This window comes from Python bivittatus, unplaced genomic scaffold (assembly GCF_059951505.1).
Source record: "Python bivittatus isolate LINGU-HERP-01145 unplaced genomic scaffold, Pbiv_v1 ctg000080_np1212, whole genome shotgun sequence".
NCBI classification, from domain to species: domain Eukaryota; kingdom Metazoa; phylum Chordata; class Lepidosauria; order Squamata; family Pythonidae; genus Python; species Python bivittatus.
Genome location: NW_028277035.1, coordinates 41,423,327 through 41,567,505, shown reverse-complemented (window position 1 = coordinate 41,567,505; position 144,179 = coordinate 41,423,327). Strand labels below are relative to the sequence as shown.

Here is a 144,179-nt window from a genome sequence, read left to right as displayed (position 1 = left end):
ATCTATCTATCTATCTATCTATGTATATCTATATATCTATATATAGATATATAAATCCCCTCTCACCCCTATGGGTGGTATGTGTCTTCCTCAATCTCGGGTCCTCTACCAGAGGCCTGGGAATTTGAGGGTTCTGCGCAGTATCTTAGCTGTTCCTGGCACTGCCCTCTTCTGGACAGAGAGCTCTGATGTTGCTCCTGGGATCTGTTGGAGCCACTCTCCCAGTTTAGGAGTCACCGCCCCGAGTGCTCCTGCCACCACTGGGACCACTTTGGCCTGTTCCTTTTTCAGGCCCTGGTACCTCTTCAGTTTCTTTCTATAAATAAAAATAACATTGGGATCTTCATTTGGCAATAAACATATACTTTTTTTCCTTATACATATTCCACTTTTTGGCATAAAATCCAAACTACATCTCAATCATGAACTACTATTCATTTCTACTGAAAGTAGGCTTTCCCTTAACATTCAATAAGTAGTTGCAGAGTCACTTTATGTGAGACAGGCAGCTATATAAATTAGAGAGAGAGAGAGAGTGTAGGGAGTAAAGAAGATGTCCTTGATAGAGATATGCAGGATTCTGTTACTTCTAGGTTTGGTCTACCTAGTGGGGCTGACATGTGGGGACAGAATCTGGAAAAGGTTCCTCTTGCTCACCTTTACCATTCCTTTCCCAGTCCTCAGGAGATGGCTTTAAGCCACAGTATAGTCTAGAATGACATTCTCAGGTAGGCCTGTGCCCTTCTGAATCTGCTCCTAAAAGCAAAACAGACTCTTAATGCTCAGTGGGGTTTCTTCAAGGTCTTCCTGAGGTCTTCTGAGCATGCTTTCAAGTGCTTCCTTTTCTTTGACGATATTTTCATCCCTGCAAAGACAAACAGAATTTGTCCTGTAGTATCATCAGGAGCTCCAGGAGCCCTTAAATAACAGTTTTGAATGTGCTGCGCTAAAGATATGGTAAATTTAAACTGATTCCACGAGGTCTAATTTATGCCTTCAAGGCTAGTTCACACACTATTTGACTAAGGAAGGAAGGCCTATGGTAGCACACATGCAGAAAGTCTCAGCTTCATTTTCTTTGCGTCTCCAGCTGAAAATACTAAGTAGCAGGTTGAAAGATATGGCATGTAGACAGTTGTTGGATGTTACTACTAGCATAGATGGACAAATGGCCTGACCTGCATTTGATGACTAGAAGCTAAATATGAGGATCCACAACACTAAAAAAAAAAATTATTTTTTATATTAAAATTTGATTCATCTATTCATATAGTCACTTAATGCTGCAAATATCAATCTTGAGTATGCAAATATATGAATATGAGTCCTAATGTAGATTAAAGCTACATCTCTCCAGATATGGCTGCTTGTGTATATATTTATGTGTGTGCATATATATAAAGCCCAAGAGAATCTAGGCTCATTGGCAGATATTGTTACACTTTATTGTATTTTAATATGTACAGTATCAAGAGACATTTTTGTTAGAAGGTTGTACTAAAAATGGTACAGAATATATAGTAACCAAGTAAATGTCATACTCCATGAAATGTCTTATAATGTACACAAATCTCCCAGGAGAAGTCAGTACTCTTAGTTGGCTTGCCTGTGTTATCTTTGAGAACTTATAATATCTTTACAACTTTAGTTTACTAATTAGAAGTAAGCACCTTTGAGGTTAATAGGACTTTGTTTCAAAGAAGTGTCATAGGTTCAGTACTGGTGTGACCTGACATGGGTAGCAAAACTCCAGATGACTCATAGATATACAGCAACAATATAGAGAAAAGTCTAATTTGTTGCTGTCATCTAGTGATCATCCAGACCAGGTCTGGTAGCTCTATTTAGTGGATCTTACTGCCATGATCTCAGAATAAGATCATGCTCATTTTATTTTTTAAAGTTCGTTGAAAACATTTGTGGCTCTCAGCAGGAAACATAGATTTGAGAGGATCCCATCTTTATTTAAATGAAAGATACAAAGGGCACAAACCAGGAAAAATTAAATATTATGAAATCCCACTGAGCTGAATTGACCTGAACTGGAATGATTTAAGTATGTGCCTAACTCTGTCTTTGAAATGAATCAAGGGGAAAGTGCTTATCTCTGGGTCACACCCAAGATTTTTAGAGCTGATTTGATGAAGATGAAGCATAGGTTTAGTAGGAATCTGCTCTCCATGATTCCATATAGCTAATTTAGATACAGCTCTCAACAAAGAATGTATCATACAGTGACTCCTTTAATGTATACAAGCAATAGCTCTTATTATGAAAAATTCAATAAACCCCCTCATAAAGGCATTGTAGAAAGAACTAGCAATTCAGCTATAATTCTGTCCTGTTTAACCTGACTAGCCTACTTTCAGGGGAAAATTTACAGCTATTGCCATGCAACAACTCAATACTTCAAACAATGTTTGTTGGCACAAACTAAAACACAGTCAATAGGGTATTCCTATGCTAAAGTGGTATGGAGAAGGGCTGTGCAGAGATCAGAGTTTGAAGGTGATTTGAAGCATGTGTGGGGAGCTGCAAGAGCAGCCAGGTGAGCCCAGGAAAATGTGTGGCCATTTTAAGGTTCTCCTGCTTACATACCTGCTTGTGCACAGTTTGAATCTCACTTTGCCCTTCAAATCTGGATCACCACACAGGCCCAATAAATAGAAAATAGAGAAGGGGAGGCAGCAAAAGAGAATGTGCAGAAAGAGGACACATTGGCTAGCTAGAACTTAGACAAACTGGGATACTCCATGCTACGTGTATGCAGGTGCTGCTTATTTGTTACATAATATTCTTCATTACACGTTATACCTGAATGGTTTCAAAGGGTGTATTGCATCTGAAATAGAAAGGGTTTCCCCCCTATTTCTCCCAAAATTTCCTTTATGGAAGTTCTCTGTTCATAATTTTAGAAAGCCAAGTCTGAATCATGCAGCACTATGCTGGCCTCAGTTGAGTCTTTTGTCACTGTTGTTGAAATTCTCTGCAAGAAGCTTGCCAACAGAAGCAGATAAACGAGCCTCAGAGACTCAGTGGTGATTCTTTTCAAGGCATTACTCTAATTCTCTCCTTTCCTATTGATCTGTAGGGTACCACCCCCTCAAGCCCCAGACAAATTGATCCTGTGACTAACATCTGTGCACACAATTAATCTCCTTCACACATCTGATGTTCCACTTTGCTGGACACAGGACACACACTATGACTCATGTGTTAATCAGCTAATACCTGAAAATTAGGCTTGGACCTACTGTATAAACAATGACAGACAATCCATCAACAGCTTGGATGAATTAATGAATTTTGCTGGGCTCTACAATTTGTTTTTGAACTGCATGTTGGAAGTCACTGAATATATTCAAAGCTGATACATGCCATCACCAGCCTGCAGTCACTAGTGAGGTCTAGGAGGGGAGGGGAGGAAGAGGAAATGGATTCTAGCTAGTTAATCCAACATATATCGGAAATTGAAATTCACTGTGTACCCTGGAAAAAGGATGTGACACAGAAACTGATCAACTTGGGCCAAGATCTCTCTCCTAAGATGCCTTAGGCAGTTATCCAACTGTGTAATCTCCTATCCACATATCATATCTGAAGAGGATAGGAAATGTTTGTCATCTGTCCCTGGGAAGTGGGATGCCAGACTGTTCCCTGAAGAGATCTTCCACCTTTCAGAGAAAAGTTGTCATCAATGGCCAACTCTAACTTGCAAGCGTGAAACACATTCCCATCCTTCTCTCCTCTCTCTCCTCCTCCTCCTCTTAAAGATTTCTAAATGTATATTCTCCTTCTATTGTATCAAGAACATGGGAAAAATAATTCCAAAAAATGAGAGCAGAAACTGTAGGCCTCTATGAAAGTAAAATTCACCTAAGAAACAATTCAAAATCATATAGATAGCATCCATAGCTAAGGATGCCTACCTGGACCAATTTTATCAGCTATTATTTTCTATATTTATTGACATATTTCTGGCTAATGAATTGAATTATGGCTGACACAAACTGGATTTGTATGAACATCAAACACAGATCAGGTACAAAGTAAATCATTGGCAGAGCTGCCTGTTCCTAATCATGCTGATGTCAAAACGACAAACGTGCAGCACGACATAATGAACCAAGCTCCACCCTTTCACACTGGCTTCACAACATCATTGCGCATTTCATCACTTGCTGCCCCTTCAGCATTGGGAAACTTGGGAAAGCAAAATTATAATGTGGGTGAGAGGGACTATGTTCCTTCTCCTCCCTTGTTCTCAGCAGGGTTAAACATAAATTTGTATTGCCTCAAAGCTGGTCCACTTTGGGCTGCTACTGTAGGCTCAGATACGTCCCAATGTCCAAGATCCATAACCAAGTGGTGGGCATTCGGATTAGGAGTGGAGTACAGGCATGGGTGGAGGTGTGCCCGTTTCCCAAATGTCATCTATTGAATGAAAATCATATCTCCTTTAAAATAGCTGTTTGCCTCCTTAGTGGAAATGATATGCACATAGTCTTGAATGCATGTTTCCATCGATGGGACAAATGCCAGCTTCTGTAAGGCTTTCCCTGAATTAATCTGAATTTAATGCTGCCACCTCACTCCTGTGATTCTGGTTGCTAACATCTACAGCAGATGCTATTCAGTCTTGTCAGGTTTTTATTCCTACTGAACCGTGCTTGTGAAAGCAGTGTGCTCACACAAGCATTGTAATGTCAAGTTGCAGACTCATGCAATCTTTTAAATGAATCAGAAAATCCATCAGATTGGAGATGTTTCTGTCTCGCGTGAGTTTGCAGCTTGTCATTGAAAGCTGGCCAGCTCTGAGATAGAAACCTGAGTGCTTCACACAGGGTAAAATCTTAATTCAAAATCTCAGAAAATTAGAGCAAAAATTGTGACACATTTGCTTTTCTAGCAACAGCACAATGATTTGCTCCCAAGATAAATTACTGATCTTTCAAAATTCCTCAACATAGTGCCCACACTTCCAGTCTGAAAGTTTCTGAATCTCCAGTTTCTTAAAATATATGTTATACTACAAAATATATGTTTCACTCTGCTATGCTAAACTTCAAAATAGCAGACTTTGAAGTTTAGTATATGCTTAACACTTTACTGACAGCCAGTTTGGGGTAGTGGTTAAGGCACCAGGCTAGAAACTGGGAGACTGTGAGTTCTAGTCCTGCCTTGGGCAAGAAAGCCAGCTGGGTGACTTTGGGCCAGTCACTCTCTCAGCCCTAGGAAGGAGGTAAGGGCAAACCACTTCCAAAAATAATACTAAGAAAACTGCAGAAACTTGTTCAGGAGTCAGCACTGACTTGAAGGCAAACAAACAAGCGAACACCTCCACTTAACTCAACTGGGATCTCTCAGGACCAAACTAGTCATGGCTCATTCATACAGTTATCAGTTTTCTGTTACAAAATAGAATAGAATAACATTTCAAAAAGCAAATAAACAAACAGAGCAGATGTAGGGAATTTAATCCAGACATAAACCTGGCTAGTGAGTATGGGAACTTGAATAACCCTGTTTTACTTTTAAACAATTTGTTAATTGTTTCGTTCTATACTGGTCATTGATCAAAACATTGATAAAATTAATTAATAATAAACTTGAATAGTTCACTACTTGGTAGAGTTATAGCTTGAATCTAAACTCCATGGCTCTGTTCATGGGAACAAAGCTTTCTATCCTTTCAGTGTAATAATAGGCATTGGATCCAATCCAGATGAGGAACAGATGTACGTAACCTTCTAATGCTGTACTTTTAATCTGAATTGGGCCTTCATCTCTATTTCTCTTAAAAAGCCATTATTGCTCTTCAGTCTTTAAGAAGTTTCTTCATTTTTATAAAGGGACAAGTAAGTTAATACAAGAAGTGGAAAAAAACCCCAAACTTTCAATGAGCCATTTGTGCCCTGTAAGGAAGGTCAGTGTAGATGCAGAAACAGATCCCAAGCTAGAAAAGGTAAAGACTTAAAAGAAAGTCAGATGGACATGTTTCATTATCGATAAACCCTTCCTACAAACGTTGTAACCAGTCTAGTAGACAGCAATATATAGATATAAGAGAAAGGCTTATGTTCCAATCTCTCAGTTGCCACATTTATTGGGTGACGTTAGGCTGGTTCTTCTTTATCCACTTCTCAGGGAGGTGGTGAAAACAAACAAACACACACACACACACCCTGAGCTCCTTGGGAGAAAGGTAGCAAATAGAAAAGTGGAAAGTGGAAACAGAAGCACTCCAGCCTTTGCACTCTTAATTCTTTTTATTGAGCATTCAAGTGAATGCAGACATATTAAGTAGCTCTGAATCGAACATAAAAGATATAAAGGAGTGAAGGTGAAAGATGGAAAGATGGTGGGGAATCATCATCTGGTGTGAAACAAAAGCATGTCCTTCATAGGATTTGCTTTAATGTATCTGTTGCCGTTTCTGTAAGAGACATTTTTCTTTTCCAGCTGATAGGAGAATTGGGTGGGAGGGAGCTCCTCTCCTTGCAAAGAGCAAGTAATTCCATTAAGGCTCAGAATGACTTGGTGAAACATGAGTAAGGGGAAATCATTTGCAAGAACACACCAGCTGGGTTCCATGACATCACTTGCAGAATAAAAGGAAATGAACTAATAAGATATGCATAAAAATCTCATTTGGTTGTTGCTGTTGTTGATTTGCTTACAGGGTTCCAAGATGATTTTACAGGCTGACAAGAAATGGAGAAAGAGAGAGAGAGAAAGAGGGAGGGAGGGAAAATAGCCTGGATATTTTGTTCCTTTTGGTAAATCATTTTATTTTTATTAAAGCTGACAGTGAAATAAAATGGTCACAATGCTTCCCATTTTGTTTTATTTTGAAAAGAACGATTGTGGGTGCAAGAATGCAGTGTGCATCTAAATATACAATATCTGCAAAGCCAGGAAGCAGCATTTGAACATATTCATTAACACCTGCATTCTTCATGTCATGATTTACATGCACAGACATTGACCTTGTTGGATACTTTATGAGTAAGTATTTCATTTGGAAAAAAAAATCATGTTTCCTGTCAGAGGCCATTAAACCAATGGCACATAACTGGCTTTTGGAATTAATATTGTAGAAATCTTGCAGAAGCAAGAATCTTCATAGAAAAATGTAGGAATCTCTACTAGAAGCGAGAGATAAAATCTTCTGTTACTTAGCTCAGGCATTAGATATTCCACTTCACTTAAAGGAAATTCTAGGTCAGCCAAATACATGATAAACCAAATATATAATGGTTCAAATAAAATTTCAGTTGTTAAAAATATGTCATAAATTCCCCTACATTCTACAAACTCCTACCCAACTCTACTAATGTATCTATGTTTGGATATACACGCTTCAAAATGAAATCTTTGCTTAGACCTAAAGGAAATACACAACGTGATCATGCAAGCTTTTGAGTTATACAGAACTTTTTGTCATGCTGCATTTGAAGGACAAATGAAAACCAACAGAGGGAGAAGTCGTTTATGACATAGTGCTAACTGTTGCATTTAAATTTTAAAATGGTAACAGATCCTTTGTAGATTAAGTTAAGTATAAGCCATGGGAGGAAAATGGGAGCTTATACTAAGAAAACTGGGTTTGAGAAGCAATACAGAGTGAAAGAAAGGGGGAAGACAGCTGTCAGTATATAAAACCTTTCTCATGACTTCAAACTGATACATGTAGTTCAGCTCAACCATCCCTTAAGTTTGCCTGAAATGACAGAATTGGGTTGATCCTTTGATTCCTCCGATGCCTGTTTTCTTCCTTATTGTTCACTGATGTGATGGTTCAATGGAATGAGATGATAAGGCAAACTGGAAACAAAATTGTGTATGTATGGGGATAATTTCATAAATGATTTCCCCTTGAATTGAATGTAAACTCCATTTAATGTAGAAGGATTTGCTTTAGATCAAATGAATCCAGGAGTGTGCTGTTAAGCATCCATTTCCTTGCTTGTCATCCTTGACTGGAAAAGTATGTCAACAAAATAATTTTAATCAAAGGGCTTTTCCTGATGGCTGAGTTAAAGTGCAGTCCACTAGTCCTTGAGCTGGCAGGAAAGTATACCAGCTTAAAATCTGCTGCCTCCACTGGAGATCTCTATCTTGTCATAGAGAGACTCTTGGTAGCACACCATCATGGGGGAAATCAAAGGCATAGTATACATGACTGCTCCCAGAGCATATGGCATCTATTGCCGATGGATCCTAGGGCAAATGTAGCACTGATGCAAGGTGTTTCAGAGGAACAATTTCACATTTTAGGAAGATTTCTGGTGTGGGAAGGGAAGTTTTATAACAAGGGCCAGAGTCTTGCTCCTGGGTAACTCAAAATTAAATTGCACAACAGCAATGAATATCAAGAGCTTGGTCTGTGCTTATCTGTTGTTGCTCCTTATGCTAATCAGAAAAATTGTTAATAATAGAATGTAAGACTAGAAGTTACTTGGGAATGAGGAGTAATTTCTGTTCATTCAATCACAGAATTCCATAATGGCTGGGAAAGAAATCGAAGATTGTTTAGTCCAACTCTCTGGCTAATGCAGGAATCTACTGCTACAGAACCCCCAACAGACAATCATTCAGCTTCTATGGCTGGTGTGGGTCTTCCGGGCTATGTGGCCATGGTCTTGAAGTTTTGTTTGAAGCTGGGCACAGAGAGAACTGCTCCTGTCTGTGCTCCTGCTCTCTGAAGATGCCGGTCCCAGGTGCTGGCGAAACGTTAGGAAACAAAACTTCAAGACCACGGCCACACAGCCCGGAAGACCCACACCAGCCATCGTATGCCGGCCGTGAAAGCCTTCGACAATACATTCAGCTTCTGTTTAGATACCTCCAGTAAAGGAGAATCTACTATCTCACAAGGCAGTCTTTTCCATTGTTGCACAGCTCTTACTGTTAGGAGGTTTTTTTCTTGATGTTCAACCAGATTCAACTGTACTGTAATTTAAACTTTGTTCTTGTCCTCTCTTCTGGAGCAACTTTGAACAATTCTGCCCCAGCTTCTGCCTGACAGCCCTTCAGTTACTTGAAGAGAGCTGTCATATCTCCCTGCAATATTCTTTTCTCCAGGCCAAACATCCCCAATGCCTCCAGCTATTCCTCATTTTTTTTTCCCAGGCTCCTTATCATCTTGGTTGCTTTCTGCTGGGCACACTCCTATTTGTCAGTGTCCTGCCTAAAATGCAGTGCCCAGAAGCAATATTCTAGTTGTAGTTTGACCACCGCAGAACATACAGAAACAATTACATCTAACAGGGACTACAACAGGACTAAGTCGCTTTGATTGCTTGATAGGAAGATTACATGGTGCTTCCTCCCCAATTACATAAAAAGAAGCTGACAAGAATCAGAACTGAATCTTACTTCAGAACTGGTTGTGAGACAACAGTACTACAAATTCAGGGCAGGATGCACAATATCCAAAGCTCTGTAGTACAACATCTTACTTCTGCCCCTGACCTTGACTACCTGCTTCACTTTGCCTAATGGCTGGTGCTTATTCTCCATTTGGATTTGGGTGGAGAATAAGAAGTCTTCAGATATTACCATTTCTGCATTTCATGGGATGCTCCAAATAGGAAGGGGATGTTAAAAGATGCAGCTGTTAAGATGTGCAGGACAGTCTTTTGGAAGGCCCCTGCTGTCAGAGGCTTGTCTTTATGGCTTAGGAGCTCCTTTGCTCCTAAGCTATAGAATACACCCCCTTAGGGGTTGGGATTTACCCACTACTTTCTCAGTATTTAGAACATGGTTCTCTTCCACCAAGCTGTTGAAAGGGAGTGTTGATATTGATATTGGTATGTTTTTAACTTTTCATATTGTTTTTGTTTTTAAACCGGTGGCTTTCTTAAGTGCTTGCCGGAGTAGAAAGGTGAGGGCAATAAATAAATAAATAAATAAATGAATGAATGAATGAATGAATGAATGAATGAATGAATACATACATACATACTTACATACATACATAAATAAATAAATAAATAAATAAATAAATAAATGTGTTTCTTGTCATGCTAATTTGCATAGTCCTAATCCGTTATTCCTGAGTCTCAGACATTCTTCTTTTGCACTTTTAATTTCCCAGATCTGGCCTTAAAGTTGTCCTGAGAGGGTGTTGGAGTAGAATGTTATATCTGGAATTGCCAAGAATATTTACAATATGACTGGATTTATAAATTGCCATTTAAAAGCTAAATTAATATCAATATTGCTTTTAAGTATGGAACAAAAGCCAAGAAACAGTGGTGCAAATGTAGCCCCTCCCCGAACCCAGCAGAACTAACCAGCATGGTGTGGACATGTATGAATGTGTGTATGCATATTCTAACAAATGGTGCTGTGCTTTTCAAATTTCAGTCTGGAACTACTCTTGCTATAAATTCCTTAAAGTCAAGGATCCTAGTTTTAGTTTTATCTCTGGCACCCACATTTTATTTTTCCAATTGTATGGATTGCCCCAAGAATTCTAAAATTTACTCTTCTAACTATTTGGGATTCATGCCTAATATTTAAGAGGAAAAAAAGCAAGCTTTAAAACTGAAGCCTAAAGCATGCTTTAAAACTGCAGTTTTAAAGCAAAACATTAATTAAAACGTTCAATTTTTGCAAATGTAGAGAGCAATGTATACAGGGCCCTATGATCTTTATCCTGGAATTACCTTCTCTTCATTTTCCTGCTCTACCTACTGTTGCAGTTTGGCCAGGCTATTCATATCAAACAGAGGTCAGCCAACATTTCAAACAAAGTCTTCCACAAAACCCCATGCATGTTTTTCTTCTGCATAGTGTGACAATATAGCAGCATACAAAGAACCTGACTAGAATAGACCAAAGGACTATCTAGGTCACCTTCTTTTCCCACCAGATGCCACTGGGAAGCAGGACATGAACGGAAGAGCATCCTTTCATTTCTTGCATCCTCAGTAACTAGGGTTCAGGGGCATACAGCCTCTGTTACATGAGGCTGGGGGTAAGTAGTAGCCAAGGGTAGCTTTGTGTCTAATCCTCCCTCTGTTATGGCAAAGAGGTTGATGGCTGTTTCTACATTTTGTACTAGCAAATTCAATACTTGGCATAATAGGAAGGACTTCCTTTTAATTTTTCCCAAGTTAATCTTAGCAGAGATTGAGGATGTGGTGTCTCATACTGAGGGAATCTTCAGAGGGACATATTTGTGCCAGGGAGGAAGTGTGGGAGAAATTGGCAATGAACAAGTGAAAAGTGGGACAGACTCAGGTCCAAAGATAAGCATATGGAGAGACTGGAGGTGGTGGGGCAATGACTGGATAGGATCCACTGCCCTTCCCCAGCTCTTTCCTGACCATCCTCCCTAATGACAGAGTGAGTCATAATACTTATTTCTGAAAGTTTAGCATGCATGTGCACATATACACACTCACACATAGACACAATTGCTCTAATGTGTATGCAATGCTTTCCTGGAAGCATTGATAAAATTCTTGAGAAACCATGTATTTATTTTTAAAACTTTCTAAGCCTGATAAGGACATGAGTAAGTCTTTGTTTTAGAATTCTACGTAACACAACCCTTCCCTCCTCACTATCTTTGACATAAGCCAGATTTACTTTTTCACATATGAGGATAACAGATTCTGAATTAGAACAATCTAAATTAAAGTGCAATCTTTTTGCCAGCTGCAATGTGACATCTGCTGTGTTCATGACAATGACATGCATATAATGTTAATTACTCACAATAAAACTGATACAATGAATGGCAGTCCTCTATGCTGACTCATTATGTGTGTCTGCTTTGACTTCTGTGCTGAACGTGCTTCCCACCTGGAGGCTGCACTGTATTTCTGGACTTTTCTCAGATTATACTTAGATGTAATTACACAATAATTAAAAAACAAAGACCAATCTGCTGAGCCAATTTTCAGGGTAAGAGATAATATCAGAAGGATAACTCAACAATACTGTAACATTGTTTGAATCGTGTGCTGTTTCTTTAAAGGAGATAACCACACAAGAGGTGACTTGACTGTATTTATTAAGAGAACTTGGAATCAACGTTGATCAAAAGGAACTTAACTTCTTGCAAGGAACATATTGTTACTCCCCATAACACAAATATTGGCCCTTTGAGGTAGGCCAGGTCAAGAAACAGGCACAGCTTAGGTTCCAGGAATGGTCTTTATTGTTGTAGGATAGAAGAACAGAATGTTAAAAGCCAGTCAGAATTGTTCTCCGCCTATCTTATACCAAACAAAATCAAAATGGGGCATACAAGTTTAATTATTATGGATTAATTTATTTTAATTATTTATGGGGTATTTTTAATTGTTGATGGGGTTTTTGATTTTAACTGTGAGCCGCCCAGAGTCTCCCATTGGGGGGAGATGGGCGGCATACACATTTCATAATAAATAAATAAAAATAAATTATGGTTGGTTGCACAGTCAGCCAGATGTTTAGACTGGATTTGCATTTTTGTCCACCTATTGAGTCCTTCCCAAGGACCTGGGATAGGCAGATGTTGTTTGATGGAGTTAAAGGTATCGTTGCAGGATGTAAACTGTTCCAAGTAAAGCTGCCTTTTGCAATTGACTGATGGTGTCAATGCCGATGATCTTCAAGTGGTACTCCAGATGTTTTGGGATTACATCCAAGGTGCCAATTACTACTGGTACTATCTTTGCTTTCTTTTGCCACAGTCATTCTACTTGTATTTGCAGATCTTTCTATTTTGTGATTTTCTCCAGTTCTTTCTCTTCTATTCCGCTGTCTCCAGGTATTGCAATGTCCTCTGTCCAGACTTTTTTGTCTTTCTTATCAACAATTGTTAAGTCTGGGCTGTTGTGTGGCAGGTGCTTGTCTGTCTGGATTCTAAAGTCCCAGAGCACTTTGGCTTCTTCATTTTCTATTACTTTGTCTGTTTTGTGGTCCCACCAGTTCTTGCTTGCAGATATTCCAATGCACCATTGTAGCTACTTTGTCATGCCGTTGTTTGTATTCAGTCTGTGTGATCTTCTTGCACAGCTATTATTATTATTAATAATATTTATTTATTATTGTTATTATTCTCTTTCTTCTGTTTTCCTCTTTCTCAGGACTGAGTAATCTTTTCTTAAAGTCCCCCTTTGACGGTGATTCTGTTCCCATTCCAAAGGTCAGTTCTACATTCCTTTATAAGTTCAACTTTTGGTAAATACCAGCTTCCTACCAACTTGGATCTCCATCCCTGTGGGCAGTTCGCATACACAAGACCTACAATGTAGAGGTGCTGCTAGATATATTCCTTGTGAAGTTTCACAAATGCAAGCTTGGTGGTGAGGTGGTTATGAATTTTTTTAAAATCCTGTGTTTAAGCTTTTAAAAAATAATGTTTTTATTTGCTGCTCACTGAAATAACTTTGGATACTCTTGAAGCACTGCTTGGAAGGAGAAATAATTCCTATTCTGCCCTCTTCCTGTCCTCTCTGGGTGGCATTTTGCATTTATGGACAGTCTGAGAGATTTTCCAAAATGCATCTAACTGGTAAAAAAAAACTGTTTAGAAACCTTGCTAAGACTACAAAACTGTGCTGAAGTTTGGATGTCAGCCTACCCTGATTCAATTCTCTTAGATGCAAGCTGCCTGAAGCAGACTGAATAGACCCAAAGTAAGTATCCTTACCCAAGACTTGTCCTTCTGTCTCATAAACCTCTAGATGTACTTCCCCCAGGATGTCATTTCATGCCTTTATTATATTTGTATCCCCTGAAATAACAGGAGAACCAGTATGCATATAAGCATCAATATTTATATTTCCCAAAAATTTGTAATGCAGTTTGCAACTAAAAAGGAAGAAAGAAGAAAAAACAAACACATGTGTAGCAAATGAAAATATATGTAAAATTATTTCATTACAAAACAGTGCTTAGGAAAAGAGCGTAAAAGTGCAAATATTACAAGAAGCAGAAAGGACTAAATGCAATATATATATACAGACACACATACACATATATACATACATACATACACACACACACATACATACATACATATATACGCAGAGTTGAGAAAGAAGTCAAATAGAACATGACAAATTTACCCTTCATTACCTCTGAAATCCCTAGTGTTTAACTTTGGACTCTCCTCAATTTATTTAATGCTGATAATATGAGTAATTTCAGGCCATGTGAAAAGAACTCTTGCTTCTGAATCTAAGTTGTACATATCCCACTAACTAGGCAGTGATCACAGTGAGAGTCACACAGCCTGGTGGAGATATTGGTCTCGTGAACGTTCAATGAAGAGGCTGAAACAGCTTTTCCAAAATATAGTCCTGGTTTTAACTGAGCTGCAAAAAGCCTAGTCAAGGTAATATACAAGACCTTTCTTCCCCTTTCTGAAGTCTCCCAACTCACAAACACTTTTTATAGCCTCATAAGATGCGAGGATGGGGTACAAGGAGGACCCGAAAATAAAATCTGTCTCATGCCTGAGTTATCCAGGGTGCTCTGACTGAAGCTAATTGATTGGCATTCCCAATCATGAGGTCACCAACTATTTTAGGGCCTTATAGGTAGAGACGGTTTTTTTATATTTTTTTAATCTATGACCATACCTCCTAAAAGTCCATTAATCCTAGGAAAAATGTCATAATTACAATGTAATATAGCCAAACTAAATGGGGAGAAGATCTCTATCCAGCTTTTGGAGCCCAGTTAAAATACATACTCTGTGTTTCTCTAACACACTGAGGATATTACCTTAGCCATAACATGGGGGACTTTCCAATCTAATTTGTTCAGCACTAGTGCTGTTGAAGGCTGGGAAGTGTTCCAGGGGAAATCACCTCCACACAAACAGAGATTAGCAGCTCTCCCTTGCAGACATATGGAAATGATTGCCTATAATCTCCGGTAATTGTGGCTGTATTACATTCAAATCCTGTTTTCAATTTTCTCAAACTCTAGACTGATTGTGTTATTAAATCATGCTGGCTGATGTGTTTAATAAGGACTATTAAATGTTTATAAAATTAGGGAAATCAATATGAGCTTTGGGTCAGATGGTGTGTTTGTGGCTTACAGCGATGTTAAACCATTGTTAAAAATAACAGCAACACAATTAAAGATGTGTCTACAAAATATACAACAACCCACTTTAACAAAATTGATTAGAAACACCTAATTAAGGGGTGGAGGAGATAATAAAGTCTAATACTTATCTGGAGAAGGGTATCTTTAGTTTAAAACAATAGAAAACAGTCTAAAACAACAGGACACAATCCTGAAAAGTATGGTTCACATAGCCACTCACGTAATAAGGATACAACCCTATGTACTCTAACTTGATAGTAAACTTAGATCAGCCGAGATAATTTTTGGCTGAAAAAGAGGTATGTTCTCATTTCCCATGGCTTAAAGGCTAAAGTTGGAATGCATCAGTTTTGAGCCTGGAAGATGCTCATGAAGTGAAACATAACTACAAGCCCATTAGAAAGTGGGTTGTCCAGAACTCCCCTGGGAGACATTTCCACGAATGTCTCACCACCATCCCCACCATTCTTAGGAGAAAGAACCAAACGCTTTTCACCTGCTTATGTTAATTGGCATATGCTGGTAGTGACATGATTCTATTGTCGGTTTTTTTCCCGAAGACTGAATCCAAGCTTTTTTTTTCCCCCAAAACAACAACACCCCCAAGTATGTAGCAAACAAATCAGAAAGATAGCAAACTTATTTTTACATGCATTGCCCTCAGTGTGGGGTTGTTCTTCACAGTACAAGGAAGCCGCCAAAGAAAGCATTCAGTCCATGCTGAGTCCCAGTCCTGGCCAATATTGTCCCGTTCTTCTGAGCTCCAGTCGTCCTGAAAAAATTGTGCTGTATAGTATTGTAATGACCAAACTCTCACTTGCTTAGTCTGCCTGTATTTTCAGACAATTTAAGTATTTCCTTATTTTTTTCCAGGTCATTTATAGAACACTGAAATTTAAGTATGACTTTTGTGTATTGGTAGAGGCTGGGTTAATAATGAACGTTATGATCCACAGACCAGTTAAACCAGGTTAAGTGGATCTACACTGATTTATCTCAGTTGAGTTTATTCATACATTTCCCGTATCCAGAGAGATTTCCACTAATCTTAATTTAGGTAAATCCATTTTCGTCCACTTCCATTCTTAGAGGTATGAGGCTGAAGTTATAAAGCAGTAAATAATTGCAATAAAGAATGCAGAACCTTCTAGGAGAGTGAGCTCTACAACCCATTTGAATCTTTTCTTTTTTAGGTTGTTTTTATCCTGCCTTTCTTATTTTTATAAATAACTCAAGGCAGCGAACATACTTAATACTCCTTCCTCCTCCTATCTTCCCCACAACAACAACCTGTGAGGTGAGTTGGGCTGAGAGAGATCTACTTTTAGCTGAGAAATTTGTAGATTATTTGTATTTGTTTATTATTGATTGTATTTAGAATAAATTTCAGCACTGGATCCAAGCATTTAGTTTTTTTCCTTATGTTATTGTTAGGATTTTAATAATTTATTCACAGGGCTTAGCAGCCACTCCATTCAACCAACTTGGAGTGGTTGCATTATTATTATTTTTAATTATTTTTTTTAATCCCACCTTTCTTATTTTTATAAATAACTCAAGGCAGGGAACATATCTAATACTCCCTCCTCCTATTTTCCCCACAATAGCCCCATGGGGTGAGTTGGGCTGAGAGAGAGTGACTGGCCCAAAGTCACCCAGCCGCCTTTCATGCCTAGAACTCACCATTAACCGCTAGACCAAACTGGCTTTGATGCTTTACGCCAGAGATAAGCAACTGTTTCCTCCAGGGACTGAATTTTATAACTTTATTTATTTTTAAAATTTTCCCCAAGGCCTCTGAGACTGTAGCAATGACTTCATCTACCAGAGTAAGTATGGCTGGCATATATTTGCTCTCTTCCTGGGGGTGGCAGTATTCACATAAAATAGGCATATTAAGCCAAACATTTTACCTATTTTAAATTATAATTTGTAGAAAATTGAAAGCAACATACAGACCCCAAAGCTGAAAATTGTGTTACTTAAAATGGCTCTTTTGCTGCTGAATTTCTTTGATGCAATCTTATGAAACTTTAGGGATGGAGAAATATATCTGGGGTTTGGCTGCCATCAAACTTTATGCATTGTCATGTGCTGAAATAATATGAAGTAGTTACAGTGGTCATCTGAAACATGTAATCATGGCTTTAAGTAGTGTTGAGGATGTAATTTGTGAAACACACTGATAGTACACACAAACAATCATCATAGTCAATAACTGCAGGAGTTGGATCTAAAGGATCTAAAGATCCTGTGAGTAGAATTCTACTCATGGGAGGAAGAGAAGTTTTTTTGTGCATCTTGAATGATTTCCCCCTACTCCCCCTTGTAGCTTTTTGCCCTGTCTTCCACAATATTTTGGATGATATTTTAGTTCTCAAGACATACTGTAAGTACTGGTTCGTTATGATTCAGCAACTGAGCATATGTCATTGTATATATAAATAGTGTAAAAGTCAAATATTCACTTGTCCATACTGAAGTTATATGACAGGGCACGCTATCCTATGGGGTCATTATTGAGTGTACTGTTATCACCTTCAGTGAGCAGAGTTCCAGATAATTGCAAACTGAAGAAAAACTCTGCATTAATGGAATTGCTGGTGTGATTCTGCTCATGCAGGTTGGAATTCCAAGTTTCACTGATTTCCATACCTGCTGCACCTTTCTGCAGCTAGCCCTAGTCTGCCTCAGAGTTGTCCTATCCTCCACAACAGCTTTTTTGAGGGGTGGGATGGACTGTCAAGGATGGGCAGAGGTTTACATAAGTTGAGGATATCAGCAAACATTGAGTCCCTGGATGTTCTCAAGAGAAGCACTTCCTCTTAAGGCAAAACCACCACAGGATATAATACAGGGCTTTTGAAGAGTTGTTAGAAGATGGTCAGTATATAAATTTAATAAATAAATAAGGAGATACCCCTATCTTTGAAAGCATGTGCATTCAAGCATATAATTCAGATAAAGGCATGTAACAATCAAGATGTAATATATAGATTTCTTCAAAAATTTTCACTCAAGTATTACCTGATTTTTTTAAACTAAGACTGATCCCCATTTAAAATTAATTTTGAAAGATTGAATTCAGGATTTTTCTAGGAAAATATGGAAAGTGAAAATGGATAGTTTTGCCCAATTTTTGATTATTGCAAAATTCACTTCAGTTCTGAGTAAAAGGTAAATCATGTAATGGTATAGCTCTTTATGTATTTTAACATTGTGATAGTGATTAGTTTGGTGAAGGGAATAAATTAGGAACTTATATGCTCAAGTGTTAGATTCTGCAAATTCCATTTCCTTTGTGTAAAATGCATGCTATTTAATCTTTTGCAAAGTGCAAGGATTCTATCAATTTAATCACTCAAAATTTCACCTTCAAATTTCCTTTAACCTTTCACTGTCTTTCTTTGATCACTGTAATAATTTTAATGAGTCATTATCAATAAAGTTTTTTTTCCAATTCTTTGCATTAGTAATTCTCACTGGGCAGAAAGCATTTTAAAATCCAAACTCATTAAAACCGTAGCCCACATGCTAAAATAATTTGGTCCCCTGACTAAAGGATAAACTTAAACCTGTTTTTTTCCAGCAAATTAATTTTTTCTTTCTTTTCTCTTCTTTCCCTTTTCCCCCAGGGCAGTGGAGGGATGAGATTTACAAATGAATTAATTACTGAGTTACCCAGCATAAAATGCCCCACATCATTATATTTACATAAACATGCAATATTTAAAACCTGTAGCTCGCCCATAATGTAGCCTTTTCAGAATCCTATAAAATAAGGAAGATTTCTCGTGGTATGCATTAGAGACATTGAAAGGGGTGAAATGAATTGGATATAAGGTTATTATAAAATTTATACATTTATAAGATTTGGCACTGCCTTATAAATAGTCTGATTGTTATTTTATCTTGGCCGAAGTATAAAATTTGAACTTGTGCACCAGAAACACGCCTAGCCATGCGGCCAGGTAGTTACATGGTTATGTTGTTTGCCTGCTTTATCTTGGAACTTCTCTGCTGGCACTGCAGTGTGTGTGTGTATGAGTGTGTGTGTTTGCTTATACTCAGCCAAGACAGAGCAAGGACTCTGTGTAGCATTTTTTTAAAAAATACATTTGGTTGGTCTGCCCTCAGGGGACTTTTCTCCCTGTTTAATTATTTGAAAATTGTACATTTCTGGGATTTTATTTCCAAATGTTCTGTTGGAATTTATTTCAGATCCAAGTTAAAGTGGGTTCTTTCTCTCTGGGTCTCTCTGTCTCTCAAAAAGAAAAAGAAATGCACAAGAAATGCAATGAATTTGAAACTGGAGGTTTTTCTAGAGGCATTGCTTTCCAAGCTATTTGTCTGAAATATTTAGAATTGATTGTATTAAAGGACCATCCATCTGCCTTGCCCATCACTTCTGAATGTTAAGATGCATACAGACACGCAGACACAGACACAGACACGCACACACACAAGGGTGGGGTGGAGAAATAACCATTCAGAATAAATACACATAAAATGGTTCCTAATAGTTGCTGCCAAGTGCAAGAAGCATCAGCTGGGCTCTCAGATCTATAAATCTCGCCCTTGGTTCACCTTATGTATTTTTGAATCAGATCCTTTATCTGCATAAATAATAATAACATAAAAAAAAGTTGCCTATCCTGCAATAATTTTTCTAGCATTGCCTTGCAGAATAAAATATACTATATAGGAAAGGGTAAGAGGAATAGGATGATAACCAAGGCATATCTGAGACAGAACACTTTAAATCAGTGTTGTCCAAACTTGGCCACTTTAAGATGAGTGGACTTCAACTCCCAGAATTCCCCAGCCAGCATGAGGGTAAGAAATCATTGGGTGGCTGGCTGGGGAATTCTGGGAGTTGAAGTCCACTCATCTTAAAGTGGCCAAGTTTGGACAACACTGATTTAAATGATCATTCAAATCTTCAGAAGCCACATTTTTATGAACCTGGGTTGAATTTTCCCTACTGTTCACGGGGAACTGTGAAATCTCATGGCTACTACTAGGCATGCATTTGATTAGGGTTTACTTGCAAATTCTGAAGAGGGGAACAAGTACCAGCGTGCTTTCCTGGCCCTGTGGGAAGCTTAGCTTCAAACTGCTACTAAACATCAATTCTCTGATAGCGATGGCTAACTTACTATCTCTCAGACTATCTTACTTTGCAGGACTGGGGGAGGGGGAAGGGTTGGCAAGTGCTGTTGTCAGCCCACCGAATAAAGTTTGGAAAACAAATATCTACTTCTCTCAGGGAGACTGGTGGATTCTGTGTCGATGTTGAAATTCAAGAAACATCTGCCTACATTCTCTACATCCAGACAGTAGCAAACTCTGATTGGGCAACCAAATTCCTAAATGTTTCTAGAGTTACAAATGAAGGCAGCACCATCCAGTGTAGGTAGTCTGATGTTTTCACTTTTTTCTCCTTTTTTCAGTTTTACATTTTAAATACTGTGTTTTAGAACGAACCCAACCCAATGATTTCTTCCATCAAGGAAACATTGGCAAGTTAAATGCCCCTTGTTCTCCAAGCCCCTTGCCCCCTCCTCCAAAGACTAAGGAGGGTCTTCAAAGTAGATTTTGAGGAATAAGATCTGCAGGCTGACAAATTCCTGTTGAGTGAGTAGAAGTTTGCTCATGTAACTTGGATTTCTTAACCTAACGTTCTATGATAAAGGAACATTTCCTCCTAGAGGCTAAAATCACAGGTTTGGTTAAAGCATCTGTTCTTTTTTCTTGCTTACCCTCTTGTTGCAGTATAATCTGTAGGATAATTTTCAAAAAGGCTGGATTTATGCTGCTGGATGTAATACTAACCATTTCTGAAAACATTAAGGGAGCAATTGCCTTGTAACCTTAAAATCAGGCCTTTATCATCCCATACACAGAACACACAAGCATCTTGTCAGGATGCAAGGATACCAAATATGCCATAAGCTCAGCCTGATGTATCTTTGCAGAGAAGTGAAGAGTCTCAGCTGAGTTCCCTACAGACAACAGTCTGCATCACAAAATCACCACACGTAGCTCAACATAATTTTTCCCAATTAGCACTCTCTCTTCTGGAAAAGCCTGTGGCGGATGCAATAGACAGATCCCTAGAGGAAATTGGTCCATCTAGGTAGACTTGAGATCACTGACAGAGCTGTGTGTGTGTGTGTGAGAGAGAGAGAGAGAGAGAGAGAGAAAGAAAGAGAAGGGAGCGTATATTCATAATACATTCCCCTCTTCTTATCACTAGCTCAGGGGCATGTCTGTGTCTTAAAGCAAACATCCGTTAAGCTGCTGTGGCTGCTATTTTTTTTTTTTTTTTTTAGTGAGCAAGAAAAATAAAGTCATGGTAAATGTTAAATACTTCTGCATACTTCACATAGCAAATATAATGAGGCAGAACCAAACAAGAATACAGACCTGAAAAAGAAACATCCTGAGAGGGCTGGTTGCTTTCTTAGTTTTAAATTTCAAAGAGAGCTAGGGGTCATTATAGATACCTTTCCAAAGTTCCCTAGTTGTTTCAACATAGCAGAATAGAAAGCTTTTGGCTTAGTAGCTCAGAAAAAGCTGATAGGGCCAGTCTATTCTAGAGCGGTGTTTCTCAACCTTACCAACTTTAAGATGTGTGGACTTCAACTCCCAGAATTCCTCAGCAAGCCATGCTGGCTGGGGAATTCTGGGAGTTGAAGTCCACTCATCTTAAAGTTGCCAAGGTTGAGAAACACTGCTCTGGACAGAGTGTCTTTCTTAAGGTGACAGCATGGAAGAGGGTTAAAAAAGGCTAGAAGTAGTCTGTAGTTCAAGGAACTAACTTTGTAGAATTGGCACTGAGAGTGTTACAAAGAGGGTCTGGATGGGGAACAACAGGCTCCAGCTGAACCCTGGTAAGACGGAGTGGCTGTGGGTTAATGGCTCCTCTGTATCCGGGACTTTGTTATCGTTGGTGCTGGATGGGGTAGCACTGCCCCAGACAGACCCAGTGCGTAATTTGGGGGTCCTCCTGGACTCACGGCTCCTGCTCGAAGAGCAGGTGGCAGCCGTGGCCAGGAGGGCTTTTGCACAGCTTCGGGTTATGCACCAGTTACTCCCCTTCCTGGATCGGGATGCCCTTCGAACAGTCATTCATGCCCTTGTTATCTCCCAGATAGACTACTGCAATGCGCTCTACATGGGGCTACGCTTGAAGAGTATCCGGAAGCTTCAGCTAGTCCAGAATGCAGCTGCGTGAGCTATTTTTGGAAGAAGGACCCATATAACACCTTTGCTCCGTGAGCTGCATTGGGTACCAGTTTGCTTCCGGGTCCAATTCAAGGTGTTGGTTATCACCTTTAAAGCCCTACATGGCATGGGGCCAGGCTACCTGAGGGACCGCCTCGCCCCCACAATTTCAACCTGTCCCACCCAATCTCACAGAGAGGGCATGCTCCAGACCCCCTTGGCAAAAGAACTCCGACTAGTGGGGTCCAGAAGGCGGGCCTTCTCTGCTGTAGCCCCCACCCTTTGGAACATCTTGCACCCAGAGGTGAAACAGGCCCCCTCACTCCCGGGCTTTTGGAGGGATTTGAAGACCTGGCTCTGCTATCTGGCCTGGGGTGGGGAGGGAGGTTGTCAGAAATGGGGTTGGCTAGCCCCCTAGAGGCCTAGTGTGGCTTCCATCGGCCTCTTGGATTTTTTCTCTTCTTTCCATTTGTGTAGATGTGTTTGTCTTTTTATAAATTTTAATTATGTATTTATTTGTTTTAATTTGATGTAAACCTCCCAGAGTCCCCCATTGTGGGGAGATGGGTGGGGATAAGTCTATGTATAAATAAATAAAATAAATAAACTGCAGTGAGAAACTTCTGTGGATTGACAGATAATGTTATATACCAATGAGCTTCAAATAGTAAGTTAAAAAAATATTTTCTCGTTACCAAGTCAGGACCACCAAGTCAGTGTTTTCTTGGGTTGTAGTTCTCCAACTTTTTTTGACTCCATTTATCCTGAGGAATCACCAGAAGTGCTTGATATCTACTACAGGTCTGCCAGCCTCTTTAGGAAACACTTGCAATTTGTCCTCATGATTTTATTGGAATTCTTCTTTTGTAAAATGTACAGCTGCCCATTAATCACTTGGGAACAGTTTGAACCCCTGTATAACAAAGGATTTCTAAATCCTTTTGGCCTCATACTGGTGTATACACTTTATATTTACTTGAGAGTCATTCTTCAGAGGAAAATTTTCATTATGCATTTGGTGTGTGTGTCCTTTTATTGCATGAAGCTTATGACATGAAGAAAAGCTTTACCAGTGTGGCTAGGCAGTTCCCAGAATGGTCAATAAATTAAAATAAAAGGCTGTTTATTTTATTACATTATTGTATTTTAATAGCTAAGCTAGTTCTGAGCTACTCAACAGCACCAATTGGGATTTATTATAATTTCTTTTATGCTGAAGGAAGAATATTGTTTGGCCCAGTGGGCACCAAACTCTGGGAACTTCCACAGAGGATGTAGAGATGCTAAAAATGCAACATACAATATAAATAAATGTTAGAAAACATAATGCACGTGTCAGTCTGAGACTTGTGAGCTCTCGGAACATCAGGTATGGCTGTGAATAAGTCTAATCTTAGACTTATTAGTCTCTTTAGTATCAAGAGACAATTATTCATTAGGCAGGAACTGCCTTAAGAAAACATACAACCAGACTTTTAGAGATGTTCATAGATTGTAAGGGCATCTCGCCACAATATGGAATATGCTGCAAAAACCTATTGTTCTTTCTGTTTAATGGTGATCACACAAAGTCTAATCTGTACATGACTGATCAGCAGTTCCATTCATAATGGATGCTAGCAGCCACATGGCAAAGGCTACTACAAGTGTATGTGTGTGCGTGTATAATAAATACATATATAATAAAAGGTTTATGTTTTATTGATTTTATTGTAATTTATTTGTTGTGAGCCACTCAGAGTTGTCGAGAGTCAGGCAGCATACAAGTTTAATAAATTATTATTATTATTATTACAAATACAACATAGTGTTGCTTCAGAGTCCATAATATTCCATAGAATTATCATAATTAAGATAGTACCATATGTACAGTTTTGTTTTTTGCCAAATATGTACAGGATCTGGCATAGGCCACCCAAGATGGAGAGGTTTCCATCTTCCATCCCTGATTCCAAGCCCTACTGACTTCCCTGAACTAGAGTTTCATACAGTTTTGAAGAGTACCAATGGGGTTTCTTTTCTTTTATTATTGGTAACTGCCACACACTGGCATATTTGGTGGGATTATGGGTGAATGAAGAACTCTTCTTGGATGTCCCAATCCTCATCATGGTCCCTGCAATTACTTTTATGTAAAAAGCATAAAATTATATTTCATGAAATATGCCATTTGAGGTGTACAGATCTACCCTCCCTTTCTTCAAACATTGGCATTTCTTCTAAGTACCTGTTCATTGTGCCCTACTTTTGTATCAGTTGTTTTTATTAAGCCAACATAAAAAATCATGTGCAGGTTTGTGCACACAAAAACTCAAGCCCATTATTGGAAGCTAATGCATCTCTCTCGGTATTCAGTTTTTGCCATTGTGGGGATACAGTGTTGATCAAAGAATTGCATCACATCATTAGAATCAGTGTAAAAAAACAGTGATCGTGGAAGTTCAGTTCACATAGTTGTTTAAGAAGTGTGGATTGGGTCCATTTGTATTAAAGTGCAAGTAACACATGGTGTATTTTTTTCCTAAGTGTAACTAGCTTGAGCAACCTAAATATGTTGATGAAAATTGTTGGAAAGAGAGACAGAGAGAGAGAGAGAGAGGTCTTTAAACAAGACTGGAAAGATTGCCTTTTTCACCACTGGCAAAGAAAAAATTAAGAAAAAAAGAAAAAGAAAGAAAGAAGAGTTTCAGCTCAAACATAATTATGATAGTCTCTTTCACATGTGAATGAAACCTCAGTGCCTGCTGTTTCTTATCTGGTCCTTATCTGTAATGTAGTAGAAGACATCTTGTACTGATAATGTTATTACTTTGGCATTTTTTATTACAGTGGTATCCCTGTTGGTGATATTTTATTTTTCTCCTGTTATCTGTGTCATCAGTTTGGCTGTTCAGTGTTTCTTATGGAAAAGGAGGTTTCCAGATGAGGAACACTGGCCTTGCATGTGATGATATAGATAATTTTGGGTTTGGTACATTATTTCAACTCATTGTTTGGATTTTAAAAAACTATTGTTTTTCCTTTAATCTTTTTTTCCTAAGTGTTAAAATCTGAATATCTCAGACTGGTTGTATCTATATACAGTTAATTTCTCCCTTTTAGTTTTGAGGAACTCCAAATTTAGGTTTATATTTTAAATTAATTAACCAAAAGAAGTATTTGAATGATTCCAGAACTTTTCCACAAAAAACAATTATTTGTGATGAACCTAAGCCCATAACTCTTGCACATTTCACTTAATGTTTCTTCCAAAGTAAGACTACGTTACAAAATAGGTCTATTAAGTAGTGCGGTGAACACAAACATACATTAGCTGTGAGCAAGCAGATAGCTGATTTGATCAGCAGTCTGAAATTAGGAGAAAACTGTCCTAGAGAATTAAGAAGTACAGTGCATGGAAGACAAAAGACAGCAGCAGACTGAAACTCAGCACAACATTAACAAATGCTTTGGCAGAAAGTAAAAGTCTTCCAACCACATGAGGGACATTGTTTTAAAACCAGAGATGTCTTTCTCCTTTCTCGATGATAAATTTGTAGTTCTGTTTCCACGTCCTTGTAAAGAGTTAAATTAAGGCAGTTTCATCTATTTCATTGAGCAAAATACCCTACTGGAGTAACACAAGATGAGCATTACAGAAATATCTTGCTGAAACATGTTGCCCAACTCCAAGGGAGAAAATGCAAAACCTTCCCATTTCCCTTGTTGAAAGGGAGCATAGTATGCAGTGCAGTAACAGTGTAAGAAAGTCTTGAGCTGGTTCCACTATATTTCACTTTAATTAATTTAGAGATTATCTTCCAAGACAATATGCTGTTGTCTGCATCCTATCAATTAGGTGGCACATATAATGTATTGACCCACATTCAGGATGTGCCACTCTCTTTCAAGGACAAACAAGTCCAAGAAGTCTGATAAAAGGGGGTGCAACAGAGGGGAGGCTAGGAAGGATTTTTGACCCACAGGATCCAAAGCTTTCAGTTCTCTGCTACAGGCCCAATGCAATGGGGAATCTAGGCTAAACTAATATATTCTCTCCTATTGTTTGCAATGGGAGCAGTTGTTTAACAGGAAAGGAAAGGAAAGGAAAGGAAAGGAAAGGAAAGGAAAGGAAAGGAAAGGAAAGGAAAGGAAAGGAAAGGAAAGGAAAGGAAAGGAAAGGAAAGGAAAGGAAAGGAAAGGAAAGGAAAGGAAAGGAAAGGAAAGGAGTAGAACAGCCAGTTCTGTTTCTTCTCAAATTCCCATCCTATTTCTCTCTTCCCAGCAGGTGACTGGATTCACTGGAGTTTTCCAATATTAAAGTCTTTGATGGAACAATAGGATTACCATGGGCTAATTCTATAGAGGACTCTGTTTCTGTTTCCCCTTAGTCTTAAACACTACATTTACACATACAAGTGACAAACTTGGACAATGTTCTGCATAACAGCTTGGCATTCTTTAGTAGTTACCCACAGAGCTATACATGTTGAAGAAGTAAATTTATGTCTGTGGTAGATGCTTCCACTGAGAGATACAGTTTAATATGTATCGAGCGCAGCATAAATTCCTCATTAACCTTTACAACCATCTGGAGAAAGAGCTGCTGCTTATATCACAACAGACCACATCAGCGACAATGACTGTAACCTAAAATGCTGCATTTTATGAGATAGTGGAGAAGTTGGTGCCAAGGCAGTCAGACTCACGAGCTATTAAATGACTAATTGGAGCACACAAAAAGTACCTACATTGGGTTATCCATGTAGAGTTTTTTAAGGGCTTGCAAGATCATATCAGTGTAAAACAACTGTAATAATTACTCAGAGTCGAAGAAGATGCACTTTCATTCAGGAAAATGATACTCTATCCAGTTTCTAATTTTTATAGCAGACAGCCCTTCTAATATAATACCAAGCTTCCGAATCTCCAAAGGCTACTATCTTGAGCCATTTGCATGTAAGTTAAAGCTCACGAATACTTAATTATAAAATAGTCCATATTAAAATAATATATTGAATAGCAGTGGGATACAGTGGTACCTCGGGATACGAATTTAATCCGTTCCGTGACTCTGGTTGCAACTCGAGTTGGTCTCAAGCCGAGGTAAAGTTTCCCATAAGGTTCAATGTAAATCCGGTTAATCCGTTCCGCCCTCCAAATTTGGTCGCAACCCGAGGCAAATTTCCCCATAGGGTTCAATGTAAATCCGGTTAATCCGTTCCACCCTCCGCCCGAATTTGGTCGCAACCCGAGGCAATTTTCTCTTCAGAGCCTTACTCCTGCCAAGCCTGCTCTGCATTTTCTTTGGAGCCATGCTAACACGCACACCAAAAACCTTCGCAAAACACCACAAAACACACCACAAGCCTCACCGAACGTCTCCTTGCTACCGTGACCTCGCCCACAGGAAGCCGCAACCACGTGGCAGCAGGGAAAATGGCCGCGGATCCGGTTCGTAAGTCGAGGCGAATTTGTAACCCGAGGTAAATTTTTCCTGCCGAAGCTGGTCGTAACCCGAAATGTTCGTTAGTAGAGGCGTTCATAACCCGAGGTACCACTGTATTTGTAAAGCAGTAGAGTGAAGGCTGCTTCACAAGTTTGCTTACTGTTTGTTTGAATTTTAAACAAACTTTAAGAAGAGGCAAAATGCAAATAAAATAGGAAAAAGATTGCTTCTAATGCAGTCAAAGGCAAGAGGATAAGACATCTCTTCTGTAATACATTTTCCCATTCTTCAACACAATGTAGTTGAATTCCTCCACTTCTACTTTCTATATTATTCTTGGGACCTGTGATTGAGCAATGATTTTGCAGACCAATCCCCAAATAGGACTTCTAAAAGAATCAGGACAACAAAATTGAAAAGAATGAAGACAGAGCCAGACTAGCAGATACAACATGGCAACATCTTTCACTTCATGGAAAGGACAGGATTTCCAAGATGGCACATGTGTGCAACCAGGTCTCTCACTATAGATGGAAAGCACAGCTCAGGTATGTGGCTTGAGGAAGAAAACAAGCCTCATGAGCCAGATGGACTGGCCTGCTGGGTCTGCTGGCCAGAAACCCCCCATCTTTGGACTAGGGGAACAAATTATCAAATTTGAGAGTCAGTGCAGACATCTGACATTTGATTCAGGATCCTCCTTAAATGATTTTCCTGGGTCCTTATTTTTGTGGAGGGTTTTCATTGGTAGAAGACACTCTCCATATATATCTGTCCTTTAAACTCTGAGGCTGACATGAGAACATTGGAGTTAGTTTGCTCATCCTGTTCCCCAGCACAGATATAATCTCACCACTTTTCAAAAGATCTTAACAGGGCTATATACATACTTCTGACAATGACAATAGAAGTTCACGTCAAGTTAACGGATCCAAGTTCAAAACAAGTTTTCAAGGTCATGCCAGCACTATTAATTGGGACTAGAACAATCCAAGTAGATGACAGTAGAGTTATTGGTCAAAATGGTCTGAAACAATTTATAGCCTAGCAGCTTCATTCTGAATCACTTGAAGTTTCCAGGCACTCTTCAAAGGCTGCCACACACAGAGGATATTACATAATCAAATATGCTTGTTAGTAGGAGATGAATTATCGTAGCTAGATCATTCTGACTCAGCTGGTGAACTAGCTTCAACTGGAAAAAATGCATTTTTAAACACAGCTGCCACCTGAGCATCAGGATCCAGGAATCCTTAAATGTTGCAAGCCTGAATCTTAAGGCTGGTGGTGGGAGGAGGGAGCACAACTCCAACCCAGACAGTCTATATGGTGTAAGAAGTTAACACTGAGATAATGGACCAAAGCCCTTAGGAAAAGCTCTATATAGATGCTAATTGTTACTCTTTTTCTCCCATTGTTGGGAACTATTTCTGAACCTAATATTGAATGAGCAATCCAACACTATTTCCAAATCAGCCCTAATTCATTAATGATTGTCTGATTGACTAAGTGCCATCAAGGTGATGTCAGCTCTTAGTGACCACATAGACAGACCTTCTCCAGGATGAGCTATCCCCAGCCTGACCCTTTAGATTTCCAGTGGTGCTCCTGTCCCTACTGTAATTGAGTTCATCCACCTGGCTGCTAGTTGTCCTCTTCTTCTCTTTCCTTCCACCTTTCTCAGTATTATACACTTCTCAAGAGAGCTAGGTCTCCACATTGTGTGCCCAAAATATGATCTGAACTTGCCTTGGGTGAAAACTCTTATTATTTTAGGACATGCCTGCCCTTCCAATTTTGGGAAGAACTGTTGAATTTTACTGTATATTTGGTGGGTGACTATACCAATTTATACCCTAGTCTAGTAATGGTCTATGGTATAAATTGTGTCCCTCTATCCCATAGAGAAATGGCCATTATCTTGCCTAGAAAATAGCATCCTTCATGATGAATAGATATATAAAGGAGTCCCCATTAATATTCACGTTTGTTGTTTCAGTTGGCAACCCAGAAAGCTTTCAATTCTTCTCAGCTATTTTTTAGGACAAATAAAATATTTAGTCAGACTTTTGTTGTTTCATTACTCATTCTCATATGCAAGGGGGTGGATTGTTCCAGGTTCATATACTTGTGATTATTAGAGGTAAACAGATACTCAGAGAGGCACTTCACTGGATGGAGATTGAAGTAAAAGCACCATTCAAGGTGAAGCAAAACCCTGCTTCACATCAGTAGAAGAGTTCTTTCGCTTTGCTTTGCTTTGCTTTGCTTTGCAGATGTCATTGTCCACGAGGCTCTTTGAACAATACAGGCAGGTTGGCCCCAGCTCAACTCTTTCTTGAGGTAGAGCTGAGTGCGTCTGTGAGTTACTTTGCAACATCAAGATGACAGGATACATCCCTGTGAGGCAAAACACCTCTTTGAGGCAGACCGACCATGATTCCCACGCTCTTCCTCATTATAGTTTCAGTGCTGAGACAGTTGGGCTACACTTCCCTGAAAAGGTGGAAATTTTATTTACCCTATATTGCCAAAAGTTTGAGCATCCTGCAAATGATTTTCAGCAAATTTATGATTGCTATTTGGAACACGAGAGAAAAAAAAACACATTGAGTAACTTTCTAATTCACTTCATTCATTGTGGCTAAAGAAGGTGTGATGCAACCAAAGCCTACCCAGGAAAATCTGATTTCAATCCTGGCAGAACAATTAGTTGTTTCAAAGGATACAAATAGAAATATCTTTTCTAAGCACATCTGTTATTTCTGCTTTTAATTTTCAGCCACCAGTTTTAATTTAGAATCTGTACTGTAAGTGCTCCATTCTGTGAACGTGAATTATATAATTTGCCAAACTAAGACCCACAGCCAAAGTTTTGTTTTTATTAAGCAATCTGCAATGGGTAACCAATGGGCTTTCTCTAACTCTTTCCAGAACATCATTCTCTGACATTATGGAGTTTGAGAGGGTAAAATAACGTTGAACACGTGAACTGGGTCATGGAGACCTTCTCATACCTTCAGCTATGTTATGGATACCATACACTTTATGTACTTGCCTCCGATAAATGGAGGCATATGCATATAAATTGATCCCATAGATGTTTGATTTTGAAAAGACAAAGTACAACTGGGAGAAAATTGGGATCAGGCAAGAGCATAAGTTTTTGAAAGGATTAGCCACTAAATGTTCCCCCATGAGTTCAGTGTTTATATAAGGGATTTGTTCCATCTACCTCTGAGACCTCATTTAATTGGTGACTTCAGCCTACTGTTCAAGTCATTCAAGTCAAGTCAAGTTAGTCTACTTTCCTACTTTGCAATGCTTTCAATCCTGAAGTATTTTAATTTCTGCAGCACTTTAAAGGGGGAAAGGGGGGTCAGGGTAGGCAGTGCTATCCAAGATGGCTTTTTGAAAAAGGACTATCCCAAAAATGCATGTCACGGTTATGCTACAAATGTGGTTTTAAGCATATAGTGTTGATGTGCCAGGCTGAAAATCTGGCTCTAGGCCTGATATAATGGGCAAGTTGTTTTTCTTAAACTATAGTTATAGCCCTGACAACAAATCACTCTGTAGTGAGATGGACAGTGACAAATTTGAAATATAAATAAATAAAAATAAAAAAATGCTGTGAACTGCAGCCTCAGGACAACCTCTCATAGGTTCAGTCATCAGATATATATGAAAAACTCCTAGTGTGATTGGGAAATACTACTGAAAGATTAAAGGATCTGTACATGAACAATGAGTGGAATAACTGCATGGAGAGGTGGGGTAGAGATGGAATTAAATGCATTCTGCAACAGATAAAATGTTATATAAAAGAAAGATAAAATTACCTGCAAGACCTCATCTTCCCACTAGTGTCAGCTTGACCACTCTGATCATGCAGGAGAAACACCTGCTTGTCCTGATTTTGGGGAGGTTGGGGAGTCAAGGCCTGGAAGCATTCCCCCCCTCCCCCCGTGATGGGTCTGGTCCTCTAGGATGACCTCCTGTTGAAGGCTCATTTGTCACCAACATTGTCTGCCTTCAAGAAAAAGTTGAGGATAGAGCTTTTCCAGAGGACTTTGGGTGCTGTGTCTTGTGTTTTAATGATTTTATATTGTTGTTGTATATCCTTATTTTGTGAGCTGCTGAGACTCCCGTGATTGCATCAGGATATACATTTGAGAACTAAATATGTATGTATGTATGTATGTATGTATGTATGGGCTAGTGTATGGGCTAGACCCTCCCAAGTCCAGATGGGAGATTCCACAGAAGTTCATGGAGAATAACAAGGCTAAGATCATGTGGGACTTCCACATCCAGATGAATAGGGAGGTACTGGCCAATCAATGAGACATCATGGTAGTAGACAAGGACAAGAAGGTAGCAGTGGTGATAGATGTAGCAGTGCCAAGTGACAGCAACATCAGGAAGAAGGAACATGAGAAGCTGGAGAAGTACCAGGGCCTGAAGGAGGAAATAGAGAGGATGTGGAAAGTAAAGGCCAAAATGGTCCCAGTGGTGGTAGGAGCACTCGGGGATGTGACTCCTAAGCTGGAAGAGTGGCTCCAACATATCCCAGGAACAACATCAGAGCTCTCTGTCTAGAATAGTGCAGTGCTAGGAACTACTAAGAAACTGCTCAGAATCCTCAAACTCTGGTAGATATCCGAGATTCAGGAAGACACATATCACCCATAGAGGTGAAAGGGGATTTTTTTTTTTTTTTTTTACATACAAGCATACAGTTTCCCTCGAATACTAATCAAAGTGCTCCCAAGCTTGGTGGTTTTGTAACTGCTTAGAGCATACACTGAAGGCACCTAGTTTGGAAAACTTGCAGAGAGCAGGAGATAGGCTCCAGCGTGGGCAGCTTTGGTGTGTTCTGGGCAGTCCATGGCACTCACCAAAACTGCTCAGCCTAGAGTCTCCTTGAAATATGCTGATCTTGTTCCAGGCTGCCCAGGTGGGGCAAGCACTGCAGTATTGGCCAAAGCATATACTGAAGGTAGCCAACTTGGAATTATTTTGGCACCTGCTGAGGGATTCCATGCTGGCTGGCTGGCTTTGGCACATGCCACTGTAGGCAACATTTCAATATTGACCAAACCCAGCCCAGTCTGGAAGAACTCTGGCATGTGGGTGTAGAGGAGGCAGGTGAATTGTTGGTGAGTGGGTGAGACTTCATCTGCTATCTTCTGGCCAAAATTGCTCATCACATATCTTTGGGAAGGGGAGTCAATGGTGCTGTCTAGTTGCTTCCCTCCATCACTAACCCAATTTCCTGCCCAAAGCCTTCTGAGGAGGCGAAATGACAGCACCACCATTGTTCTTTTGTGACATCTATTGACCAAAACTCCTGGCCAGCAGATCTTAGCTAAGGGGTACTAGTGGACAAAGATGAGCAAAATTCCTGGCCAGAACATTCTGGAGAGGATATGGAGTCCAGGAGCTTTGGCCAGCAGGTACCACAGGTAGGTGGCTGGCAGGCATTGGACATGAAAATGGTTTCTGCTTACATCCTCTGGGATTTGCTGCCCAAGAACTTTGGCCAGTGGGTGGCAGGGAAGGGAATGGGTCATCTGTGAGTCTTACTTCCGCCTTGCCTTCCTCAAGACCTTCTAGCCAAGCTCTGGGTGCATGGCAGGGAGAGGCTTCAACTTGGTTACCGCTGGCACACATGGTCAGATTCTGCAATGGTATGTGGGAATGACCTTGGGAGACAAGAGGAAGAGCTGCAGACTGGACAACGAGCATGTAAAAGATTTCTCAGCTCACAGAAGGAGAGGACATGTGGGAAGCGTTTCAGGAGGGACCCTCCCAGAGGGTTTTCCAGAGAGTAAAAGAAAACCAGGGGGAAAACACTTTCCGACTTGCAAGATTCTGTTAATGTAACCGTACAATAAAGATAGAGCTAGTACTCCTGGTTATGCTTCTTGTGGGATTATGTCAGAGGGCTAACAGATTCCTCCTAGTTTGTGCTGAAGCCCTTGGTGGCGCTACAGGAGGAAGCTCCTTTCTGTCTTCTTTTGTGGTGTGAAATCTGCAGGAGAAGGTTCAGAGCAACTCCAAGCAGACCAAATCAAAGCAACATATAATTTCACCTTGGTTTTAGATGCATGAGGTGTTGGAGGTCCAAATCCAACAGAGTTGATTCTTCAACCCCTCATGTCCTACTGACCACAAGGAAGCAGTAAGTGTAGATAGAGAGTTAAGGATTTACACAATATATAAGTATATAAGTATATGTACTTATATATACTATATATAAGTACATATACGTGTGTGTGTGTGAGAGAGAGAGAGTATATAAGCTCGGAGAGCACCAAGAACTCCACAGTTCAACCCTGAGCTACAGATATTCCCTTCTGTTGGATTTACACTGTGTCGCTTCTTTGCCTATCACTGCCTGCTCTTTGCCTAAGAGATCGCTAATCTGAAATCACTTCCTCTTGCCTTTTTCCCAGGCAACATAAGCATGGAGGACATGGGGTTTTTTTTACTTTCTTCCGGGTAGGATGTAGCTAGCTAGGTGCTAAGCTTTGCCCATCCCTTTAAAGTATTTCCTGTAAATAAACCTCCTTTCTGTTATAATTGCAAAGCCTGCTCCACTAATCATTTCTCAGGTCAGATTCCTGCTGTCAAGAATGCTCTCTTGTACTCCCAGAGCATTTCCACCTCCAACAAGAGGAAGTCTGTTGTCTTTGTGAAGCGGCTTCAAAGCTGTGCTATTCCACTTTCTTATCCAATGTCCAAGCAGCGGCTTATCTCTCCTGTTTTCCCACAATGTAACTAGGAAAGGACAGCCACGGACAAAGGGGGATGTACTGTGTCTTTATTTTGTTTATTGCATTGACATCCCACCAAGATCTGACAATTCTCAGCAGTTTACATGAAGTTATTCAGACATTTAAAAGATGATTCAACAACAAATCATAACATCACAATTCCAAATACACAATATAACCTCAGTAAAATATGAAGAAACAGAATATTAAAAAGGGTAAATTTTATTTGTATTTCTTATGCTGGCTGAAGCTATCCCTTCTTCTTTTTCATTGAGCAATATTAAGAATAGTTTTGAAAAAGAATGGAAAAATCTCTCAGTGTTGGATGAAAGAGAATTGGGGCATTACTACATCATTTGCAAGATCCTTGGCAATGTACATTTGTTCCTGACTTTTTAAAAAAACAAACAAATACTGAACATCAGTAAGAGCAACAAAGGCAATGAACATGTACTTTTTCCATTCAGTCACATGATATTATTTATCCTGCTAAATCTGTTATGTGATGTGGAGACCTGTTTTTCATTCTGCCACAAACCTTAGCGCTTTGGACAAAGAGTATCCTTCTGGTTGAGGCTCATGAATATCCCTTCCTATGTGCACTAAGCGAATCCTCTTGCATGCGAATGGTGGCATTGAGGAAACATGTGAGGTGAGTCCTATATGAACCTTTTCAGAGTAAACAAACTGTCAGGAAAGGAAGAAGAATATTAAGAAGAGGGGGGCTGAACCATATTGTGACCATATTTCAAAATGCTAGCCTTCTGGGGTTACAGTCTCTATGCATGGGTTTCACATGTCTCCTGCAGCATCTGGAATGCTGAAATCGACCTGGCTATGCCTGCCTAGTGTCGGGCTGGCCAGGTCTGATTAACATGCAAACCCTTGGCTGCTGTTCTGCAGTGCGTTGACGAGCAAGAAGCGACATTGTGCAACAGACCCAGAAAGCCACTGGATGCTAAATGTCCATAAATGAGACGCAGAAGAGCCTGAGGAATTTTTTCAGTGCATGGCACAACGACAGCACCATGTCTGATGAGAGGCCGGCATGGGAAAAAGAGAGAAGGAGTGAATGCATTTGCTCTGAGCCACCACCCAACTCTGATCTGCGTGTGTCCCTCCTTGTATTCATTTGTCAGAGAAGAAAATGAGATTGCTGGTTCACAAATGTAATTTAAATATCAAGAGCTGAAGACTGAGAAACAAAATCTACCTTCAACACAAGAGTGTATAACCAAGCTTAATGACATTGTGGTTGATAGTCTAAAGCAGTGTTTCTCAACCTCCGCAACTTTAAGTGTGTGGACTTCAACTCCCAGAATTCCCCCAGCCAAGCTGGCTGGGGGGATTCTGGGAGTTGTCTGCACAGCTTAAGGATGCGGAGGTTGAGAAACACTGGTCTAAAGCCACATGAAGCAACACTTCTGCTAAGGTACTTGGACTGGATTATCTAGGAACTGTACTGAAATCTATCCCTCAGTTTTTAAAAACTTTTTTCCTTCTGAGGAGATTTCTGCTTTTCTTCCTCATTCTTAGACCATTTTTGGATTTCTTTTTGTGGTCTGTTTGAACTTACATTATTAGTATGAAATGGTGGAGATTCTATTATTTTCTGTTTCACATCTTTAGTCACTCTGCAGCTTTCATGACCATCCCTGCTTCCTGATATGAAAAAATCTCATGGGACAGTCTCCATTGTGACATCTTTCTCTGATGTTTAATGGAAATATGGTCAGCTTAGATGGCCACAGGCTGATGGAAGTAGAATCTGTACCACGAAATAGAAGATACTCACAAATCTCTCTAAGCTATCTTGTAACAATGGTTAATGCAAAAACCAACCCCACCCCTCACCCCTGAATATTTCAGTTTGTGTGTGTGTTTTAAGTAAAGGAATGTTTCTTCAATCAAATTGAATCAGAATGGTTGAAAACATGCATAAAAATGTCAAAGCACTGTAAGCTTCTCTCATTTCCTCCAGAAGAAAGGAAGGACATAAATGATATTAACACCTAACAACTGAAAACTAGAAAGAAAAGGATATAAGAAGAGATTACTTTCTCTAGAAATAATATATCAACTGTGGAACATTTTGTAGAACCTGTTTTATTCAGTTGGGCTAAGATTAACTTGAACGTTATGGTCATAAAGGTGTATGTTTACAAAGATATTGTTTACATATTTTTGTAGGAATAATTGGGGAAGTTCTGCAAATGAAACGTCAAACTTTAAGCATTAAATGAAACCTCTTTCCACATGGCTTCTTTAAGTTTGATATTTAATGAAACGGATATTATTTTTCTTACATTGCTATTCTATTTTAAAATCATTCCTAAAACAGTTCTTGTTTCAATGTGTGGGGGCAAAAAACCCAACTAATATAATGACACCTTTAATAAGAATACAGATATGCTGGCCTAACCTTTTGTGAACTACATTCACCGCAGGTGAAGACGTCTGCTGAAGTGGAATTGGTACCCAATTGATCAGGCCAAACAAAACGTTAGTTTTTCTTTGTTCTGAACTGGGTAACTTGAATATCAGTGTTGTAAAGGGTGCAGTTAAGTCTCCCACCTGCAAAAGTGTAAGATAACTCGATAAATAGTATAGGTGGCTTACAGCAGCATTTAGTAACAAAACTATTATAATAATTTCTGCATCAAACCCCATCTTGGATGCTTTTTGCGAGGTTGCATGACAGGTAGGTAGTTTCCGGCCTGCATTCCTCTTTCTCTTTTTGTTGCTGCTCTTTACAGCACAGTGTATTTTAAAAAGGGGAGAGGAAGTAATGGGTAGAATGAACAGAAACACATAAAAGGGAGGTGGAAATGAAAGATAAATGGGAAAAGAAATCTTAATAAGGTACCTTTTGGGGAAGACTGCTGTATTAAATTAAAGTCATACATGGGTTTCAAAGGAAATCATATGTCGGCAGAATGGTGAGCCCACCTGACAATGCATGCTAACAGAATTGTAAGTGTAAAGGGTAATGCTTGTCAGCTCCTGACAGCTCTAAATGGCCTTTTAGTTCAGTACGCAGAGCTGTCATAAAAAAACATAAAAATGCATATGCAGACAGCTGAAACTGCTATGCACATCATTATCTGCAAATGGTATAAGTATCCTGAACAAAGGGCCTTCCAGTTTACGGACATGCATAAGACATTTTTTCTGCCTCTAGCCTTAAAACAAAGTGCTGTCAAGAAAACAAGATTCACTGCACTAGAACTGAGAGTTTGCTGTCAATCAGCAAGGTGCTACATTTGTACATATTTTTCTGACCTAGCATATGAGAAGAGCATCCTTAACAGATGTGTATTTAACTTCTGGCAGACACATCTGTTTCTTCTCTTCTTTTTTTTTTAAAGTAGAGTAGAACTGTTTTGTTGTGTATGTTAATTTCTTTACATCTCAGCTTCTTATTTTAAAGGAACCCATGCAGTTTGCGAAGTTCTTTATACACCAAGGGAACAGAGAGACCAAGATAATGTGCCAGGGGAATGAAGAAGTTTCTTGGGCAGGGGGGAGGACTTCACAGCTCTTTCTCTCTCAATTTGCTTAAGATGCTTTTGAAAAACCATGAAATCATAGATGTGGGCAGAAAGATTTTCAAGCAAGGTCATCTCAATGTGTCATCTTATCCTTGTATCTCCTGTAGGGCTGGACTTCAAAACTCTGGGTAACCGCTAGATGGCAACAATGAGATCCAGAAAAGTCTTAACTTTCTGCTGCCATCTAATGGTTCCTCAGGGTTTTGTAGCTCACTCTCGTAGCCCTACATAAGAGAAACATTATCTTTTTTTTTTTTTCCAAAAGGGGGGGAAGTAATGGGTACCTTCCTAGCCCTGCTTGATTGCGAGGGCCAGCCAAGCCCCTATTACTCCCTATCAGCTGCTTGCAGACCCTATTTCTGCAAATACTTACTCTTGCAATGACTCTAAATGAGAGAGGGAGAGACAGAGAGAGAGATAAATATTTAGCAACGCTTATTATTTATTTATTTATCATATTTATACAGCCACCCACCTCACACAAAAGTGACTCTGAGTAGCGTACAACAATAAAAATAAAAAACAATCCCAGGTAAAAATAACTATAAAAGCTATTTTTCCTCTACAAAGAGGAGTTGTGCTTTAGTGTCCTTATTTTTAGGGTAGAATTTTTTTTTTTTAATCCGCACTCAATCGTTACCGATTCTGTGGCGACTGCCTGGACGAGTCCCTGCAGTTTTCAAGGCAAGGTGTTTTTTGGAAGTGGTTTGCCATTGCCTCCTTCCTAGAGCAGAGCCCAGCTGATGAGCGCAGGAGGCAGGGTTTCTGTTGCTTCGCACCTTTTTCGGGCATGTGCAGCTTCCGTGTTACCGGCAACTGCTCCCGTCTCCCGTGCAAGCGCCGCCAGCATTTTTCCTCCCACCGGGGTGAGAGTACCCATTTATCTACTCATGTCAGTTTTCGAGCTGCTGGGTTGGCAGAAGCTGGGGAGGAAGCAGGAGCTCGCTGTGCTGCACGCGGAGCTGGGCTTGAACCACTGAAGTGTCGACCATTTCTGGCCGGCAACTTTCAGCATCATTAAGCCGCTGTGCCACCACGTCCCCCAGGGTAGAATTAGTTTTTGCTAAATATTGTTTTAAAAATGGGGCCTACATTGCAAAGCATGAGAGAATGGCTAAGGTTTTCAAATTTGTTTTTAGGCCTGTGTGAAAGCCTCTCCCAGATTGCCCTCCCCCACTTTTTTTTTTTTTTTTCCAGTGGCAAGCAAAGCCCATCTGGGGGTCCTCCTGGACTCGACTCCTGCTTGATGAGCAGGTGGCAGTTGTGACTAGGAGGGCCTTTGCACAACGTACTGTGTGCCAGTTGTGCCCGTTTCTGGATCAGGGGGACCTTCTCACAGTCACTCGTGCCCTGGTCACCTTCCAGTTAGACTACTGCAATGCACTGTATATGGGACTGCCCTTGAAGAGTATCCAGAAAATGCAGCGGCATGAGCAATTACGTGTGCTTTTGGTAGAACACATGTCACACCTCTGCTTCGCAAGCTGCATTGGTTACCAGTTTGTTTCTGGGTCCTATTCAGGATGCTGGTGTTGACCTTTAAACCCTTCATGGCATGGGGCCGGGCTATCTGAGGGACTTCTTCTCCCTGATTTCATCTGCCCGCCCTACCAGATCCAGCAGAGAGGGCATGTTATGGGCTCCAACACCTAGGGAGCTACATTTGGCAGGTTCTAGACAGCGGGCCTTTTCTGCTGTGGTGCCCACACTATGGAATCTTCTTCCCCCTGAGGTGAGGTTGGCTTCATCACTGTTGGGCTTCCGGAGGTCCCTCAAGACCAGGGACCTCAGGGAGTGGGTGATCTAGTGAGGTGGCTGATACTTTTAACATTTCTTCACTTATTTTTTTGTTTTAGCTTGGGTTTTTTAAAATATTTTTTATGCTTTTTAATGTATTTGATTGTTTTTTAACCCTGTTGTACGCTGCCCAGAGTCGCTTGGAAAAGTGAGATGGGCGGCTAATAAATTATGTAAATAAAATAAATAAAGCATACAAAATAGGAGGGGATAATATTAATAAGGCAGCCATCACAAAATCTCTCCAGTCCCGTGGGACTCCCAGGCCTGATGACACAGCCAGGTTTTGAGGGACTTGCAGAATGTTGAGAGGGATGGAGCTAATCTCACTTCTGGGGGGAGAAGATTCCACCAGACAGGCACCAAGGCACAGAAGGCCCACCTCCTGGGGCCCGCCAAATGTAATTCCCTGGCAGACAGGACCCGCAGCATGCTTTCTGTGCCAGACCGGATGGGATGGGCAGAGGTAATCAGGGAGAGGCGGTCCCTCAGGTAACCCAGCCCCATGCCATGAAGGGCTTTAAAGGTCAAAACCAGCACCTTGAATTGGACCTGGAAGCAAACTGGCAACCAGTGCAGCTCGCAGAGCAGAGGTGTAACGTGTACTACCCTAGGGGCACACATAACTGTCCATGCCACTGCATTTTGCACCAGCTGAAGTTTTTGGATACTCTTCAAGGGCAGTCCCATGTAGAGCGCATTACAGAAATCCAAACAGGAGGTGGCTAGGGCATGAGTGACAGTGAGTAGAGCCCCCCATTCAAGAATGGGTGCAACTGGCGCATAATACGAAGCTGTGCAAAGGCCCTCCTAGCCACTACTGGTACCTGCTCTTTAAGCAAGAGCCATGAGTCCAGAAGGACACCCAAATTGCACACCAGGTCTGTCTGGGGCACTGCAACCCCATTCAGTACCAAAGATGGCATAGCCCTAGCACCAGAAGGCCCCAAAACCCAAAGCCACTCAGTCTTTCCAGGGTTCACTTGAAGCCTGTTGTTCCCCATCCAGACCCTCACAGCCTCCAGGCACCGGAATAAGACATTTACAGCATTCTTAATTCACCAGGGACAGAGATGTATAATTGGGTATCAGCTTCCTGTGTCCATGAACTTATCAACACTGCCAACCAACAGATCAGAGCAATAGTTTCTGGCATCTGCTTCTGGAGATGCTTGGGGAGACTGATCTGGCAATTAGGGAGTGGGGAATAAATGATGTTGGACAGAGATTGGCAAAGTGGGTGCTCTGTGGTGAAGCTGGAGGGAAGGGAATTGCAGAAAGGGATGGCAACAAGGATAGACTATGATGCCTGGCTGAGTGCCAAGGCAGATGGAATACAGGGAAATACTGATAGAAGTTACTTGAAATGGTTCTATGAAGCCCTTAACACTCTCTATGGACCTCAGTCTCTCAGGAGTTCCCCCCTTCTGAGTATAGATGGTACAGACTCAGATCCTACAGAGATGGCTGAACATTTTGTAGCCATCCTCAACCAACCGTCATCTATTTACAATGAGGTGATAAACAGGATTCCCCAGGTCGACATCAATAGATGACCCACCAGTAGTAGCTGGAGTCACGAAAGCTGTCAGTCAGCTATGCAATGGCAAAGCCCCAAGGGCAGACGCCATACCTGCAGAGATATACAGAGTCAGTGGTCCTGTATTTATAAAGAAACTCACTGAGTTATTCCAGTCTTTCTGGAAGCAAGGATCCATTCCTTAGGAACTTAAAGATGCATCCATTGTACACCTCTACAAGAGGAAAGTCAATCAACAAGTATGTGACAACCACCAAGGAATCTCACTGTTCTCTATTGCAGGAAAAATCCTTGCAAGAATTCTGCTAAATCATCTGGTCACTCATCTGGAGTTCAGCTTGCTGCCAGAGTCACAGTGTGGCTTCCGCAGAGGTCATGGGACTATTGATATGGTTTTTGCTGCATGCCAGCTTCAGAAGTGTCATGAGCAGAACTCTATACAACCTTTGTTGACCTCATGAAAGCTTTTGATAGTGCCAGCCGACAAGGCCTGTGGAGGATCATGTCAAAGTTCGGCTACCCCACCAAATTCATTCAGATGGTACGCCAATTCCAGGATGGCATGATGGCCAGAGTGCTGGATGGCAAAGAATCTTCTAAAGCATTCCCAGTCACCAATGGTGTTAAACAGGGCTGTGTGCTTGCACCCACACTGTTCAGCATGATGTTTACTGCTATGCTGAATGATGCCGTGCAGGACATTGTTGCTGGAATCAGCCTCATGTACAGAGTGGATGGGAAGCTCTTCAACATGAGGAGACTTCAAGCTATTATCAAAGTGCAGAAAACTGTTCTGAGAGACTGCCTCTTTGCTGAAAACTGCACCCTGAATGCTGGCTCAGAGCCAGAGATGCAAGTCAGTATAGACAAATTCTCTATAGCTTATGACAACTTTGGGCTCACCATCAATATTCAAAACACCAGCTTGCTTCTCATGCACCATACACAGAATCTAAAATCACAATCAAAAGGCAGAAACTACGGCAGTGGACAAGTTTAATTACTTTGGCAGTATTCTCTCCCAAGTAGTGACCTGATACAGAAGTTAACTGTAGAATAGCAAAGGCAAGTTCTGCTTTTGGTAGACTGTGCTCCACTATGTGGGAACATCGAGGAATTAGTCCAGCAACAAAACTGAAGGTCTACAGAGCCATCGTCCTCACTACCCTTCTGCATGCCTGTGAAATGTGGACTGTGTATCGAAAGCATGCAAGACCGTTTCCATGTGACTTGTCTTCACAAAATATTGGGCATCAGATGACTAAATAAAGTACCAGACATTGAAGTTCTCTCTAGAACAAGTCTGCAATCAGTCCACACACTGCTGATGAGAGCACAGACCTGATGGGCAGGTCACGTCTTCCATATGCCAGATGAGTGCATACCCAAGCAGCTCCTTTTTGGGGAACTCTCTGCTGGAAAGCTTACATGAAGGGCAGAAGAAATATTACAAAGATATGTTAAAGGCTTCCCCGAAGTCACTTGGCATAGACATGACCACCTGGGAAACACTGGCACAATATCACTGTACCTGGTGTGGCCTTATCCATAAGGCCTGTCAAGCTTACAAAGTAAGGTGCACTGTGGAAGCACAACATAAGCACAAGCTTCACAAGTCTAGAGCCATCAACGCAACAACTGCAGTGTCTACATGTTTGCCCAACCTGTGCCAGGACATTCTGTGCCCAAATTAGCCAGTCATCTTTAGACACACCACATTTAGTTTTAACATGACTAATGGTGTTGAGGTCTTCATTGATGACAATGGATGAACAACATGAACCAGGGCTTGATTCACTGATTAAGGGAATCCCCCCTTTCTTCTTCCCTTCTTTACCAATGCCCATTGCTGCCTGCTAACCAATGGGAAGGGGCTGGCGATGTCATGAAGGCTTGATAAAAGAGGTGGTGAGATAGCAGGAACCTCCTGGAAGAACTAATTACAAGAAGTCACCATTCTCAGCCCAAGACAGCTCAAAGAGACATTTATGTAATGTGACATTCTGTTCTGAGAGCTTCATGGAGGACATTATTTAACTTCAAGATGGTGCCTCCCATTGGAGCATGACATAGAGTCACATTTGTTTTTTAGGAGGAAGAATTGACCAGTTCTCTTATACCAGGATGGCAAAGCAGACAACTCCTTGAATATTCTGATTACCTTTTCACATGAGGATGATAAGAAAAACAAATCCCAATGCAGGCCAAATACTACGTTCTGTAGGTTAGCTGTCCAGCCAAAGACATTGGCACCTGCAGCAATAATCTTCATAGGGTTATATATGCTAGGAACCCCACCAGAGCTCTTATAACTGAGCATAATATCTCCATTTCTCTTTACACCAAAGAGGGAACAGGCTTCTCTCTGTCCCTGCAACTGTTTCTGTATTTTGTTAGCTTTTATCTGGCCATGGAAGATCTAATGAGGCTAAATGAGGATCACTCTTTTTCTTGGGATTATAAAGAAAGAAACAGAAACAAACCACTATCAGCACTGGAAGGAATTTAGTGATCTAGGAGAAGCTGGCACATTGGCTGGCATACTGACTTGGCTTTAGAGAAATTAGCCTCCTCACATCTCATTCCTTATGAAGGAGGGCTGGGCAGGGCACAGTCAGGAAAATAGAATAATTCCCACACACACACACACACACACACAACCACAAAAAGAGGCAGCCTCCATTTTATCAGCAAGATTGACTTGAGCCTCAGGATGAAAAGCCTCCTTTGACATTAGCATACCATGGTTAGCTATGGTAAGCAACCTTGCAAAAACTTCTCTCTGAAATGCCTGGAAGGCTCTTCAGTGTCTTCTTCTGAAAGCTCCTTTTCTTCCTTTTTCCCATTAAAAAAATTAGGAGATAAAACTCCCAGTTGCTTTTTCTAGGATTTATACTATGTCATTCCTTGGAAATGTCAAAGGATCTGAGGCTGAGCTATTTTCTTTTTAACTCTTAGCTTGGCCCATCCAGCGCAGCTCTGAATTCTGAGAAGCAGAAATCAGTGGATCCTCAGATCCATTCTTATTCTTGTGCACTCTTTTTCTTTTTCTCTGACTTCCTGTTAAGGTAAAAAAAAAAAAAAAAAAGATGAGGATCTGATCACGCCTCCAGTTGCTTAGGGATCACATTAACTTCTTGTTAGGGCACCAGATAAGAGAACTAAGGAAATTCTACTTTAAAGTTCTGTTGCAATGTTAAGCATTGAACAGCCCTGCTAGATGACTGGGGCTTTGGGCCCTACACTGGCCTCCAAAGTCTTTCAAGTGTAATTTAGCATGGTAATTTGGACCTCTAAAGCCTTCTATGGCTTGGCACTGAGTTACCTTCGGCACCATTTTCTCCAGCTGGAATTTCAAGAGACACTGCTGTTGATTCACAATTCCATGATGTGAGAGAGGGTGCAGCTCATGGGTGCTGTTTTTCAATGGGGGACTTACACTGTGAGATAGCCTCCCTCGGGAAATCAGTCCTGACCTCACATGATTACCTTTCCAAAAGCTACTGAAAATTGAACTGTTTTGGAGAGCTAATGAGAATGACAGGATGACATTGACTGTTTTGATTATTATTGCTGCAGATACAGTATGTTGTTTTGTGATTTTTTTTCCTGATTAGTATTTTTCCTTTTATTTCTTTACATAGAGCTATATGTTTAGTTATATTATAATTGATGTCGTTGCTATTCATATTGTTGTAAACACCTGAGAGTCTGGCTCAGTTGCACTAGTTCTATTTTATTTTATGCATACACAATTAACAAAATCTTTAAATTTAATCTTTAAATTTAAAAAAAAAATTAGAAAAGAGACAACCCCAAACCAACTAAAAAAAGAAGAAGAAAAAAATCTGCCCCATATTTTATAGTCATCAATAGTCACTGGTTTACTAATGATCAATGTAGTAATATACAAAACTAACTAGCTAACTAAATACAACTGTCTGCCCCAAACCAAAACTGCTTAAGCTTGTGCAGCTAGGCAGACCAGGTTGGAGGTAGAACAAGAGATGCACATGAGATCACTTCAGCAGATGTGCATGGGAACAAATGTAGAAGTGACTGAGTTTGGGTTGATTCATCCAACTTTATGGACAGACTTCATATAGCTAGTGGCTAGATGCAAACCAAGAGTTATGTCAGAACTTTAGGGATAAGTTGGCAAAGTAGAAGAGAGCAATGCTAATAAAAGAGCAGTTCCTCAGATCAAGTCTTACTCCATACGGGAAACACTAGAGAACTTCCATTCCATAAAGTCACAATTGCCAGTCGGGTGGCCCAAATTCAGATCATAGAATCCGTTGTGACAACAGCAAGATAGCTCACTTCAGGAGGCTACTACCCATCAGGTAAAGAGTTCCATTTTTCTTCTTTTTTTCCAGTTTATGTTGTTTATTTAAAACAAAGGTGTATTTTCAGAAATGATAATATCAATGAATGGACAAACAATTACGAAAGTTATGCAATTATGCTTAATATAACATTAGTAAAAGACAAACCATACCAAGTAAAGAACATTGAGTTGTTTTTATGATGTAAACAAGAGTATACATTTTTGAACTTAATGCCATCTCCATTATATTATCATTTAGAGGAGGAGGAGGAGGAAGACCACCCTTAAAAATAATATCTCTGTCATGGATATATTAATAAAATTTGGATATAATTTTTGCATATTGGTATTATAAACATTATTGAGCAATTAAATATTTGATTGTGAAAGTTGCAAAGTAAAGTGCTTTCCATCAGAGAAGCAGCACAGGGATTGCTTGACACTGGAGTCTAAGAAGGGAAGATGATCAGGAATTGAATATTGGTACAAAAAGCTGGTGTATGTGTGCTTGTGTATGTGCCTATATAGAGAGAAAGGGAAAATATTTATTTTTCCTTATGATGGGTTCAAAGAAAGAAATTGCAGGAATCCAAAAAGAAATATAATCCAAAGTCAGTAACGGACTTGGAATATAAAAGATTCATAAAAGCATAGGGAGGTCCTGGAAAGGAAATTTCCAGCTAAGCACATTTCTTTTGTCTCCTTCATAAATTTCACATTCAAAATTTTACAGCTTTTATAACAATTACATTTGAGAATTATTACCATCCATGCCCAGATTGTGAGCTGGAGTTGACCTGTACTGTAAAAGAATTTGTGGTATTCCATGGGAAAGGCAATAATCAAATGACCTGGGGATTCCAGTTCTCAAAAACCAGGAGAGTGCCTACTCTGTATCTGCCTGAGTTATTGTCTGGATCTTGCTTCCTGCTGTGTTTCTCTATTGGGGGTCATTAGATTATTTAGGCATTCCCAGTGGTGAGATGCCATGATCAACTCTCTCCCTCCAGTTTTGGTTTCTTTCTGAACCCACATAATTCTATGCTTTTATTTTTCCTCCCTGGAGATGCAAAGAGGTAGTCATATGCAGAAACAATCTGATTTGGAGGGTGTATGTATGAATGAATAAGAAATGACCTCTTTCACATTTTAATAGGGCACACCATTTACAGGCCAGCTATATCACCTGACATTTTTGATTAGGCTGGATTCTATATTTTTCTATAAATGCCCCATGTAGGTGCCTCATTTGAGGTAAACATGGTGATTACCATAAAATATTGTGTCTCCTACTGGCCATAACTGTCTGTCTGTCTGTCTGTCTGTCTGTCTGTCTGTCTGTCTGTCTGTCTATCTATCTATCTATCTATCTATCTATCTATCTATCTATCTATCTATCTATCTATCTATCTATCTGCCTGCCTGCCTGCCTGCCTGCCTGCCTGCCTGCCTGCCTGCCTGCCTGCCTGCCTGCCTGCCTATCTATCTATCTATCTATCTATCTATCTATCTATCTATCTATCTATCTATCTATCATCTATCCATCCATCCATCCCAGATGCTTTTACGTGACTTCAATCAAAAACTAATCTAATGATCTAAGTGGTTCACAAAAGCTGCATTTGCAATAACATATCAAATCAACAACTTTCACATATCCAAAAAAAAAAAAAAAACCCACCATAATAAGCAGAGCCAACTCCCATCCTAAGTATATACTTCATAATCTTGTCAATCCCCAAATGCCCACTTAAACAGACAGCTTTTCATACATCTTTAATGCAGATGACTTCTGTATCTTTCCAGAATTCATATTTTTTAGGGTGGAGAGGAATTATGCATTCCATCTGATCACAGCTGCAAGGGACACTCACCCACCCCGGTTTGGATTCCCCAAACTGCTTATCATGCCCCAAATGACTTCAGCTATGGAATTTGCTGTCATCAGATGTAGTGATGGTCAGCAATTTAAATGGCTTTAAAAGAAGATGAGGCAAATTCTTTGAGTATAGGTCTGTCAGTGGCTATATTTCCTAAAATACCACAGTGTCCTGCTTGCAAGCTTTCTGGAGGCATCTAGTTGACTCTTGGAGACTGAAAAGGCTGGACCAAATAGGCCTTTGGTCTGATCCAGACAGTTTTTTAAAAATATATTTAGTGTTGCAGTTTGCCACTGGACTATGAGATCCAGGGCACAATTTTAGACAGCTCTATGAACTCTGCTAACACAGATGGACTACCAAAAGTGAAATTTTGCCTGTTGTGTGAGAATGAAAGGTAACACTAATTTTAATTCAAGGAAAAATACCTCAGCTATTACAGGTTAGAAAACAATTATTTATATAACTTTATAGTACCTTGAAAGTTTAATCCAATGGAAAGTAGTGATCTGCCATATCTGTTCTCTATGAGACTTTTCATGTAAAACATCATTCCTTGTGGTTTTTATGTTTAGGTTTCTGGATTCAATTTGGAAAAGGTCATCAGTGTAGTTCTGGCCATGTTGTCATTTCAAACTGTTGTCCAATTTGGATGCTTCTGAGGTTAGAAAAACATTAAATAAGGATTCCTTTTATAAATTAACAACAACCTAGGGATTCAATGCTTCATCTGAAAAATGGAAACAATAGGACCACTTCACACCATAGAAGTATTGTGAATGTGAAAATAGAAGTTGCAAAGCTGTTCTAAACCCTAATAAAGCAGCAGAATTAATGCACATCTTCAGCACTGAACTTACTTGCTGCAATGAGAAGTAAAAGTAAATGTCTGAGGTAAAAGAACATAGGTAGGGGAATGGATTATTGTCTTTTCACAAAAGCTACATCTTATTTTTAATTTTCTATAAAATAACTTTTAAGTTAATGCTAATTAAAGAAGCTGTTCAAACCTATATCCAGTGGCACTTTTTTTTGGTAAAAGCCATTCCTAGTCTTTAACTCATAAGTCTATTTCCTTCCAAACCTTCAAGAGACATTTGAAGTAAAAACATTGCTGTTTTTTTACATTTCTTTCCATGGAATCCTTGTATAATCTCTCTCTCTGAGAAGGATTCAGCCAGATTGAAACAAGGTGAATTTGACCTTCAGGAGGCAGAACATCTGGAACGACAATTAAAGCCATCTGCACCCAAGACAAGCGGGTTGCTCAGGTCCCATTCTATTCTGCTGCCTCCAAGTAACAGAAGCGGGAGGGGGCTAATCTCGAGGCACCCATCCTTTTTTATAGTCTCTCTTCCAATCCATTTGAGATGTAAAACTATTGAAATCCTGACCATGTCTGTTCTTAACCTTTTCTCATTCCGAAAAGGCAGGCGGATACAGAGCCACTTGAAGATAAAGCTGGCTCATCTGAGGTTTTCAACCTCAGTCTTCCTCTTCTACATATCTAGCATATAACCATGTTTTCTGATTTTGATGGTGACTGGGCAGGGTGGGTGCACACCAGCTCCCCTCCATTAAATGTTGTCATTTTGTGGAACTGAGGAAGCGTGTCTTCTCTGTCATGGCCCCTACTCTCTGGAACAACATCCCCCCAGAGGCATGTACAGGTCCCACTCTCCAAGGGTTGCGGAAGTTCCCTAAGACCTGGGTCTGTTCCCAGGCCTGGGGTTAGGGTGTTTGTGAAGCCCTTGTTAAATTTCTATTTGAATGCTATTGCTGTGGTTTTGTCCAGGCAATTATGTTTATCTAATTATTAAGTATTTTAAATGTTGTAAGCCGCCCAGAGTCTTTTTGGGGTCAAGTGGCCTCAAAATCCAAGAAATTAAATTAAATTAAATTAAATTAAATTAAATTATGCCAGGCAACCAACCAAATCTCCATTTGTGTTCCTGCATGAGTAAACTTATTGGCTGGTTTTAGTGCTGGGGGAACTCCTTGATATTTCATGAAGTTGTGCATGTAAAAGAAGAGTTGGAGAGGTAAAAACCTCATGGTACAGAGCTCCAGATACATATCAGACTGAATACTGAACATGGTTTATATAGAATGGGTAGGCATGAGATTTCATGTATTCATTAGATTGCACAGTTTTACATTTAAGCAATCTATATTGTGGTTGTTATTACTATTATTATTATTAATTATTATTATACCCTATCTTTCCTTTAGGAGCTTAAGGTAGCATACACAGCACCCCCTCTTTCAATTTCCCCCCACGTTAACAATTCTGTGAGGTAGGTTGAACAGAGAGAGCTTCTGTAGCTGAAGACGGAATTTGAACCTGGACCTCTCAGTCCTGATACAATAATTTAACCACTACATACCCTGGATTAAGATGAATATCATACAGTAATCCTTTAAACCAGGGATAAACAACCCATTGCTCCTCAGATGTTTGAATGTCAGATCTATTCACACAAGCCAGCATTGCTAATGTCTCTGATTATGGGAACTGTGGTCCAAAACATACTTTATAGAGGACATCAGGTTGCCTATCCTTGGTTTATGCTTTTGGCTCTGGTTTCATTTCCTTCATATTGTGTGAGAAAACTATCAAGCTTCAAGCAAGAAAGAAAAAAGTGGTATGTCTCTTAATGAACACAGTCCAATAAACAATATTACTCCACTGACTTTGTCCTTTTCCTTTCTCGGGGGCAAGCCCCCAAATGATTTTATACTGAGCACCAGGATCCAAAAACTATGGTTTCATTGGCAGCTGTCCCAAGAGAGGCTAAATCTATCTTGCTTTATTGCAATGGAAGTCATTCCAAATATTGTGTTTGGGACTGGCCTATATATTAACCCATTTCATTCTAAATCCTCAAGGGTTTCAGAACCCCTGGAACCTCATTGCCTCAGCCTATGTCATGTTGTCCTTGCTGTACTTCTGACCTGTTCTACTTTTGAACAAAAAGAACAATCTTCAAGGAAAACTGTATTGTCCATGATAAAGAAACAGTATAAAGACCCATTTAGTATGGTTTTATTTGGAAGGAAATGGTCATGTGAAGAGTTTTATAGGGCAGAGTTCTGAGGGATTAATTTTCATGGGGGACATGACCAGGTACCCTCTGCATCACTTCAGAAAGTCCACAATTACTTTCTCCTTCTTCCAACCCTCCATTTACTAAGCATTCGGGGGGGGGGACTTTTTTCCCCAAATGTTTCACATTTTGCCTTCATAGCCCAGCATCACTTAACAACCCCCTCAAAATTGTTCAAAAATATTAGAAAAACATAACTTTTTCTTTCTTTCCCATGTCAGGGAGGCAAACTTTCTAAGCAACAGAAGACTGCATCCAATCAGACATTGGGTGCCATGTCTCTTCTCTGTCTGGTCTCCATAAACCAAGTTCAGTACAATCTGGTCATTTCAGCTGCCTAGCCTCAGTGAAAATTTTTTGGAAAAGGAAGATTGATCTGTGAGGAGTGTTTGGTCTATCCTTTCTCGGTTGGATAGTGATAGTGAAATGTTCTCCTTGTTTATTTGTTTTTAACTTTTTAAAATTAATTTTACCCAGCTAGTTACCAAATGTTTAAAAAATCTGACATATTAAACGTAAGTTTAACATTGTTACCAGTAAGAAATTCTATATGGGAAAAACTACACAGTTAGAAGAGTGTGCATGGGCTGTGGAATGGAAAAGAACCAAGAAGGAAGCTGAAACTATCAATCACCCCATGATTCAGGTTAGGCCAGTCTCTTTCAGGAATCAGGTAATGGTTCTACCACTATACTGCAAAAATCCAGAGAACAATCAAGAACTGGGTGTTCCCCTTGCCTCACCCACCCCCAAGGACTACCAACAGATGCAACTGGTAATTCTTGACTTGTCAGTCTAATAGCTGATCCTTCCAGTCTCGAAGATCTAAATTTGATACATGTCTGAATGGCATATCCATGACTGAGGAGTAAGGGTAGAGAAGTTCTCACTCAAGGACATGTAAATGAAACATTTTTGCAACTCAGCAATGGTTACCAACTCAAAGATGGTAACAATGTTACTGCATTTCCTAGGGCAGGGTTTTCAATCAGCAGATAAACCACTAATCTGCATATGAATTTCACAAAACAGAGAACCTGGTTGCTCAGGTAGACATTTCCTACACATTGCAAATGGCACTTGCAAGCCTAAATCTTAAGGGACTTAACCCTACCTTCTTTCAAAAAGAAATCAGATGCTTAGAGAATTAACTGAGATTTTATTGACAGTTTTAGGTTCCACAACAATTCACCTTGTATATGCCCTATAAACACCTTTCTTTTCAGTGTCATTCACGTGCTCATTTTCTGCCTCAGTAATTCTCTGCTAAGATCCCATTCCCATAACAAAAAGAAAAAATGAGTGACACCTCAAACAATATTTGATAGTCTAACAACAATTTCCAACTTCAAAGTATATATACATAAAAGTTGAAGACTTGCTACAAAACCAAACCACTGGGAAATCATTTTTCGATTGACATCAAGTCCCCAGCCACTGGAGTGAAGTCTTTCACTAAAAATATAACTTTTTATGACATTCTTTAACATTTTAATTTAAGCATTATAGAACATACATAAAATTCACCCTATGTTATGTTCACTGCAAGACTGAAAGAATAAATGAAGCAATTTCAGAAAAACAGAATCTTTTATGTTAGATACGGTTGGTTACTTTTTTAAACTGAAAAATAATAATATATTAATAAAACTCACTATATGTGCTGTGCGTATGTGTGTGTGTGTGTATACATACACACACACGTATACGTATACATATATATATATATATATATATATATACACACACACACACACATACATACATACATACATACATATGAAACAAAACAAAACAAAATGAAATACTTGGCATTTATAGTACATTACTTTTTAGAACCAAAATTATATAAATCCTTTTGGTAATAAAAGATAAAAGTTGCCTCCAGAATTCTGAGGGTTTTGTAATCAGTCTGTGAGCTGAATCGTCTAACTAAAATCCATGGAAGACTAAACTTTAGACACTATGAAAAACCACATTCAACTGTTTTGTGAAAATGTACCTTAATTTTTGTTTTTAGTTTTTAAAGAATATAAATTCTGTAGACTCTGGTACCATATTTCCAGCCATATCAAGATATACTGGTCTGTTGAGAAATGCAAACCCCAAAAAGTTACATAAACTAGAATCTTAATTTTCTTTTAGTGACAGATCTCTGCCATATCTTTCATACATTCTATAATCTATACAAGTTTATAGCAATGAATTATTTAAGTGCTCACTTGTAATGTATTCAAGGGTTTGAGCAAGTGACTGATCACAAGATCCTGAGCTGGGTTTTTTCAGAAGAGGATACTTGTTTGTCAAATGACTACCTTTTTATCTTGTTATATTTAGCTACGTTTAATACACTTTGTAATTCTCTTAATATTATCACTGGTTTAGCTGCTGCTGTTTTTATCATTGTTGGTATTTGCCTTATTTTTTTTCAGCACACACATGATCTGATTTTTTAAAACAAATATATCAATATTGTAGTTCCCTGCAGTTCCATCATAAGAAGGATCACAGTGACTTGGAGGTAAGTTTCACTGGTTCCATTTCACAATGGGATGCCAGTCTGGACACTTTGTTGACGGCATGAATCATGTTAGATTATGTTTTCCTTTGTCATTTTAATGCACTGGCTCCTTCACATGACATCATTTCTTTTTGCTAATAATTCCCTTTTAAAAGATCAGCATTCTTGTCTGAATTGCCATGACTAAATACATTGGAAGCTGTCTAATTTGTAAGTGTATTGAACAGGATAATACATAGTTCTTCTATATTCCTGTTGCCAAGCTGCATAATATAAAGCTTATATGATTAAACTCATTTAATGTATGAAACAGGCACTTGGTAAGACTGAGCACACAGGAGTCAGTTTTTCCAGGATAACACTTCCTGGATGACTTGCATTGTCCAGAGTTTGGGGAAATGTCTTTGCCAGAAGATGCTGAAATAACTATTGCAGATGAATACAAAAGAAAAAAGAAAAAATTACAGTTTTGGATCTGAAACACATGACCTCATATGTTGAAATCTTTGAGAGGGCAATGTCAAGCATGAGAGTCCAAGTATCAGTTGTGAATTTTATTTTAAAAGATTAGTAACATCTGTGGCTGTAAAGTGGGAGCTGGGATAATAGCTAATAAGGGTTCACAGCTAGTGGATTTCCAGAGAGACATGGCTTGGAACTACCTTTTGCTTCTTCTGTACAACTCTGGACATGACTAGCTAGCAGTGTATTGTTTCCTGTTTTAATTTGATCCTGCTTAATCAAACTGGAAACTTTATGCTCTGGATCCATTATATATGAAAAGTCTTTCTGCTCTGCAAGAAGACTTTCACGTCATTGCTGGTTTTTGAAAAGTGAGCAAGAATCTAAAAAACTCTCCAACAACAAAGCAACTATTAGCAATCCTTACTGAACATTCTGAAAGATGCTTTAAATAAATAAAAGGAAATAATCATATTAAAAGGAAAAGCTTATATGTGATCCACTTCTCCTTTATACATATACTTCTAATATTTTCCATTTAGATCTTTTAAAAAATATTTACTCAACAGACACTATTTTAATGAGAAACCCAATGCTACTTACAACAAATGATATTCTTATTATATAGTTATGGATCAAATCATGGATGCAATGGATGTAGGATGTTAGTTTTGTCTTAGTTGTATTATTTCTCAAAAGCATTATCCAGTTCTTGCAGTTACCTGTGGCTTTTCCATTCTAGTTGATAAAGCTTCGGAAACAAGACCAAAGCAAGACACCAGCTCAGTTCCAACTCAAAATATCATGTCTCTTCTGGTTCTGACTTGATGTAACCATCTGAGCCTAAAAGCTAAGTTTCAGTGCACTTATTTATTGTACAGCCTTCAGATTTGATTTCCAAAGTTCAGAAGTTATGAGAGTTTTAAGGTGTTACAGATTACAAGTGCTATGATAATGCTCCTGTTTGCCCTGGAGCGCTCTTTGGAGACTGAATCCAAGTGATGCATAGCCCTACTATTCATGTCTGTATTACTTTCTATTTTTACACTGGTTTCGAGTTTAGCAAACCTTTCCCATGAAGGTATCTTACTCTGCTCCATGCCCACAACAGCTGAGCTTCTGCCATCTACATTGCAACAGGAGAATTATTGAATCAGATAGGAGTAATACCAGAATATAGTGTTGCAACTAAACTAACAGCATTATGTGATTAGATCCAGTTTAACAGGGTCACATTTTCTGATGTTCATGTGAAATCTACTTACATATCTGTGCAATCCCCAAGTTCTACAAGTTTGCATTGAGAACAAATTGATAAATGTACTTGTAGAATTGTCCTCAGTACTTCTGTTTAGCTGCAGCCTGTACAAAAAGCACATGTGAAGGCTTAAGGATAACAGTGTCAGTAACTAAGTGATTAATTGGCCTAATTGAAATTGCTGAGGTTGCACAATTGGCTCCAGTCAGCAACGGAACTTTTTTCTTCTCACCAAGGACATTTCTACTGGCAGCACATTTTTCTTACAAAATGTATAACATAACATCAACCACTAAAGCAATGATATCCAAAGGACATATAAAAATGTACATAACAGAAGTAGACATACCTGAATTCCATTTTACGATGACAAGTATTGTTTTCAACTTGGGAAACATTGTACAGCAGTGGTCCTGATATATACAACCTCCAAGTTAAAGTTAACCACCCTCTTAGAAGTTATAATCAAGTGCTGGGTTCACAGTTCAAGAAGAATCTGCACTTTCTCTCACCCTCCAGCTGAATCCCAAATCAAGGATGAACCAACTACTCACTTCCTTTTGTGCTGATATCCGCACTGTTTTAGGTTTACACCTTCAAAGGCATGTAAAATTTATGCAGAACTTCAGCTTGATAATTCTCTTGGACCCCTTAGTCTAGCAATCAGGGAACATTTCCAAAATTTCTCCTCTAAACATACAATAGAAAGCCCTCAAACTTTGTAATTTTTTTGCTCCTCAGGCTGAGTTGATCCTTTGCTCAACTGAAAACAAACGATAAATGTCAGATCTTTTTTTCTTTCAGATCAGAGGTATTCAGAAGGAAGGAAGGAAGGAAGGAAGGAAGGAAGGAAGGAAGGAAGGAAGGAAGGAAGGAAGGAAGGAAGGAAGGAAGGAAGGAAGGGTTAATCGCTTGAAAATGCCACTTCTCCAAACTCTCCATCCTGTTGGAAACAGTATTTTTTAAGCCAGACTACACAGAGCAAAGTGGCACATTTTGTCCCTTGACCATTTGCTGAGAAATTAAAACAACATACAATCTCAACTTCCTAGTACTGTCCAAACCAGCTCAGATAATTCTCCTGTTTTCATTCTCCCAGTTCAAAAGCACACACCATTTGAAATTCAGACTATGTGAAGGTAATTTTAGGGTGGCTTTATCTATAGCGTAGGCCTATATAGGAAGTTTTATTAGGAGAATATTAACTGACCACACTTAATTAAAAGTTACTAAAATGCTGTAGGTGGATATAAATACATGAGATAGGCAAGGATCCCATATGCTCTGCAACTACAAATGGGACTAAATGTTACATTTCCATATAGCTTGCATATATGACATTCTGCCATTGTGTAATCCATTAGTGCAATGTTTAATAGTTTGGCTAATTCAGCATTCCAGTTTCATGCAATAAGGAATACCCTGCATATTTTGTACTGCTAGGTGAGCATTTCTCTGACTGCTTTTTCAGTTCAAACCATTGTAGCAGGTGCACTTTATTTATTGTTTAAATATTGTGGAGATGGATCTGTTGCTAAGCCATGAACTTCATTTTTCCACAAGCTAATGCTCTCTGCTGGGGTAATGTAATTGGTGCACAGTGAAAAATGCTAAAAACAATATAAGGAGCCAGGCTGCAGCTGAGCCAAACGATCTGCAATGAACAATTTACTCAAGGAATTTATCCCTTTCCATCAGGCTGTCAATTATTAGTGGTCAGTTTTTGCTTTTTTACGAATCAATTGTTTGTCAGAGTTCCTGAAAATATATGAGGCATTTGACGGGGCTTTGTTACTGTTGTTCTGATTATGTCTGAGCATTCATACACCATTAATTATGACCTTCCTTGCCCATCTAATATTTAAGTTGGAATGTTTACCCAATTACTTAGTAAGCCCCACTGAACTCAGTGGGCCTCACTTCAGAGTAGACAGAAGAGTGCCCTGTAATGCTGTTTTCTACTTTATGCTAATCTTAATATATCTCCAAGATGGTGGAAATATTTTGGCTATTGTGAATATACTGCTGCATCATTACAGATGATGGATTGTCATATTTGGAACTAATAATTATATATATATATATAAATATATATATATATATATATTCATATTCTGTGTTCTTAATGGGGATTCTTTCAGCAGGGGAGTGAATTATACTACTGTGTTAGCAGTCTTCAATTTCTTTAATTTTGAAAAATGCCGACTGTATCTAGGACAAAAATAATTTGATCTGCGTATACGTAGTTAACCTACACATTTTAGATTGCAAAAACAGCAAAACCATTGCCATATTTAGGAAGCAAGGTACTGCCAAATCAGAAGAAAGGATTGTATATGATTGAGAAGATGTATGAAGGAATTATTTTTTTAGATTGTTATCCTGCCTTTATTATTTGTATAAATAACTTAGAGTGGCGAACTTACCTAATACTCCTTCCTCCTCCTATTTTCCCCAGCACAACAGCCCTGTGAGGTGAGTTGGGCTGAGAGAGTGTGACAGGCCCAAAGTCACCCAGATAGCTTTCATGCCTAAGATGGGACAAGAACTCCCAGTCTCCTGCTTTCTAGCCTGGTTTCTAGCCTTCACATGTATTGTGAATTATATAGAAACTTTTCTTCTTGGTTTGGAAAGTAAGTATAGTCCTTCAAATTCAAACTCACAGCTAGATCTAGCAAATTCTCAAAGGCAAGGCTGCCTTCAAAGGGATCCTATTTGTGCAATAAGTAAATTATACCCATAGAATTTAAAAGTTGCCCCAGAGCTATATTCGCTATAGTAACCCAAAGAAGATCTGGATTACTAAAATAATAAAAGGATATCTCTAAGATAACAAAGACAAAAACCAGACAATAGTGATCAATGTGACACCGACCCTAAACAAGTCTATAATAATAACTTTAGTTTAACTTCAGTTAAGCTTTCCTGCAGCAGATCCTCTAATAATGTCTCAAGGTCTCAGCTGAAGAATACCTGCATACCGAGAGTTGGCAATACACAGTCCATGATGCCACTAGATGGTGCCCACTGACCTGCAAAATTATAAAAAGTATTGACATTTTTTAAAAAATGAAAAATGGTGCAAATGCCAAGGAACAGCTGGATCTTGAAAGATCTCTCTGTTCTCACAAGAACAGAGATTGGAACCAGCTACTTGAAAAGATGCTGATCCAGGCAAGACTATTAGAATCCCAAGGCAGCTGATTTGGGACTGGGCTGAGATGATAGCAGCTGGTAGCCCTGATTCTAAACACGCGTGCCTTGTTTGTATAAATAATGATTGAAATGTAAAGAATACTGTGGGAAAACGTACTGCAATGTTATATCTGGTATTTATGAACATGATGATAGTTTTTCCAAGGACAATTGACTTTTATGAGAGAATTTCATTAAAACTGTCTTCTTTATAAATATGCCGATGCATTAATAGTCACATATCTCAGGATTATTCCCTGTGGTTTAAAAAGCATAAAACACTGTGAGTGTATGTGATATGGTATATATGAATTATATTATATTATGGTACATACTGGCATTCTGCAAAAGATCTTATAAAAATCAGTTGCAATCTGGTGTCTTAGCTGCTGTTTTGAAAGGCCTTTGTTACTGTTAACTGCTTTACTTAAATTACTCTTTATAAACCAGCATTGGGTGGTATGGTAGGGGCATCTGTTCAAAGGAGTATTTTAAACAAAGACTAGCAAATTACTGATCATTGTCACTAAATGAGCAAAGACTAGAAAATTATTTGGATTAGGCATTAAGATGGCCTAGAACTATTTGGTTCTGCTATTATTTAAAATGCTTTCTGTGTTTGCAGTGATCAGGATGACTCTGTCTGTTGTCATCTAGTGCTTATCGAGACTTTTGTAGCCTAGACATGGTAGCCCTGACTATTTCGTTTCCCTGAATGAGCTGCACTGTGGTGTTCACACTATTCCCAAGGTAGGGTTGGAGGTACTGTGGTAATGTTATATAATTGCAACAGAGAAATGGAATTATATAACATTATATAATGTTATATAATGTTATATATAAATTCCATTATATAACGGAAACAGAGAAAAGTGTAAGAACCACTGTGTATATTTACAAACAGTTGGTATTCCATGTGTAATGTCTCACATATTAATACTCTCTGGCACATTCTTGGACTTAACAACTATAGAGAATCCAAATGGTAACAAAAGTGCTTTCTCTGTAAGCTGCCCCACAAAAGCAGTTCACAAAAGTAAGGGAGCTTATAAAGAAAAAAATATTGGGTTATCTGTCATTCATTGGCCCTTAGCCTAATTCTTTTTCATATGTAATCTTGTAGATCTTAAAATGATAAGGAATAGCATATATTGTTGGTGATGTATTTTTTTCATGTATCTCGTATTCTCAATCATTAGCCAACAAGAAAATAAACCAGTGATAACATTCTAGCATTAATTTGATGGAAGAATTTCAAAAAAGTGTAGATTGCTGCAGAAGGCAAGAAGGAAAATGTAATCTTTTTGTGACACATTCATCTTATTTCCCAAAACAATAATACAAAATAAACATGAAGAGCTTACATCACGTTTCCCATAGGAACATAAGAAGCTGTTGCACACCCAGGCCAATGGTCCAACTACATTGTGCACACACTGGAAAGTATTTTGGCAAGGTCTGAGACAATTCTAGATCCCTAGATTCCATCTAGATTCTAGATGAAACATGAAAAGCTTGTGCTCTTAAACTGAGTTGTTAACCTTACCCCCACATTTTAAATACTGCAACAAAGATCTTCCTCCCAAAGCCACCATCTATTCTCCTCATGGTAAAATGCTAATCAGTAGAAGATCAACACGCACTATTCTTGAGGAATTATGGTTGAAACGTAATCTCAGCAAATCCGGTTTGGGGTCTATGTTATGTTAAATAATTTGAGGGATTTATTACCCAAATTATTTCTGGTGTGGATAGGGAGGCAGTTTTCCTCATCCATTTTGGCTGTATGGATTTTCTCTCTCAAGGAGAAGAAATGATATTCCCAGTGGCCTGGAAGAGGATCATAAGTTGAACATGGGTTCTAAATCACAGGTGTCAGCAAATGTCTGATTTTGTTTAGGCATGAAAGCTAGGCAGGGTTGAATCTAGTTGGATGGGAGATATCCAGAATTTTCAGAAGTGAAGGCTAATGGTCTGCACTATATTTCACAAACTAGCTAATATCAGAGCTGAAGGCTAGATTGTCAAATTGGAAGAAGGCAATGGCAAGCAACTATTGTATTGCTGCTAAAAGAACCGATGGATATGTCCATGAAGCCACCAGGAGTGGGGCTTGATTTGAAGTTTATATTCCTGATTCACTGCTCCACAATGATACTCCACAATATCTAGTAGGGTCCAACTAACATATAACAAGCATTTCTGGGGGAAAGCAGGACTTCTTAAAGTCCCCCCAAAAGAAGTCATAGTTTTGGTTAAGCAAAAAAAAAATATTAAAAAAATCAGTGCCTTATTTACCGAGGCATTTTTAATTGTACTATTGTCTTTGCCTGCTTTCTCTGAGTGTGTTTTCATAGATTTATCAGTCCCTTGTTTGCCTAATATTTTTATTGTGGTGTATTTACAGTGCCATAATTAATTTTATTTATGACTTTGCATATTGTCTTGGAATCCATTCAGATGATGAATAGCTCATAAATATTTTTTAATAAATGTATAATAAATAAATAAATAACCCTGCTCAACAAAGTTGGTGAGGAGAGCAGTTTGGCTCAATCATAACCATCCCACTGCTAGAAAGTCATACTTGCAGAAAGCTACTATATAGCCGTAGGGGGAAAAGTTTCTTGTGTCTTATTTGTGGCTTTCCCGGGCGTTTCTGTGGAAAGTAAGATGCCAAAGAAAATTGGGCAAGTATTTTTTCTGCTCATGACCCCAGGATTTTTTAGCACCTAGGAATCACCTTCTTACCAGAAGATAAATCCCTAGACACGATGCTGAAAATATGGCACCCACGTGTTTTGTTTGCCTGGTAAGGAGGGGATCAGTTGTTTTAATGTTAATGGTGGAGTGTTTTAATTTATCCAGTAGGTTGTCTGTAGCAGCTAATTATGCTTCAATTTACCGAAGACCAAAGATAGATTTGTTGTTGCTATACACCTCCCATGCAAAGCTCTGAATGCAAATTAAGTTCAATCTACGATCAACAAAGTGCATCTAATTATTCCATATCATGAATTCAAACCAGTTTTTGGAATCATTCCATTTCTCTAGGGAATGCTGAGCATTGTATTACTGGGAGGAGCTGTAGAAATTATTGACAAAATTCTTAGTACTCCCTTCAAGCTCCAGCTCACAGGATTCTTTGGAAGAAGTCATAATTAAACTGACATTGATATATATCTGTAGTATAAATATGCTAAGGAATGGCTTATTGAAGAAAGCGGTTATCAGCTGGAGCATGGTTGATATTAGGCACATTTTTCCAGTACTATCTTGAGATTTTTGCCTCTTCTTTTATTTCCTGAAGATTAAAGTAATATAGAAATATGATTAGGAATTTTCAGAAGTGAAAGCTAATGGTCTGCACTATATTTCACAAACTTCTACTGAAAGGAGGAATAATAGGGAAGGGACATTTTTATGCAGTGAGTTATTTGTAATTGGAAAGGGCCCTATGGAATGCTTTCTCTGACCCTCCCCGCAGCGCTTAGGTCAGCTCTGTTTTGGACAGATAGTAATTGGCAGACACCCGTCATGCTTTAGCTGAAAGGGAGGTGGCCCAGAAATGTTCTGCAAGCTCTTCCTTCAGTTGCTTCAGCCAGGCAGGTCTGAGACCAGCAGTTATCTTCACTGCTTCAAACATGGCTTACCAGTGTGATTTTCATGGGCACTGCTTAGAGGAGTTAGATCTGCTGCATGGTGGTGGGGAATGGCAGGAGACGTAACACAATTTGTTCAACCCAGATATTCTGACAAAATGGTACATGCACAAACAGAAAATACACGCGTACTTCAGGAATATGTTGCTCCGTAACTTTAGCTTTATCCAATAGCATTTTTTAGTGCAGTCTATAAAAAATTTGCTGAAGGCTTGTTCTTTGGATTAGCCGATTACCATGTGTTCAACTCCCCTGTTTTATACAGCTGAACCTAAGGAATGAATTTATTCTTATACCAGAGGCAAGAGTAATACAGACCAGGTGCTGTGAAGGTTTCCAATAGGGCTACTAAATATGTGATGCAAAAGTCCAGGTGACACTAGATGGCAGGACATAGTGTTTTCTGTATCTCTTTTCTGCCATCTGATGGCAAACTACATTTTTGCAGCTCAAATTTGATAGCCCTTCTTGTAATCTTGTTTTATTTTCAGAACCTTGTAAAGTAGATTAGATGAAAGATGGTGAAGATTGTCTAATGACTTTTATCAATGTTATGGCTGAGGAATTTGAACACAGTCACCAAATCTACTTTCTCTTTTCATCTGTGCCACACAGTGCAGAACAGCCACATTGAGATAGAAATGGGAGATCTCAACAACAAAACTGTCAGTACTAAACAATGAAGCAAACTGAATTTACATCTATTAGATTTTAGCCCAAGGAAGAGGTGAAATAGGTTTCACCCTATACTTTAAATAGCAAAAAGAAGAATAGGAAAAGGAAGGATTTCATATATCTTAATTATAATTATATTTATCTCTCTATATCTGGCAGTATGATACCTCAATCTATTTAGGAATTACTGTATAAGCTGCAGCAATCTGGATATTCAGAACCAATTAAACCATGAGAGGTGAGCTCCTGGGCCTCCACTGATGCTTAAGTAAAGTTACCAGCTTTTCTCACCATTGGATATGGCATCTAGGGCTGCTGAGGGTTATAGATCAGCAAAATCAGGACAGCCATTGAATTAAAGGAATAGAATGGTCAGTACTTGTTGCAACTATTACTAAAACATGGAATCAGAAGCATTGATGATCAAAGGCAGAGCCCTAGGAGTGAAGCAAGATCTCATGATATCATAATTTGGGGCTTATAATGGTAAGAAATGCCATCATATCCTTATGCCAATGATCTGTGGAAAGGGCATCTGCTCTTTTTCAGGCAGTGAATGTCACTCCACAAATAGCAACATAGCACTGCCTGACGCTTGAAAGGGTGGTCTAGTCATAGTGTATTCTTCACTTGCCTGCCTCCTAGATCTTGGGATCTCATCAGAGCCTAATTAAGTCAAAAGTCCAAATGTAAAACTGCAGCAATCAAGCTTCAGAAGTCTGGAAGACCACAGAGGTTTGCCCTCAATCTGACCTCAGAAACATGGGGAAACATCAGCAGTTTCTTCTTTGTTACTTTTTTGAAGAAGAGGAAGGAATGTATGATTAGGTACAGACTTGAGAAGACGCTCTGAAGCAGTCACTTATAAGCAAAGTAAGCTCTGGACTCACAAACATGTAAGCCTGCCAGTGCTCATAGTATTTCCTGCCATTCAAATAGATCTGAAAATAATCAAAATAGCTGAGATCAAACTCAGGTGATTTGAGATCAAACTCAGGTGATCAAACTCAGGTCATTTTACAGAGGAATCAGAAGAATTAGGAAACTGGAAGGCAGATCAGGGAGAACCCTTTGACATTAGTAAGAACACAAACCTCTATGCTAAGAGTTCTTAGCACCAGTTTCCACCTTAACCCATCCACAATAAGTGCTGTGTTGTATTAGCACACACAGATCCTTTCTTCAACTGAACTCATATATGCTTTTGAAGGCAAGAAGTCTAGAACAGCCAAAAGTACTAATATGCAATGTGTAGACTTCACAGAAATGTAAATATTGACAAGAATAGATGTACCGGTTAATTATCCTGTGGGCCAGGGTATCTGCAGGGTTGTGGTTGCATGTCAAGAAGAGGAGGGCTTAAATTACTTTTTTGACACGCACACAAAACCAGACAGACACACTATGGATGTCCCTGGTGCAGGGTCTGACTGCTTCTTCACTCATTACTGAGCTAGATAAACTTCACAGAACTTTGGATGCTTATGTGAGTAGAAGGTCCTTTTCTGGATCCCAGCACAGGGAGACTTCTTTCAAAGTTATAAAACATGCAAAACATTTTTTTTCCCATTACTCCCACATTATATGGTACACTGATTGGCTCTTATCTCTCTTCTTTTAAGAAAGGTGGTGAATACACATTTGTTCGTTTTAGCTTTTAAATTTGTTTTAGTGCTTTTTTTTCCCTTCACCACCCATTTTATAAAGTTCGTGAAGGTTAGTATTGCTTCAGTGATTTGTGGTTTAGTTCTGGTGATGCTGAGACTCATTCTGATATTCTGGTGATGTTGAGGTGGTAAAGAAATATAAAGAAGATAAAATGAATATGTTTGGGACATACTCCCAACTTCTGATGCTAAGGGCTCCAGGCTTAGGCTGCAATATTCAGTCTAGAGTTGAGAACATTCATGTGCACTGTTTACAGAAGATATAGGCACACTTAACTCTCTGTGACCTTCATGTTCTCACTTTTTCTCCAGCACTGAGTTAAAGATGCTGCACTTGGGTGTGTTGACATAACTCAGTGTTGTTGCCAAGTTAGAATAACTAGAATATTACCCAACAGAATCAACAATGCTAAACACCACCCACTGAAAATAAATACTCATTTTGAACCTAGAATATATGTAAAAACAGAGGACATTTGTCACAATATAGCAGAGAGCTTAACGAATTTAAATGCATTAATTTACTTTAATAATACACCCACGTTGACAAGACGTGTGCACATAATATTGGTATTGGAGTATGACCAATATTATGTTTACACTTCTTGTCAATGTGGGTGTAAAAACATGTTGTGGTAAACTGGACATCTGAATTTTTCTGGTGAGAATGCCAACAATTTCAAATCTGGAAAGTTTTCTGGCTTAGAGTATTCAGTATTCTTGTGTCAAGAGTCATTTGAAAATAACTCTTTTCACTTTTACAGCTTGAACACATTTTAAAAAGAAACAATATATTCTGTCCTCCAAAATGAGAAATAGAAAAAGGGGAGACCATGGAAAGTAAATGGGAAAGAGGGACAGGAAACAGCATCAGAATCACTATGGCTTAACAGAGCTAAGTTATCTCTGTGCAGTTTCACCACATGAATTCATGGGCTACACAGATTTGGGTTTTCTTTCCATCCAAGACACTAAGGACTTGAATACTACTTCAGTGAATTTTCTGCACAATTACAGATTATTGCCATAGCAACCTCCTGCATCACATGACAACTTTGTTACCTTTGAGACTAGAAACAGCCACTTAAAGAAATACACATAATCTGGTAATAGACTTCTTTTCATTGTTGGCTTCACATTGTTTTAAGCATAATTCTTTGCTTTTCTGTAGACATGTTTTTCATCAGTCTGCTATTTTTTTTAAAAAAAATGCACTTTAAAAAAATTTGCTACAGCAACTTTTTAACATTTTTTCTCCTTTAAACTTAAAGCGTAAATTATATTCTTTGCTCAATAAATACTTTTTAAAAAAGACTATAATTTAAGGGATCAGTAAAGTGGGTGGTTGAGAGAGGTGAAAAATTTCCTTAGCAGCAATCTCTTAAGAGCTTTTATTTCCACACCATCTCCCGTTTCACTCCCCAAACTCTCAGGAGCAGTTTGAAGGCAATCTGTGACTGTCTTCACTTCTACCGGTATGAAAAGCTGAGAAACAAGAGCCAAAATCACTGCCTGCTCTGAGCTGCTGAAGGTCTGGCAGCCACAAACATTTCTTCACTCCATTCCATACCAAATGGAAAGAATGCAGTAGCTTGAGCTTTGCATCCAATGGTGCCCCGTGTTGAAGAGAAGAGGAAATGGACACATGTCCTTTCTACTCATGCTTGCATGGTCTGGGCTACTCAGTTGCAAAGCTGTCCAAGTAGCATATACTTTGCAGGACTGGAAGCTCTGGAGTCATCAGGAGGAATGAAGGAAGAATCCCCAGCAGGCAAAGAGAGCCACATTCTTAAAACTCAATAATTAATAAATACATAAATCCCAGTAGCTTTCCAATGGTTGCAAGTACACCATAGTTTCACTGGAAAGATAACAGCTTCACATTTCAGCACTGTTGATGTCATGGGCACACAAAAGTCTGGACAGGCTTTGTAAGTGGCACAAAATCCTCACGTAGAAATCTCCTGACTACCTAGAATTGTAAAAAAAAAAAAATGGCTTTAAGACACTTGCCTGTTTCCAGAAATGCCTTTCTTTAGTAGAATGTTAGCTCTACTGAGTTCTTCCAAATTCTCCATCCTGCTGCAGAGGCCTGTGCCATATGGCACCTATCCTGGGGGATTGATTTGTATTTGGGAATCCACCTGGTGAGAAGTCAAAAGCTAAGAAAGCCCTATTCCATGAGCTAAAGAGCCAATAAATTATTAGTATCCACCCCAATGGCCCAAGTTTATTCCAGGAATACCAGGATCAACAGCACAAATAAAAGAGGAAACCATCCAACTCAAAATTTCAATTCCACTGATTTCAACATGGGAGTGGTCACATTTTAAAATTCTTTCCCATTGGAATCACTGCTTTTTAATTTTGTTAACTTTAGCTGCATCACCGTTGGATTGATGAAACACACATTATTTGATTAAAAAAGTGATTCCTATAAGGACAGAACAACTATTGCTGTAAGCAATGGAAGGTATATCCAAAATATCTGGAGGGCTCTGGTTTAGGATGACCATCTCAGATTCTTTCATTTCACAGTTTTTTCCAAATTAAGAAAGCTGGGGATTTCATTTCCAATTTTAAAATGGCTGCTCAAAGCTGTCTTCTTATAGGTTATTATTATGTGTTGTTAGTGCTTCAACAGAACATGATGAAAAATAGAGAGGGAATGCAATGAATTATCAGATGATAGCAATCTAGAGTGCCACTGTAACTGCCACAAGTACGCCTGGCCCAGCGAGTCAATGAAAGGTAAAGTAAAGAGAAATTACTTAAAAATTAAGTTCTTACTGTTATTTCCTTTCTTCCAGAATGAAGCTCTTTCACAGCACAGACTTTGTTAATAGGATGTCCACTTGTGCATTGCAAAGAAAAGGAGACCAACAAGGGTATGGATTTACATAATTTTTTCATGGGCTGATTGGCATGAGTAGAAGAAATCTAGTAGCAATTATTTTTAAAATCACATCTCTTTCTGTTACTAAAAGATTTATGTTATTGCCTGTTCAGTCTGAACAAATGGTAACTATAGATGGGTGTCACAACCGGCACTGTTTAGAAAGAGGAGAGTCAGCCGGGAATTTCTGTCCAGAGTGAGTGAACAGGGAGGCAAACAGGAACTGTGGGGGGGGGGATCTGGTAAGTTTGTGGAGCTGATCACTTGACCTTCCATTTTTCTCCTCTGGCTAAATGGGAGGAGAGTGTTTTATTTTTTGCTAATCCCATGGTCTGAAGTGGAGGGGCTTAGACTGTATTTAGGCAAGGGTTTAGACTAGGAGAGGGTTATTACTCAACCAGCAGCTGAGTCCTAGCAGCAAACTTTAGAAAGAGGAGAGAAAGTTGGGTGCTTACAACCAGAGCAAGTAAGCAGGAACAGGGGAATTAACCGGGGAAGAGAGCACTAACTTCCATCTCTAGATACTAACAATCATGGTGAATTAACCACTTTGTGAGAAAGTCAGGACTCCAGGCTGTGTAACAATATAATAGGCTATTATTTAGGTCAAATTATGACAGTAACTTGTATTGAGGTACAAGAAGGTGTTTTCCAGTTTATTGCATAGAGTGTCAAATGTATGATTGTCTACCTGATAAGCATAAATTGTGTTTCAGCTCAGTGTAATGAGCTCCTGGCTCTCAGGGAACAAATCTGTGTTCTTGAAACCAAGGTAGCTTTGCTGGAGGTGCTTAGAGAGCATGATATGTAGATCAGACTTTTTGGGAGATATAATGTTTGTCTCACTTTATCCCCCAGGATGATAGTAACCTTGCAATAAGGAAAATGAGGATCTTCAGGAAGAAGACATTGTTTTGAGGATAAGAGACTGTTCCTATAGAAGGTACTTAACCAAGGACACTCCTCAAGGGGGCAGAGGGCTCTGATTGTGGGCAACGTGATTGGTTGAAACAGATGGTTTTGTGACTTGCCTGCTTAGTGTGAAGGTTGTGGATGTCACACAGCATCCTCATAAGCTGCTGGACAATGCTGGGGGAGAAGGCAGCTGTCATGGTCCATGTTGATACCATTGACAGTGGAAAATGTGTTCACCAGACATGGAAACCAAATTTACACTGGCAGAGAAGGGTTTGAAAGTATGGCTGTGCCTGGTGCAGGAAGAGCTATTTTGATTTGTTAAGTACTGGGGAACATTTTGGGATAAGCCAGATCTGTACAAGAGAGGCTGGCCCTCTCTTGAATTGAAATAGAAACTGCCTGCTGTCACATAACATAAAAATGTAGCAGAGGCAGCCTTTAAATTGCTGCTAAGAGGAATCTGACTGGTGCTAGATGCTGTCTAGTTCAGGACAGCAGAGGTGTTTCAGAAAAAACTATAAGAGATAGGACTAATATTTGAAGTGGGTTAATTGGTGAACATGACTGTTAGAAGAGTATCAGAAGACACTACCAGCATGGGATATGGGTGTTTTTATGCCAGTGCTAGAATTCTCTAAGCCAAGATGGGGGGGGGGTGTAAAATGATTGGTTGTTGGTTGTGAATGAGAACAACGATATAGTGAGTATAACAGAAACCTGGTGGAATGGAGAAGATCAGTGGGATCAGGTCATTCTTCAATAGGGTCATTCCTAGATGCCCCTTCCCCTTTGACAGGGGAGGGTTCACTGGAGGAAATGTTGCTCTTATATCAATGAGGGTATAAAACCAAACATCCTAGAAAACATTCACATCCCAGACCATATTAGACTGAAGAAGATCCTTGAGGAATGATCTACCTCATAAAGTATAAGAGATTTTTCTCCTTTTAGAAAACTTACCTGGCTGAGAGAATGCTCTTAAATGAATGAGTTTTCTAGTGAAGAAGGAGAGAGGCGCCAGAAGACAGATTTTATTTGAATCACTTCTGTTTTTGTTATCATCAAATTTCCGATAACGAAAAATTATGTTTCCCTACTCAACCCCTTTGCCTAAGCATTTTTCATACTAAATTATGTGAGTGTCTTAAGTTATCATCAATAATCTTTGAATAAGGAAGTAGGGGAGGAAAATCTTTTTTTCTTTTTCTTTTTCTTTTGCTGATGTGCATTTGTAACTCATTCCTGCATTCTGCTCCAGTATATTTTCTCTGTTTTAAAGAATTGTTGATGCCTCAGGGAAAATTGAGATACAAATCCTATCTGGGAACCATTCCTTTTCTTGGTGTCATATCTTTATTGTGCTAATTTTACAGGTATTTGTGCAGCTTCATTTCCAATTCTCTTTCCACTTACTCCAAAGTAAATTGTAAGGAGGCTTCAGAGTTTGTGTTTTATGCAGTAAATCCCACTGAATACAGTGGGAATCACTCCCAGATAATTGTCCATAGGATTGCAGCCTAAATCACAATGCAGTTACAAGAAGTGAAGTGGAAAGAGAAAAAAAGAGAGAAAGTAAATGTTGATCATATGTTTCTCATATAAATAGTTTTCATAATGAGAAATAGGAAATGCAGCTATTAGATCCCATTTAATAAAGCTTTTCACTTTGCTTAGCACGGAAAATGGTTGAACACTGAATGTTAACAGAAATTCAGTTCTATCCAAGTTAGGTTTTGGGGTTTTTTTTAGTTATTTCCATTTAAATATTCAGTTAAAGAAAAGTGGTTTTATTGTAGACATTTTCAAATCTGAATGTATGCATATATCAATTTCCCTGAGTGACTCTTAATTCTTGCTTAGCCCATTTCTGCATGCCCTTCCTGCCCATTAAGAAAGATAACAAAAGATCAAGGCGCATTTCAACTCAGACTCTGAAGAGTTGCAAAGATCACTCTGGACAGGCTCCTGAAAATAAGAACTTAGTGCTAAAGCCATTAAAACAACAAGAAGAACAAGAGTACAGCAACAATAAAGGAACTGGATCATTTGCATTGTGGTATTGATAATCCCAGAGTTTTAAAAGGGGACAATGTTAGTATTCAGAACAGACTGGTCCTTGGTGCCGCATATAATTCTTGAGAAACTGGTATTCAACAGACCCAGTTGTGAGCGGTACAGAAAACAAATTAAGAATTTTTAGTGAGTGACACTTCTCTTACTTTCTTGTTGTTATCTAGCTGATGTTGCCTCAATATTGTTTAGATTTATTTCATATTGCTTATTTGGATAGTGAAGGTGAGGGAGTTTTCTATTGTCTAAAATTACTGAGATTATACATCCTTTGAATCATCCTTTTTTTTTTTTTTTTGTATTCAAATCCATGGAGCTCAATTCCTCCATGCCACTCTTGCTTAAACTGCAGTTTGCCAAAGCAACAAATTGTGATTCCGACACAGACAAGATCAAAACTGTCACCTTATATATTAGAAAGAAGGTTTGAGAAAATCATTAACAGGAATTCTATAGATTTACATTGGCTCATAGTTATTGGCTCATGACTTCCAAATATGGAAGTCATAAGTCAAGAGATAGCGTGTGGTCTGATGTTCAGTGGAGAGAGCAGCCAAAGAGAATGAGGCGAGATGAGATGAGACGAGATGAGACGAGATGAGATGAATTTGCAGGAAGTGAGAGCTACCTTGGAGATAGTTCTCCAGAATAACTTCTTGCCAGAGGAGCCTAAAAAAAGAACATGAGTTTTAAGAAATCGAACATTTATTGTGAATGATAGCTGTCAATAATTAAATATGCTTGTATATTTTAAAAATTCTCTTTTTTTTTTTCCTTCCTAGAGTTTTCCCAGGGTGCAGGGTCCATTTTCTTCAGATCAACCAAACGTTGATTTGTTGGTTGTGACAGGAATTGATCAACCAGCTTGTCGCCTGAGCCTGATATTGTGGGCTGAGAGAGAGTGACTGGCCCAAAGTCACTGAGCCAGCTTTCATGCCTAAGGTGGGACTAGAACTCACGGTCTCCTGGTTTCTAGCCCAGTGTCTTAACCATTAGACCAAACTAACTCTCTTTAAAAAAAAAAAATTTTTTTTTTGACATAAGATATTAAAAATTCTCAATATCTTATGTCAAAAGCCAGATAAATGTCACTGCTGAAATATTGGATGAAGAACAAACATTGGCATTCCTTTCTAGAGATGCGCAAATGTTTTGTGTGTTTTATTTTTAAAACCAAGAATTCATTGATATATTCCAGATTGAAAGAATTTGAGGGTTTTTTTTTAAATTAATATGGGTGAATGCATAAGACCTTTAGTGTTTAGCTCTTAAAAGTCTCAGTGTGAATCCCATGTATTCAGCCACATTTGTCGTACTGGTAGGCCTCTTTTTCTTTTAATATCTTCATGCCAGGCAAATACAATATGGTTCTCCCTGTATTGGGAATAGCTTGAAAAAAAGTTGTTCAGCTCTGGGTAAAATCTTTTCAAAATTTAAACATTTTTTCATAAGTATAAATGGAGAATTAAAACACCGAATGGGAGAGAAAGCAAAACAGAAATATTAGTTCTTCTGTTTCTTTTATGTTCCATGTGCCTACATTTATATCTTATATTTATATGGTATTGAAGAGACCCAGTAACCCATATTTTTCATATTATATATGGCTAGAGAAGTAGTTGAGAATTGACAGGCTAAATGAAATGGACCATTAGTTTGATTTAGCAGGGTTCTAGGCTAAACTGTAGGTCTTAGAAAAGATAGCAAGAAAATTTCTGATTTCTGAAACTGATTTGGGAGGAAGAGATATGAAGAACATTCCAAAGATTTTTGAGGATGTGATACTACTTCACAAATTAACTCTACCTGTCTGCTCTTTATGCTAACATCTATATTTGTAAATAGTTAGTTATCACAATAAAGACACAAACCATTAACGTTAGAATCACCCAAATGAAACTGACCCTTGTAGCTTTAACATAGAATTTCTCATGGTAAGTACCCAGGAAGCTTCAGCCAAAATGGGATATCATTCAGTTAGAATAGACTGAATGATTACTTATTTCAGGAAAAATAATGGTATCTAGCAGTGAAAAAACCTTTCAGCTTTTCTATAACTTTTTATATCAAACTTGATAAACATTTCCTTGTCTATGAAATACTACTTGCATGAAAAAAATACATTATTACAACCTTGATTAATTTATATATAGCACTTCTGTTGTGTTTCTGTTCTGTTTGTATTTAGAAAATTGCACTTAGGGCATATATTCAATAATAAAATACAGAAATTGTTTTAAAAATTGCCAAGTCACTTGTCTAGATTTATGCAATAGCATCGCAAGTGAGCTATGAAATGAATTACTTGTTTCTTTCTTTACTGAATTAAAGCATTGATATGCTGCCTGTTTGTCCAAAGTTCTAACACTGAATACAGACCCATCACATTACTTAATTTTGTGGCTTGCTTCACATCAATTCTTTTTAAAACCATCCTAGAAGTGTTGAGGGTTTGATTTTAGTTAGAAGAATTTCAGCAGATGGGAAGAAGCTGTTTTCCTTTCCTTCTCCAGCCACAACTCAGTAGGTTATTTTTCTATAATCAAGAAAGGTAAAGATTAGATGCCTCCCTACTCCACCATACAGACACTATCTGCCATATGCTCTCCATCAGGCTGAGCCATTGGCATCTTCCATCAGGCTGAGGATTTAACTGTAATACATTTTCTGATGTGGTTAAAAATCATTAAGATGATATAGATATAGATATAGATATAGATATAGATATAGATATAGATATAGATATAGATATAGATATAGATATAGATATAGATATAGATATAGATATAGATATTGATATAGATAGATATAGATATAGATATAGATATAGATATAGATATAGGCCCTCAGTGTGGTGAAGTTGTTCACACACTGCCTGCCTATGGGAGGAAAAGTCATGGAATGTCATTCATGTCTAATTTTAGATCTAGATCTATAGCCATTCTGAACGAGTTTCTACCATATTTTGGATCAATATTTCCCTCCCTCCCTCCCTCCCTCCCTCCTTTCTTTCTTTCTTTCTTTCTTTCTTTCTTTCTTTCTTTCTTTCTTTCTTTCTTTCTTTCTTTCTTCTCTCAAATTCCCAGGATAACCAGCCTCTGCTAGCTATATAAATTCAAGCTACAACAATAACATCAACAGTAAGAAAATATATAAAAATAACATGAGAAATTATAACAACTTAAACATCAGGATTATACCAACAAAACTCACAAAATAAACCATCTGGCAGCAAATACATTTGGTGGAAGTAGGGTTGGAAGTGGGGATGCAGATGAATGAAAAAATGTGTAAATTCTTCTTGAAGGTGACCATGAAGGGAGTAGACTGAACTTCTGGTGGGAAGGAGTTCCATAAAGGTGGTAAAATCATTGAGAAGGCCATTATCCTAGTTGTTTCCAGGCAGAGCTCTTTCTGCATCAGCACCTGCAAAAACTCTTTTAAAAACAATGTTAGTTCTCAGTTTGTAACGTATGGAGCCCCACATTCAAGTAAGCATTGCATTTAATACGTAGAGCCATTTAGGGCTTTACCCATTAAAATAAATACCTTGTCTTTGACCCAGTAATCACTGGGAAGCCAGTGCAGCTTTCCAAAACAGGTGCAATATGCTGCTATGGGTCACAGGACCTTGGCTGCTGCATTCTGTATCTAATATAATTTCTGGGTTTCCTTCAAGGAAATCCCATGTCAAGTGCATTACAATAGGCTAATTGGGAAATAACCAGTGCACGGATAATGATGGCCAGGAAGATTTCTCCAGGAAGGGACATAGTAAATCATTTGCAGCTGGAAACAGACACTCTGACTCAAGGCAGCACAGGGTCAAAGAGCACCCCCAAAGCTGTGTTCATGCTCCTTCAAGGGAAATGTAGTCCCATCTAGAGCAAGTGGAGTCCCATCCATCTGCCTGACATCTCCCCAAATGACCAAACCCTCTGTCTTGATTCAGTCTTAATCTGCAGTGCCTCATCCAGTCCACAAAGTAGCCCAAGCAGAACTAACCAGGGAGCCTGACACACCTGATGATGGAAAATAAAAGACCATCTGTGCATAAGTAGCCCCCAGTCCCACATTCCCTGACACTCATTCCCAGCAGATTCATATGGCTGTTAAAAGGTTTTTGGGAACAGAATAGTATCTTGCAGCAAGATAGGACTGGAGCCAAAAGAAACCCATTCCCCTGATTCCCAACTCTCAGAGGCACTCCAGAAGGAAACCATGGCTGATGGTATTAGAAGCTACCACAAGATTCAGGAACACAAGCAGGGATACAGTATATTACCCTATCACACCCTTCAACAGTTTGTACATCAGTGTGATCAACGCTATCTCCATGCCATGCTCCAGCCTAAAACCAGACTAAAATGTATCCAGAAGGCCAGGCTACTACCAGTGACTTGACCCAAAGGTTTGGAACAAGAGAAACTTCCCCACAAGTGAATTCTGGAATGCAGAAGTTGCTGTGCATGAATGGTATAGCCAACCATTGCAACCTGGCCAGGTAGTGGACTGTCCATTAAGGATCACTACAGGATCTTTCATCCACAATTCAGAAAAACAAGCTCAAAATGCATTTTGACTGATGGGACAGGTGGGGAGGGAAATGTTATCTGGGATAGGCCTGGGGAAGCCTATCTGTTGGCCAGGAACTCCCATGCCATGCTTGAGAGACTGATTTTGGCATCCATGTTGAAGTCCCTCAGTACCACTTCTGAGAGAGTTCAGGCACAGAAGATATCGGACAGCTCTGCCACAAATTTCTTTTTTAATGAAATTGCATGGTCTGCCAATAGGGACTTTGTCTCATACAGATGGCAGAAATACTTCATATTCACTAGCACCCATCATACTTGGTTCAAAAATTGGGTGGGATGCTTATTTTATACACTGCAAAATGTGTATATTATTGGTAGCTTCATTTCTAGAAATGTATATTATGGATACTTAATTTAAAACCAGTATATATTAAGAAACATTGCATACAAAACTGAGTTTGTTATGGCAAGTTGAATATAAGAGTTCATGAAGAATTTCTTTCGTTATATGAAAAATAATTCATAGGAAAATAGAAGAAGTAGAATCTGTGATACTGACTGATTTGTGATATTGACTGATTTGCACCTCACTGGGTACCAAACACAAAGAACAAACCAACCACCCCACCCTATTTCTGTTAAGAATGGCAAGTTGAAGCCATGATAAGGTAGCTGTGATGCTCTGGGTAAACAAAAGAATGAACAATCAACTTTGGCATATATATATGCCAGAAGTGCTATATATAAATTAATCAAGGTTGTAATAATGTATTTTTTTCATGCAAGTAGTATTTCATAGACAAGGAAATATTTATCAAGTTTGATATAAAAAGTTATAGAAAATATGTATATATTACAATACTTTCTTTCTTTCTTTCTTTCTTGAAAACAGAGTAGGTTTTCCATATTACTTGCAGATATTTCCCCCCAGCATAAAGCAATTTTCTTGCTAAAAGTATTTCCTTTATGCTGCCAAAGGAAGCCATGATATCTTATAATGGCTGCAGTTCTGAGATTATTTTAATTTTTCTAGGATTTCATATTTCTGAGATATCCTGACGATGAATGTCAGTTCCAAAGATAGTATGATAAGGGGGCATGGGGGGAAAATGGGAAAAAATTACCTCATAATATATTTAACTCATAAGTGAAGTAAAAAGGGGCCAGAAGCCTCACGTCTGGAGGGCCTGAACATAAACAGGGCATTAGGGAGAATTAAGTGACTACACCTTGAAGTCATCAAAAATTCCCAGTTGAATAAAAGATGGATTTCAAAGACTCCAAGATATCTCAAGGCCAATGTTTCTAAAAAACTCAAGAGCTGATTGGAGCTGAAGCATCTCTCTTTTTGATACACTTGAGTGAGCATTTTAAATCTCCAAAGATTGAACTATAAAGAGAAATTAGTTTATTAATAATTCACTGGTTTTAAGAAGAAAAAAAAATGTCAAAAGCATGTGCTCAGGAACAAAGATGATTTTGTTTTTCCTATTTGGAGTAGGGTAATATGCAGGAAAGTAGAGAAAGCCACGCTCAAAATTTTAATTCAGCATTGTTGTCTATCTCTCTCCTGCTTTACTCATGTAAGCATTTATTCTGACTTCCTTGCAAGCTCTGAAAGTTTTTCAAATCCCAAATGATTTATGCGAAACATTAAAAGCATGCTATCATCTTCAAGTCTTTAATAAGCTAGGACATTTTCATGGCATCATTGATATCCCATAGCTCTTAATTTTCAGTTGGGGAGTTAGACAACATTTCTACAGACTGCAAAAACATGTTGTGCACCTGAATTGGCAAGTTGTATATGTCAAATTTTAAACCTGTGAAGAATGTTGACAAAGTCAATGTTTTCTCTTTATTACCAATTGTTGGGGGAGTATTATAAAACAGCATGCATATCAATTTATACAATGACTTGTATAAGTCTACAGCATGGAGTTTTATACTATATACTAATAATGGACTTCTCCCCTGTATTTTTGTAACCTTAGCATCATCCATGCAGGAGCGACAAGACTGGAAAGTAGCAAAAGAAGCTGGAGTGGTTGCATTAAAAAATTAGTACAAATCAAATGGGGCGCATGTTAAACCAGTACAGATTGTTCAGTGAAGGTTCTGCCCTTGACTAAAGTTCTGTCTACTACTGAATCTACCCCACCCAACTAGGACAGCCCAGGGCGATGCAGCAGTGATTCTTTCTGCTGCTATTTGCCACTCTGCATTTTATTCCCACTTCTGCTAAGACTATAGGAATAAGGCCCAAAGAAGAAAAGTGCCTTTACCTTCCTGCTACTTGGGGTGGGGGGTGGGGGGGAACCACAAAGGCATCTCAAACAAAATAACTTGTAGACAATCTGGAGAGGCCAAGGTCTTCTGAGGCATGTTACCAGCATATTATCCCCAAGACCGAAATTGGAACAAAATCAAATTTAATATTTAGAATATATTAAGAACATAAAATAGCAAGAGGAAAAAAACACAGATGGTTTCAGGCTTCAGGGGAAAAAATTAGTTTGGGGGTAAGCAGGGCAAAGCTTGCAAAATAAAACTGAACTCTAACACCATTTTCTCTCCAATTACTCATTCTACTTAAAAGCCTGTGTGGTTTAGGTTCCTTTCTGTAACACAGAAAATTTCATCCCACAACTTGGGCAGGAAATCTTAGATTTCTTTATTTTTTTTCCCTACAGCCAGCTGCTGATCCTTGGGAGATTCAAAAGCACACAGGGCTCCAGCAACCCATCCACCCACCACTTGCTATCTAACATCAAGAAGAGGAGAATTACCGATCCTGGTAAAAACAGGTCACATATGAGTATGTTTTTGACTTATTGGGATTTCTAGATCTTATATTGCTGAACTGCTTGATGTACATTGGGCTTTCTTTGGACCTGCCTACTGTCTATAGGGCACCTCCACAGCCATTCAAATATCTAGATGACCTCAGGATGGTCTTTAAGTCACCACACTGGAGCTTTGAGTCCATGGCATCTTCAGAAGGGTCCGCAACGTCGAAATGACAGTCACAAGCAGGTGATCAAAGCCCTGCCCCTTTTTATCATGCATCGTACAAACAGAAAAAGGGGTGGGCTCTTCTTGTCTAGCCTTTTTGACAGGGCTGACCCTCCTTGTCAATGCACCTGCTGGGACTAGCTGTGGTTGCTTTGGGCTTTCAACAAGGAGATTCAGAGGGCGGCCTCTTCAGATGAATGACACAAGCCTAGTGCTTACAGAGGGAGAAAAAAGGAACAGGTCACCAAGGAAGAAAATATATAACTAGTTTAGATATGTATAGATGATGTCAGGAAAGCAAAAAGTCACAGTGATCTGAGGTTGGCAAGATGCTAAGAACAATAGAAAGGCCTTTTTCGGGTATGTTTAAAAAGAAGGGAAAAGAAAGCATACCAGCTGCTCAATAAAGAAGGCAAAAAGTAACAGACAATTACTGAACCCCAATTTTGATTCAGTCTTCACTGAAATAAGGATATGTATTTTACCAGGCAACTGTGAAGGGTTGGTTGAATAAGCAGGATTCTGGCTTGCATCTGACACAAACATAGTCAGGGAACTGCTGGTTTTGAATGAATTCTCATCTCCAGAACCAGATGAATTTCATCCTACTATACAATGCTACATGTACTAGTAATTGGCACTGATGAGATAAGGACAAGTCTTTTCAGGTAAATCTGATTTCATTTTTTGACTAGGTAACTTCCTTAGTAAATTGCCAGAATGCAGTGAGCATAATTTGTCTTGATTTCAGCAAAACATCTGGCAAAATACCCCTTGACATTTTGATTAAAATGCTAGTTCAATGTTAGCTAAATGGGATGACCTGAGAATTCCAGAGCTGCCTGGGAAGTTGAGAAGATACCCTGAAAGAAGACAATGGCAGCCACTCCTGTAATCTATCAATAGTTTCAGTCTTCTGTTATCCACAACCTACCCAGTTTTGTGATATCTGCAAATTTTCCTATGTCTCCACATCTGAATGATTAACAAAATTCAAAATTACCTTGATAGGTTAGAGCAGTGTTTCTCAACCTGGCAGTTTGAAGTCCACGCATCTTGAAGTTGCCAGGGTTGAGAAATACTGGGTTAGAGAAATGGGCCAAAAAAAAAACCATAAAGAAATTGAATAAAGACAAAGGTAAAAGAAAAAAAAAATCACATGCTGAGAAAGGCAATAAGGATGATCAAGAGATTGGAAACTAGATCTTATGAGGAGAGAATGAAGGAACTGGACAAATTTAGTCTCAGAAAAGCAGGCTGAGTGGGGGATATGATGGAACTTGAAGATATCTTCAGTGGTGTCATAGAGAAGAAGGCCAAGAACTACTGTTTATTATTCAAGAGTGACAAGATACAGCATCATGGTTTTAATTACAGGAAGACCCATTTTGGATGAACAAAAAAACCCCAAAAAACTTTGCAACAAGAAGAGCAATTCAATAATGGAATTAATCACAGAAGGAGGTGATGAGTCTCCTTCACTGGATATAGTTAAGCTGGATAACCATCTACCAAGGATGCTTTAATTTGATTCCTGCACTGAGTAAGCCAGGCTCTATAAGTCTAGGAGCTTAATTACAGGGTTTGCCTTATACACCGAACCATAAACTAACTGGGTTATCATACACCAACTAGCTCCCATCTGTCACATAGTTTCAAATATGTCCCAGCGTAGTTACTATCCTGATTCTATTGGCTTCTTTAGCAACAGAAGTTAAACTTCTGACTCGATTCCTAATGATAAAATAGGGGGAAAGTGAACTACTCTTGGTGTTTGGTTATTCTGTTCAGAAATAAAGGAATAGTTAAATTTATGTTCATTGAATTTGAATGAGTACTCTTCAAGAAGGAATGTTTAGTTGGGGTTTGGCCCTGTATGTGGGGATTTTGGGAGAGGAGCAGCTTCCAGACTACCACAGACAAGCATGTGAAAATTATGAAGATTCATACTGAGTCACTAGGGCAGTGTTTCTCAACTTTAGCAACTTTAAGGTATCTGGACTTCAATTCCCAGAGTTCCCCAACCAGCATGGCTGGCTGGAGAATTCTGGGAGCTGAAGTCCACATACCTTAAAGTGGCTAAGCTTGAGAAACACTGCACTAGAGCAATACAGCAATCCTAAAGTGCCCTGAGTATGTGCAGAGTCCTTGGCTTTCACTATAGGAGAGCCCCGACTTCAACTATAGGAGAAAAAGAAAAGGCTATGGCAGGGGAGGGGAGGGGGAGCTTAGGCTGGTCTTTTTAGCCTCAGCCCAGCTTACATTGTAATGGTGAACTGTGCTGCAATAGTGCCCTTGTCTGTTGAGCAGAGGAAGATGCATTTTCTACTGGAGGCTCCCACCAGCTCTTGCCCTGGAAAAAAATAAGAAAAGGCAGGGCTGTTACTAAGCTCTCCTTCAGTTGCTAGCCAGGATGCAGTTTATGTTTGTTTCTCACTTACCAATATGCCTTGGACAGATACTATTACTACTGTGGGAAGGAATCTGATGAGAAATATTGAAGGGCTCCTCCCAGTAATCAAGAGAAGATTATGAGGATGAAACAAAGGAGCATTTATAGTATTAAAGATCTGTCTAATTGTCCAGATCTTATACTCTTTCCAGAATCCTGACGCAGCTGTGATTCCCATGGGAATTTCTACTGGCTCACACCACAGGCCACTCCTAAGGTTAATCCCAGTGGAGAGAGCTTAGCCAGAAAAATCATTGCTATGTGACCATAATATACTAGTCAGTGTACATTTTTCCCTTAAAGAATTGCAGTGGAACTGTTCCCAAAATCTGAAGTGGAGAAAATTTGCAAAGGCTTCCAACAAGTCTGTTTAATAAAGAATTTCCACTTTAGATTTTCTATCAACTTTCCTATGATCTAAATCAGGGGTGGGGAAATTGTGGCCCTCCAGATGTTTTTGAACTGCAACACCCATTATCCTTCACCATTGGCCATATTTATTGGAGCTGGTGGCAGCTGCAGTTCAACAACATCTGGAGGACAATCCTTCAATGGATGCAGTACCAGTGGACTGCAAACGATGTAAGTTTAATTTCTGTGCTCTATAGGTAAGAAATATGTTTGCTAATGTGGTATAATGTTGCAATGGTATTGAAGATTACAAACTTCCAGTGGGGAATAATGTATTGCTTTATCTAGTGAACACCCACAGAATTCAGCAGCAATGCCTACAGTGCACAGTACGTCCATTCTGTTTTTGAGCACAAAATAATGATGATAATAATAGTAATAGTAATAATAATAATAATAATAATAATAATAATAATAATAATAATAATGGCAGATTAACTGCAAAATGCTGCTTATCTCTTATCAAGGACTGGTTAAAAAGCAACCAGCTGAATGGCTATTTAAAATGTAAAAATAATAACACCACTCATGTGGATAATAAAACATCCTGCTATATAAAGCAGAATTCAGTCATTGACCTTCAGATGTCCTCTTCTGAAAGTCCATCATTCATTCTCAGGAGCAACTATTTGTCCGCTGCTAATTCCATTACTAGAGATAGACTTCACATATTGGCCATTAAGTTAAACAGCTGTTCATTATGCTGCTAGAACAGAGCAGAAGCCTGGGTTTGCGTTGATACTGGCATAGGGCAGAAGCTTCTGGGTTTGGGAAATCAGAAAGGTTACGTATGATAGCCCATCTCAATCAAATCTGGGATTTATACTGGTATAAAGGCCAAGGAACTGGTATAAAGACCAATGGTACACGTTACTACAGCAGAATAATATGATTGTGTGGTCACTCAATGCCCTTCCCCCAATAGCAGCCTCAACATCCACTCACCCAAAGCAAACAAGAAATGTGGCCTGGGAGATTTGTGGAGATGCATACTGAGTCACTAGAGCGGTGTTTCTCAACTTTAGCAACTTCAAGATATGTGGACTTCAACTCCCAGAATTCCACAACCAGCATGGCTGGCTGGAGAATTCTGGGAGTTGAAGTCCACATACCTTAAAGTGGCTAAGGTTGAGAAACACTGCACTAGAGCAACACAGTAATCCTAAAGTGCCCTGAGTATGTGCAGAGTCCTTTGCCTTCACCATTGGAGAGCCCCAACTTACTTAAAAGCATCCAAGTCCTAAGAAAGGGGTTTTGGAAGCACACCTTTGTCGTGATAGTCATTTTTGACCCCTCAGCAGACTGTCGATAAAGTTTTGGGTTTCTTAACTCAGGAAGTAATAGTTCACAAGATCTGTTAAGTAGAAACGATGAAGGGAAAGTGTGTGTTTTGTACTTTACGAAACGATAACAGTGAAAGTATGCTGAAGTTTATCTCTTTCAGGCAACATTTGTAAATCTTCATACTACAGTTTTGAAAATGTCAGTAATAAATGTCTTCTAATCCAAAAGCAGGCACGCACAGACATGGACGGTTCTAGCCCTCCATTTGTTTAGTGTTACTTGAGCAGGACAGGGAACATTTAATGAACCAGTAAAACGGCTATAAATACTTTCCTTTATCCAGTTGGGCAGTTTCTTGCATTAGAACAGTTGCCCATAGCTTGTCAGTAACAGCCCAGCATATGTAGTAAATAAATTCTAAACAAAGTTCAAAGACATGGGGGGGGGGGGGTTTCCCCAAAATTCCATCATGATGACAACTAGCTATTAATGAATGATGGAGGAAATGAAAAGGCTTGCGGGGATACTACACCTGTTCATTGATGCCTCAATTTAGATAATGAACTGTGTGATAAGTAATGAACAATACAATGTATATGTGTCAACTTGCAAAATAAGTGCCTAGGAACTGAGTGAGACATATGCTTAGGTAACACTCATGTAGGTTTTAAGAGTTATTATGACCAATATAGAGCGCAGAACCCATGTGACTCATTCCTGCTTTCATCCTGGCCCAATGCAGCTGATACAAAGGAACTAGAACTGCCACCTTTTAGCAAAGCCTCATACCCTCTCCATTTTTTCACACAGCAGTCCCCTGTATGGTGTCACGGGCTGCGAACAACATATGAGCTTGATTTAGTTAGGGTGTCCATTAAAATATCCCAGGAAAGGAGGACATGTTGAAAGAAGGGAGGACAGTGATGAGAAGTGATTATTATTTTTCACCACTGAAAGCCCTTCCATCTAAACTATAATATTAAGGAGCAATGTCAGTTGTGTTCTCACCAGATCTATAGACTCTCCTGCCTCTCTATCTTCCTATCTCTCACATACATACTTTGCTGTCATATGCGCTGCCTGTTTCTTCCTCTCCTCCCCCATGATAAACACACCCATGGGATTTTGGGGTCTTTTATTAGCAGGCCCATCAGCTGTACTGGTAGCAATCTTTCAAAATTTTCACTAGTGATGCCAAGAGGGGGTGGGGGAGAGAAGATTTGGAAGCTTCTCTCAGGGCTCAGCAGTTTTACTTCTCCCACTTCCTTTCTGTCCAGGCTATTCTACTTCACCACCACACAGACTACTTGGAAGCCAACCAAGTTAGTCTCACACCTACACACAGTCTTTCTTCCTCCAAGTCTCCCACCATATGAGATTGGGAAAGTACCATATTTGGGCTGCAAAATCCAGATGACCTCTAAATGATAGCAAAGAAAGGCAGAAAACGTTCATTCTTTGATGCCAGCTGGTGCTTGTCCAGATTATTGCAGCCCATATATTGGGTGGCTAAGAAAGGTGACAGAAGGAGAGCGCAGAAAAAAGTAGACAAAAAGTGGGTCTACTAGCAGGAAGGTAAACTTGAAACCATTTGGATTGTCTGGCATAATTCCAAATGTCAGGCCACCCTATCCAGGCTATGTTGTTGTCTTTGCAGCATGTATATGCTATTCTTTTGGTGGAGAGGCTCCAAGTATAGATCCTCAAGATAATATCTAAAGAGGTAGCACAAAAGGAGAAAGGCTAAGAAAGAAAAAGGAAAATTAGAATGCTCATGTTACATGGAACAACAACTGAATCCTCATGTAATATTGCAATGATTTTAAAGCTATAAATATTTTCTCAGATAACTAAATTTATATCTTAGTTTTCATAAAAATCCACATATATTTATTTTATTAAATGCTGAGTGTGTGTCCAAACATTGCCAGAACCTCCTATTTGGTTGGATAGACAATGTGCATATATATGTTATGTATGTATGTATGTATGTATGTATACACACACACATGCACGCACACATGCACATACACATGCGCATACACAGCATATAGGATACAATCTATTAGCTTCCAAAGTAACTTCTAGATGAGAGGTCTTGGCATGTCAAGAATAGTGTAAGCATCTTGGAGTAAAGTTGGGCTTTGTTTACACATTGGTCATACTGTCCAAAGTACAGTACTTATCAGTACTGCCCATACTGTTTATAGGGAATGCTACATCTGGCATAGGTAAGACTAAGGCTGATAAACTAGTCTATATTTTCTCCATCTTCCTAAAATATGTCATATGAAAGCCTCAGTTGATCAAGTCAGATGGAAAGCAGAAGTTAATACCTATGAGCCCATCTGGAAATGACAGCAAATGAAGATTGCAATTTGGAGTGCAAGTAGAGTAAGTGGTAAAGAGGACGAGTTAACAATTCAATGGAATGAAAGAAAATTAGATATGTTGGTGTCTGTGAATCTAAGAGAAATGGAAGATGGCCAATATTGTACAGTAGAGTTGATGAACCATACAGGAAAGGAAGGCAGTGTAATTATGGATGAAAATGCTGAAATGTATGTCAAAAATATGAATTGATATTGTCTAAGGTGTAGATACTAACAAAAAAGCTAGTGGAGATGACAGTATTCCAGCTGAGTTATTTAAAATACTAAAAGATGATGCTGTTAAAGTGCTGCACTCAATATGCCAGCAAGTTTGGAAAATGCAACAGTGGCCACGGGATTGGAAAAGGTCAGTTTACGTTCCAATTCCAAAGAAGGGCAATGCCAAAGAATGCTCAAACTATCGCACAATTGCACTCATTTCACATGCTAGCAAGATTATGCTCAAAATCCTACAAGCTAGGCTTCAGCAGTATGTGAACCGAGAACTACCAGATGTACAAGCTGGGTTTCGAAGAGGCAGAGGAGCTAGAGATCAAATTGCCAGCATTCACTGGATCATGGAGAAAGCACGAGAGTTCCAGAAAAACATCTACTTCTGCTTCATTGACTATGCAAAAGCCTTCGATTGTGTAGATCACAACAAACTGTGGCAAATTCTTAAAGAGATGGGAGTACCAGACCATCTTACCTGTCTCCTGAGAAATCTGTGTGCAGGCCAAGAAGCAACAGTTAGAACCGGTCATGGAACGACCGATTGGTTCAAAATAGGGAAAGGAGTACGACAAGGCTGTATACTGTCACCCTGCTTATTTAACCTATATGCAGAGTACATCATGAGAAATGCCAGACTGGAAGAATCACAATCTGGAATTAAGATTGCAGGGAGAAACATCAACAACCTCAGATATGAAGATGATACCACCCTAATGGCAGAAAGTGAAGAAGAACTAAAGAGCCTCTTGATGAGGGTGAAAGAGGAGAGTGCAAAAGCTGGCTTGAAACTCAAAGTTAAAAAAACTAAGATCATGGCATCTGGACCCATCAATTCCTGGCAAATAGAAGGGGTACAAATGGAAGCAGTAACAGATTTCATTTATTTGGGCTCCAAGATCACCGCAGACGGAGACTGCAGCCATGAAATTAAAAGACGCTTGCTCCTTGGGAGGAAAGCTATGGCAAACCTATATAGCATATTAAAAAGCAAAGACCTCACCTTGCCAACAAAGATCCACACAGTCAAAGCTATGGTTTTTCCAGTAGTAATGTATGGCTGTGAGAGCTGGACCATAAAGAAGGCTGAGCGCCGAAGAATTGATGCCTTTGAACTGTGGTGCTGGAGAAGACTCTTAAGAGTCTCCTGGACTGCTAGAAGGTCAAACCAGTCAATCTTAAAGGAAATCAACCCTGATTGCTCATTGGAAGGATTGATAATGAAGCTCAAGCTCAAATACTTTGGTCACCTAATGCGAAGAGAGGACTCCTTGGAAAAGACCCTGATGCTGGGAAAGATTGAAGGCAAAAGGAGAAGAAGATGGCAGAGGATGAGATGGTTAGATAGCATCACTGAAGCAATGAGCATGAAACTGAGCAAACTCAGGGAGGCAGTGAAGGACAGGAAGGCCTGGCACGATATGGTTCATGGGGTCACGAAGAGTCGGACACGACTTAACGACTGAACAACAACAAGGTGTAGATGGTATGAAAGTAATAATCTATAGATTAGTGACAGTAGCATGTTATGTTCCAGTTTATACTGGAAATGGAAGAACCAGAAATGATTTTGGGGGAATGTGCAACATTCTAAATGAATGCAATCCAGGGGAGAATTAATCTGTTGGGTAACATTGATGGATGGATAGGAACAAGATGAAAGAATGCAAAAAACTGATTGGGTTATTGAGAGACACAGTAATTATAGGAATAATGACTCTTTGGAGAATATCTGCTTAGAAAAAGATATGTTTGTTTCAGATATATGAATTAAGCATAACACTATTCATATATACACATGGCAAACAAATGAACATACATTTTAGGATGAATGATTGAGAAAATTATTGAAGAATAAAGGGGTGATGTGGGGTTCTGAATGTGGGACTGATCATGAGTTAACAGTGTCAACAATGGGTTTTGAGAAAAAATGAACATGGAAGAAAAGGAAGGGACTGAAAGAAGCTAGGGTGAAAGTAGAATGTAGGAAGAAAAAGCATAATCCAGTATGAAACAAGTATTAGAAGCTACATTAGACTCCCTGCAGAATGAAGGAAAAGTGGAGATAAGGAAAAGTGGCTTAGAACAGAGTGAAAACAAATACATTATAAAGTGCCGAAGAAGTATGAAAAATAATGTTTGGTGAAACGATGAAGTAAAGGAGGCTATGGATGAGAAAAATGCATCTAAAAGAACGATTCCTGAAAAAATGAGGAAAGACCTATACTATATAATGTGTAGAGACATAAAAAAGATAACTGCATTGAGCTCAGTCAAAAAGAACAAGGGACAGTTAAGGTTACAAGGGGCAGGAAAAATGCAGAGCAATTCTGATGGGTAAAACCGTTTTGGAAGTAAGTAAAGAAGACTAAACAAGGAGCCTCTGGAAGAGTGAATAAATTAAAAAATAAGTATTGAAATGATTTGGGGTGAAACTGATGGGAGGAAATGCTAGAAAAAATACTTTAGAGAATTTATGGGAATAATAGTGAAATTTTAAAGAGTTTTTTAAAATTTTAAAGAAATGAATGCTATAAATGTCCAGTGCCCAGTGTGCATGAAGACTGCATCTGTGCGTGCCAACTGAAAGAATGATGTTTTGCTTTTTTAAAAGAAAGGGTAGTAAGAATGAATGCAAAACTATAGATGGATTTATTTTTTAAGCATGTGGCAGTATTCTGATTGAAAGGGTCCAGGAGGTAACCCTGAGTGAAAGTTGGGAAGTGCAGTGTGGCTGTTGACTAGATGTTAATCCCCAAACATTTATGAAGTTGAGTATCGTGTCCCTGAGTTGAGTATCTCAGGAGAAACATAAAGTACGTTGAATGATTTGGAATGGGTTGTTTAAGAAGGACTGCAGATGTAGTAAAACGAAAAGATAATAGATACAGGAATGTATGGGGCTTGAATGAACACAGACTGAAGAAAAAAGCAAGTGCCCAATGGGAAATTAGTACAATGAGGTGATTCAGTTATAGGAAGAGAATAAATGAGAATAAATTACAAAACAAATATATGAGAGAAGAGGGAGTCAAGAGGAAGAAGAAGACTAAGAATGTTCTGGTTGGATGGAGTTGATGAGATCCTGAAAAACAGAAAAGTGAGAAGTTTAAAAAACAAAAGGCTTATAGATGTGGTGGAAGCATGGATGTTTTGCAACGATTGAAAGATATGGAGGAGTATAGTTTGATGTAAAGTAGATTAAGTGTTTCCTTTCCTTTTTTTTAATCTTATGTCTTTAATTTCTTTGGCATGCTACTTCTTATTCCTTTTCTGGACTCTGCATAATGTTGCTTACTCTGAAGGGGGATAGCACGATGGGGAGATAGACAATAAATGGATAGATGGACAGAGAGTGAGAGGTTCTTCTTAGCAGTAAAATTCCTATCTTCTTTGTGAAATGGGCAACAGAAAGGAATGCAAATGAAGAGCAGTTGGTTCTGAATAACCTCCTCCAACATACAGCTTCAAGAAGACAGCTAAGAAACTTGAATTAAATAGCTCCAGTACAGAGCTGCAGTAAATGTTCTACAGTCGAAGGGGGTGATATTTACAGCATTCATTTCTGGGATGATAAACCTGAAAATTTCATTTCCTCAGGGAACAGGAAGTGTGGAACAAGACCTTACCTCATCATCTGAGTAAATTTCACAAAGCTCTCAGGGAAGAGAGGGGGGAAAAAAGTTCTATTTCCATAGTGCCCAAGATACCTGTGAGAAACCCTTCAGTAGAGCATGGGTAACAATACAGAGCACATTCCCACTTAAGAGTTCAGGCACTGGAGGCACAGTGCCTATGATGCTGGGAAAAAAAGATTTCCTCCATGAATTTTGGGTAATTCTAATGTAAAGGATTACTAAGGTAATGAATTCCATAGTAATGAACTGAGTGCTGTGTAAAATGCTTCCTTTTTTGTCTTGCACCGCACAGCTTCTTGCAAGATGAAGGAGAGAAATATCCTCCTCTGTTTTCTTCCAGCAGCTTTATGCATAGTTCACCATATCTGTATTACGTTTTCTTTTTTGAAAAGTTAAGAAGTCACAAATGTTATATCTTTTCCAGACAGGTGAATCTCTCTGGCCTGTTGAATGTTTCATTTGGCTAAGAGTGCTTTTTGATGTCTAAGCACTTTCATAGCCAGCACTGAAAGAGTGGACACAGGGTAGAAATGTATAAAGGTAGTTTGTATTTGGTTTCCTTCCTAATGAACCCCATGTGGAATTTGCCTTCTTCAGATCAGTTGCAGAACTGGGCCAGTGTTTTCATAAAGCCATATAGTATAGCCATCTGACTAAACTTTCAGAGTCAATCCTATCATTCAGAGCCCAAGGACTGTATGTGAAGTCAGGATTTTCATCCCACCATGCATCAGTTTACATGTGGTTATACTCAACCATATTTTTCACTTTAGTGCCCATTTGTCTAAATTGGACTGATCTTGTTTTGAGCTCTTCTTTGTCAAATTTTTAAGCCAACTGGATTACTTCACTGCAAAAATCAAATTTAAGTTATTCCATGAGAAAATAAAAAAGCCCCAGTCCCAGTTCCAGTCCAGACACACACACACACGCACACGGAATTCCACTGTTTATTCTTTTTAGATTCATTTATTTCTATTTTGTTTCCTTTTTGAAAAAAAAATCAGTTACTAGTTACTCTATCCAATGACTGCTGTTGGTCAAGAGTAAATTTTGGGAGACTTTGCCAAAACCGCAGGAAAGCCTGGCTAAATCATATCAACCAAATGACCTTCTCCCCATATTGGCCTCTCAGACAACTCCAAAATGTTAATGAGACAAGGCTTACCTTTTTATAAGCCATCTTGATTTTTATTCTGTAAGACTTTTTCTTCTATATGCTGGTTTATTTTTCCCCCTGAATAATGTTTTCCATCAGTTCAATAGAACTTAAACTATCAAGGAGCCTTTTTAAAAATGATTCTATCAGTCCCTGGATTTTATGTGGAATACTGATCATGTTGATCAAGGTTATACTGTTCAGACACTATGCAATCAAGCAGATATTCAGGGGCATCTGTGTTGGAGGGTGTGTCTGTGGGTCAAAAAAAAAATCAATATGGTAGCTGCAACTGCATGATTGATGACCTACCACTTTTTAAATGTGCAATGTGTATAAAAAAGGTGCAAAGCATCAGTCATGGTGGCATGGTTGCCATCTTGACTCTTTGACCCACCCCTGTGGAAGCAACTCCAATATTACAGTGTGCTCACACAGCACTGGCACAATAGTATGGAAAATAGCTGTTTGCCTTCATGTGGCACCACCTTCCCTGCCAAGAAGGTAGAGATCAAACCAGACAGCTCATATTCTTATAGGGTTCTTTCTTTTTCAATATTCCTTGTGTTCTGGTTTATTTTTTATTTTTTTCTCCGTCTGGAGCCTTTGTTATCAGACTGACAAACCTCTCAGGTTAATTTTACACAGCCCTATTAATCTCTATTCAGAGACATTCCTCAACAAAGTCTTGTCAATTGACACTTTATTGTGTTTGTTAGATTTATGGACCTCTCCTCATTCAGGAGCTCAACAACCCTGTGAAGTCAATTGGGCTGCGAGACAATGACCGGCCTAAAGATTCCCAGGCAGATTCCATGACTGAGGATGGACTAGAACCAGGGTTTCCCTCCACCTAGCCAACACCTTAATCACTACACAAGTTCTAGGTTTCTTTTTGCAACTGTCCTGCTGATTAAGCTGTTGGATATTTGAGCCTGCTTTTGGTTCATTTTACTACTTAGTTATCTCCATTAAAAGGCACTTTCCAAAACAATCTACATAACTGAACCATCTCATTGCATAAGAAACTGCCTGTAATTTACAGTCATTATCCTCAGAATCATTGCTGGTTAGGAGGTCCTCAAGACCCATTCTGATGGCAGCATTCTGATTGTGATACTATTAGAAAAATTCTACTTTATATGGGCAGTTGTAATCCTTTATGATACTTTGTCATTTTCTAATTTTAATGGTGTTCTCAATGTGTAATATACTTTTCCCTGCTGCATTTCTTGGTTTTATGGCAATTTTTCAGAGTGTGATAAATAATAATAAAATATCTGTGAGTTTGCAAAAAATCCCAGCAGGTTTTCTAGAACTCTACTGCACAGTGAAATTCTCAGCTGAGTATTGGTTTCAAAGAGGTTTGTTACTTCCTGTCATCTCCTACTGAGTTTATATTTAATCACAGATGTTACTGCACTAGGCCAGCCTGGGAAACTCCAGTGTGTCAACTGAATAGCAAAAATGAGAAGACATCCTGTTCTGCTGTTTCTCAACTGCAGGTTAATTTGGAGTTTAATGGGGATTGGAGTTGCAGCACTCACATAAACCTATGGTGTAATCTAAGTTACTTGTCCTGAATTATTTTCATAGACAGAGTGAAAGATGGTCACGGAGGTGCAAATTTTCTTTGGAACAGTTAAAGTATTATAGTTGTGTATGATATTAGGGTTGGGCAGTCCTTCTAACTCATTCTTCAAAAGGTCCTTCACTCATCATAGATGAGTATGATAGCTAGATGATGATGATGATGATGATGATGATGATGATGATGATGATAGATAGATAGATAGATAGATAGATAGATAGATAGATAGATAGATAGATATTGTGTGTGTGTGTGTGTGTAATTTTTCTGTACAAGATCATCATGTGTGGCAGGGGTTAAAAAGGTCAAGATGGCAGTAATCAAAGCCCCATCCCTTTTTTACCTGTGACAATGTCTTAAAAAGGGGGTAGGTCTTCTATTGTGCTATTGTGGCCACCATTTTGACTATTTTCTACCTCACCTGTGGACGACCATGTGCCCACACACCTAAAAGCAGCTACCATGTGATCCCATAAAAAAAATCTGTCTGTCTATCATCTCTCTCTGTCGCTCTATTTTTATTGTTGCTATGTGTGCATGTGGGTTAATCTTGAGAACCAGAAACCTAGTTAAAACCCAAAACATATATACATGTTTCTTTTCTTTTTTTAAAATGAAATGTGCTTTCATAATATATAATGAATGTGACTGCCGCGCCCTGTTTGACATGGATGCAGGTCTTTTCTTTCATGAAATCATCATTTATCCTTTTTATTTTAATCCAGCCAAACTGCTCAAATGCTAGGCCCAAAGCAAGCAAGCAAGCAAGCAAGAGGTTAGTTTTCCCTGCCTTGCCGTGGATTAATGTTTGCAACTTTTCTTCCAAATCTTTTCAGGCAGGACATTTTTCAGCTGTGCTCTTGGCATGAGTAGCTTGTTGGCATGTCATATCATAAGATATATTCTTCCTTGGCTTCACACATGAGGGAATTTACATGTGCAACTCCTATTAGTGCTGAGATACTTCTGAATTAGCAAATGTTTATGTTATATTTGACTCAGTATTCTTTCTGCAAAGGGAGGGCTTGAAAGAATGGAATCCAATCTACAAATATCTCCAGCTCTATATTGGCTAGAGCATTTCATTAAAGCACACATAATCTAATTCATCAGTCCTGTGATAAATCAAATAGATTCAAGTATTTTACTTTAAAATATATACAAGCACTCCAAGATGCATGTATGAACTATCTCTGAATAGCTTCAGTTGAGTTGTGCACAGCTAATGCCAATAGTTTGATGTGAGGAAGAAACTCTGGGCATAAATGCCAGAAAAGGGAGGAACCTGGTAGTTTTGGAAAAGCTGGTTTCCAAATGGTTTCCTGCCCAACTTTAAGCAGGTCCAAACTTTTGGGAATGTTTGCATCCCAGTTTCAAAGTTAATCAGTGGACCATGGGAACTGGGCTGGATTTTGTGACCAGTGTTCAAGAGGTTCTGGGGTTTGGGGAATCTTGTTTCATACATTTACTAGTTCAGAAATATTATAAGATGAAACAATACAATAGTCTCTTTGGATGTCTTAAGAGTATTAGAAATTCTGGATGATGTTCCATTGGTTCGCAAGGAATATGTTTATAATTTAATTTTCAGGGCTAAATGGCCATGTACTTTATCTGTTGGAGGTTATTTAAGAATCATATGAACCCATTAAACTAGCATATTATGTTAAATAAAGGGAAGAGATGAAACAAAGATTATTGATTGAAAAACAGAATCTTTTTATTTGGTGAAAGTTCTTCAGTCCAGACTGATCTGAGTTACACACTCAAATATTATATTATGTTATAAGTGACATAAGTTAATGTCAGAAGGTGTAAGTTTAAGTCTTCACCTAGAATTCTATAGAAGAAATCTGTATATTATTAACTAAAACAATGAAAACTAAAAACATGTGCACACATTTAAACAAAACTTCTAGCCTTCTATCCTCTTCTTGGATACCGAGTTCTGAGGGCTGTGGGCCCTTTCCCCACTCCTGTTTAATAGCATAGGGTGAGGTGGTGCCCGTATGGAGATGATTCCCAGCTACACATCCATACCTCTGGATGAACCAGTTATATAGTGGAAGTCCTGATCTGGTTTCTGGATGTGGAAAAAGGTAGTCTGAATCCTAGCAAGACCAAGTAGCTGTGGAATCTAGACCCTAATGAATCCGGAATATTCTACATTTAATTCTAGATGGGTCACACTCCTCTGTATAGAGTTGGCTTGCAATTTAGGGGTCCTCCTGAACTCATGGCTCATGCTGAACCATCAGGCAGAAGCCATGCCCAGGAGAACCTATATACAATTACATTGGGTGCCCCAACTTCAGTGATTTCTGGATCAAGAACTTTATACACAGTCATTCATGCCTTGTCACCTTGCAACTGGACTATTGCTATTTATCCTACATGGTCTGCCATTGAAGACCTTTTGGAAGCTTCAATTGATACACAGCTACCTGCATAGTTATAGACACAATTAAATTTGCCCAAATAACATTGCTAATTTGGGAGCTTCATTGGCTGGATGTAATTCAAGAGACTGGTTGTCACCCTTAAAGCTCTTCATGGTTCAGGTCCTGGATACCTACAAGACTGCCTTTTCTGTATGGACACTGTCTGCCCCCTTCTGGCTGAGAGTCTATGGGGACTCTAGGAATAAGCCCTTTTGGTGATGCCTCCCCCCTCCCGCTTATTTGGAGCAGCGTATCCCTGGATATCTTTATATATTTCCTCCACAGGACCACAAAGACCTAGCTCTTTAGGAATGCATATGGGGATACAAAGGTTTAGCCTACCCACATAAGATGGTGCTGTCATGGTATATTATTGGTATCTATAGGCTGCATATTTTTAACACTTGTGTAGTGTTTGGTAAGCTACTTAGAGCCTGTGGGATTTTTAGTGTCACTTTTAGAAGATTTAGTAATAAAGGTACAGTGCCACTACAATAATCTTTGCTCTTGAGAAATGCCATGAGACAAAGGGATTTGAATTGCTTCCTTACACATCTTAAATTCTATCTGTGAGAACATTTATTCAAGATCAAACTTCTCAGACAGCAGATTTTTCACTAGCTTTCCTTTTTCCATGATTTCATATTCACGCAGCATGCATGATTCTGTTCAATAACAACTGAATTGGCAAGTATCCTCAAATTTCTCTATCATTTAAGTGATCCTAAGCAAGCATTGGCCTCTATAATAAACAGACTCCCCATGTATGCTGGAATGAAGACACGGTAAATCTATTTAACAATCAATCCCAACTTTAATTTAATACATAAAAACCTGCAATGCTCATATCCTTAACTCCATCTTGTCCTTGCAGTTTCCCTTCCCTAAAGCAATATGATATGCTTGTGTGTAACACCCATGCAGTGGTGCTTAAAAGTTTGTGAATTCTTTTGAATTTTCAATATTTCTACATAAATATGACTTAAAATGTGATCTGTTCTCCACACAAGTCCTAAAACGAGATAAAGAGAACCCAATTAAACAATTCAAAAATATTATTCTTTTTCATTGATTTATTGAGGAAAATGATCCAAAGCTACACATTTGTGTGTGGCAAAAGTATGTGAATTTCTAGGATTATCAGTTCATTTGAAGGGGAAATTAGAGTCAGGTGTCTCAATCAGTGGGATGATAATCAGGTGTGAGGGTGGGAGATACCTGATCCAATGATGGAGGGGCTGGCGTATACCTATTTATCTAGCTAATCAATATTTTCACTCATGTAAGCAATCAGTTCAGCCTTTGACTATCAGGCCATCCAGGCCACAGGTTTCCGTTCCAAAACTGAAATCAAAAACCAAAAACTATTTTTCCCTTTGAGGCACAGCCTTTCCTATATCTGCATAGCAATAAGTAAGAGCAACTTGTGCTTAACCAAGCAAATTGCAAACAAATTGCAAACCAGTTGTTTAGCCTTTATACAGAACCTCCATCCCAAGCATGCATGTATCCTGATGTTCAATTTTTAAAATAGTCGCTTTCAAGCCTGCTTTTAAAAAACAAAAGAACAAAGCAAACTTTGATCATATTTTAGATAAAGAATCTGGTATAATGATTTAATTTAGACCGAACATGTTATTTAATGTAGGCTGTGCCATTTTATTATTAAAACCATATTTTCGAGATTTTGCAGCTATGTCAGCTCAATATGGCAAACAGACCAGGAATTCCCAATATGATTCTGACATTTTACATTGGATCAAGTGCAGTCGCAAATTCTTTGTACTTCACTTGAGAATAAATTGGATATGTAGAATTACTGTCCTACTACAGTTCATTGTGAGGATGACATTTGACCCATCCAATACTTTCTGGTTTAACACAGGGAAAGATCAAGCAAGTTGCCTAAGCTCTTACAAAACATTTGTGACAGAAATACTGTCATCTGTGGAATAATATATAATTATAACATGGCTAATATGCTCACTGTTGAGATCATAAGGTTCAAGTAGGCTTCATCCCACACTTGGGATATCTCCAAGCTATACACACCACACACACCCCCATGACTTCATCAATTCCCATGAAAGATAGCAGGGTCAAGAGGTGTGCCTTGTCTGAGGAAATTTGGAAGCTGATGCAACTTTTCCAAAAATACTCCAATTTCTAACATGCCTCTATGTTTCTTATTCTTATTATTCACATCACGCTCACTTTCACCATTATCCCCCTTTTCTATTTAGTCCTGAGACTATTCGAATGATGAGAATGCCAAAGAACTAAAACCAAAAGGAGAAATGGCAGTGTTATGAGCTTCTGCTTTCCACCAAAAAAAAAAAATAATAATAACCTTTAATAGCAGAAATGGGGAGCAAGTTCATTTATACATATTTGAAAGGTAAATGGATCTGAGTTCACACAAGCTGCGTTTGAAAGTTTTCCCCAGTGTGGGAATCTCTGGCTTTGCCCCTCCGTTCAAAGCCTTTCGTTCACTTACATGCGTCCTTCTTCAGTTACTCTTTCATGCAAAAACTGTATAAGCCCAGGAGCAGTTATGATGCTGCCCACATGGGATTCTGGCAACCCTGTGAATACCTTGTTTGTCTCATTTTAGAGTTATATTTGGAGGTAGGCCCAGGAGGTAAAATTCTCATGCATTATGCATTTATTATTCCAAGTGCAGTAGCACCTAAGGACCCCAAGCAGGCCTCAGGGCCTCATGAGAGCAGGCAGCGTAAAGATGATATACACAAAGGTACTCCCTGCCCTAGAGAAAACATATTCTAATATTTAAAGAGTGTGTGTCAAACAAATAAAACAGAGGCGGAGAGGATGGGAAGGACAACCGTACAGTATGGATTCCACATCACAGGCTAATCTCTTTGGATCTCTGCTTTCTTACCTCATAGGTCCTCCAGTTGTGAGCTCAAAGTGAACCTCACCTCTTTGCCTTATGCGTATGCATCGGAGGATAAGGTTCAGACCATCAATTGCGTTTGATGAAATAAAATGGAAAGAGGGCACCTGGAATGATATAGTCAGACACAGCCACAATTTAAATACATGGGAAACGTTGAGAGAGAGAGGGAAAGCTACTGTTCAGCTGACATAAGAGCCAATGTGCTATAGGGTTAAGGTGCAGGGAGACCCTGATTCTAGTCAATGCTCTAGCCTGCAAGCTGACTAGGTGACTTTGGGCCAGTCACTCTTTCTCAGCCCAAGGGTTGCTCTGTGTGTATGTGGGGGGAGGGGGGGACAAATAGGAGGAGCGAGCACTATACATGCTGCCTTCTTCTTGAACTGAAAAAGCTGGAGAAGAACCCTAGGCTCTTGATTCTGAGTCACCTTCCCATGCCAGCATCACCTTAGGAGTCACGGAAAAACTTCTTCCATATGGACTGGAGCTTCCCATGTTTTGTCTTGCAATGCAGGAACAACAGTTCTGTAGTGGCTCTCATATAACAAGAGGCACCTTGTTTTCCTTCATTTCCCACAACTCCATTTTTGTAACTCTGACCTAAGCCTGCAGGCAATCAGCTATTCAGCAATATTTTGGTATTGCATGGTCTCCTTAAGAATGGGGCCACAGGTGCCATTCGAGTGCATTTAGGATCTCAGTCACAAATGTTACATTTATAGGCATTTAGTACAAACTATTATGACATTGTCATGCAAATGATAAAACATGCAACTGACCCAAATATATAATTCATTCCATTTGTATGGCAATGTTATGACATGTGTGATGTCACTTGCCTTGCCCCCCATGGATGCCCATAACTATTCTATAAGCTGCCTACACTCAAAAAATTCTGCACCTGGGGGTGATATGGCAGATTGGTTTGTCAGTGGGTCCAGGGATGAGCAAATTCACCTTACAGTCCCTTGTCAGCCGAATCTCTGTAACAATTTCTCACCTGTAGAATGAGCATTAGGAAATTGTTGTGTGGAAGTAATAAGATAAAAACTGAAAACTCACTTTGTGTATCTCTTGGATAATAAATGTTAAAAATTATGGTTTCTGTTTTGTAGCTCTGAAGAGAAGGAAAGTAAAGTCATTCTGAAGAAAGTGATTTTCATTAAGGAGAATTTCACCAAATAAACTATTGTGAAATACATATTAAAAGAGGAAGAGTCTCTTCCAGAGGAGACTAACATTAGAACCTCAGTTATTCAGTAGCATCTTTTGACTATTGGTCCACAGATCTGCACAATATTTAATATTTATCTGGCATATATTTTTATTTTGCTAAATGCCCCAAAGAGGACAAATACAGGAACCCTTGTGGTTTGTTCATAAACTAAATGCCAACCAAGCGTGGAAAGATTTTATCTTCTTATTTTCCACTGTCCTGAACTGGAAGTCAGTAATATCTTTGCATTCCTCCACAAGTGCAATAAATATATGAAGAATGGCAAGACTAACACTGCAATATAAATTGCCTATAATCATGGAATAATATGTCCAGCTTTTGATGAGACCCCTCCTATGCAGCTCTTAGACACTTCCAGATAGATCCTTTTCAGTTGCCTTGTTTACCATGAAGATCTTAGAATGGAGCCATTGGTTTTAGTTTCAGCCATCCATGAAGTAAGTGAAGAAAGAGGTAGAAATAATGGTACTCTTGATTGTTGTAAAATCAATCCATATGTGAAATGGCCCACACTGGTAATCAGGACGCACTAGAACTGAATTCACACCTAATGCTATAATATTTATACACAGACACACATACACGTGTGTGTGTGTGTGTGTGTGTGTGTGTGTGTAAAAAATGTATCATGCCCCGAATGAGTCATAATGGCCCAGTTTACACATAGTGCTAAGCTTAATAGCTGCAATCAGCAGCCATGGTCAGAGGTGCCTCTGATGATGACATCATCACTTTTGGCAGCTTTCTGTGAGTGCCGAGTGAGGTAATGTCCCCAATATTAAATCTGACAGCAAGATTAATAATGATGGATTTCCTGACTTCTGCTTTGGGATTTAAACTGGTACTCTATTCCTTTCATCTAGAATTGCTGAGAGATCATCGTAATATTAACTTGGTCACTAATGCATTCTCCACCAACAGGGCATCTGAGACCTCCTACTTCACGTGTACTATAAGTGGCATTGCAACAAGGCAGAAATCTAGGTTACAGAGAACTAATTCTGACACTGGGCAAGAGTTAGTACTTTTTCAGCAGTGGCTGATAGTTGGGTGGGCAGTGGCAGGCTGTAAGATGCCTCTGTACCATACTGCTTTGGCTTCCGAAGGCTCCTGACTTTACCTAGTGATGCTAGTTGATAACAAAAACCATAACTGTTCCTGAGGGGCTGCTGCTGGGCTAACTGCTTGGCCCTGCAAAGTCTCTCATCATTTCAATCATTTACAGCAAAGCCTAGTGCACAATAGGTGGCTTAGCCTAGGAAGTGGTGTGTCCCTGAAGCAGGTTGCAACTGTTTTTACATTTACTGTTTGCTTACCTTAGTATTATACTTCAACCTGTTCTCAGTCTTTGAAGCAACAGAATTTATACATGGCAATGCACTCACAAACATTGGCACCTGGAACAATATTTGAAAAAGGACAGCAACAGCAAAATAAAAATGAATCACATTGTATCTGATCATGCCTGTAGGCCAGTACAATACGTAAGCCGATGGACAACATTCTCAGTCTCCCCTGCAGCTATCATGTCTCCCACAAATGTGCTCCAGTGGGTCTGGGAGAATCAGCTCAAGGAGATTTGGAAGGGGAACGCTAACTTCTGCCTGTGGCTAAAGATGCATTAAAACGTATTTACAGTCAGCAACAGAAACGTACTTAGACGGTTCTAATCCCTATATAAATCCTACCTGTTAGTGCTTTTAATCAGCATCCTAAATCAGAATGCTATATGAATTCATACGTGAAGTGATCCCCAATCATAATAGCCAACTCAATTCCTCTCATTGTTTAGGCCTCTAAAAAAAGGGAATAGGTATCTAAGCCTAATAAGTTTAAGTTTAATAGGCACTAAGGACTCTATAGTTGAAAGTCAGTACTTTGAATTATGCCTGAAAACAAACTTCAGTCACTACTGAATTTCTTTACATTCTTGGGCACTGGTTAATTACAAACCCCCACGCATGGGTTTACAAATGTGCAAAACTCATCACTACTGAATGACTGATGAAATAATCAGACAACCAGCTTGAATAAAGATTGACTCAAGCTCATGCACTTCTGTGCATCGACCCACCCGCAGATCCAGTGGCTTCTATGCCCCATATCTTTGTCTTTCTGAGCAAAGAGGTCTTGCTTAAACCAAGCTGAAGAAATGGAAATCTGAAATCATGAGGGAAGAAATGAGCAAACCTTGGGTCATTGTTTAATTTGCTAAAAGAACAGCTCCTCCTAAGATTCCTTCTGCCATCTGCCAATGATGACAAAACAGTGAAAGAGAAAGACAAATATGTGCTGGAGATGGAGCACAGCTGTTGCAAGGGTTGTGCCTGAAAAGCCAGCATTAATAGTAGCAGTATGCTCATGGTACACTCAGCCGATCGCTACTGCGTCCAGCACCTCACAGTTATTCCTTTGCTTCTTCTCCCTGAAAACATTTAACAAAGTAAAACTTTCTGCTGTGAACGTTTATTACACTTAAGGGTACCTAAGCAGTTGTATTAATTAGTGGATTTACACCTAAGTTTATGAAAACCAAGTGATTAACCAAAAGAGGAAGATCACTCTCCATATTTCCCCTATGAATGTGGATATCTATCAAGTTTTTTTCCAAGCTATTATTCCTTTAGACCTCTTCACTGCTTCAAAGCTAATCGGCTCTCTATTTTACCATTGAGATTAGCAGTGTAAAATAGTTTAGGCATACCCACTGGCTAAATATTGGATGGTCATAATGCAAGAGTGTAATTCTTCATTTAGCCTTCTATTTCCCCAGCCACTCTTCTCAGTGTAGGCTTCCTTTCCAAGATCTGCAAATTATATCTTATACTGCTTACTTCTAATTGTCTGTCTGAACCTTGCACACATCCAGATTTAGGTTTTATTTTAAAAAGATGCTTTTAAATAAATTAGCACTCCTAGTCATAATCCTAGTGTGACCTGAAGGTTTCATGACACTTAATGAGCTTAATTAAAATGTCAATCTCTGTCCAAATTCCATTTTAAGATTGTGAGTAAATTCAGCATAGCTACTCTACATCATCATCACTTCGTTAACATATATCCTGAGAAAGGGATGTGGAGAAACCAGGTATTTGCACTCTATTGTTAGGACAGTTTGGTTGGCCTAACACAGCTCTTGTTCAATTTGGATTTAATATTTTAATGGCAAATGGGGTTTATGGTAGAACTTCTAGAACTTAGAACGTGGCCCAGATAGTGAAGGTTCTGGTCTTTTAGCAAAATAAAAATAATAACAACAACAATCTTGATAACAATAATAAAATTAACAATTAGATGAATAAAAAGTGGCCTATGTAACACTAATTTTTAAAAGGGGATCAAAAGGGGGGTGGTCCATGAAAGTACAAACCGGTCTGATTAGCACTGATCTGAGTAATTAAGATGGGAAATTGTCAAACACAACTACCTTGGTCTTTGATATATTGATTTTCAGGTTCGTAATCCTTGTTGTATCATACACTTGATCTAACATTCTCTGCAAACTATTCAGATTCTCAACCAATAACACAGCATCATGTGCATACCAAAGTGTGCTTACATTCATGTCCCAACCAACAAATCTTTAGTGTTGTCACAGATATTCCTTATAATTTATCCATAATTGAAGGAATTTCCCACATATTTGCCTTACTCCCTGCTCAGTGTTAACCCATTTGCCAAGCATTTCATTAATTTTTCACATGCTTTGCATCTAACATATACCCCTCAACAACCAACCATCAACTGATACACACACAAAACATTCAATAACTCACGCCAATTTAGGCATTTTTCTTAACTCTATAAAAATACAAGAAACAGTCTTCCTCACAGTGATATATTTTTGATGATCTGCTAAATAGCAAAAAAACCTGATCTGCAGACTCCTTGCAATTTTAGTATTCTCTTTTGTTATCCTTCCTTTTGTATAAAAGAGCAACAATGTCATTTTTCCAATTGTCACGCATAGATGCAATCTTCATATGCAGGTTAACCAGGATGAACAGCCTCTCCATAAGCAAACCACAACTGTATTTCTACAGTTACACCATCTACATCTGTAGTCTCACTTTTCAACATTCTGACAGCATGTATGTCTTCCTTAAGTCCATTCCCATACAGATCGCTAAAATATCCCCTCACTTCAGTTTCATCCCAAATCATTTCATCATTTGTTTGTTTTATTTTATTGTATTGTTTTACTATAACTACACTAAAGAAAAAGAAGAAAACAAAACATAATACAAAAAGGAAAAAGAAGGAAAAGGGGGAAACTGACTAATATGATCATAATTATTTGAAAATTAATGTATTAAAATTAAAATCTGTAAACAACAAATTGAACTTTGGCATATGAAGTCATATTATTTAGTCTTTACTTTGCAACAATGAACAGCCATTTGAAAGGCTGATGAGCATTCATCTTTCCTCAAGCCAACAATTGGCATCTGGTATACAAGTATCTTTTCAAGAATACTTAGTAATCCTTTTTGCAACAATCCAGCCATGTTAGCTCTAAGGTTCTTCATAAATATATAAATTCCAGTGCCTTGGGATATAGTTTAACAACATACAAACATCTGTAAGTCTTTATTCCTTTCCTAGAATCCATTTCATCATCTGAAGAATATTCAAGCAATATAGAACAACCAGGAGCCTGACCAAATCATGTGTGTTAACATGCCTTCAAACATGCATTTTCAATATAGGAAGGAATACAATGAACCCTTTTTAAAATATGCATTGAGGGGGTCCAATAGACCGCAATACGAATTTTTGGACGGATTCATCTAATTTTAGAACATAATAGTGATATTTAATATGTTTTAAAACTCATTTACCACTGACTTGGTAAAATGGGAAACTCCAATGCACTATACCAAATTTCTTATAAAATATCAATGTTTAGTATACTAAAATTATTTAATTGTCAATAGGCAGTTGGCTTACCCATGCCATAAGCAGCATTCTCTGCTAATGTTAAGATCAATACTGATCAATTTTGGCCAGTATATCACAGGCACAAACAAACCTAGTTTTACCCCAAGCATGCCATCCTATTCTATACAAGCTAGGATCTCTAATGAAGAGGCTACTGTGCAAGCAACATTCTGTTGTCAACATCTCACCAACTTTGAGTCATGTGTAATGTACTCACACTCACATACAAGAACAGGGTAGAAATAAATGATCAGTTCCTTATAATGGAAGCCCATAAATGATGGGTTCACTCATGAAACTGAGCTGAAATATGTTCTTTAATACTATGGAATTAAGCTTAAGCAACATGATAAAACATTCTGATCAAACCACATTATTTAGGATAGTTAAATCAGCACAGATACTAAAGAGCTTCAAAAGGATACCTTAAACCAGTGTTGTCCAAACTTGGCCACTTTAAGATGAATGGACTTCAACTCCCCATGGCTGGCTGGGGAATTCTGGGAGTTGAAGTCCACTCATCTTAAAGTGGCCAAGTTTGGACAACACTGCCTTAAACCAATGGAACTGATTTAAAATAGCAAATATGATATAATGTAAGCAACTGTAAATGAAACACAAAATAATGCAATGTAAAATGGACTTAGATAAATTCATGGAGAACAATGCTATAAATGATCACTCCAGTTTCACAGCCAGTGTGACTCTGAATATTACTTGCTATGGAATGCAAGTAGGAAAATGCTGTTATGCCCGACTTGATATTCTTCTCATTAGCATCTGGTTGATTGTAACAGAATGCTGATCTATACAGGCCTTCAGTCTGATCCATTCTTGTGTTTCTTATATTGGTAGCTCAAACAGCATCTGTTGGACACTGCCAGATGCCCACCTAAATATGCTCTACATGGGGCTCCCCTCGAAGACCATCCAGAAGGTACAACTGGTACAAAATGCAGAGGCATGAACAATAATGGGTGCCTCCCAGTTTGCCTATGCTACCATATGGGTATGACCATTGCTATGCAAGCTGCATTGCTTGCCAGACAGCTTCCAGGTGCAATTCAAGGTGCTGGTTGTTACCTATAAAGCCCATAATAGCATAGGGCCTGGATATCTGAGGGATCACCTATTTCCAACTCTTTCTGCCCACCCAATATGGTCCAGAAGAGTGGGTACGCTCCAGGTCCCTTCTAAGAAATCTTGTCACCTTATGGGAGCAAGGAAGTGTGCCTTCTCTGTCGCATCTCCCACCCTCTGGAACAGCAACCCTCCAGAGATATAGACAGCGCTCTCTTTCCTGGGATTCTGAAAAGCAGTTAAGACCTGGATTTGGTCTCAGGCCTGGGGTTGATGTGTTTGTTCGGCCTCTCATTTGGTATGACTTGTTATTGTTTGAATGTTTTAGTCTGGACTGCCTGTGGGGTTGTATGTTTTAAACTGTTTTTATTGTTTTATATTTGCAAGCTACCCAGAATCTATGGGAGGGCAGCTCTAATACATGAATAATAATATTAATATTAATATTAATATTAATAATAACATCATCCAGGGTGCTTAGACTCAACAACATGACTGAATTATGTTTTTTAAATCTATGGCCTGAAATGTTAGTGCTCATCTCATATTGGGATTAATGACATAATGTTCAAATCATTCTTCAAACATATTATGTCATATAGCTAATTAATTAAGTTATAAAACTATTTTTAATACAACCTTGTTCCTTTTTTAGGAACAGTCCAATGCAGCTTTCCAGGTAAGATAGATAGATAGATAGATAGATAGATAGATAGATAGATAGATAGATAGATAGATAGAAGCATTTTTCACCCTTTTTTGACAAAAATATTTCAAAGAATTATACTTTGTCATCCACTCTTTTTTTGTTTTTATTGATTTGATTTTTTTTCCTGTATTACACCTTAGTTCTCTGCTGTCCTGCTGTAAGTGAGGTACCGGCACATCTCAAAATTTGGACTGACGCAAACCTATAGAAATAGGAAGGACATGTAAGCAACATGAGTCATCAAAAAATTATTGTAAAGGTGATACATTTCTCTGCATCATACACTGACTTCATTGCATTAAACCGCCTGACCAGTGAATGTTCCCTGAACAACTTAGACTACAAATTAAATATACAGTACATTTATTCTGTGTGTGAGGGAAAAATGAAATTCTTTTTTCCTTCCTGTTGGAAAACTCTCTGGCAGTAATGCTTGGATTGTTTTCTTTTGCAAATTACATTTTGGCTCTTTTCAAGATGTTTGCCTGACTTTCTTGAAATCTGACCCACGTAATAAGTAATGTAGACCTTGTTTCCATGTTGGGTTGGGAGTGGGAACTGCTTAAGTATAATGATTAAAACTTCCATGTGTGCAGCAAAGCCAGCCACTTTTGCAGAGGGCAGAAAATGATCTATAACTGAAAGGCATTTCTCTCACCATTGGATAAACAATAGGAATCACAGGCACCCTATCCCCACAACACCAAAGACAACATGCCCACTGAAGGAAGCCACCTGATCACAGGCAGCTCCTATCAAATGAGGACTGAGATGCTGGGGCAACTCACAGTGGGGGACATCATTGTTAGATCTGGAATTGGGGGATGTTATCATCAGTCCCTTGTCCTGGAAAGATCACTGTCTGTTACCTTGGAGTTGAATCAACCTGCCCCCATGGGCTTCCATAGGGAAGTGTTTGTGTTTATATTGAGAGAGAATTGTTAAAGGGAACCCAACGAGGTTTGATTCTGTTCATTGTGCTTTTTATCTTCTGTCTACTACCAGGAGTTACATTAGTTAAGAGGGGCAGGCACATACATTTGCTAAATAAATAAATAAGCCCAAATGGTATGGAGAATATGTGCTTTTGTGTAGGACTTGCATAACTATGAGGCGTGAAAATGAATGCTAGATTCTGTCCTTGTCTATTACCAAGTTCAGACTTGCCGACTACCAGCAAGCAACACACAGAACTGGCATAGATTATTTCTGGCAGAACACAATCCTCAAACAAAACAAAACAAAACCCTTCCTAGTTTATCTTTAAAAGGATTCTCTCTCTCACCCCCCAGCCCTCCTTAAATGTCTTCACCTAAAAAACCTCAAAGAAGGTGTTTGGTGAGTCTCTCTTGGGAGCATATTTAATTGTTAACACGCCACTACCAAATATGCCCTCATTCCATCTCATTGTATCTAACTGGAGAAGTGACTGTGAATATGAGTTTAACATCCAAATGACCATACATGGGAAGAAGGCACTAAGGTCATAGAAGGAAACTCCAGCCTTTGAATTGTTCAAACGGCAACCAGAAACAGAACTGGGGAAACGGAGGGACTGGTGCAATAGTTTTTCCTGGGGAAATCTGTATAGCTTTTGGAAGGGTGATCAAAATGGCAGGTATGATTACATGGGTTACAATCTCCCAAATAAAAATCTGTTTGAATTCCATTTTGCCTTAGCTTCTCCACTACTAATCATCTGGGTTAAGCTAGAGTGATATGCAATTGTTGAAGAGGTGTTCTGTTGAAAAAAAAATTGAATTGAAAAGAAACAAATTTTGAATCACTGGGACAGCATAAGTAAAAACTTCTCAAGAACTCTCAGTCATGTAGATTCTTCAACACTCTAGACAGAGATGCCTTGCAGATTACAAGAAAGCACTTTGCACTTCCCTGAGAAAAGCAACCCTTTGTAGAAATGATCAGAGCTATGTTAATGCCATAAAATATCTGTGCTAAGCAGACCACCTGTCATGTAGGTGAGAGTCATTCTGATAATTATTCAAGTGGAAAGCTGGAAAGTCTTCCTAGTTGTAGGGACAGAGGAGTAAGCATTCTGCAGATGACATTTGCAACACTTTAATGCACAAGCTGATCTTTGTATGACTTTACATAATCTCTCTGCTACGATATGAAGAGGACACTCTCCTTGTCAATTGTTATCCCTTGATCACAGGTAATAACGGGGTGGCCCTGGAGACAGGTAATCTTCAGAGTCGCAAGGACAATCATAGCCATTGTTTCTAATATCTAAGTGTCATTTGATACCAACAATAAGAACACCATCTCTGCATTTGTCTACAACCTCCATTTTGAGACCAACTTTGAACTGCTTAAACCCCTGACTTAATTTTTGAATGTTCTTCTTCCCTATCCCCTCCTTTTTTCTTCCAACATCTTGCTGGATGAAGACTGCAAGGAACTCTCTTTTGTATCATTATTATTGGTTCTAATAAAATCAACCCCACCAGCTCTAGTTTTTGAAACTTTACAGTTAGTTTAGCTGTTGACTTATTTTTCTTCAGATGATTATATATTTATAATATTGACATTCCTAATTCTACCTAGGGTGTTTATAGTGAGTTTAAAATGTCTACTTTTGTTTTGATCTGAATATTCTACAGCTGGCTACTGTGTTTCAATTCTCTGCAACTATTCTGTGATTGTTAATAATTAGAATGCAGGATATAAATGTTATAAGTAAAAATAAATAAAATAACTCTTGGAGGAAGATAACAATGATGACAAAATTAATCAATATTAATAAATTTGCCCATTCATGGATGATGAGAATAATAATATATAAAAGCTTATATACTCATTTATTCAGAAAAGCTGAATCAAGCCACAGCGGACATACAGAGATTACTGTATGTTTTATTCCTAATAGAGAGAAATTCCAAAAAGTGTTAGTAAAGAATTACAGACTTACCTATGGGTGGTTCAAAAGTTCAATAGTGTGTGTGTGTGTGTGTGTTGTATCATGAGAGCACACTGACATATCCTGTTGCAAGTTTAGTAAAATGCAGCATTGTTCCAGCTTGACTGGCATCTCAATGTAAAATGAAAGTAATTTTGTTTTATTTGCACTCTTCTCCCCAATGGCAAAAGAAGGATGTGTGGGTTGAAGATTGCAAGCCTGCTGTTCCATCTGTCTGCTGAAAAATGAAAGTGTCCAAAAATTTTGTTTCCTGAAGGGAAACATTCTAGATATGCCTTTGGCAGGTTAACCGTGTAGGCGGTATGGAAAAGGGGATGTGGGAGAACAGAGGAAAGCTGATTTTTGTATGATCATTTTTTGAAACACCTAGTTCATGAAATAACTTCTTTCCCACCCCCATTCCTTTAACAAATATGTATTTAACTGTTTCGGGAAAAGAAAGGGGGGGGGGTCCAGGTAGATGGTACCAAATCAAACGTTGGAAAGCAAAAGCAGACACAGGGGCTTCCTGGCTCTCTGTTCACATTCTTGTGCCATTATATCGTGCCAGCTGTAAGGACCCCTCTCTGCTTGACCCTTGAAATTATTCACTATTAAGGAGTTTGCTGTCTTTCACTGAATGGCCTCTCTCCAGCAGACTGCAGCCTCCTTGGCTTCTGATGCTTCAGTTAAATCCCAAGAGAAAACACTACAAAGACTCTCAACAGATTTTTTGGGATAAGAAGCAGGGGCAGCTAGAGAAGCTGCAGAATGATAGACACCTTCATGTCAGAAGCGGAAAAAGCAGCATCCTGCCACTTCGTAGCAATCAAATAAGCTAAAAAGAAAAGCCAAAGGAAATCTTAAAGAAATTCTAAAGCATCATGAGGATGAAAAAGCAGGGATTTCTTTTGTGAAGGAAGAAAACATTTGAGCAATGGTGGACTGATTTTGATAGCGTACTAATATTTTCACGCCATTAACTTTTAAGAGAGTTTACTATGCTGATGGCACCCAGATCTATTTTTATTTTCTAGGAAAGTCAGGTGGGAGTTGATGATCAACCATTTGGAGGAGGAGACTGAATCAAAGGATCAGGTGTGCAGCCCGGGCATTCATCTCTATCCAGGTTAGAGTAGCTTCTGGTCACAATATGTAGACTTTTTTTCTCTTGGACTGAAAATTCCACAGTTAAGCATGCTCAAAACAGTCATATTCATGCTCACACAGTGGCGTTTTTGTTCAGATCTCAAGTTCTTTCTCTTCTGTTTATGAAGAAATGTGCAAACATGGATTATTTAAAAAAGAAAACAAAACAAAAGCCCAAGCAAATAAAATCTTCATAAGTCAAATCCTGCAGACCCAATTTTTCCAAGCAAGAAGGGTTATGTTGTAACCAAAGGTCATGAATTTATTAAAGATGAGGAACCTGACAGAATAAAGAGAAGTGATAACGCACATCTGATACATCAAATGTCATTAAACTCAAGGATTAAAATCCAGAACACTGAGATATACGATCTATTGGTTCTGCTTTCTCTACATTCTGATTTTTTAAATCTCCTCCTAAAACCATAATGTTTTTTGGGAATAGCATTCTTTTTACATATGTAAATGTGAATTGCATTCTTTTCCAAACCAAACAGAAGTCTTGCCCATCTGTAAGCCTGAGCACATGATAAATGATGAGAGACCAGAAACGGCACTAGTTCAACAGTGTGGCTACGATGCTAGTTGGACTGAGCAGTCCATTGGCTACCAGTAAACCTCTGAGTTCAGTTCAGGTTTGGGATGTCAAATCCTTCTTCTGCCACTTTCTTTGGCAACAAGCCACTTATCCACTGAGATGGGCACTAGTGGCCAATCTCCAGATGACCTCACCATCTGAAATGCAGGAGAAAATAAACACTGGGTGACCCTTTTCCGCCCTGGCTCCTTGACCTTGTAATAGTGTCCCCAACAAAAACATTCTTGTTTTGTTTTGTTTTTCATCTTAACATTAGCCTTTTTAATTAAGAGCAGTGTTTATTTCACTTTCTATCTGAATAGCTGGTTGCTGTTTTAGTTTGTCAGTTTCATTTTAATGCTTTTATACTTTTACATTTTTACTTAGGGTGAATTGTATTTTATTACTTGTAGAGTTTAGGATGCTGTTTAGGGACATAAATTACAGAGCTACATAATCATAAAACATTGGAGTACTTTTTCAAGCAAAATCAAAACTTTCACTGGTCCTGCCTCTCCCATTTTTCAGTGTATCAGTGTCTATCCCATGGCTAATTCTGCAAGGAGAGATAGTAGCATAAGCAATAAGCTCATTAGGATTGTTTACTGACAAATTTTGGAACGGCAGCCTCTGCCTTTAGCTAAAAACTAAAAAGTTCCTCGTGCATTTTACACTGGGCATTTTTCCAAGTTTTAGGACCTCGAGACAACATGACCTCCTGCTGTCACTTCAACATTAAAACATTACCAGTTGCTGATCCGAAGTTTGACATCTAAGGGTTATTATTATCTAAGTAGCAAGTCAATATTCATGACAAACAACCTTTCATCAAGTAATCACTTTTACCCTTGAGAAAGCAGAACACTCCTGAGGACTCCAGGTCAGTCCATCAGCAACAGATTGATCAAGTTATTACTGTAGCTATTATGAGACTATGAACGAGTAATGGCTCCTGACAGCTCATAGACATAGAATACCTTCTTCTTAGACCAGCTGGGGTGTTGTCCAGGGAGGCAGCAACATATGGAGTTGGCAAGACTCAATGTCACTCCTATGTGTCAGGAAATGTTACTGGGTTTGATTCAATATATATTACTATTTTTTATACAGGCCCATAATTCCACCAAGCATTTGAAAAAAAATAATGTTGCATACAGCTCAATAATTTTAAGAGAGGTTTTCCATGCAACTCTCTCTCTCTCTATCTCTCTCTCTCCGCCTAAGTTTTTATTCCCAACATAAAATATAACCCTGCTCCCTCCTCTTCTATAACCCAGCAACTCATGCCAAGGTTTGTGCCTGCTTTTGTTATTACATTATAGACCACAAGGGTTATTGTGTGTAATTAAATAGGGGAAAGAAAACCCTCCAACCTGGAATTATAAAACCATCACCACAAACCAACAGTTCCACTTCATGTATATTAACTCATTTAATTTATTTTGTTTTCTTCTTTTAAAGGTGGAGGGAGAGGGAAGTGAACAAGAAGAATTTTTCCTTGCCTTGTAAATCGTTAAAAATGCATGAAGGCTTAAAGCATGCCAGAAATAACCCACACAGTCACTTAGAAGGGGCATCCAAGAAACTTATTGCATTAAAGGCAAGAAACAAGGTTTTCTGAAACTGGCATAGCAGCATTTCTGGCATTATATCTAATGGCAATTCCCCTTTGTTTAAAAGGATGAGTCTGCCTTATAACAGTTCAGTTTGTAAACACTGCAGATTTTTGAACAGCAACAACCATCTCAGTGAAGGGCATGTATTACTTGACTATAAATGTGGACTGAGGGCAGTTTGTGACATTGCTATTTTGGCCTCGTGGAGTGTTTATTTAGAAAATCCTAGAAGCTAGACCACATCATTAATATTTGGTTTTATTTTTATATCATAGTATCAATATTCACAATAGCTTATAAAATAATGTAAGCTGAAGACAAATATTTATCCAACTGTCATAATTTAAAGATTATACACAGGGAAATGGAATAGAAGAGCAAAAATAGCAAGGGAAAAATTAAGGAAAACCATTTTTTTTTCCTTCCTGCCTGCCTGCCTCCCTGCCTGCTTGCAAATGTTTATACTGTCCTTCTTATGGATGAAAGACTACTTTACTTGATCCAAACATTCACAAACTAGAACACAGTTCAGAATTTTCCAAATTTTATGATGCAATTGTCCAGACAAGCAAACAAACAAAACATATGTATGTACAAGGATGAAAGTCAGCATAATAATACCTAGGTAAGAAGGGAAAATAATCAAAACAGCTATATAGTAATTTCATATACTTACAAAAACGTGCATTCTAAACCTACATAAAATTGCATTTTTCAGAATAATATGCACAAAATGTATACAGTTTTTCACATTGGCCCTGTTTTTGTTAAGAGTGTCAGAGTGAGATGCCAATGGAGTGGGGAAAATAAAACTGAAATAGACATTTGTCCATCTTTGCCCAAGTTTAAGAGTCAGAGAAGCTACTTATTGGCTTAATAACTCATTTAATTCCTGCTGTATGAAACAGAGATGAGAACTACAGTTTTGGAATTTCTGACACATTCAGCAGTCTGTGAAGATCTAAGTGTTTCTGTTGGAGGAGTAACACTCTGCAGTAATTTCACAAGAACCTGTGTAACAGCAAAAAAAAAATTTTTTTTTTAAAATTGAATTGGAGCCATCCTTTAAAGGCATGTATATTTGACACTCTCTTAATAGCAAAAAAGATATTTTCTTCTCCTCATGGAGAATAATCACTAAATCCTGCAGATGCAAGACTTTTCCAGATTCTTTTACTGGATGAGTATTTTAGTGGCTATGGGCTGCAAATTACATTTTTTGAAAAGGGGGAGGGCTACAACAGCCAGGGTGTCATAGTGAAGAGGGCAGGGCAGCATCATGAATCTAGCACCATGATTTTCTGTGTAGGGTTTTGGTCTTTTTTAAAGTTTTTGAGAGGCCATTTTGGGGTCCTCTAAGATGTTTCTCTTCATTTTTGTTTTAATAATTATGTCCATTCTAAGGCATGCTCTTCAGCTTTCAGCTCCAGTCTGTTCCTACTGGATCCTGATTGCTCTTTAATCTGGCTTCTACCTTCCAATTTACTCCTCTGGAGTCTCTTCTGATTTCCCCAGCCTCAGCCCTGACAAAAGCAGTCAGACGTTGCTCTCCTTAGCAGTGCTTAGAGACAGAGCTGCTGCAGGGTGACCTCTGAGAAAAGATTTCCCTGTGATTGAAACCCAACATTCAGGCTTCAATTGACCCATTTCCTTTTGGCAAAGAGAAGGGAAAAAAAGCAGCTGTCTTCCTTATGAAGTATTGGGCAAAGCAGATCGATCCCCAGCACAGCCCAAAATGGAGCATGCTTACCTTGGAGTAAGGGGCCACCCTTTATATAGTGGACCAGACCTGATAGCTGGTATTATTTCATCTAGTTATTTATTTATTTATTTATTTAACAAATTTATATGGCCACCCAACTCACACACAGTGACTCGGGGCGGCTTACAAAGTAAAATCCCCAATACAAAAAGCCTATCAGCTCCCACCATTTTATTTGTTTATATGATTTTTTTCACAGCATAAAACTTCTTCTCAGAGTGTTACCCTGGTTCTTGGTAGGTGGATTTAGTACTCATGGATAAATTAAAAATATCCCAGATTTGAAAGGACCTCCCCCCCACCAACTAATCTCTTAGCACTATGCTTAGCCCTTAGAGACTGTAGCATGACTGTTGCGCTCACGCTCTCTCCCCCCCCCTTCCACAGGTGCCACAGTTACAAAGCAGCCAGGCTAGTTTTTGTCAGCAATTTCCTCACTTTGGATTTGTCTTGCCCCTTTTGTCAGTTCATTTTAAATGCTTCAAGTCAGGCTCCTTTTCAACCATCATGGCTCCATTTTTTCTCACGCCCTTCAGTGGGGAACTGACAGGTGACCTGTAATGTCCCAGGAAGACACTAAATCAGTGTTTTTCAAGCTTGGCAACTTAAAGACGTGTGGACTTCAACTCCCAGAATTCCCCAGCCAACTGGCTGGAGAATTCCAGGAGTTGAAGTCAGCACATCTTAAACATGTCTTAAAGTTGCCAAGTTTAAAAAACACTGCACTAAATGAATTCCAAGAGGCAATATTTATATAAGCCCAAAAGAGCATCATAGTCTTCCTGCTCAATAAAGGATGAGCTCATAATTACAGAGCAGAAATACAAAAGGATTTTTGCTAGCAAGGTTTTTGATCAAAACATGTGAGAGCTTAAAGATCACATGTATATGACTAATAGAGTGTCTGCCGGCATTGAGAAGGAGTAGCTGCCAACTAGTGCATAAAACAAAACAATATCCTGGGAATCATAACATAATATTTATGTCCTTCAGTTTATGGGTAAAGGTATTATTATATATATATCTTGCCGCTAGACATATTTCCTTCAATGTAACCATCATGCAGTTTAATTCAAGGTAAATATGTATATGACTGCAGCCTTTCATTTACTGAAACATGGCTCTCATATTTCATAATAGTGAAAATGGACATTCTTCAACAGTTGGAAGAACCATAGCTCATGGTAGAGTTCCACATCCTATTAATGTTATCTGCAGACTGTGCTGAAAAAGACCTGAAATCATGGACAACTATTAATCACTATTAAATTTGATGGATCAAAGGTCTGATTGATTATACTTCAGTCTCCTATATTCTTAAAACTGTATTGTTTCATTGAACTACATCATGGGTGGGCAACAACCCTAGCTAGCATGGCCAGTTATGAGGACTGATGGGGCATGTTGTACAATAATAGCTAGAATAGCACAATCTATTTTCTATTTTTATTTATATAAGACAAATATCATTTATTTTATTGAGACATCAGATTAAAATTAACAATTAGTGACACATCTGAAACAACTTAGACAGGGGCTTCTCAGTAGAATATACAGAGCAAAAGTTTGATTTTACCATCAGCAATGATCTAAAATTTGTAAAAGTACAGTTATGAAAACTGTATGCTTCAAGAAAACTGCTTGGTATCCGGGTGAACAGATGTACACCTTAGAACATGGCTGATATTTCTGTAGTGTGCTAAATTTTTTGGTAGGTATACAGAAATTTCTTGGCACATGACTAGATATGTAGAGGTTTCCTGGCTGTTCTGAGATGTGTGGTTTTAATTTTATTTTTAAAAGCTGATCTTTTGTTCCAAAAAACAAGAACGTTCAGAACACAAACTACTTCCTTTCTCCGGAAAAATCACAAATTTCATAATAAGCTATGCATCTGACAGCCTTATTATCTTTTAGCATTTGAAGCAATACCACTGTGTTTGTGGCTGAGATTTTTTGGGGTTTTAATGATGCAAAGTAATGGAAATGAGTGGAGAAAATTACCCTCTCTCTCAAACCTGGAGCACAAAGGAGACATTTTCACCCACTGCTTCAAAATAAAGCTAACCCTTACTCCAGATGTCAGAGGCCATATTCTTTCAATGTTGAGAAATAAAGTCTTAAGCTACCCATTAAAGATTGTACATTTACTTGCAAACAATAAACACAAGGTAATACATGAGTTCTAGTTATCCTTGATTTAAATGTGAAGTACTACGAGTTTCAGCAATCGAATATTCTGAAGAAATCAGAAGAAATATTCTGATTCTGCTTCATTTTCCCCTGCTGATTCTCATTTCTTTAAGGATTGATATTTAGCTATCTATTATTTTAGTGTAACACACTCAAATGTTCAAAAAGGTTGACAAATAAATAAAGTACAAAATATAAAATGATCACAGTCAAATTAAAAATACAAAAACAGAAGCTAAAATGACTACCAGTCCAACATAAAAGGCCTAGCCAAAGGGTAAAGACTTGACCCCTTCTTAAATATGCAGGGTAGGAAATGCAAAAGTCTTTCCCATCCTAGGCATCCCCTATGATGAAGAAATGACAATATGCACACTGTGACATTGTAACACCAACCCTATTCTTCCATATTTGTCTCCTGACATCAGATGCAAATATATAAATCATGAGGTTTATGTCTTGTCATCACATGCTCCTGCTGCTGATGTCTGTATCTCCCATGCATTCCATAACTGAGGGTCTGAAATTGGATCTATCTTTAAGCAATCCTTTCCTGATAACTTTAATGCTTTGCACATTAACACTTAGCACATTTAGATTTCTCCTTGAATTGTGCCTTGAGAGCAACTGGCATCCCAGACAGATCTTTCAACATTAGGAAAATATTGTGCACAGTTAATCGCCTAGCTGCCATATTTTGCACTAGCTAAAGCTTCCAGAAAATCTTCAAGGGTAGATAAGACTTTTGGAAGAGGTCTTGGATCCTGGCCTCAATTCTCACCACTAGAATGTAGAATGTGAGATATCACAGATCTATCTTCTTTGGAGGATCAGTAAGTCATATGTGAGAAAAGTGTCCTGAGGAGTGGTGGGGCATTTTAGGCCTGGTTATGTGCTGGTGGGTTCAGGAGACATGCTTCAGCAGACTGCAACTCCTCCAGAGTGTTTGACAGAATGTGAAGCAGTGCATTCTGACTTAAAACAAAGTGTGGGGGAGGCTAGAAATTCTAGCTGGGGACTAGGGAATGTTTTGACCATAGAGATGGCCAAGGGGAAGTATTGAAAGACACTGGGCTGGGCATTATCAAAGAAGGGGGACTTGCATTGCAGGTGCCTTTCCTGAGGCTAGGAAGCCAGATGTCTGGGTATCTTGGCCTCAGGCAGCTTCTGGTAAATGCCAGGTCCATACATACAAGACCTCATCCATCCATGTTGTGATGGAAAATATACGTACAGGCATGGCTTATATTACTGAAATGTAGCTGGCCAAATATGTGGCTATAACCCTGTGAGGGATTTGTCTTCCCAACTTTCAGGTTCTGCATCAGCTATGATGCCAAGGCTGTAGAGGGGTTGGTGGTGATTATCATTCAAGAAACTTTAACACTAACCAGATGTGCTGCTCCAGAGATGGCCAGGTAGAGCTGGGCTGCAGGGACAAGTGAGGACTGTTGGTGGTGTGTCATCATCCCAGCTGCTTAACATCAGACCTTCCTAAGCCCCTGGATCTCGCTGGCAGGTTGATGATAGGGTTTCCCAGACTGTTCTGGAAGATTGCAATCTCCATGCCCTGGACATGGGGCTCAGGACTTCAGGGCCTCCAAAGCCACCATGAGCTTGTTCTCAATCCCAACTCCAATATGCACTATCACATGTTAGACTTGCTGTTCATATTGGAGCAGATGAAGATGGAAAATATTGGCATCAGTCCTTTGTCATGATCAGCTGCACATCATGAGTACCCTCAACTTCTGCAAGAGTGGGAACCAGCTAGGATGGTCCAGCCGAGGCACCTGTTGGGTCCTGAGGATGTTTTTGAGGATGCTTGAGGATTTTCTTAATGATGTGGGAGACAGTTCCATGACATGCCTGCTCTAGCATGGCCTTTCTGTGGTTGCCAGCCTCTGAGAAATGAAGCAATTAAACTGATCACTAGAGTGATGCTAGTGAATTACCAAGACTGAATATGAGTGAGCACAAGCATGCTCTTGTTTAGGCCTCTGCTGTGCATTTCACTGTTCTTAGTGCATATCATCAAGCAGCCCTGTTCAAGGCCTACCAGATTCTGTTGGGAAAAGCAACCATTCTGCAGCTTCTGTGACATATTTCTAAAATTATTTGCAGACAAAGTTATTCATGATTGTTCAAGATAGGACTCTAACAACTCAGGGTAAAAGTCATCTGACATGGTGACCAAAGCAAGCTCAATCCGTATCCTGGCCAAAAGTGTGGTTGAAATGAATCCAGACAATTAGTATTTTCCAAATATTCCTGGAGTAGTTAGGCCATTATTTTCTTATTTATTTTATATGAAAATTGTACATTTCACATCAGCTGAATATGCCCCAGCTTTTCTGGGTCAAATGAAGACTAAAAAAAGATATAAATAAAAGGTTTGTACTTGACTCCTTTATTGAAGAATGGGGGAAAATTATAGTGCAAGGTACTTGGTAGATCCAAATAATCAGGGAAAAAAGTAAACTTGTATAAATAAATAAATATATATTTCATCTGAAATAGTTTCAATACAAATAGGAAGTACAGTGTTAATTAATTAGATCAGCTAAGTACAAAGTGGCCAAGCAATACCTAAGAATTGGCCTCCTGCAGAGTTTTGCATGATAACCTGGGAAATGTGAGGACAGTGATTGATCGGCAGGTATCTAGAGGACAGTGATTGAGTAAAGGTGGGGGTAGCTATTTATAAATGGTAAACTCTGACCCTTTAAAGATAGAAGGGAGTAGAGAGGAAAAGAATGCATCTCATACTAATTAGCATTTTTTTAAAAAGGAAAAAACTATACAGAAAATGTTTACATTCTTCCAAAAGATCCTAACATGCAAACAACCATGAATGAGGAATACTTAAAATTAAATATGCATCTTAGAATAAAAGTCAGAGGTGGGTGGGAGGGGGCAAAATATATACTCCCTGTTTTTTCCAGGGATTCTCCACTGAAAAATAATGAAACCTTGCTCTCTGGAGCTCTCTAAATAATGAGATGGCTTAAATCATTAGCTGGAATATTGTGAGAGAGAATCCTGTAATGACAAGCTGGAGCCAGTAACTTCTCTCTCTCTCTCTCTCTCTCTCACACACACACACAAGGCTATTCTTCCTTTACTTTCTAGTTTCAAGCCTCAACCCCCCCCCCCCCACCATAGCTTGCTGCCCTGCCACAGGCACAGGGGAATAACTGCTATTTAAATCCATTCACATCACCAGAAGTCACCTGTAGAACTCCTCACCCTTACTTCAAACTGCTCTCATCAGGGCTTAGTTTATTCCATGAGAAACACATGAGTGGGCTGGACTGAGAATTAAGGGGGTGGGCATTTTTTGTGGTATATTCCAGCCTCAAATCTTCTTTGAGGTTTCCCATTTATGCTGAAAAAAGAAGTTATGAAGGTTGGGGTGGGAGCAGCAGAGTTGGGGGTGTGGGCTTGAACAAATTTCTCTCGGGATTTGGCTGCTGCTGCAAGACTGATGAACTCACTGTATGACCTCGGGAACATCATTTCAGGTCGGATGTTGCTGCTGTTGAAATCTATTAATGAAAACACCATTTTGTTTCTCTAAATATTAAACTGCTAAATTTTTCAGGGGAAGGTAAGCTGCTGCTTAGCATGCCTGAAGAAGCTGGCATGGAGAAAAGAGTTTGAAGTGGTTTTCCTTGCTTGCAAACAGGGAGCAAATGGCTCTTTTTACTTCTCTATGCTTCCAGAATGGGATATTGTAATTTCAGTACTATCAGGGATGATTTCCTTTCATGAGACCTGTTTTAAAATGTCAGGGGGCCCTATAAAATAGGAAGGGTGGAATAAAGTGAAAGAAACTCCGTGTGTTCTAGAAGACAAGTGTTCAGGCTTCAAACTGGTGGCCATTCCCAAATTCTTTGAAATGAAAAGCAGAAAGGACAAGAGGAACCCTCCACCTGAGCCTGGACAACTGAAGAGAAAATTACAGAGGGTGCATGATTCCCAGTTTCTCCCATTTCTGGACTACCTGATGTCCAGTTTCTTTTACAAGTATGTACTGTATTTGGAAGCTTAATTTGGTGTAGAGCAAAGAGATCTCTCTCCAATCTCAATATAGCCATCCTAAAAGTTCCCTAAAATGCACAGACAGGTAATGTTTTTATGGCTAAAGGAGCACATTTTTTGAAGGCTGGTGGAGATGGTAGATTGATAATGTACGGGGGCCAAATTTATTTGTGTTTTCCTGGGCGGAAGGTCTGTTTTTCATTTTTAAGTATGATAAACCCATATAGGGGCTAAGCACACCCCATTTCTTTAGCTTCTCACTATAAACGAGATTTCTGAGTGCCACAAAAGTTCAGGAACCACATTTGGGCCACTTCTGCTCAAAAAGGAAAGCTGAGAATGGTAAAGGGATAAAACTCAAACCAGCTTTTGATCCAAGCCTTGGTTTTTATCACCCTGATGTCCAGCCAGCATCCAAGGATTTGCAGCCTGCCCTTGGCTTTCACCTGCAAGAAAAGGAAGGCATTAGGCACACATAACTCTCCCTGATTCATTTACTCTGCCTTTCAAAAATTCTGCAAAGTGAAGGCATTTCACTTGCAGCAGAGATTTAATGGTTCATCATGGATATTTGGGGGAGGGTGGGATTGCCCCATTTACTATTACTTTTAAGACATTTCTGCAGGCTTGGGATTTCCTTGAGATTGTGGATGTGTCCCCTTTGCATTTCAGTGGCCCTTCTTAAGCTCCATTTCTGCCAGCATTTAGCCTATGGGTTCCCTTATTAGAAGAAGAGATCTAAGAGTTAGTCCTTTCCTTCTGGTACTTTGTATTTTCTCTAACCTCCCCCCATTTCAAAAACATTGTAAGAAATTATTAGGGAGGAGGCAAGAATTGGGGGAAAGGTGCCTAAATCATTCCATTAGTTGGAGGGCTTAAAGTGAAGAGGAAGGTGCTGCATGTAAATATGAAGTTTTTCAACAAAGACAAAAAGCCACCCGAGTCCTCAGGTACAAAAATAGGCAAGCCAAGTCCCAAGCATGCAGGATGAAGTCTTCCTGACTGCCTATGCTTGGCTGAAGATGCTGTCACTGCGAGTGATTATCCTCCAGCGCCTCAGGAAAGGGCTTTTGTTTATATTTCAGATAGACAGCTTTACTGCATTATATATGATCCTTGTGATTGTTCCTATACCTGCTTCACCCTCAGTGTGGCAAGGTTGTTCATTTCTTGCATGGCTGTCATCCCCCCCTCTCCACACCTTCTGAAGGTGCTGCATATTGGTGCCAACAGTGCAAATCGGTAAAGGTGTGTGCCTGTCTTAAAGAAGTTGGAAGTAAGGGAAGGGTGGATTTGGAACATGCATGTTTCTGTTTGTGGATAAATTTGAGAAGCCAATATCTTGAAGTTGAACAAAAATCCTGCCCGGAGGATTGACTCTATACCTTTAGTTAAGACAAAGTTTGCATGACAAGCTTTCATCAGATTTTTCTGGGCTAGTGTGTACAGACATATACACATTTGTTCTGGGCAAATATATACAAACATATATATTCCAAATACCATGACACAAGCACACAAAAATTATCCACTCAGTACAAGAGTTTTCTGCTCCAGACACGTCAAACTAGGAGAATGTACAGATATACAGGAACAATGATTCCAAAGAGGGTTTAATGATTCTGCTTTTAAATGGCTCTGAATTTAGGGGTAGTTAGCAGATTAAAGGGAAACTGTTGGGCTTTATTCTTGGATCTCAAACTGAAGCAACAGAGTAGGTGGAACTTAGGTTAGATAAGTAGCTGTTCAAAATAACATGACATCATAAGTGTTCAATATTTATGCTCCCTTCTATAACGTTTCTATCAAATTCTATTAAATCCACTCCATCTGAAGGTCAAAATACTGTAGTAGTCACTGGCTGAACTATGTGCTCAGCTTAGCACCTGGAAATCAAAATGGACCTTTTAAAAAATTCTTGTCACTTTCTATCACCTCCATAAAGGGTGAAGTACTGAGGATCCTAAATAACAAGGAAGCTGTTATCAAGATCCTTGAAAAAAAACAAAGACAATTGTAATCTAGCCTCATTGTTTTCTGTCAGTCCATGTATTGGTAATGAAGATGTAAATTTTGCTTTGGATATATCAGATATAGAAGTTGGTTTGATAAAAAGAGCTTGGACGTATGTGGCTGAGATGTGGCTGAGATGATAGAGCAACACTTTTCATGTGATACCAAATACTATTTCAAAGAAATAAAATAAGATAGCTGACAGCTACTTCTTGGGAGTTAATGTGAACAGGGAAGTGGGGCTTCTACATCAGTCCAGAAAAGGCCATTTAATTCAAAATGATTATCTTGTACAACCTTACATAACATTCCAATCCTTTGACCTGTGAGAAAGACACATATAATTATTTTACAAATTACACATAATGGAATCAATATGCAGATGTTTGTCCATAATGCAGGATGGGGTACACAAACAAGAATTATATATACACAATGGTGCATCAAAAATAGCTTCAATATTTATACATTAAAGATGATGATGGTGATGATGTTTCTCACCTTTCTGCTGATAGTTGATTAATATGACAGAGATCTAGACATCACACAGCCTGGTGACTCAGTGATCCTTCAATCAGAGTGCTGGACAGTGTGAAGTTCAGGCAGCTTCAAAGCTTAGGCTGAGATCCTCTCAAATCTCAGAATACACACAATGGATGGAGGTTCATATGACAATCTAACCCCTGGTTCATTGAATCATGATTTACCCAGTAATCCAACTGCCTGATACAGATTGCACACTAAACCATAAACAGCACGTCAGCTGGATTTGGTCAAACAAAGCTGTTTGCCAAAAATGGTCCACTGTAGCCAGCTTAGTATGTTGTGCTAATCCGGTCCTTGCTGGGTTATGAGATGGGCAGAGCACTGAGTTCCCCAACTTTCCCATGTGGTAGGCACATAGTATTAATCCCAGTTACTCTGGGATTATCATGTTGCCAGATGCCTTCCATTTTCTTACAAGAACATGCAGGTTTGCCTTGAATGGTATGGAAGTTTTTCTCATTTAAAATCATTTGTTCCAAGGGAAAAATGGTTTGAGTGGGGAAAATATGTACATTTAATGTTGCGAAAACAGATGGAAACTGTTGACAGTTATCCAACTGGAGCTAATAGGAATGAGTCTTGGAGAGGTGAAGGCAAATGTCAACATGGTGAGTCACTGGAGAGCAAAGAGGAAAAGCAGGCAGCCATGAGATTGCAATGAGTTTGTCTCAAATGAGATCAACTTAAAGAAGTGAAAGCAAGTTCACTCCTTTAGTTGCAGCTCATTAGCTTCCAAACCCTTCCAAGCTTGTTTTCAAAAGTAGGTGAACTTTGTGTCAGCATCACGGTTATAATTACAATTCCCCCTAAAACACAATCTGCTGAAACTCATCAACTGGTAGTTAATACAATTACACAGTGAAATAGACTTCTCTGTTATCCACTTGTGTCCTGGGTGGCTTCAGTCCAATAAAAGGCACTATAGAAAACATCACATGGTTATGGTCACTCAGCAAAATTCTATACTTTTTTTTCAACTCCATAAAAGCAACCAGAAGAGAACTTGAACAGAGTAAAAGTCCATATGATTTGGACTATAGTTCCTAACCTATATCAAAATACTGTTAATGTTAGGCTAATGTAATTATACTAATAAGGCTGCTAATAGGAGGGACATATGGCCACTGTTAATAAAATGATGCCTCTGATTTCTGAATAAGAAATAGCTTCTCTTCAACATACAAAAATAATACTTTATACTTTTGGTTACCTTCCGTTAACCATGCATCATTTAGGTGTATTGAATTACATCTTCTGCAATTCTTGGTAATCCCTTGGGCATAAATTTAACACAGTCACTTGTACTTATTAGTCCTCCACTAGAATTTTCTACCTAAACAAAACAGAATTTATATCATGCATTCACACTTGCTAATACCATTACTTAAAGTTTCCTTTTAGTTGAGTTTGATTCCTAGTAATGTAATGGACACATTCATCTCATCTTCCTGACAGCAGTACATACTTGGTTTTAGCCATTGCCTTTTTCTGGGATGATTTTATAATATTTTAGTCTAACTTGCCCTGGGATTTCTTCATCATCTTCCGTGGAAGTATTAATCAAGTCAGACACAGCATAACTGGTTACTTGGCCACTCCAGTTGACCAACTCTTTAATATCCTTTTTCTCCCAGTAAACTGCCTCAAATTTTGCATGCACAATCCAGATTGGATTCCATATTCATTATTTTTTTTAAAAAATGTCAATTATATTAGGACATGTATATGGCACAAGTGTAATAATACGTATTGAAATAGTTGGCAAAAAAAAAAAAAGAGTAACTTTAAGGAATGCTTTTCCTGTATTTCCTTTGCTATGTATTAAGAATATATTTGAAGCCTCTCCTCTGCTTTTCAACTGACCTATATCAAAGTGTTGTCTGGGTGGTGCTGTCCAACTTCCTGCCCTAGGATATTTGCATGGAATTTAAAATTAATGAGTTCTATTCTCCTAGGCCACCTTTTTCCAAAGTGGCAATTGCTGGATGTGCCAAATGGCAACATATGCAGACAGTGCCAGCTTAGGGAAGGCCCTCCTAGGCTTTTCAAACTTGAACTCATTTTATTGTGGGCTGTACTGCAAAAAGCTTGATTTTATATTTTCTTTCTGTAAATGCATTCTGAGAATTTCATTAAAGGGCAGGATGTAATGGTATAGAAATGGATTTTAGCTACTTTTCCTCTTATTCTCATTGCATTTGGATGTGTATTTTTATTTTATATAATGCTTACAAAAACCATCCTGGAATTATATGTTAAGGTTTAGTGTACAATTTTTTAATAAGATAAACTTCTGCTTTTTTGCTTTCTGTTCTGACTGGAATTGTTGTCCTGTGTCTTAGATGTTTTAAGAGGATGATGGTTTTATATCTGCTACATTGGTGGAAGCGGGGGGAATCACTGAATTATTTATTTCTTTTAATTGCAACTTCTGTTTAATTGTGAAATTGTGATTTTCTTTGTTTCTTTTAATTAGCTGAATTCCTGTTTGTGATTATTTTTAACAAAGAAAATGTGGGATTAAAACATAACTAAACAAAATGAAAAAATAAACCAAGAGACAAGGTTTTTTTTTCATTAACTACAACAGGAGTGTACATCTGTCTTTTTCCTGAACAGTCCAATGAACTCATGTTGAGTAACTAGGCGTAGTGTCTCACCCTCAACAAATTTCAACCTCGAATTCCTGATTTAGGATTAATTTCAGTTTTCGAGGGCTCAGGATTTAATGTCCTTGGTTGTTCTTATTGGTTTTGTAGTTTTTCTGTTTAACATTATTTAACATTGTTCACTTTTAGAGCTTGTGCTTCTAGCACACTGTGCACTGATCTTGCCCATCTGCAGTTTTAGTTTAGTCTTACTGTTGTCTTGTTATTTTTGGACTGCAACAAAAAATATTTGATTTTGATTAGAAATTTTAGCCCCAGATTCTGTAATTACAACTGATAGATATTCCCCAAAGAGAAGAGGATGCTAAATTCATTCTGTGGTGTGACAGCAGCAAAAAGAAAGAACGTAAAGGTTCAGAAAACAGGTTAGAAAATGACTTCTTTGCTGCTGAAGCGTCTGCGGTGCCATCTCTCTCCTGCTGATCACAAACTGCATCTGCCCAGGATACAGGAAGAGACTACTGTAGTGAGTCCTAGAACTGCCTCCAAAATGATTTAGGGGCGGAATCTGCAACAGAGATTCATTATAAAGGCTGCAGGCTTCCCAAGGTGGAAAATTCCAAAGATTGGTGGGCAGCTCTCAGGATCTCCAGTAGCCAAACGGACAGGCTTTCTCAGACAGGGCCTTGATTAGTGTGGAGGAAGAGCAGCTGGGAGAGTAAATCTGCTCTTCGCTCTTTTGCATAATTTCTTTTCTTTCTTTCTTTAGTGCTTCCCTTGGCACCACAAGATTGGCTTTTGGAGTCTGGGAAGAAACATGAACAGCAGATGCTGTGTGTCTCTCTCCGTCACAGGGTAGAGCAAAGTGGAAATCGTGGGGCAGAATTCATCTGTGAAATATACACAACAGGTTAACCAATTCTGAAGAATCAAGGTCACAGATCTTCCTGTGAAAGGTGCTCCTTTTTTATTGAGTGGAAATGATTCTGTCAAACCAGCAGTTGTATGTGCTGCCTTTCTGATTTGCTATATACGCTAATCACAGGACACCCCTTTGTGTTTCTCTGCCCAAAAATATTTTTTCACTTTGATACATGTTGAGAGAAAAGCAGGATTTTTTAAGAAATCAGATGGAAACTAGTAATTTAGAGAGTTTTTCTATTCTTCTTTACTTGGAAGTCAGGCCAACTGAACATAATAGGGTTTACTTTTGAGTAAACATAAATCAGATTGTGCTGTTAATCCTCATCTAGCAATAAACTGAAAATGAGTTTCACTGAAATCAATGAACTTTGTTGCTGGAAGAGGGCTTAATGGATTGTATCCTTCAAAAATAAAAAAAAGTCATAAATCTAACATTGCAGAATTGCTTTTAAAAAGTGCTGTACCCAAAGCTTCGGCTAGCCAGGTTTCACCATGGATTAGTTTTAGAACAGATTTTCACTGCCAGAGCTTTGCCCTGAAATGTCATTTAGCATTAATAAGCAAGATAAGTGCAACCAACCTTGTGCTTCCAGGCAGCTGCTCGAAATGCTAATAATTCCTTGTTTCTGCTGCTGGAAACTAGAAGTAGAATTGCTACAGCCTTTCTGACTATCAAGTGATCAGGTGCATTTGCTGTCTTTACACACCACGTTGGATGGTCTATAACGGTGTCCCTTTCTCTTTTTAAAGAAGAATAGCTTTGATGCAAGGCACCTTTATTTATCACAGCTCAATATTACATATCCATTCACTACATAGGGGATACAATTTTCTCAACCTTTATTGTTATTTATTAATTTTAATCAATCTTCAAAGCCAAGGGTATGCAACCTGGTGCCTATGGAAACCTCTCATGGTTCCAGTCAGACTTCCTGTCCCACTTTATTGTATTAATTTTAAGATTCTTAAAATTAAATGAAAATCTAGCAGGATGAAAAGCAGAACTCCAGCATCACATTTATTCCAGAGGTGTCTTGTAACGGGCTCAGAAATATACAGAGCATGTCAACAGTCTACAGCCCAGTGTATCATTTGGAAGTGTGTCCTACTGCTTAGAAAAATAGACAAAGATAAGGTAGAGCAGTAGATCTACTTTATCTAAGGAGTGCAGAGATCAGTCTTCCTATTAGTAAATGGGCATTTTGTTACTGACTGTACACATCAGGGCATCTGTATTTACCATCTAACTTCAGTAACCACCACCCTCTAACCGCCATCTAACTGTACAAATCTTATTAACTACCTCCAAACAATCTGCTTCATTAAATAAGCATGTTTTCTCCAATGCATCTAGTGATCTGTGGAGAGAGAAGCAGAGGGTGCCAGCCATCACCACTTTATAAAGGCCAAAGGCCCTGGCAAATTCTCTGGAGTCCAGAGCACTGGCCAAGAATTAAGCCCAAGGTGGAGCAATTCCTTGAAACCCCAGAGTGCTGGCATTCCAGCCCAGGAAGGTTGCAACAAAATGCCAAGTATTGGCAATGCTAGAAAGGGCCCAAGAGCACCAGTAGCTTTCCCAAGAAGGCCTGTAGTCTGTCCAGCTGCAGCACCCACTACTAAGCCCTAGCCTTGGTCAATGGACACAAGTGACTTTGGGCAGCCTGGCTCGAGTGGGCATATAATAGGAGGTAAAGAAGTAAAAGGGCATCAAATAGGAGGTAGAGAAGCAGTAGAGTTAAGGTCAAAGTATTATTTAAGGTATAGCATTTAAAATATGATAGTGTCAGTGTTTCTCAACCTTGATAACTTTAAGAGGTTAAGCAGGCTGTGAAATTCTGGGAGTTGAAGTCCACACCTCATAAAGTTATCAAGGCTGAGAAACACTGGTGTAAGACAGAGCCTGAAGTAGGAGAATAGAATGATAAAAATCAAGGCAGCACATTATAGGGTTAAGTGATATGTTGTACAGGAAATAGAGAACTCTGGAAACAGTGAATTCTATGAAAACTTGTCTAAGCACCAATGAAGTTAAACCATCAGCTTTAAGGCAAAAATCTTTATTTTGTGAAATGTTGGTTTTAAAAAGTCCTGGTTGCAGGAATTGTCTCATCTTCTCTCTGAGTCTGTCTCCATTCCCAACTACTACACACCTACTACAGTGGATTTTTACTGTGATGCATATACAATGATATAATCTTTACTTTAGGGAAATATTGTAACAATATATAAGTACTAACCCTTAATTATTAAAAATAGATAATTAAAATAATACGAAATACTAAAATCTATTTGGAGGGAAGTCATCAGAGAGAAAAATAAAGTGCTATATTACACTTTAATGGTGTGTTCTTCTCTTTCATTTCAGTGATCTTTCATGTTTGTTTCTTTAAATTTTTGAAAGGAAATGTAGCTAGATCTGCATCTTATGAATAATAAAAAGATCAGCTTAAAAACCTATAATGAAAACACTGCTTATTGAAGATTAAAACTGAATGTGTCTTTGTTTATTTGTTTATTTACAAGATTTATAAAGCTACCCAACTCATACAGTATGACTCTGGGTGGGTAAAACAACAACAACAGAAACAACCAATAAACAATGCCCCCACACACATAACATTAAAACATGAACAATATATAAATATAAGATACAAAATATAAAATAGAGACCAAGCACTATAACAAAACAACCAAAAGGGGACTCCCTTCAACTGACTTCTAATGCCTGGGGAAATTAAGTCATTAAGTCATTCCCCATGTCAAAAATACAGTCCTTAAAAAAGAGAAAAGAGTAATTATAATGTGTCTTTTTGGAAATTCTATTACTCATCCCAAAAAGTTAGGTTTCTGTTTCTGGTAAGAAAAAAAAAAGGATGCAACCATGGGAAGATATGGGTGAATTAAAAGTGGATGATTTTAATTTGATTTTCCCAGATGAGCCACTGGCTGATTTCACAATATATTCTTCTCAGGAAGCTTAAGGAGACCAAAGACATCTGGGACAAAATGTGAAACTTTTTGAATTTTCCCTTCCCTTAGCAGAGTTCACATTAAAAAATGATAATGTAATGATGCTAGCAGTTGGGCCTGTGATCCAAGTGTATTTGTAATTCTGGGCTGCTCTTTCCACATGCTGAAAAATTCAACCAAATAAACACAATTTACATACATGCATACTTAATGGTCAATCCCTAGCAACTCTGTTTCAAGGATCTGAGACAGATGGGGAGGGGGGAAGCCTCCCAAGAGCTTGCTCCAAGTTACCTCCTCAGAGGGTGAGAGGTAGGAATGGTGAGTTGAATTTACCCCCTCCCTCCGTCCCATCTGCTTCACAGGTTGCTGCCATTGAGACTGTCTGCAACTGAAAAGCTCCTTCTATTCATAGAAGTAACTGGAATCCAAGAGAAGCTTCCCTCCAAAATAAGGATTTTTTTCCTCAATGGAGGTCCAATGTCACTTTCCATGGTGCTTCAGAGAACAACTCTTTAGAACAATGTAGCACATGGCAATAGAGAGCAAAGGGAAACATAAGGGAATATGGCTACCCCATCCATTTTTCCACACACAAAACGGAATCCAAAATTCACACAAAATAACTAACCATAAATATATAAACGGAGTTTCTGAGAGGCTTCTGCTTTTACACACCTTGGAAAATTTGACAATCTTTTCAGGCATTGTCCTCCCGCACTGTCAACAAAATCTTGTGAGAATCTATCTATCTATCTATCTATCTATCTATCTATCTATCTATCTATCTATCTATCTATCTGTCAAATTTATCAAATTTCAGCATTCGCATACATAAAACCTCATGACAGAATACTAAAATGTCATGAGATTTTGTGATCTTGTGAGATTTTGGCCATATTATTTTTTTATAAATAAAATGTTTTTAATTGGGGGACGGTCTGTTTTGCAAATGCCCTGGCACTTGTGGGCACTATGCTGCTAACCCCTGCTGCCAAGGGCCTCTGTCCATCAACGAAAGCTCAAAACATGGCTCATATCTTTCTTGGTTCATACTTCCATCAAAAGTATGGGGTTGAGAAGGCTCACCTGATCTAACCTATGGCTGACATCTGCATTTTCAAAGGAAGATGGAGGTTAGGCACGTATGTCGCAGAAAATGGTGAGCTAAAAGACTATATGGAAGATGGCAGACAGTTAAGCCAGATGATGTAATTCCACTCCATATCATTATACCTGCAGACAAATTATACAAATAGGGCTAATGTTGTGCTGGCTCTGTTGTAAAGTCAGGTGCAGCTTTTGAATGAGGATTTCAGTTCTTGAATATATGTTAATTGCAATGTGTACATTTTATCAGGATACATATGCAGCCAAGATCAGAAGCCCTTTGCAGGTTTAGATGGCAAGAATTATCTTAAAGGCTTTTACATCTTTCCTCTCTTATGAAGCCTTAGTGGGAACCCATTAGGATTCTAGGATGCAGAACGTAGACTGACAATAATATCAGTGACTGTTGCCCCCAAGGCAATCCTCTCCTCCTTTCAATTTAAGAGGACGCTAATATTTTTTTAAATGTAAAAAGACACTCCCAATGGAGTGAAAAAACTGCTATTATTGAGGTGGGGGGGTATAAGACCTAGTGGATGTGTACAATGTCATTATCTAGGCAACAACCTGGTTACCCTGAAAATAGGTTGCAAATTTCTAAATTTCTGTTACAGAACCTGAGTGCGTTTGGGTATGTGAACATGCAATTTCATTCTCCCTATATAATGTTATGCATCTAGTCTTTTCTTACTACTAATTACACTGATTTCCTTTAAGCAGCCACCACATTCAAGCACAGTAAAGAAAGCCACATATATTCACTGCCCTGCAGCCTCATATCTGACCTCAGAGGGCCAGTGGTTGTGTGAAAGATAATTAATCATCCGTGCTGGCTCAGGCCTTGTCTTTTCCCCTGAGTAGCCTTCACCACTGGTGCCAAATTGGGCCTAGCAGAATAGATGATAAACAGGGCCTGACATTCAGTCCCATGGATGAGCTGCAGTGGATCGCTATCCACACACTGTGAGCTAATTACCTCAGTCTCAGGGCTTCGAAGCAGGCAGCCACTCAATTTGGTGACTTTTTTCCCCAGAAAAATATCCAGTTCAGCTTTACAACAAATATTTCCAGACTGTAATATTGACTGTAGGTGAGGAAAATTCACCATCGTTTTATTCAGAGATGTTTCCAGGTCCTTGTTGGCCAGAAAGGAAGGAAAGAGAAAAGAACCAAATCATTCTAGTATAAATCTAACACATCCCCAACCTATTTCCTCTGGTGATGGGAGGCAATGCAATGGCAGTCCCAGAAAGGAGGCCATGGTTCCTTGCATTAAAAATGTGCTAGTTGCCAATTTTGCAATGTGGGTTTATGAGTTTTAATATTTCAAGATTGTAAATTCTGTCCCAAGAAAACCTGTGAAGGAGGGTATGAATGACACTGTATAATATTGTCATTAATTGGATTAAGTGAAAGTCTGTGTAATCAGGTTGAGAGCTGGTGGGCCTAAGCATGCCATCTACTACCACACTGAAGACTGGTCAGACCCCTGCTGCCCATGGTTCTGGCAACCGGGGGGAAGGGATCTATGCATGTAGATCAAACCTGGCATCCTTTCATGAGGCCTTGAAGACCTGGTTTTGTCATCCAGTCTGGCGCCCTGGATGTGTCATTGAGCCCATATCATGACTGTCTTAATTGTTGTTGGTTGATGTTTTCTCAGATGCTGTATAGGTTATCTATAATTGTGTTATATTGTTTTAATCTTAATTTAAGTATTGCTAGAGTCATGCATTTGTGATGGGGGTCCATATAAATTGAATAAATAAATCTGAGGTGGATCTTGTACTATCAAAATCCTGTCGTGAAAGAAGAAGCATCAGTAAATGCACAGGTCCCATTTTCAGAATCACCAAATCCCACGGGCAGGGGGCTCCACCTAGTTGTATCAGTGGTCTTTGGCCCCATCAGATCTAAAACTGTTGATTACCCTAAGGGAGCTCAAAACTGGGTCAATCCCAATGCCAGCACAGGAATTTTCAGTGCTGTTTGAACAACAGGAGGGGGAAAGAAAAAAATTTAATCCCGTAGAGGAAAATGTTGCCCCTGTAGAGGAAAAAACGTACTCAAAATAGTACTTAATGTTTAGAATAATTCCAAAATAGTATTGTTTGGAAAGTTTTAATGGCATTAAATCCCAAATCCACATACTAGCAGAAGAGAATTATGTACCTTCTGGTTAATTATGTTTATTTCCTTGTCATGCTTTTAATGAGTAGTGATGGCTTTACTTTGGTCTCTTGCTTCCCATCCCCCCTCCTTCATTTCTCCACCATCCTCAATGCATCCTTATAAACTTGTGTACAGGGCAATGGAATGAACATATTGACAGTTTCCAGGGAACAAGAAATATGGTCTGGTTTTTATTGAGGCATGTTTGGAGTAAAACTCAGCTGGATTCTACAGTATTTTAAAAGTGAATTACTAAAGATCCCCTTTTAATTTCTTTCCTTTCTTCCCATCCTACAAAACACTTTTGCAGATTTAAGGAGGGGGTATATTTTTAAAAAATCAAACTGAAACTTGAAGATCACATTTGATTGCATGGGATAAATCATTTTAAGTGGTGAGAGTTAGAGATGGAAAAAATGAAAATGATGTAATTTAATCACATCCCACAACAATGGGGCAAGAAATCTTCCAGGAGTGTGGCTGACAATGATCATCTCTGCATGCCAACCCCCTTGGTTGAGTGAATCCAAGATTTTCCCATTCCCACCCTTTTTCAAATATAGCCCTTGCTTAATCTATATTTCCAAGCAGAAAACAGAATATTGGCTGGTTTGCATTAGGCTGCTACATACCAATTAATTTCTATGAAACTGGTAGATTAAATATTGGATACATATGAATTTCATATACTTCTAAAATAACTGTTCTTAGCCAAAAAGTTTGATTTTCTTCTGAAGTAGGCAGGCTCTGTTATCCCGGTTACACAAATAAAGTAATAGCTGGACTTGTCTAAAGCATAATGACCAGAAGATCTTCTAAAAAGAAAAAAAGGAAAAAAAGAAGCAGGAATGCTGACACTTTTGAGCTGTCACCTTCAGGAACTATCCATCTGTGCAACTTGCACTTCTGCAGAAGGAAAACTAGGTGCAACATCTATATATGCATTCCTTTCTCTCTACAGACAGTCATACCGAACTCACAATTGTCTGCAGGAGCCAATATCATTTGAGTGACAATTGGGCGGTCAGGGGGTGGGGGGGATAGGATTTAACTGGAGCACTCACATGGTGAATGTTCCATGCTGAGTAGTTTTTGCATTGTTCCTACTTTTTGCATTTTTTCTACCTTTTTTGAGTGGGAAAAGTATGGGCATATACTCCACATTATAGGTACTGTATAAGGCATCCAGTTTCATTATGTATTTAGCATTTTTGACTAGTAAACATGCAAATGGTTTCAATCTCTGTGCCTCACTTCCACATTAGGGAACAGTTAACATCACAAACTTCTCCCTCCCTCAGCAGCAGTGCGCATTTAAGAAATGCCTTTTGTTAAATACATGTAGAGGGTAAAGAGGATTGGCTTTGATGGAAAGAGGGGAGACCAAAGCAACAAGGAGGGAAACATTTCTTAAGCCCAAACAATGAGGAAGATATGTATCAATATTTCAGACAGGCACCCCCTTAATTCACATGAGTATAAGAAACAGAGGAGGTAAAACATAATCAGACTTACAAGATTACTATTGTCAATCTTAAAAAAAGTAGTTTTAGTCCTAATGTGGAGTTGATTTCTTGGTCTGATCTACAGTACATCTTGGGGCTGACAATGCAACACATTTTCTTGTACATCTTATATTCATAATAATGATTCTGTTAATCAAAATAGAGATTTATTTAATTGAACTGGACCTAGCTAATCTATTAAAGCCTACCAAGCTGGTGCAGGATTAGGCCCTTAGGCCATTCACTTTCTCAAATCCTATGTTTCCAAGTCACAGACCCAAATCTTTTGTCCCAAAATACTATTTCAAACTCACAACTCACAACTCAGGGCTTTTTGTGGGGGAGGGGAGGATTGTTCTATGAGATACATGGGGGGGGGCATTCAAAGTATTATTACTTGGAGTGATCACATGGATAATGGTTTTCATTAAAGATAGTAAAAAATAACATTAAATGATAAATCACAAGTTATTTCAGTAGTTTGGTTTTCCCTACACTTTCCTATTTGTATCGTGGATTTCAATAGAAATAATAATAGTCATAATAATAATAGTAGTAATTTATTATTAATTATTATTATTATTATAACATCTGCCTATCCCAGGTCCTTGGGAAGGACTTGATAGGTTGATAAAAATGCCAAATCCAGTCTAAACATCTGGCTGACTGTGTGACCAACAATAATAAAGTCTCTGCTCTCTGGAAAATTCTGCCCCCAGAGATGCGATTGGACCCCTCACTTCTGGCCTTCCGAAGGACCTTGAAGACCTGGCTCTGTCACTTGGCCTGCGGCGGGGAGGGAATATCTCAAGCAGGGAGATGGCTAGCCCCATAGTGGCCGGCTGTCCCCGGCCTGATTTTCCATCTTCTTGGATTTGCCTTTTTTAGTATTGTTTTAATTCTATATATATTATGTATTTTATATATATTTATAGTTTTAACGTCTTTGTAAGCCGCCCAGAGTCCCCTGTTGTGGGGGAGATGGGCAGGGGAGAAATCCAATAAATAATAATAATAATTATAATTATTATTGTTATTATTATTATTATTATTATTATTATTGTTGTTGTTGTTGTTATTATTTATTAAATTTGTATGCCACCCAAATCCCAGCAACTCTGGGTAGTTTACAGTTGTTAAAAACATTTAAAAACAAAGAACAAGACAAAAACACAAAAACAGCAGAAGACAATAGAACAACAATGGCAAACCTGGAGGGGAACAAAAGGAAGAAAGGGTACTGGGACAGTATTGGCAGAAGGGGGCTTCAGTTAAATCTTCTCTCTTCCTCCAGGTCTCTCAAAGCCTTATAAATACCTTGGTGCCACTACAAATGAGAAATATGTACAGATCAAGCTTTTCCCATATGCAAAAGCGCCGATGGGCAAGTATTCACTTGCATAATTTATACCTTCAGGCATTTGTTTAAGGCATAGAAACCAAAAAGCAAATGACTGTTTTCAAATGCAAACTTTATTCATTCTCTTAAAAATACAGCAATACCAATTAAAATTTCGTTAATTCATGTTATAGTTTACTATAGCAGGGAATCACCCATCCCAGGAAACACGAGCTTGTGAAAAAATGAAAGCTGCTGCTTACAACTGGACTAATTTGTAAAATGTGTCTATATTAAGGGGATTTTGTCCATTCTGCATTTTTCTCTTTGGGGACAGAGATTTGGTTACAAGTTTTAGGTCTGTGTAGGAGAATCGGGTTCTGCCGATTTTTTTCTGTACATTTGAATTCCTCTCCCAAACATGTGAGTGCTCACATGAAATATTCAGAAGATTTGCTAGCTAAGAGATGGGGTTTATTGTTTTTTAGCAATTATCAGGGAAGTTCACCCCCCTTCCCAGTATAGCTTCTTCATTTAGTTACCTTGAAAATTTATCCAAAATTTATCTCCAAAAGAATTCATGATGACTCATACATATTTATATTACTTTAAATGTTAGCTTATTTCACTAACTAGTACACATTTAAACAAAAAGAAAAATAACTGTTTTCGTCCCTGCTTCCTAGAAATTATTATTGTATGTATGGTATAAATTTTGGAAACGATTGTTTTAACATTAAATATTACAGACTATGATTTTTACATGTTTTCTAAGATATCCTGGGAAAACATCTGCTTCAAAAGGTGGCATCTAATTTTAAATAAATAAGCCTACTCATTTGGCTCTTCCGGGTGCAGACAACTCATTATGAGGGATTGTGAGACGCTTCTGTAATCATTGTACGTATGTCTCTGTGCCCAGCAATGGAGTGGAATCCCAAATTTCTCAGTTCCTTCCATAAATAAAATCACCTCCAATATGAAAAAATGGAGAGAAAAAAATAGCTTGTAATAAGTGCCAACCCAAATGTTACAGCTATCAAATTCCTGATTGTTCCATATGTTCTATATTATGGGAGGATCCCGATCTCTTTCTCTAGCAGCTTTGACACAAGTGCCTTATGGGGGGGATTATCCCTTACTATCAAAAGGAAAAGCTGCGAGGCAGATACCAGCCTATTCTTCCAAAGCAATGAGCCTGAAAAGCATTTTTTCAACCAAGCCACTGTACAGTAAAAAAAAAACCCAACAACAACAACCAAAACCCAATCCTAAATTCTACATAAGGCCTGTCATGACTGCCAAAGGAACTGGTGGATGAAGATAGAAGATAGGCAAAGCATGTATTGGAGAAAAAAGAAGTTCTCACAGACTATGCAAGAGTTAATCCTTTTTAGCACATTTATATTACCAAGGAGAGAGAAGGATGTGGAGGAGGAAAGGAATAGGGAACATCCACTGGAAGCTGAGGAAGAGCAGCAGTAACAAAAAGGCATTCAGGAGTGACTTGCAGTGTCAGAAAAGGGCACTCAGTCCACCGATGGCTTAACTCCAGATGCTTTATTCATATTAAAATAAAAGTGTCTTGCCTGCATTCTTTGCAGAAAACCTACCATCTCACCAGAAACTCGTTATTCAGTATCTTTCTATCAATACTGACAGGTTACAGGCAGACTTCAAAGCTGGTTGACCCAGCTAGAAAAAAGGACCCAATGTATCAAGGCAGGGGTTCCATGAAATGTCAATTTGTTTCAATAATATTGAAGGCATGCTATGGACTGCAACAAAGGAGTTTGAAGGGAAGCAGAATTTTGGCCAGGTTTATAACTTGACAAAAGAAAATTGTTCCAGAATTACCCTTTTAAAAATAATTAGATTAAAGCTTTGTTATCATGTTTGAATGCTCCATCTACTTCTGATAAAGTTTGTAAAATACTACAGTAGTGGTATCAGTACTCTGTTTAGTCACTTTGTGAGATCAAGTGTTCTTTTTGTTGCTGTTTTTATCGCTATTCTTTTTTGTTGTTGTATGCAAACAAGCTCTTGTCTGGCTTTGAAAGCAGGGTGTTTTCTAAGATCACTATGAGAAGATTAATTTATGTGATTCAGTAGTTCAGGTCTACTTAAATGCCTGGCCGCATTTGTTGACAAGACAAAAATTTGAAATAATACTATTCATATATCTAACAGTGAGCGAGACCATGGTTTTTTATTTGCTTCTTTTGTTTAACTCAAATTTATCCTGAAGTTCATTGCTAAAGGCTCAGCAGATATGTAAAACCCAAGCACATGCAAAGTTCAGACTCTGTCTCTTAAATTCAAGACTGCCACAATTTTAAAAGCTTCAAAGTTTCAGGCATACTTTTTCAGAACTCTTCTTTTTAAATAATGAAGCTGTATCCCAAGAATCTTACTGAAAAATGTTGTGCAGCAAGAGTACAAAATAACCTATTTCAAACTTCCTTTTCTTATATTCATTAACATAGTCTATTTATTTTTACAAGCAAATTTGATATGGGAGATTAATTGGCTGCTGTATTTCAACCTTATTTTTTGAAGCTGTGTGCATATGTATGTGTACCGACATACACAAATTTGTCTTCGGGTGTATATTCTAACCTACTTCTTGGTTTGTTTGTAGCCATGCATTTCACCCAGAAAACTTTGACAACTTTACAGGAGAGAAGTAAAGTGATTTGAAGCTCAAATTCATTTTACATTACAGGGAGATAAAAGACAAGCAGGAGCAAGGGATTTCAAATGCATAAGAAAACTCAGTCTAGGGATCTCCTGTTCCTGTACTCCAAACCTACTCCATTATGTACTTTGGACAAACCCCTTGACTGTAATGAACCACAAACCCAAACGTGGCTTCTTCATTTACATTCAGTATGAGAAGAGACCTGCTCCTAATGAGCATGACTGGTCACCCTTCCCCAGCTGCTGAAAGAAGCCCGCTGTTTCTCCAGGGAAGCCACCACTGAGTAAATCCTCAGGCTTTGGATGGCAAATCACATTGTGCTACACACGTCTGCCTCATGCTTCCATCAGTGATGCTCTTACACTCAGTCTGCCATCTCCTTAGGAATCAAAGAGGCAGCGGGGGTCCTCAGATCCCCTTACTGTACATACACAGAGATTTTAATCCAATTATGCAGCTTCTGCTCAGCATGGGATGCTCTTGCCTGTTTCCTATTCTTCTTTTTCATTTGTTTTCAGTAAAGAAGCTTAATTTGTTTGGAGACTTTCTAGAGGTACAGATTCAGCCACTGACAAAGAGAAAGCAGGAAATCATGGGACATGTTTAAGCAGTGGGATAGAAAGAGTGTTGCGATTTCATTTAAAAATAATCCATCAAAATGTTATTAGGAAGTCATTTTTTTCCCCATCTTCATGTTGATCAACACTCCACAAACTCAGACTCTCTAAAACTTAAGCATCTATGCAGTCCATTAAGCATGGATTTTGATATTTAACAAAATTAGAAATACTATCTTGCCCCTTCTTAAGTATACATTAAAAAAAAAAAAGATAATGTGTGCATCAAGTGTGACATAATTAGGAAACCCCCTTTTACTCTGCAGAGCCTGTTATAGATGATCTCTGGCAGGACTGGGATAGGGATAGCATGATCCTCTTGGTCCTGCTTGATCAGTGGCTTTTGACACTATCACTTACTGAATCCTTTGAGCCATCTCTGAAGGTTAGGGAGGTGGGGAGCACTGTTTGGCAGTGATTCTGCTCCTTCCTTAAGATGCTGTTTGTAGCTGGCAATGATAGAGGGGTAGAGATTGAGCCCTGGGCCTCTCAATTTGCTCTAATTTTTTGCCATTAATGTATACATTGCAAATGTTCAATCAGTATTCCCTGTCAGGCACAATTACCATGGTCTTTGATGCATTAATTTTCAGATCCACACTTTCTATTGCATGATGCTTTTGCTTTCAAACCATTTGGATTCTCAGCCTATAACATATTTATCTGTACACAAAGATACACGTAAATCCACATACCTACCAACACACCTCTAACGTTACCATAAACATTCCTTATGCATTTTATCCATAAATATAACTACATTAAGGAACTAAGGGGACATCACACATCCTTCTTACTCCTGCATATGGAACCATTCACTAAACAATTATTTACTCTGATGCATACTTTAATTCCATTATACACCATTCTTATCCCATTCAGCAACCAACCTTAACTCCCTATTCACACAAAGCATTCCATAAATCACGCCTGTTTACTTTACCACACTCTTTCTCCAAATCAACAAATATATAATAGTTTCTTTCTCACATTCATATGTAATTCACATTTGTATATGCATACATATTCATGCATGTCTTGACTGAAGAGACTCTGCCACCTAAAGTTTTGATTCAAGTTGGCTCTTCTAGAGGGATCTTTGGCCTCCCTAAACCTTGCAGACAACTGTGTATTCAGAAGGGGCAGGCAACCATTTCTGAAGAGCAGAAATGGATGATGTTTAATCCTTTAATCCTCCACTCATCTTCAAAGCAATCTCAGGGCATGTTTTTCTGCTCCACTGCTACAATACATTTTTCCCTATTAGGTCACCTTGGGTTCTCCTCTGTTTGGGACAGAGTATTTCGGGTTGTTGTTTTTTCATCACTATTTTTCTTTTCTTGAGTTGCTAGTTTTCCCCCTAGTTTTTTCCCCTCTTAAATAAGCCCAGAGGTTTACCATTTTATCATTTCTCCAGTAGTCACTTGAGGTAGAAGGATCTCACTCTCAGCTCTCAGATAGCCCATAGATTATTGGGGTTATTTGATCTGAACCACCAGAAAGAACAAAGTATTTCTCCCCATTATTTATTTAATTAATTAATTAATGCATTTATATGGCCACCTATCTCATATACATGACTCTGGGTGACTAACAATTAAAACAAAGTAAGAACAAAGTAAAACACAAGCAGTAATTAAAAACATAAATAACATAAGACAGCATAAAATAGCAGCCGAGAACAATCAAACACTGCACCATCAATATAACTAGACAATGGGCTCACCCACACTATCAGGGCCCCAGGCCTGATGGCAAAGCCAATGTTTTAGTGCTTTTCATCCTGGCCAAATATAAACATTTTGTCTGTTACACACAGGAGAGACTTCTCCATGGCCAGATTTAATATTTTGCTTTCCCAACATTCCCTTTCAAGATCATCTTTGAGCCTTTCTGGAAGGGGACGGTTGAGTCAGTTCCCCATGTTTTATTTCAGTATCCATCTTATCAAGTTTGGCACCCTGATGTAATAAGGTTTCTGCTATTCAGTTGTTCAGCCACATCAAATAGGATGTAACCTTTCTATTAATAGATCTGGCAACAGGAACCTCTGACAGCTTTGCCAAATTTTGCTCAATTGCTATCACTGTAAGGGTGATAGCATTTGTAAACTAGGAAGTAGTATTTATTGTGGAGTCTTGGAATAGTTTTTCATAGACTACCACAATGCTTAATTAATCCATTTTAATTGTAGTTTTTATTTTTTATTTAATTTGTTGTTGTTGTTATTGCTTTTATCTTGCTAGTTGAATGTATTGTATCTTGGACAATTGGTTTATGACAATCAGTCAGTGCAGGAACTCATAGATTCATGCCAAACAAAGTCAGAAAGAAAAGAGACCTTGGGGTATATCAGATCTTAGAAAAAAAACTTGCTACTCAGGCATACCTCAGCATTCTCTGATATATTCCTTCCTGTTCAGGAGTTTGAAATGGCTGGCCACAGTGAGTGAAGTCCATACCATTCAATGCCCTAGGGTACTTCACTATCTAAACAGATTATCTGATCTGTAGTTAGGTGGGTCACTATAGAGAGTAACTGCACACTGATCCCAACTTTATCAGTTTGGGACATCTATCCTCCTGGTGAGATTATTGGGGCATAAGTGTCTGTGCTGGTCAAAGGATGAAGTATACTGGCACAGTCAACAGTTTTTGTGTACTACATCTTTGCTTATCACAAGTTGGCTGTTATTCATACAGTGTACTAGTTATATAGCTGGAAATGAAACAGATATTTTAACAAGCATCATTCAAGTTTTATGACTTAGTTTTAATTGCTCAATATGCAGAGGGACTGGGCCTTAGTAATTTGGAGCAATTTTGTCACAAAACTTCCCAAAATAAAGACAATTTTTGCAAATATACCTCCATTAGAATAATAAATGTTTTCACTGCTTCCAAATCTGTAAATCCCGAGACATCAAAAAAGGGTATATGAGTTTCTGTGCAAGAGATTAGAGATGGGACTTTGTTGGTCACAAATGGGAATGCTGAGAGGATGTTTTCAAATGTTTGCTTACTTTCCTCCCATTATCCTTGTAATAGCAGGTTTGGGGAACAAGGAAAAGGAAACATAATAAAAATTGAGTTGATATTCACAATGAAGCCATTTTGTCTTATTTTGACCGATAAAATAACCACTCAAGTTATATTTTGCCCTTTAAAAAAAAAATTAACTTTGAAAGGCATGAATCCATTACATGCACCAGCTCAATGTGCTTTTCCCTTTCTAATATGAGTCTTCATTAGAGATGCTTCATTTTCTCACCTGAATTTAGCACCACCTTTTATGGACTTTTATCACAAAAATGTATTATAATGAATGGAACAAGACAGTGCTCCCTTCTCTCTCTTTCTCTATTTCTATTGGCATTAAAAACTTTCACAAGGAAATTACAACAAGAAGTAACATTTAAGGAATTAAACTGGCAGAAAGAGCACAAGCTAAAAATATAAGCAGGTAATGCTGTACTTATAATTACTCAACCAAGGGATTCTCTAGAATTGATGAATGAAACATATACAACAGTCTGGTTTAGTATCAGGATATCAGATTAATAAGAACAGACCCAAATGATTACATGGAATTTACCTGAAAGAAAAGCAATATCTGTACCAAACAACAGGGTTCAATATTATTGTTAAACTGATTAAGTACCTGGGAATTTATTTAACAAAAAACAATAAACACTTATTTATTTAAGAATAATTATTCATTTAGTTATTCCACGTATTGGAAAAACACTTTAAAATGATTAAAATTATCCCTAATAGGAAGAATAGCATTAGTAAAAATAAAATTTTACCAAGGCTCAATTTTCTATTTCAAATCATCCCAATAAGAATTAAAGACAAGGCATTAAATGATTGGCAGAGACAAATACAGTCAAATGGAAGATCAAGGATTAAGATTAAAATTCTACCAAATCTGACAGTATAAAGTTGATTCCAGTATGAAATTTCAAACTGTACTATCAAGCTTGGATCACAGACTGGATTGTATCGCCTTAGGGCTGGGATACTTCTTTAAGGAAACAGGATTCTCAGATTGTTTGCATAAACATTTTTGGCTTGATAGAATTTATCCCCTCTTGCTTCAGTTTTGAATACTCATTTTCATGAAAACAAATGTATAAAAAAGTTTGACCAATGGAGAGATAATAATTTGTACAGATTGCAAGACCTACCTCTTAATAAAACAAAGATGGGATTCTTTGAGATTCTTTCTTCAAAAGGTCAGAATCACCTTGTTGGTTCCAATATCCTCAAGTAGGCTGTTAAGTTCACAAGGAATTACAAAAACAGGGTGGAATGCATAGACGCTTGACCCAATTTGAAAACCTTATAAAACAAAACTCAGAACATTTGTTGGAGCTTATTTACAGTATTTACAGTTATTACTGAAATACAATTCAAAAACTGAACAAGTTAAAGACTATGATTAAATGCATGCAGAATTTAAACAGAACAATTGATGTGCAGCAATGGGAATATCAATGAAAAACAAATATTAAATTCATTGTGAATATTACACTTAGAGAAAACTGGTACAAGATGTTTTGCTACAGCGCTGATTGCCAAAATAGGTAACTCATTTTCTAAAAATGGTTGGAAATGTAATAATCAGGCAGGATCATTCTTTTGTATTTGGTGGCAGTGCTATGAAGCTCAACAATTTCAGAAGATGATTTATTATAGAACAAAACAACATTTAAAGGAGGAATTATCTTCCCTACCAGTTGTTTTTCTATTAAACTTTGTATTCCAACAAAGTACACCCAGTCTGCTCTATATATGATAACAGCTACTAGGACATTTTATGGCTTTTATTGGAAATCACATAAAATTCCCTATTTAGAAGAATCACAAACTAAGCTGTAGGAATATGCACCAATGTCAAAAATAAATTTGTATTAAAAAAAAAAGTCTCACACAGGGTTTAACTAAACTTGGAAACCATTTATGGATTATAATTCTATATATGGACTAGTACCGCATTCCAAGTTTGGGTTTCTCAACATAAGACTTTAATACATTAACTTCTGCTCAAAATATTAAATAAGGATAGAATTTTAGACTAGATTGAAACTTCTGTTAATAGTTTACTTTGACTAATCCATATTGTACTTGCTACTTTAATTACTGAAAACTGACCTGATCTTAGTAATGGCTTTGAAATCTCAAATTAATATAAGAAACTTTAATATGCACCACTGATCTAGTGTTACCCCAAACTGTTAACTTAAATTTATACAAGTCATAAATCCTTTTTCTATTTTTTCCCCTATGTTTATGTGTTTCCTCTTAGCAGTATTTTAAAATTTCTACTAAAATATTTTTTTTAAAAAAATGAATCCGGCACCTCCCTCATCTTAATTTGGATGTTGATTTATCTAGCTTTGGCTTGAAGAAAATGATTGTATTAGGAAGTTATCCATTGTTCAATCTTTTTTTTAATGTCCAAATCATGTTATTATATAAAGCATATGCACTTTGCTGCTGTTTTCTGTTTCATTTTTTAAAATGCTTCCCTCCCCTCCTCTCCACACTGCCTGTATTTGCACGGACATTTGTATGTGTAAGCTAGAATGCCCAAACAAAGCTACAGAGCTACTGTCCATACAGATGGTTTTTGGATGCAACTGTAAAGTGTCTCTCAAAAATCACGTGGAAGTCATCATACAGTACATACAAACAACATACATAAATACATACATACAAATACATCAAAGATGCTTCTCTGTTAGGGTTCCTGACTGCAATGTCTAAATTTTGAAATGTAAAGATTAGGAGAGGAAGCTAAGAAGCTACCACACCCAGAAATTCTCTCCCTTTCTCTCTGTGAATTTATAGACCACTTCAGTCAATCAATCCCAAGGATATACAAAAACAACAGCTGAAGCCAATATAATGGTAGAGAATACAATAATATATCATAAAACGGGAACAACATATAATTAAATAATAATAATAATTATTATTATTATTATTATATTATTATTATTAAACAATTTCTGGCACTGGAAACTCCACAACATGCAAGCGCCAAAGACCTTCTGGAAGGCTGTGGTAGTGGGAGGTATCCTTGCCTCAGAGGACGTGCTGTCCCAAAGGAGAGGAGTTTCCGTCAAAAATGCCCTCTTTAGGCTCTCTCCTATCACAGCTCTCAGGACGCATTGACAGGCATTCGCTGTGCTCTCAGACTGGGCAGCACAATCTATGTGGGACTGATGGTATCAAAGATAGCCAGGTCCTGAAGCATTTGAGGCAAAGGTCCCCTGGCATCAGATCCTTTGTAGACTTACATTTTTAGGCTGAATATTTCAGTTGGTTTTTGTTTACTGCTTCTTCTCCCAAGGAGGTATGGGAAATGTATATAGAGTTATGCCATTTTTCTTGCAGTATCTCTCTGGGGTAAGTTTGGCTAAGAAGCTGGGTTGCCTATTGACTACTTCCTAAACATCTTCATAACTGAGAACCATGTTTCTTAAATCCAGCCAAAACATTTATTCACTACTTAACACTGTCACTGCTGTCCTGCTGTCTGTTTGTCCTTTATATAATCAATATAGGCAGAGTAGGAAGGCTCTATTCTGGACACTGAGTAAATAAGAGGTTTTAAATCTAATAAGATGTTGTACTTTCCTATGGAGAAAAGTAATGTGTGTGGGGGTGTGGGGGTGGGTGAGCATGTGTGTCTGTGTACACACAGATATCTTGAAAGTCATATTTTTATTTCTATGGAAATAGGTTTCCTCATATTTTGGCAAGAAGTAAGATGTTACCCAAAGAGTCTTACTATTCAGCCACAGATCTCATTGGCTAAAAGATGGTGAATATTCCTTTAAAGTATCTAGAAATCTCATTCTATGCCATACCAATTAACCATTGTTTCTCACCACTCTGTGTTTTGATATCCTGTTGCCTTACAGAAGTGAATTCAGGAAGTGAAACGATTCCCTGAGGATTGAAACACCCATGTTGCTATTAACTCCAGTCAAGTCTAATCTTTGGGAAAAAGGAAATACCTGTCCTTTTGGAGATCACACTCAGGTTTTGAATCAGACACTTTCTCCCCCCACCCCCAAATACTACTGCTTCTCAGAGAGGCTCTTGTGTTGCATCAAAGTGAGAATGGCCATAATTTAAAATGACAGCTCTAAGAAGCCTCAGTATCCCTAATAGCATCATTAATTTCAAGGGGAAAACCTAAAGTGAGGTATTCTGTAACCTGAGCTCTTCCAATAAATCTATTTTCAGAAATTCTCTTGAGCCCCGAGGCTTCAGACTGCAAGAAAAGTGCACGGCTTCCCTTGCAGTTCAGCAAGGGGGCCTGAGGCTGGATGCCAATACCT

General features: G+C 38.6%; 1 long non-coding RNA gene across 2 annotated transcripts; it reads left to right on the top strand.

Moving 5' to 3' along the window:
- Nucleotides 1–64,927: 64,927 nt before the first annotated feature.
- On the top strand, nt 64,928–126,693 carry LOC148216678 (uncharacterized). 2 transcript variants are annotated; one of them, XR_015794807.1, is made up of 5 exons: nt 64,928–67,042; nt 67,909–67,993; nt 70,821–70,980; nt 77,270–77,383; nt 124,253–126,693. It is a non-coding gene; the product is annotated as an uncharacterized LOC148216678 (long non-coding RNA). The 2 variants fall into 2 exon arrangements; XR_015794806.1 differs by having other exon boundaries at nt 77,270–77,394.
- The last annotated feature ends 17,486 nt before the right edge of the window (nt 126,694–144,179 follow it).